Here is a 139,090-nt window from a genome sequence, read left to right as displayed (position 1 = left end):
AACGAGGACCCTGGAAGTCCTTGGAGCCCCATGGCCACCTTTCATCTGACACCCAGACCCTGGGGAAAGGACTTCTTTTTCCCATGCATAATAACCTCTCTTTGCAGCCATTTGCTCTGGCCAACAGGGCAGTGAGCAGTGAGAAATTTGCAAAAATTGCTGGATTCCACCACAACTAAAGCTAACAGCAAGTAGGAGATTGCAAGTCCTTAGAGCCCTAAAGTCCACCTTTCATCTGACACCCAGACGCTGGGGACATGATTTCATTTTCCCCAGGGAAATTGGCGTCAGTTTGAGGCCACTCGCCCTTGTCGTCTGCATCGTTCCCTGTGTGAAATTTGCAAACTTGGCTGATTTTCTCCAAAAGTAAAGCTGCTTGCAATGAGGACCCTGGAAGTCCTTGGAGCCCCATGGCCACCTTTCATCTGATACGCAGACTCTGGGGAAAGGACTTCTTTTTCCCATGGGAAATGGACTCCGTTTGCAGCCACTCACCCTGGCCGAAAGAGGGGAGACAAGGTAGAATTACCAAATTTTTGCTTCATTTTTCCAAAAGTAAAGCTGGCAGCAAGTAGGATCCTGTAAGTACTTAGAAGCTCAAAGGCCACCTTGAACATATTACTGAGACCCTGGGAAAAGGACATTTTTCCCATGGAAAATGGCCTTCATTTGTGGCCCCTTGGCCTAGCAGGCAGGGCAGTGCCAAGCGAGCAATTTGCAAACTCAGCTGGATTCTTCCAAAACAAAAGCTGCCAGCAACTAGGACACTGCAAGTCCTTAGAGCCCCAGATGCCAACTTCCAGCTGATACCCAGACCCTGGGGAAAGGACTTCTTTTCCCCATGCAAAATGGCCTCTCTTTGCAGCCATTTGCCCTGGCCAACAGCGCAGTTCCCAGTGAGAAATTTTTTAACATTGCGGGATTCCTGCTGAACTAACGCTGTTGGCAACAAGGAGCTTGCAAGTCCATTGAGCCCCAAAGGCCACCTTTCATCTGATACCCAGACCCTGGAGACATGACTTCATTTTCCCCATGGAAAATGGCCTCCATTTCTGGCCTCTCGCCTTGACTAATAGGGCGGTGTCCAGCAAGAAACATGCAATCTTTGCTGGATTTCTCCAAATCTAAAGCTGCCAATAAGTAGTACCCTGCAAGTCCTTAGAGCCCCAAAGGCCACCTTTCATCTGACACCCAGAACCTGGGGAAAGGACTTCTTTTTCCCATGCAAAATGGCCTCCATTTGCACCCATTTTCCCTGGCCAACAGGGCAGTGCCCAGTGAGAAATTTTTACAATTTGCTGGATTCCTCCAAAACTAAAGCAATCGGCAACTAGGAGCTTGCAAGTCCTTAGAGCCCCAAAGGCCACCTTTCATCTGACACCCAGACCATGGGGATATGAATTAATTTTCCCCAGGGAAAATGGGGTCAGTTTGAGACCAATCGCCCTGGTAATCTGCATTGTTCCCGGTGTGAAATTTGCAAACTTGGCTGATTTTCTCCAAAATTAAAGCTGCTGGCAACGAGGACCCCGGAAGTCCTTGGAGCCCCAAAGTCCACCTTTCATTGATACCCAGACCCTGGGGGCATGACTTCATTTTCCGGATGGAAAATCGCATCAGTATGAGGCCACTCGCCCTGGCCATCTGCATCGTTCCCGGTGTGAAATTTGCAAACTTGGCTGATTTTCACCAAAAGTAAAGCTGCTGGCAACGAGGACCCTGGAAGTCCTTGGAGCCCCATGGCCACCTTTCATCTGACACCCAGACCCTGGGGAAAGGACTTCTTTTTCCCATGCATAATAACCTCTCTTTGCAGCCATTTGCCCTGGCCAACAGGGCAGTGCCCAGTGAGAAATTTTTAAACATTACTGGATCCCTCCACAGCTAAAGCTGTTGGCAACTAGGAGCTTGCAAGTCCTTAGAGCCCCAAAGGCCACCTTTCATCTGACACCCAGACGCTGGGGACATGACTTCTTTTCCCCATGAAAAATCGGGTCAGTTTGAGGCCACTCGCCCTGGCCATCTGCATCGTTCCCGGTGTGAAATTTGCAAACTTGGCTGATTTTCTCCAAAAGTAAAGCTGCTGGCAAGGAGGACCCTGCAACTCCTTAGGGCCCCAGATGCCACCTTTCATCTGATCCGCAGACCCTGGGCCAATGACTTCATTTTTCCCATGGAAAATGGCCTCCATTTCTGGCCTCTCGCCCTGACCAATAGGGTGGTGCCCAGCAAGAAATTTGCCAACTTTGCTGGATTTCTCCAAATCTAAAGCTGCCAATAAGTAGTACCCTGCAAGTCCTTAGAGCCCTAAAGTCCACCTTTCATCTGACACCCAGACCCTGGGGACATGAATTAATTTTCCCCATGGAAAATGGGGTCAGTTTGAGGCCAATCGCCCTGGCCATCTGCATCGTTCCCGGTGTGAAATTTGCAAACTTGGCTGATTTTCTCCAAAAGTAAAGCTGCTGGCAACGAGGACCCTGGAAGTCCTTGGAGCCCCAAAGACCACCTTTCATCTGACACCCAGACCCTGGGGAAAGGACTTCTTTTTCCCATGCAAAATGGCCTCCATTTGCAGCCATTTGCCCTGGCCAACAGCGCAGTTCCCAGTGAGAAATTTTTTAACATTGCTGGATTCCTGCAGAACTAACGCTGTTGGCAACTAGGAGCTTGCAAGTCCTTAGAGCCCCAAAGGCCATCTTTCATCTGACACCCAGACGCTGGGGACATGACTTCTTTTCCCCATGGAAAATAGAGTCAGTTTGAGGCCACTCGCCCTGGCCATCTGCATCGTTCCCGGTGTGAAATTTGCGAACTTGGCTGATTTTCTCCAAAAGTAAAGCTGCTGGCAACGAGGACCCCGGAAGTCCTTGGAGCCCCAAAGTCCACCTTCCATTGATACCCAGACCCTGGGGGCATGACTTCATTTTCCGGATGGAAAATCGGACCAGTATGAGGCCACTCGCCCTGGCCATCTGCATCGTTCCCGGTGTGAAATTTGCAAACTTGGCTGATTTTCTCCAAAAGTAAAGCTGCTGGCAACGAGGACCCTGGAAGTCCTTGGAGCCCCATGGCCACCTTTCATCTGACACCCAGAACCTGTGGAAAGGACTTCTTTTTCCCTTGCAAAATAACCTCTCTTTGCAGCCATTTGCCCTGGCCAACAGGGCAGTGCCCAGTGAGAAATTTGCAAACTTTGCTGGATTCCTCCACAACTAAAGCTGCCGGCAACTAGGAGCTTGCAAGTCCTTAGAGCCCCAAAGGCCAGCTTTCATCTGACACCCAGACGCTGGGGAAAGGACTTCTTTTTCCCATGGAAAATGGCCTCCATTTGCAGCCATTTGCCCTGGCCAACAGGGCAGTGCCCAGTGAGAAATTTGCAAACTTTGCTGGATTCCTCCACAACGAAAGCTGCCAACAAGTAGGAGCTTTAAGTCCTTAGAGCCCCAAAGGCCACCTTTCATCTGACACCCAGACGCTGGGGGCATGACTTCATTTTCCGGATGGAAAATCGGACCAGTATGAGGCCACTCGCCCTGGCCATCTGCATCGTTCCCGGTGTGAAATTTGCAAACTTGGCTGATTTTCACCAAAAGTAAAGCTGCTGGCAACGAGGACCCTGGAAGTCCTTGGAGCCCCATGGCCACCTTTCATCTGACACCCAGACCCTGGGGAAAGGACTTCTTTTTCCCATGCATAATAACCTCTCTTTGCAGCCATTTGCTCTGGCCAACAGGGCAGTGAGCAGTGAGAAATTTGCAAAAATTGCTGGATTCCACCACAACTAAAGCTAACAGCAAGTAGGAGATTGCAAGTCCTTAGAGCCCTAAAGTCCACCTTTCATCTGACACCCAGACGCTGGGGACATGATTTCATTTTCCCCAGGGAAATTGGCGTCAGTTTGAGGCCACTCGCCCTTGTCGTCTGCATCGTTCCCTGTGTGAAATTTGCAAACTTGGCTGATTTTCTCCAAAAGTAAAGCTGCTTGCAATGAGGACCCTGGAAGTCCTTGGAGCCCCATGGCCACCTTTCATCTGATACGCAGACTCTGGGGAAAGGACTTCTTTTTCCCATGGGAAATGGACTCCGTTTGCAGCCACTCACCCTGGCCGAAAGAGGGGAGACAAGGTAGAATTACCAAATTTTTGCTTCATTTTTCCAAAAGTAAAGCTGGCAGCAAGTAGGATCCTGTAAGTACTTAGAAGCTCAAAGGCCACCTTGAACATATTACTGAGACCCTGGGAAAAGGACATTTTTCCCATGGAAAATGGCCTTCATTTGTGGCCCCTTGGCCTAGCAGGCAGGGCAGTGCCAAGCGAGCAATTTGCAAACTCAGCTGGATTCTTCCAAAACAAAAGCTGCCAGCAACGAGGACACTGCAAGTCCTTAGAGCCCCAGATGCCAACTTCCAGCTGATACCCAGACCCTGGGGAAAGGACTTCTTTTCCCCATGCAAAATGGCCTCTCTTTGCAGCCATTTGCCCTGGCCAACAGCGCAGTTCCCAGTGAGAAATTTTTTAACATTGCGGGATTCCTGCTGAACTAACGCTGTTGGCAACAAGGAGCTTGCAAGTCCATTGAGCCCCAAAGGCCACCTTTCATCTGATACCCAGACCCTGGAGACATGACTTCATTTTCCCCATGGAAAATGGCCTCCATTTCTGGCCTCTCGCCTTGACTAATAGGGCGGTGTCCAGCAAGAAACATGCAATCTTTGCTGGATTTCTCCAAATCTAAAGCTGCCAATAAGTAGTACCCTGCAAGTCCTTAGAGCCCCAAAGGCCACCTTTCATCTGACACCCAGAACCTGGGGAAAGGACTTCTTTTTCCCATGCAAAATGGCCTCCATTTGCACCCATTTTCCCTGGCCAACAGGGCAGTGCCCAGTGAGAAATTTTTACAATTTGCTGGATTCCTCCAAAACTAAAGCAATCGGCAACTAGGAGCTTGCAAGTCCTTAGAGCCCCAAAGGCCACCTTTCATCTGACACCCAGACCATGGGGATATGAATTAATTTTCCCCAGGGAAAATGGGGTCAGTTTGAGACCAATCGCCCTGGTAATCTGCATTGTTCCCGGTGTGAAATTTGCAAACTTGGCTGATTTTCTCCAAAATTAAAGCTGCTGGCAACGAGGACCCCGGAAGTCCTTGGAGCCCCAAAGTCCACCTTTCATTGATACCCAGACCCTGGGGGCATGACTTCATTTTCCGGATGGAAAATCGCATCAGTATGAGGCCACTCGCCCTGGCCATCTGCATCGTTCCCGGTGTGAAATTTGCAAACTTGGCTGATTTTCACCAAAAGTAAAGCTGCTGGCAACGAGGACCCTGGAAGTCCTTGGAGCCCCATGGCCACCTTTCATCTGACACCCAGACCCTGGGGAAAGGACTTCTTTTTCCCATGCATAATAACCTCTCTTTGCAGCCATTTGCCCTGGCCAACAGGGCAGTGCCCAGTGAAAAATTTTTAAACATTACTGGATCCCTCCACAGCTGAAGCTGTTGGCAACTAGGAGCTTGCAAGTCCTTAGAGCCGCAAAGGCCACCTTTCATCTGACACCCAGACGCCGGGGACATGACTTCTTTTCCCCATGAAAAATGGGGTCAGTTTGAGGCCACTCGCCCTGGCCATCTGCATCGTTCCAGGTGTGAAATTTGCAAACTTGGCTGATTTTCTCCAAAAGTAAAGCTGCTGGCAAGGAGGACCCTGCAACTCCTTAGGGCCCCAGATGCCACCTTTCATCTGATCCGCAGACCCTGGGCCAATGACTTCATTTTCCCCATGGAAAATGGCCTCCATTTCTGGCCTCTCGCCCTGACCAATAGGGTGGTGCCCAGCAAGAAATTTGCCAACTTTGCTGGATTTCTCCAAATCTAAAGCTGCCAATAAGTAGTGCCCTGCAAGTCCTTAGAGCCCTAAAGTCCACCTTTCATCTGACACCCAGACCCTGGGGACATGAATTAATTTTCCCCATGGAAAATGGGGTCAGTTTGAGGCCAATCGCCCTGGCCATCTGCATCGTTCCCGGTGTGAAATTTGCAAACTTGGCTGATTTTCTCCAAAAGTAAAGCTGCTGGCAACGAGGACCCTGGAAGTCCTTGGAGCCCCAAAGACCACCTTTCATCTGACACCCAGACCCTGGGGAAAGGACTTCTTTTTCCCATGCAAAATGGCCTCCATTTGCAGCCATTTGCCCTGGCCAACAGCGCAGTTCCCAGTGAGAAATTTTTTAACATTGCTGGATTCCTGCAGATCTAACGCTGTTGGCAACCAGGAGCTTGCAAGTCCTTAGAGCCCCAAAGGCCACCTTTCATCTGACACCCAGACGCTGGGGACATGACTTCTTTTCCCCATGGAAAATAGAGTCAGTTTGAGGCCACTCGCCCTGGCCATCTGCATCGTTCCCGGTGTGAAATTTGCGAACTTGGCTGATTTTCTCCAAAAGTAAAGCTGCTGGCAACGAGGACCCCGGAAGTCCTTGGAGCCCCAAAGTCCACCTTCCATTGATACCCAGACCCTGGGGGCATGACTTCATTTTCCGGATGGAAAATCGGACCAGTATGAGGCCACTCGCCCTGGCCATCTGCATCGTTCCCGGTGTGAAATTTGCAAACTTGGCTGATTTTCTCCAAAAGTAAAGCTGCTGGGAACGAGGACCCTGGAAGTCCTTGGAGCCCCATGGCCACCTTTCATCTGACACCCAGACCCTGTGGAAAGGACTTCTTTTTCCCATGGAAAATGGCCTCCATTTGCAGCCATTTGCCCTGGCCAACAGGGCAGTGCCCAGTGAGAAATTTGCAAACTTTGCTGGATTCCTCCACAACGAAAGCTGCCAACAATTAGGAGCTTTAAGTCCTTAGAGCCCCAAAGGCCACCTTTCATCTGACACCAAGACCCTGGGGGCATGACTTCATTTTCCGGATGGAAAATCGGACCAGTATGAGGCCACTCGCCCTGGCCATCTGCATCGTTCCCGGTGTGAAATTTGCAAACTTGGCTGATTTTCTCCAAAAGTAAAGCTGCTGGCAACGAGGACCCTGGAAGTCCTTGGAGCCCCAAAGACCACCTTTCATCTGACACCCAGACCCTGGGGAAAGGACTTCTTTTTCCCATGCAAAATGGCCTCCATTTGCAGCCATTTGCCCTGGCCAACAGCGCAGTTCCCAGTGAGAAATTTTTTAACATTGCTGGATTCCTGCAGAACTAACGCTGTTGGCAACTAGGAGCTTGCAAGTCCTTAGAGCCCCAAAGGCCACCTTTCATCTGACACCCAGACGCTGGGGACATGACTTCTTTTCCCCATGGAAAATAGAGTCAGTTTGAGGCCACTCGCCCTGGCCATCTGCATCGTTCCCGGTGTGAAATTTGCGAACTTGGCTGATTTTCTCCAAAAGTAAAGCTGCTGGCAACGAGGACCCCGGAAGTCCTTGGAGCCCCAAAGTCCACCTTCCATTGATACCCAGACCCTGGGGGCATGACTTCATTTTCCGGATGGAAAATCGGACCAGTATGAGGCCACTCGCCCTGGCCATCTGCATCGTTCCCGGTGTGAAATTTGCAAACTTGGCTGATTTTCTCCAAAAGTAAAGCTGCTGGCAACGAGGACCCTGGAAGTCCTTGGAGCCCCATGGCCACCTTTCATCTGACACCCAGAACCTGTGGAAAGGACTTCTTTTTCCCTTGCAAAATAACCTCTCTTTGCAGCCATTTGCCCTGGCCAACAGGGCAGTGCCCAGTGAGAAATTTGCAAACTTTGCTGGATTCCTCCACAACTAAAGCTGCCGGCAACTAGGAGCTTGCAAGTCCTTAGAGCCCCAAAGGCCAGCTTTCATCTGACACCCAGACGATGGGGAAAGGACTTCTTTTTCCCATGGAAAATGGCCTCCATTTGCAGCCATTTGCCCTGGCCAACAGGGCAGTGCCCAGTGAGAAATTTGCAAACTTTGCTGGATTCCTCCACAACGAAAGCTGCCAACAAGTAGGAGCTTTAAGTCCTTAGAGCCCCAAAGGCCACCTTTCATCTGACACCAAGACCCTGGGGGCATGACTTCATTTTCCGGATGGAAAATCGGACCAGTATGAGGCCACTCGCCCTGGCCATCTGCATCGTTCCCGGTGTGAAATTTGCAAACTTGGCTGATTTTCACCAAAAGTAAAGCTGCTGGCAACGAGGACCCTGGAAGTCCTTGGAGCCCCATGGCCACCTTTCATCTGACACCCAGACCCTGGGGAAAGGACTTCTTTTTCCCATGCATAATAACCTCTCTTTGCAGCCATTTGCTCTGGCCAACAGGGCAGTGAGCAGTGAGAAATTTGCAAAAATTGCTGGATTCCACCACAACTAAAGCTAACAGCAAGTAGGAGATTGCAAGTCCTTAGAGCCCTAAAGTCCACCTTTCATCTGACACCCAGACGCTGGGGACATGATTTCATTTTCCCCAGGGAAATTGGCGTCAGTTTGAGGCCACTCGCCCTTGTCGTCTGCATCGTTCCCTGTGTGAAATTTGCAAACTTGGCTGATTTTCTCCAAAAGTAAAGCTGCTTGCAATGAGGACCCTGGAAGTCCTTGGAGCCCCATGGCCACCTTTCATCTGATACGCAGACTCTGGGGAAAGGACTTCTTTTTCCCATGGGAAATGGACTCCGTTTGCAGCCACTCACCCTGGCCGAAAGAGGGGAGACAAGGTAGAATTACCAAATTTTTGCTTCATTTTTCCAAAAGTAAAGCTGGCAGCAAGTAGGATCCTGTAAGTACTTAGAAGCTCAAAGGCCACCTTGAACATATTACTGAGACCCTGGGAAAAGGACATTTTTCCCATGGAAAATGGCCTTCATTTGTGGCCCCTTGGCCTAGCAGGCAGGGCAGTGCCAAGCGAGCAATTTGCAAACTCAGCTGGATTCTTCCAAAACAAAAGCTGCCAGCAACTAGGACACTGCAAGTCCTTAGAGCCCCAGATGCCAACTTCCAGCTGATACCCAGACCCTGGGGAAAGGACTTCTTTTCCCCATGCAAAATGGCCTCTCTTTGCAGCCATTTGCCCTGGCCAACAGCGCAGTTCCCAGTGAGAAATTTTTTAACATTGCGGGATTCCTGCTGAACTAACGCTGTTGGCAACAAGGAGCTTGCAAGTCCATTGAGCCCCAAAGGCCACCTTTCATCTGATACCCAGACCCTGGAGACATGACTTCATTTTCCCCATGGAAAATGGCCTCCATTTCTGGCCTCTCGCCTTGACTAATAGGGCGGTGTCCAGCAAGAAACATGCAATCTTTGCTGGATTTCTCCAAATCTAAAGCTGCCAATAAGTAGTACCCTGCAAGTCCTTAGAGCCCCAAAGGCCACCTTTCATCTGACACCCAGAACCTGGGGAAAGGACTTCTTTTTCCCATGCAAAATGGCCTCCATTTGCACCCATTTTCCCTGGCCAACAGGGCAGTGCCCAGTGAGAAATTTTTACAATTTGCTGGATTCCTCCAAAACTAAAGCAATCGGCAACTAGGAGCTTGCAAGTCCTTAGAGCCCCAAAGGCCACCTTTCATCTGACACCCAGACCATGGGGATATGAATTAATTTTCCCCAGGGAAAATGGGGTCAGTTTGAGACCAATCGCCCTGGTAATCTGCATTGTTCCCGGTGTGAAATTTGCAAACTTGGCTGATTTTCTCCAAAATTAAAGCTGCTGGCAACGAGGACCCCGGAAGTCCTTGGAGCCCCAAAGTCCACCTTTCATTGATACCCAGACCCTGGGGGCATGACTTCATTTTCCGGATGGAAAATCGCATCAGTATGAGGCCACTCGCCCTGGCCATCTGCATCGTTCCCGGTGTGAAATTTGCAAACTTGGCTGATTTTCACCAAAAGTAAAGCTGCTGGCAACGAGGACCCTGGAAGTCCTTGGAGCCCCATGGCCACCTTTCATCTGACACCCAGACCCTGGGGAAAGGACTTCTTTTTCCCATGCATAATAACCTCTCTTTGCAGCCATTTGCCCTGGCCAACAGGGCAGTGCCCAGTGAGAAATTTTTAAACATTACTGGATCCCTCCACAGCTAAAGCTGTTGGCAACTAGGAGCTTGCAAGTCCTTAGAGCCCCAAAGGCCACCTTTCATCTGACACCCAGACGCTGGGGACATGACTTCTTTTCCCCATGAAAAATCGGGTCAGTTTGAGGCCACTCGCCCTGGCCATCTGCATCGTTCCCGGTGTGAAATTTGCAAACTTGGCTGATTTTCTCCAAAAGTAAAGCTGCTGGCAAGGAGGACCCTGCAACTCCTTAGGGCCCCAGATGCCACCTTTCATCTGATCCGCAGACCCTGGGCCAATGACTTCATTTTTCCCATGGAAAATGGCCTCCATTTCTGGCCTCTCGCCCTGACCAATAGGGTGGTGCCCAGCAAGAAATTTGCCAACTTTGCTGGATTTCTCCAAATCTAAAGCTGCCAATAAGTAGTACCCTGCAAGTCCTTAGAGCCCTAAAGTCCACCTTTCATCTGACACCCAGACCCTGGGGACATGAATTAATTTTCCCCATGGAAAATGGGGTCAGTTTGAGGCCAATCGCCCTGGCCATCTGCATCGTTCCCGGTGTGAAATTTGCAAACTTGGCTGATTTTCTCCAAAAGTAAAGCTGCTGGCAACGAGGACCCTGGAAGTCCTTGGAGCCCCAAAGACCACCTTTCATCTGACACCCAGACCCTGGGGAAAGGACTTCTTTTTCCCATGCAAAATGGCCTCCATTTGCAGCCATTTGCCCTGGCCAACAGCGCAGTTCCCAGTGAGAAATTTTTTAACATTGCTGGATTCCTGCAGAACTAACGCTGTTGGCAACTAGGAGCTTGCAAGTCCTTAGAGCCCCAAAGGCCATCTTTCATCTGACACCCAGACGCTGGGGACATGACTTCTTTTCCCCATGGAAAATAGAGTCAGTTTGAGGCCACTCGCCCTGGCCATCTGCATCGTTCCCGGTGTGAAATTTGCGAACTTGGCTGATTTTCTCCAAAAGTAAAGCTGCTGGCAACGAGGACCCCGGAAGTCCTTGGAGCCCCAAAGTCCACCTTCCATTGATACCCAGACCCTGGGGGCATGACTTCATTTTCCGGATGGAAAATCGGACCAGTATGAGGCCACTCGCCCTGGCCATCTGCATCGTTCCCGGTGTGAAATTTGCAAACTTGGCTGATTTTCTCCAAAAGTAAAGCTGCTGGCAACGAGGACCCTGGAAGTCCTTGGAGCCCCATGGCCACCTTTCATCTGACACCCAGAACCTGTGGAAAGGACTTCTTTTTCCCTTGCAAAATAACCTCTCTTTGCAGCCATTTGCCCTGGCCAACAGGGCAGTGCCCAGTGAGAAATTTGCAAACTTTGCTGGATTCCTCCACAACTAAAGCTGCCGGCAACTAGGAGCTTGCAAGTCCTTAGAGCCCCAAAGGCCAGCTTTCATCTGACACCCAGACGCTGGGGAAAGGACTTCTTTTTCCCATGGAAAATGGCCTCCATTTGCAGCCATTTGCCCTGGCCAACAGGGCAGTGCCCAGTGAGAAATTTGCAAACTTTGCTGGATTCCTCCACAACGAAAGCTGCCAACAAGTAGGAGCTTTAAGTCCTTAGAGCCCCAAAGGCCACCTTTCATCTGACACCCAGACGCTGGGGGCATGACTTCATTTTCCGGATGGAAAATCGGACCAGTATGAGGCCACTCGCCCTGGCCATCTGCATCGTTCCCGGTGTGAAATTTGCAAACTTGGCTGATTTTCACCAAAAGTAAAGCTGCTGGCAACGAGGACCCTGGAAGTCCTTGGAGCCCCATGGCCACCTTTCATCTGACACCCAGACCCTGGGGAAAGGACTTCTTTTTCCCATGCATAATAACCTCTCTTTGCAGCCATTTGCTCTGGCCAACAGGGCAGTGAGCAGTGAGAAATTTGCAAAAATTGCTGGATTCCACCACAACTAAAGCTAACAGCAAGTAGGAGATTGCAAGTCCTTAGAGCCCTAAAGTCCACCTTTCATCTGACACCCAGACGCTGGGGACATGATTTCATTTTCCCCAGGGAAATTGGCGTCAGTTTGAGGCCACTCGCCCTTGTCGTCTGCATCGTTCCCTGTGTGAAATTTGCAAACTTGGCTGATTTTCTCCAAAAGTAAAGCTGCTTGCAATGAGGACCCTGGAAGTCCTTGGAGCCCCATGGCCACCTTTCATCTGATACGCAGACTCTGGGGAAAGGACTTCTTTTTCCCATGGGAAATGGACTCCGTTTGCAGCCACTCACCCTGGCCGAAAGAGGGGAGACAAGGTAGAATTACCAAATTTTTGCTTCATTTTTCCAAAAGTAAAGCTGGCAGCAAGTAGGATCCTGTAAGTACTTAGAAGCTCAAAGGCCACCTTGAACATATTACTGAGACCCTGGGAAAAGGACATTTTTCCCATGGAAAATGGCCTTCATTTGTGGCCCCTTGGCCTAGCAGGCAGGGCAGTGCCAAGCGAGCAATTTGCAAACTCAGCTGGATTCTTCCAAAACAAAAGCTGCCAGCAACGAGGACACTGCAAGTCCTTAGAGCCCCAGATGCCAACTTCCAGCTGATACCCAGACCCTGGGGAAAGGACTTCTTTTCCCCATGCAAAATGGCCTCTCTTTGCAGCCATTTGCCCTGGCCAACAGCGCAGTTCCCAGTGAGAAATTTTTTAACATTGCGGGATTCCTGCTGAACTAACGCTGTTGGCAACAAGGAGCTTGCAAGTCCATTGAGCCCCAAAGGCCACCTTTCATCTGATACCCAGACCCTGGAGACATGACTTCATTTTCCCCATGGAAAATGGCCTCCATTTCTGGCCTCTCGCCTTGACTAATAGGGCGGTGTCCAGCAAGAAACATGCAATCTTTGCTGGATTTCTCCAAATCTAAAGCTGCCAATAAGTAGTACCCTGCAAGTCCTTAGAGCCCCAAAGGCCACCTTTCATCTGACACCCAGAACCTGGGGAAAGGACTTCTTTTTCCCATGCAAAATGGCCTCCATTTGCACCCATTTTCCCTGGCCAACAGGGCAGTGCCCAGTGAGAAATTTTTACAATTTGCTGGATTCCTCCAAAACTAAAGCAATCGGCAACTAGGAGCTTGCAAGTCCTTAGAGCCCCAAAGGCCACCTTTCATCTGACACCCAGACCATGGGGATATGAATTAATTTTCCCCAGGGAAAATGGGGTCAGTTTGAGACCAATCGCCCTGGTAATCTGCATTGTTCCCGGTGTGAAATTTGCAAACTTGGCTGATTTTCTCCAAAATTAAAGCTGCTGGCAACGAGGACCCCGGAAGTCCTTGGAGCCCCAAAGTCCACCTTTCATTGATACCCAGACCCTGGGGGCATGACTTCATTTTCCGGATGGAAAATCGCATCAGTATGAGGCCACTCGCCCTGGCCATCTGCATCGTTCCCGGTGTGAAATTTGCAAACTTGGCTGATTTTCACCAAAAGTAAAGCTGCTGGCAACGAGGACCCTGGAAGTCCTTGGAGCCCCATGGCCACCTTTCATCTGACACCCAGACCCTGGGGAAAGGACTTCTTTTTCCCATGCATAATAACCTCTCTTTGCAGCCATTTGCCCTGGCCAACAGGGCAGTGCCCAGTGAAAAATTTTTAAACATTACTGGATCCCTCCACAGCTGAAGCTGTTGGCAACTAGGAGCTTGCAAGTCCTTAGAGCCGCAAAGGCCACCTTTCATCTGACACCCAGACGCCGGGGACATGACTTCTTTTCCCCATGAAAAATGGGGTCAGTTTGAGGCCACTCGCCCTGGCCATCTGCATCGTTCCAGGTGTGAAATTTGCAAACTTGGCTGATTTTCTCCAAAAGTAAAGCTGCTGGCAAGGAGGACCCTGCAACTCCTTAGGGCCCCAGATGCCACCTTTCATCTGATCCGCAGACCCTGGGCCAATGACTTCATTTTCCCCATGGAAAATGGCCTCCATTTCTGGCCTCTCGCCCTGACCAATAGGGTGGTGCCCAGCAAGAAATTTGCCAACTTTGCTGGATTTCTCCAAATCTAAAGCTGCCAATAAGTAGTGCCCTGCAAGTCCTTAGAGCCCTAAAGTCCACCTTTCATCTGACACCCAGACCCTGGGGACATGAATTAATTTTCCCCATGGAAAATGGGGTCAGTTTGAGGCCAATCGCCCTGGCCATCTGCATCGTTCCCGGTGTGAAATTTGCAAACTTGGCTGATTTTCTCCAAAAGTAAAGCTGCTGGCAACGAGGACCCTGGAAGTCCTTGGAGCCCCAAAGACCACCTTTCATCTGACACCCAGACCCTGGGGAAAGGACTTCTTTTTCCCATGCAAAATGGCCTCCATTTGCAGCCATTTGCCCTGGCCAACAGCGCAGTTCCCAGTGAGAAATTTTTTAACATTGCTGGATTCCTGCAGATCTAACGCTGTTGGCAACCAGGAGCTTGCAAGTCCTTAGAGCCCCAAAGGCCACCTTTCATCTGACACCCAGACGCTGGGGACATGACTTCTTTTCCCCATGGAAAATAGAGTCAGTTTGAGGCCACTCGCCCTGGCCATCTGCATCGTTCCCGGTGTGAAATTTGCGAACTTGGCTGATTTTCTCCAAAAGTAAAGCTGCTGGCAACGAGGACCCCGGAAGTCCTTGGAGCCCCAAAGTCCACCTTCCATTGATACCCAGACCCTGGGGGCATGACTTCATTTTCCGGATGGAAAATCGGACCAGTATGAGGCCACTCGCCCTGGCCATCTGCATCGTTCCCGGTGTGAAATTTGCAAACTTGGCTGATTTTCTCCAAAAGTAAAGCTGCTGGGAACGAGGACCCTGGAAGTCCTTGGAGCCCCATGGCCACCTTTCATCTGACACCCAGACCCTGTGGAAAGGACTTCTTTTTCCCATGGAAAATGGCCTCCATTTGCAGCCATTTGCCCTGGCCAACAGGGCAGTGCCCAGTGAGAAATTTGCAAACTTTGCTGGATTCCTCCACAACGAAAGCTGCCAACAATTAGGAGCTTTAAGTCCTTAGAGCCCCAAAGGCCACCTTTCATCTGACACCAAGACCCTGGGGGCATGACTTCATTTTCCGGATGGAAAATCGGACCAGTATGAGGCCACTCGCCCTGGCCATCTGCATCGTTCCCGGTGTGAAATTTGCAAACTTGGCTGATTTTCACCAAAAGTAAAGCTGCTGGCAACGAGGACCCTGGAAGTCCTTGGAGCCCCATGGCCACCTTTCATCTGACACCCAGACCCTGGGGAAAGGACTTCTTTTTCCCATGCATAATAACCTCTCTTTGCAGCCATTTGCTCTGGCCAACAGGGCAGTGAGCAGTGAGAAATTTGCAAAAATTGCTGGATTCCACCACAACTAAAGCTAACAGCAAGTAGGAGATTGCAAGTCCTTAGAGCCCTAAAGTCCACCTTTCATCTGACACCCAGACGCTGGGGACATGATTTCATTTTCCCCAGGGAAATTGGCGTCAGTTTGAGGCCACTCGCCCTTGTCGTCTGCATCGTTCCCTGTGTGAAATTTGCAAACTTGGCTGATTTTCTCCAAAAGTAAAGCTGCTTGCAATGAGGACCCTGGAAGTCCTTGGAGCCCCATGGCCACCTTTCATCTGATACGCAGACTCTGGGGAAAGGACTTCTTTTTCCCATGGGAAATGGACTCCGTTTGCAGCCACTCACCCTGGCCGAAAGAGGGGAGACAAGGTAGAATTACCAAATTTTTGCTTCATTTTTCCAAAAGTAAAGCTGGCAGCAAGTAGGATCCTGTAAGTACTTAGAAGCTCAAAGGCCACCTTGAACATATTACTGAGACCCTGGGAAAAGGACATTTTTCCCATGGAAAATGGCCTTCATTTGTGGCCCCTTGGCCTAGCAGGCAGGGCAGTGCCAAGCGAGCAATTTGCAAACTCAGCTGGATTCTTCCAAAACAAAAGCTGCCAGCAACTAGGACACTGCAAGTCCTTAGAGCCCCAGATGCCAACTTCCAGCTGATACCCAGACCCTGGGGAAAGGACTTCTTTTCCCCATGCAAAATGGCCTCTCTTTGCAGCCATTTGCCCTGGCCAACAGCGCAGTTCCCAGTGAGAAATTTTTTAACATTGCGGGATTCCTGCTGAACTAACGCTGTTGGCAACAAGGAGCTTGCAAGTCCATTGAGCCCCAAAGGCCACCTTTCATCTGATACCCAGACCCTGGAGACATGACTTCATTTTCCCCATGGAAAATGGCCTCCATTTGTGGCCTCTCGCCTTGACTAATAGGGCGGTGTCCAGCAAGAAACATGCAATCTTTGCTGGATTTCTCCAAATCTAAAGCTGCCAATAAGTAGTACCCTGCAAGTCCTTAGAGCCCCAAAGGCCACCTTTCATCTGACACCCAGAACCTGGGGAAAGGACTTCTTTTTCCCATGGGAAATGGCCTCCATTTGCACCCATTTTCCCTGGCCAACAGGGCAGTGCCCAGTGAGAAATTTTTACAATTTGCTGGATTCCTCCAAAACTAAAGCAATCGGCAACTAGGAGCTTGCAAGTCCTTAGAGCCCCAAAGGCCACCTTTCATCTGACACCCAGACCATGGGGATATGAATTAATTTTCCCCAGGGAAAATGGGGTCAGTTTGAGACCAATCGCCCTGGTAATCTGCATTGTTCCCGGTGTGAAATTTGCAAACTTGGCTGATTTTCTCCAAAATTAAAGCTGCTGGCAACGAGGACCCCGGAAGTCCTTGGAGCCCCAAAGTCCACCTTTCATTGATACCCAGACCCTGGGGGCATGACTTCATTTTCCGGATGGAAAATCGCATCAGTATGAGGCCACTCGCCCTGGCCATCTGCATCGTTCCCGGTGTGAAATTTGCAAACTTGGCTGATTTTCTCCAAAAGTAAAGCTGCTGGGAACGAGGACCCTGGAAGTCCTTGGAGCCCCATGGCCACCTTTCATCTGACACCCAGACCCTGGGGAAAGGACTTCTTTTTCCCATGCATAATAACCTCTCTTTGCAGCCATTTGCCCTGGCCAACAGGGCAGTGCCCAGTGAGAAATTTTTAAACATTACTGGATCCCTCCACAGCTAAAGCTGTTGGCAACTAGGAGCTTGCAAGTCCTTAGAGCCCCAAAGGCCACCTTTCATCTGACACCCAGACGCTGGGGACATGACTTCTTTTCCCCATGAAAAATGGGGTCAGTTTGAGGCCACTCGCCCTGGCCATCTGCATCGTTCCCGGTGTGAAATTTGCAAACTTGGCTGATTTTCTCCAAAAGTAAAGCTGCTGGCAAGGAGGACCCTGCAACTCCTTAGGGCCCCAGATGCCACCTTTCATCTGATCCGCAGACCCTGGGCCAATGACTTCATTTTCCCCATGGAAAATGGCCTCCATTTCTGGCCTCTCGCCCTGACCAATAGGGTGGTGCCCAGCAAGAAATTTGCCAACTTTGCTGGATTTCTCCAAATCTAAAGCTGCCAATAAGTAGTGCCCTGCAAGTCCTTAGAGCCCTAAAGTCCACCTTTCATCGGACACCCAGACCCTGGGGACATGAATTAATTTTCCCCATGGAAAATGGGGTCAGTTTGAGGCCAATCGCCCTGGCCATCTGCATCGTTCCCGGTGTGAAATTTGCAAACTTGGCTGATTTTCTCCAAAAGTAAAGCTGCTGGCAACGAGGACCCTGGAAGTCCTTGGAGCCCCAAAGACCACCTTTCATCTGACACCCAGACCCTGGGGAAAGGACTTCTTTTTCCCATGCAAAATGGCCTCCATTTGCAGCCATTTGCCCTGGCCAACAGCGCAGTTCCCAGTGAGAAATTTTTTAACATTGCTGGATTCCTGCAGAACTAACGCTGTTGGCAACTAGGAGCTTGCAAGTCCTTAGAGCCCCAAAGGCCACCTTTCATCTGACACCCAGACGCTGGGGACATGACTTCTTTTCCCCATGGAAAATAGAGTCAGTTTGAGGCCACTCGCCCTGGCCATCTGCATCGTTCCCGGTGTGAAATTTGCGAACTTGGCTGATTTTCTCCAAAAGTAAAGCTGCTGGCAACGAGGACCCCGGAAGTCCTTGGAGCCCCAAAGTCCACCTTCCATTGATACCCAGACCCTGGGGGCATGACTTCATTTTCCGGATGGAAAATCGGACCAGTATGAGGCCACTCGCCCTGGCCATCTGCATCGTTCCCGGTGTGAAATTTGCAAACTTGGCTGATTTTCTCCAAAAGTAAAGCTGCTGGGAACGAGGACCCTGGAAGTCCTTGGAGCCCCATGGCCACCTTTCATCTGACACCCAGACCCTGTGGAAAGGACTTCTTTTTCCCATGGAAAATGGCCTCCATTTGCAGCCATTTGCCCTGGCCAACAGGGCAGTGCCCAGTGAGAAATTTGCAAACTTTGCTGGATTCCTCCACAACGAAAGCTGCCAACAAGTAGGAGCTTTAAGTCCTTAGAGCCCCAAAGGCCACCTTTCATCTGACACCAAGACCCTGGGGGCATGACTTCATTTTCCGGATGGAAAATCGGACCAGTATGAGGCCACTCGCCCTGGCCATCTGCATCGTTCCCGGTGTGAAATTTGCAAACTTGGCTGATTTTCACCAAAAGTAAAGCTGCTGGCAACGAGGACCCTGGAAGTCCTTGGAGCCCCATGGCCACCTTTCATCTGACACCCAGACCCTGGGGAAAGGACTTCTTTTTCCCATGCATAATAACCTCTCTTTGCAGCCATTTGCTCTGGCCAACAGGGCAGTGAGCAGTGAGAAATTTGCAAAAATTGCTGGATTCCACCACAACTAAAGCTAACAGCAAGTAGGAGATTGCAAGTCCTTAGAGCCCTAAAGTCCACCTTTCATCTGACACCCAGACGCTGGGGACATGATTTCATTTTCCCCAGGGAAATTGGCGTCAGTTTGAGGCCACTCGCCCTTGTCGTCTGCATCGTTCCCTGTGTGAAATTTGCAAACTTGGCTGATTTTCTCCAAAAGTAAAGCTGCTTGCAATGAGGACCCTGGAAGTCCTTGGAGCCCCATGGCCACCTTTCATCTGATACGCAGACTCTGGGGAAAGGACTTCTTTTTCCCATGGGAAATGGACTCCGTTTGCAGCCACTCACCCTGGCCGAAAGAGGGGAGACAAGGTAGAATTACCAAATTTTTGCTTCATTTTTCCAAAAGTAAAGCTGGCAGCAAGTAGGATCCTGTAAGTACTTAGAAGCTCAAAGGCCACCTTGAACATATTACTGAGACCCTGGGAAAAGGACATTTTTCCCATGGAAAATGGCCTTCATTTGTGGCCCCTTGGCCTAGCAGGCAGGGCAGTGCCAAGCGAGCAATTTGCAAACTCAGCTGGATTCTTCCAAAACAAAAGCTGCCAGCAACTAGGACACTGCAAGTCCTTAGAGCCCCAGATGCCAACTTCCAGCTGATACCCAGACCCTGGGGAAAGGACTTCTTTTCCCCATGCAAAATGGCCTCTCTTTGCAGCCATTTGCCCTGGCCAACAGCGCAGTTCCCAGTGAGAAATTTTTTAACATTGCGGGATTCCTGCTGAACTAACGCTGTTGGCAACAAGGAGCTTGCAAGTCCATTGAGCCCCAAAGGCCACCTTTCATCTGATACCCAGACCCTGGAGACATGACTTCATTTTCCCCATGGAAAATGGCCTCCATTTGTGGCCTCTCGCCTTGACTAATAGGGCGGTGTCCAGCAAGAAACATGCAATCTTTGCTGGATTTCTCCAAATCTAAAGCTGCCAATAAGTAGTACCCTGCAAGTCCTTAGAGCCCCAAAGGCCACCTTTCATCTGACACCCAGACCCTGGGGAAAGGACTTCTTTTTCCCATGGGAAATGGCCTCCATTTGCACCCATTTTCCCTGGCCAACAGGGCAGTGCCCAGTGAGAAATTTTTACAATTTGCTGGATTCCTCCAAAACTAAAGCAATCGGCAACTAGGAGCTTGCAAGTCCTTAGAGCCCCAAAGGCCACCTTTCATCTGACACCCAGACCATGGGGATATGAATTAATTTTCCCCAGGGAAAATGGGGTCAGTTTGAGACCAATCGCCCTGGTAATCTGCATTGTTCCCGGTGTGAAATTTGCAAACTTGGCTGATTTTCTCCAAAATTAAAGCTGCTGGCAACGAGGACCCCGGAAGTCCTTGGAGCCCCAAAGTCCACCTTTCATTGATACCCAGACCCTGGGGGCATGACTTCATTTTCCGGATGGAAAATCGCATCAGTATGAGGCCACTCGCCCTGGCCATCTGCATCGTTCCCGGTGTGAAATTTGCAAACTTGGCTGATTTTCTCCAAAAGTAAAGCTGCTGGCAAGGAGGACCCTGCAACTCCTTAGGGCCCCAGATGCCACCTTTCATCTGATCCGCAGACCCTGGGCCAATGACTTCATTTTTCCCATGGAAAATGGCCTCCATTTCTGGCCTCTCGCCCTGACCAATAGGGTGGTGCCCAGCAAGAAATTTGCCAACTTTGCTGGATTTCTCCAAATCTAAAGCTGCCAATAAGTAGTACCCTGCAAGTCCTTAGAGCCCTAAAGTCCACCTTTCATCTGACACCCAGACCCTGGGGACATGAATTAATTTTCCCCATGGAAAATGGGGTCAGTTTGAGGCCAATCGCCCTGGCCATCTGCATCGTTCCCGGTGTGAAATTTGCAAACTTGGCTGATTTTCTCCAAAAGTAAAGCTGCTGGCAACGAGGACCCTGGAAGTCCTTGGAGCCCCAAAGACCACCTTTCATCTGACACCCAGACCCTGGGGAAAGGACTTCTTTTTCCCATGCAAAATGGCCTCCATTTGCAGCCATTTGCCCTGGCCAACAGCGCAGTTCCCAGTGAGAAATTTTTTAACATTGCTGGATTCCTGCAGAACTAACGCTGTTGGCAACTAGGAGCTTGCAAGTCCTTAGAGCCCCAAAGGCCACCTTTCATCTGACACCCAGACGCTGGGGACATGACTTCTTTTCCCCATGGAAAATAGAGTCAGTTTGAGGCCACTCGCCCTGGCCATCTGCATCGTTCCCGGTGTGAAATTTGCGAACTTGGCTGATTTTCTCCAAAAGTAAAGCTGCTGGCAACGAGGACCCCGGAAGTCCTTGGAGCCCCAAAGTCCACCTTCCATTGATACCCAGACCCTGGGGGCATGACTTCATTTTCCGGATGGAAAATCGGACCAGTATGAGGCCACTCGCCCTGGCCATCTGCATCGTTCCCGGTGTGAAATTTGCAAACTTGGCTGATTTTCTCCAAAAGTAAAGCTGCTGGCAACGAGGACCCTGGAAGTCCTTGGAGCCCCATGGCCACCTTTCATCTGACACCCAGAACCTGTGGAAAGGACTTCTTTTTCCCTTGCAAAATAACCTCTCTTTGCAGCCATTTGCCCTGGCCAACAGGGCAGTGCCCAGTGAGAAATTTGCAAACTTTGCTGGATTCCTCCACAACTAAAGCTGCCGGCAACTAGGAGCTTGCAAGTCCTTAGAGCCCCAAAGGCCAGCTTTCATCTGACACCCAGACGATGGGGAAAGGACTTCTTTTTCCCATGGAAAATGGCCTCCATTTGCAGCCATTTGCCCTGGCCAACAGGGCAGTGCCCAGTGAGAAATTTGCAAACTTTGCTGGATTCCTCCACAACGAAAGCTGCCAACAAGTAGGAGCTTTAAGTCCTTAGAGCCCCAAAGGCCACCTTTCATCTGACACCAAGACCCTGGGGGCATGACTTCATTTTCCGGATGGAAAATCGGACCAGTATGAGGCCACTCGCCCTGGCCATCTGCATCGTTCCCGGTGTGAAATTTGCAAACTTGGCTGATTTTCACCAAAAGTAAAGCTGCTGGCAACGAGGACCCTGGAAGTCCTTGGAGCCCCATGGCCACCTTTCATCTGACACCCAGACCCTGGGGAAAGGACTTCTTTTTCCCATGCATAATAACCTCTCTTTGCAGCCATTTGCTCTGGCCAACAGGGCAGTGAGCAGTGAGAAATTTGCAAAAATTGCTGGATTCCACCACAACTAAAGCTAACAGCAAGTAGGAGATTGCAAGTCCTTAGAGCCCTAAAGTCCACCTTTCATCTGACACCCAGACGCTGGGGACATGATTTCATTTTCCCCAGGGAAATTGGCGTCAGTTTGAGGCCACTCGCCCTTGTCGTCTGCATCGTTCCCTGTGTGAAATTTGCAAACTTGGCTGATTTTCTCCAAAAGTAAAGCTGCTTGCAATGAGGACCCTGGAAGTCCTTGGAGCCCCATGGCCACCTTTCATCTGATACGCAGACTCTGGGGAAAGGACTTCTTTTTCCCATGGGAAATGGACTCCGTTTGCAGCCACTCACCCTGGCCGAAAGAGGGGAGACAAGGTAGAATTACCAAATTTTTGCTTCATTTTTCCAAAAGTAAAGCTGGCAGCAAGTAGGATCCTGTAAGTACTTAGAAGCTCAAAGGCCACCTTGAACATATTACTGAGACCCTGGGAAAAGGACATTTTTCCCATGGAAAATGGCCTTCATTTGTGGCCCCTTGGCCTAGCAGGCAGGGCAGTGCCAAGCGAGCAATTTGCAAACTCAGCTGGATTCTTCCAAAACAAAAGCTGCCAGCAACTAGGACACTGCAAGTCCTTAGAGCCCCAGATGCCAACTTCCAGCTGATACCCAGACCCTGGGGAAAGGACTTCTTTTCCCCATGCAAAATGGCCTCTCTTTGCAGCCATTTGCCCTGGCCAACAGCGCAGTTCCCAGTGAGAAATTTTTTAACATTGCGGGATTCCTGCTGAACTAACGCTGTTGGCAACAAGGAGCTTGCAAGTCCATTGAGCCCCAAAGGCCACCTTTCATCTGATACCCAGACCCTGGAGACATGACTTCATTTTCCCCATGGAAAATGGCCTCCATTTCTGGCCTCTCGCCTTGACTAATAGGGCGGTGTCCAGCAAGAAACATGCAATCTTTGCTGGATTTCTCCAAATCTAAAGCTGCCAATAAGTAGTACCCTGCAAGTCCTTAGAGCCCCAAAGGCCACCTTTCATCTGACACCCAGAACCTGGGGAAAGGACTTCTTTTTCCCATGCAAAATGGCCTCCATTTGCACCCATTTTCCCTGGCCAACAGGGCAGTGCCCAGTGAGAAATTTTTACAATTTGCTGGATTCCTCCAAAACTAAAGCAATCGGCAACTAGGAGCTTGCAAGTCCTTAGAGCCCCAAAGGCCACCTTTCATCTGACACCCAGACCATGGGGATATGAATTAATTTTCCCCAGGGAAAATGGGGTCAGTTTGAGACCAATCGCCCTGGTAATCTGCATTGTTCCCGGTGTGAAATTTGCAAACTTGGCTGATTTTCTCCAAAATTAAAGCTGCTGGCAACGAGGACCCCGGAAGTCCTTGGAGCCCCAAAGTCCACCTTTCATTGATACCCAGACCCTGGGGGCATGACTTCATTTTCCGGATGGAAAATCGCATCAGTATGAGGCCACTCGCCCTGGCCATCTGCATCGTTCCCGGTGTGAAATTTGCAAACTTGGCTGATTTTCACCAAAAGTAAAGCTGCTGGCAACGAGGACCCTGGAAGTCCTTGGAGCCCCATGGCCACCTTTCATCTGACACCCAGACCCTGGGGAAAGGACTTCTTTTTCCCATGCATAATAACCTCTCTTTGCAGCCATTTGCCCTGGCCAACAGGGCAGTGCCCAGTGAGAAATTTTTAAACATTACTGGATCCCTCCACAGCTAAAGCTGTTGGCAACTAGGAGCTTGCAAGTCCTTAGAGCCCCAAAGGCCACCTTTCATCTGACACCCAGACGCTGGGGACATGACTTCTTTTCCCCATGAAAAATCGGGTCAGTTTGAGGCCACTCGCCCTGGCCATCTGCATCGTTCCCGGTGTGAAATTTGCAAACTTGGCTGATTTTCTCCAAAAGTAAAGCTGCTGGCAAGGAGGACCCTGCAACTCCTTAGGGCCCCAGATGCCACCTTTCATCTGATCCGCAGACCCTGGGCCAATGACTTCATTTTTCCCATGGAAAATGGCCTCCATTTCTGGCCTCTCGCCCTGACCAATAGGGTGGTGCCCAGCAAGAAATTTGCCAACTTTGCTGGATTTCTCCAAATCTAAAGCTGCCAATAAGTAGTACCCTGCAAGTCCTTAGAGCCCTAAAGTCCACCTTTCATCTGACACCCAGACCCTGGGGACATGAATTAATTTTCCCCATGGAAAATGGGGTCAGTTTGAGGCCAATCGCCCTGGCCATCTGCATCGTTCCCGGTGTGAAATTTGCAAACTTGGCTGATTTTCTCCAAAAGTAAAGCTGCTGGCAACGAGGACCCTGGAAGTCCTTGGAGCCCCAAAGACCACCTTTCATCTGACACCCAGACCCTGGGGAAAGGACTTCTTTTTCCCATGCAAAATGGCCTCCATTTGCAGCCATTTGCCCTGGCCAACAGCGCAGTTCCCAGTGAGAAATTTTTTAACATTGCTGGATTCCTGCAGAACTAACGCTGTTGGCAACTAGGAGCTTGCAAGTCCTTAGAGCCCCAAAGGCCATCTTTCATCTGACACCCAGACGCTGGGGACATGACTTCTTTTCCCCATGGAAAATAGAGTCAGTTTGAGGCCACTCGCCCTGGCCATCTGCATCGTTCCCGGTGTGAAATTTGCAAACTTGGCTGATTTTCTCCAAAAGTAAAGCTGCTGGCAACGAGGACCCCGGAAGTCCTTGGAGCCCCAAAGTCCACCTTCCATTGATACCCAGACCCTGGGGGCATGACTTCATTTTCCGGATGGAAAATCGGACCAGTATGAGGCCACTCGCCCTGGCCATCTGCATCGTTCCCGGTGTGAAATTTGCAAACTTGGCTGATTTTCTCCAAAAGTAAAGCTGCTGGCAACGAGGACCCTGGAAGTCCTTGGAGCCCCATGGCCACCTTTCATCTGACACCCAGAACCTGTGGAAAGGACTTCTTTTTCCCTTGCAAAATAACCTCTCTTTGCAGCCATTTGCCCTGGCCAACAGGGCAGTGCCCAGTGAGAAATTTGCAAACTTTGCTGGATTCCTCCACAACTAAAGCTGCCGGCAACTAGGAGCTTGCAAGTCCTTAGAGCCCCAAAGGCCAGCTTTCATCTGACACCCAGACGCTGGGGAAAGGACTTCTTTTTCCCATGGAAAATGGCCTCCATTTGCAGCCATTTGCCCTGGCCAACAGGGCAGTGCCCAGTGAGAAATTTGCAAACTTTGCTGGATTCCTCCACAACGAAAGCTGCCAACAAGTAGGAGCTTTAAGTCCTTAGAGCCCCAAAGGCCACCTTTCATCTGACACCCAGACGCTGGGGGCATGACTTCATTTTCCGGATGGAAAATCGGACCAGTATGAGGCCACTCGCCCTGGCCATCTGCATCGTTCCCGGTGTGAAATTTGCAAACTTGGCTGATTTTCACCAAAAGTAAAGCTGCTGGCAACGAGGACCCTGGAAGTCCTTGGAGCCCCATGGCCACCTTTCATCTGACACCCAGACCCTGGGGAAAGGACTTCTTTTTCCCATGCATAATAACCTCTCTTTGCAGCCATTTGCTCTGGCCAACAGGGCAGTGAGCAGTGAGAAATTTGCAAAAATTGCTGGATTCCACCACAACTAAAGCTAACAGCAAGTAGGAGATTGCAAGTCCTTAGAGCCCTAAAGTCCACCTTTCATCTGACACCCAGACGCTGGGGACATGATTTCATTTTCCCCAGGGAAATTGGCGTCAGTTTGAGGCCACTCGCCCTTGTCGTCTGCATCGTTCCCTGTGTGAAATTTGCAAACTTGGCTGATTTTCTCCAAAAGTAAAGCTGCTTGCAATGAGGACCCTGGAAGTCCTTGGAGCCCCATGGCCACCTTTCATCTGATACGCAGACTCTGGGGAAAGGACTTCTTTTTCCCATGGGAAATGGACTCCGTTTGCAGCCACTCACCCTGGCCGAAAGAGGGGAGACAAGGTAGAATTACCAAATTTTTGCTTCATTTTTCCAAAAGTAAAGCTGGCAGCAAGTAGGATCCTGTAAGTACTTAGAAGCTCAAAGGCCACCTTGAACATATTACTGAGACCCTGGGAAAAGGACATTTTTCCCATGGAAAATGGCCTTCATTTGTGGCCCCTTGGCCTAGCAGGCAGGGCAGTGCCAAGCGAGCAATTTGCAAACTCAGCTGGATTCTTCCAAAACAAAAGCTGCCAGCAACGAGGACACTGCAAGTCCTTAGAGCCCCAGATGCCAACTTCCAGCTGATACCCAGACCCTGGGGAAAGGACTTCTTTTCCCCATGCAAAATGGCCTCTCTTTGCAGCCATTTGCCCTGGCCAACAGCGCAGTTCCCAGTGAGAAATTTTTTAACATTGCGGGATTCCTGCTGAACTAACGCTGTTGGCAACAAGGAGCTTGCAAGTCCATTGAGCCCCAAAGGCCACCTTTCATCTGATACCCAGACCCTGGAGACATGACTTCATTTTCCCCATGGAAAATGGCCTCCATTTCTGGCCTCTCGCCTTGACTAATAGGGCGGTGTCCAGCAAGAAACATGCAATCTTTGCTGGATTTCTCCAAATCTAAAGCTGCCAATAAGTAGTACCCTGCAAGTCCTTAGAGCCCCAAAGGCCACCTTTCATCTGACACCCAGAACCTGGGGAAAGGACTTCTTTTTCCCATGCAAAATGGCCTCCATTTGCACCCATTTTCCCTGGCCAACAGGGCAGTGCCCAGTGAGAAATTTTTACAATTTGCTGGATTCCTCCAAAACTAAAGCAATCGGCAACTAGGAGCTTGCAAGTCCTTAGAGCCCCAAAGGCCACCTTTCATCTGACACCCAGACCATGGGGATATGAATTAATTTTCCCCAGGGAAAATGGGGTCAGTTTGAGACCAATCGCCCTGGTAATCTGCATTGTTCCCGGTGTGAAATTTGCAAACTTGGCTGATTTTCTCCAAAATTAAAGCTGCTGGCAACGAGGACCCCGGAAGTCCTTGGAGCCCCAAAGTCCACCTTTCATTGATACCCAGACCCTGGGGGCATGACTTCATTTTCCGGATGGAAAATCGCATCAGTATGAGGCCACTCGCCCTGGCCATCTGCATCGTTCCCGGTGTGAAATTTGCAAACTTGGCTGATTTTCACCAAAAGTAAAGCTGCTGGCAACGAGGACCCTGGAAGTCCTTGGAGCCCCATGGCCACCTTTCATCTGACACCCAGACCCTGGGGAAAGGACTTCTTTTTCCCATGCATAATAACCTCTCTTTGCAGCCATTTGCCCTGGCCAACAGGGCAGTGCCCAGTGAAAAATTTTTAAACATTACTGGATCCCTCCACAGCTGAAGCTGTTGGCAACTAGGAGCTTGCAAGTCCTTAGAGCCGCAAAGGCCACCTTTCATCTGACACCCAGACGCCGGGGACATGACTTCTTTTCCCCATGAAAAATGGGGTCAGTTTGAGGCCACTCGCCCTGGCCATCTGCATCGTTCCAGGTGTGAAATTTGCAAACTTGGCTGATTTTCTCCAAAAGTAAAGCTGCTGGCAAGGAGGACCCTGCAACTCCTTAGGGCCCCAGATGCCACCTTTCATCTGATCCGCAGACCCTGGGCCAATGACTTCATTTTCCCCATGGAAAATGGCCTCCATTTCTGGCCTCTCGCCCTGACCAATAGGGTGGTGCCCAGCAAGAAATTTGCCAACTTTGCTGGATTTCTCCAAATCTAAAGCTGCCAATAAGTAGTGCCCTGCAAGTCCTTAGAGCCCTAAAGTCCACCTTTCATCTGACACCCAGACCCTGGGGACATGAATTAATTTTCCCCATGGAAAATGGGGTCAGTTTGAGGCCAATCGCCCTGGCCATCTGCATCGTTCCCGGTGTGAAATTTGCAAACTTGGCTGATTTTCTCCAAAAGTAAAGCTGCTGGCAACGAGGACCCTGGAAGTCCTTGGAGCCCCAAAGACCACCTTTCATCTGACACCCAGACCCTGGGGAAAGGACTTCTTTTTCCCATGCAAAATGGCCTCCATTTGCAGCCATTTGCCCTGGCCAACAGCGCAGTTCCCAGTGAGAAATTTTTTAACATTGCTGGATTCCTGCAGATCTAACGCTGTTGGCAACCAGGAGCTTGCAAGTCCTTAGAGCCCCAAAGGCCACCTTTCATCTGACACCCAGACGCTGGGGACATGACTTCTTTTCCCCATGGAAAATAGAGTCAGTTTGAGGCCACTCGCCCTGGCCATCTGCATCGTTCCCGGTGTGAAATTTGCGAACTTGGCTGATTTTCTCCAAAAGTAAAGCTGCTGGCAACGAGGACCCCGGAAGTCCTTGGAGCCCCAAAGTCCACCTTCCATTGATACCCAGACCCTGGGGGCATGACTTCATTTTCCGGATGGAAAATCGGACCAGTATGAGGCCACTCGCCCTGGCCATCTGCATCGTTCCCGGTGTGAAATTTGCAAACTTGGCTGATTTTCTCCAAAAGTAAAGCTGCTGGGAACGAGGACCCTGGAAGTCCTTGGAGCCCCATGGCCACCTTTCATCTGACACCCAGACCCTGTGGAAAGGACTTCTTTTTCCCATGGAAAATGGCCTCCATTTGCAGCCATTTGCCCTGGCCAACAGGGCAGTGCCCAGTGAGAAATTTGCAAACTTTGCTGGATTCCTCCACAACGAAAGCTGCCAACAAGTAGGAGCTTTAAGTCCTTAGAGCCCCAAAGGCCACCTTTCATCTGACACCAAGACCCTGGGGGCATGACTTCATTTTCCGGATGGAAAATCGGACCAGTATGAGGCCACTCGCCCTGGCCATCTGCATCGTTCCCGGTGTGAAATTTGCAAACTTGGCTGATTTTCACCAAAAGTAAAGCTGCTGGCAACGAGGACCCTGGAAGTCCTTGGAGCCCCATGGCCACCTTTCATCTGACACCCAGACCCTGGGGAAAGGACTTCTTTTTCCCATGCATAATAACCTCTCTTTGCAGCCATTTGCTCTGGCCAACAGGGCAGTGAGCAGTGAGAAATTTGCAAAAATTGCTGGATTCCACCACAACTAAAGCTAACAGCAAGTAGGAGATTGCAAGTCCTTAGAGCCCTAAAGTCCACCTTTCATCTGACACCCAGACGCTGGGGACATGATTTCATTTTCCCCAGGGAAATTGGCGTCAGTTTGAGGCCACTCGCCCTTGTCGTCTGCATCGTTCCCTGTGTGAAATTTGCAAACTTGGCTGATTTTCTCCAAAAGTAAAGCTGCTTGCAATGAGGACCCTGGAAGTCCTTGGAGCCCCATGGCCACCTTTCATCTGATACGCAGACTCTGGGGAAAGGACTTCTTTTTCCCATGGGAAATGGACTCCGTTTGCAGCCACTCACCCTGGCCGAAAGAGGGGAGACAAGGTAGAATTACCAAATTTTTGCTTCATTTTTCCAAAAGTAAAGCTGGCAGCAAGTAGGATCCTGTAAGTACTTAGAAGCTCAAAGGCCACCTTGAACATATTACTGAGACCCTGGGAAAAGGACATTTTTCCCATGGAAAATGGCCTTCATTTGTGGCCCCTTGGCCTAGCAGGCAGGGCAGTGCCAAGCGAGCAATTTGCAAACTCAGCTGGATTCTTCCAAAACAAAAGCTGCCAGCAACTAGGACACTGCAAGTCCTTAGAGCCCCAGATGCCAACTTCCAGCTGATACCCAGACCCTGGGGAAAGGACTTCTTTTCCCCATGCAAAATGGCCTCTCTTTGCAGCCATTTGCCCTGGCCAACAGCGCAGTTCCCAGTGAGAAATTTTTTAACATTGCGGGATTCCTGCTGAACTAACGCTGTTGGCAACAAGGAGCTTGCAAGTCCATTGAGCCCCAAAGGCCACCTTTCATCTGATACCCAGACCCTGGAGACATGACTTCATTTTCCCCATGGAAAATGGCCTCCATTTGTGGCCTCTCGCCTTGACTAATAGGGCGGTGTCCAGCAAGAAACATGCAATCTTTGCTGGATTTCTCCAAATCTAAAGCTGCCAATAAGTAGTACCCTGCAAGTCCTTAGAGCCCCAAAGGCCACCTTTCATCTGACACCCAGAACCTGGGGAAAGGACTTCTTTTTCCCATGGGAAATGGCCTCCATTTGCACCCATTTTCCCTGGCCAACAGGGCAGTGCCCAGTGAGAAATTTTTACAATTTGCTGGATTCCTCCAAAACTAAAGCAATCGGCAACTAGGAGCTTGCAAGTCCTTAGAGCCCCAAAGGCCACCTTTCATCTGACACCCAGACCATGGGGATATGAATTAATTTTCCCCAGGGAAAATGGGGTCAGTTTGAGACCAATCGCCCTGGTAATCTGCATTGTTCCCGGTGTGAAATTTGCAAACTTGGCTGATTTTCTCCAAAATTAAAGCTGCTGGCAACGAGGACCCCGGAAGTCCTTGGAGCCCCAAAGTCCACCTTTCATTGATACCCAGACCCTGGGGGCATGACTTCATTTTCCGGATGGAAAATCGCATCAGTATGAGGCCACTCGCCCTGGCCATCTGCATCGTTCCCGGTGTGAAATTTGCAAACTTGGCTGATTTTCTCCAAAAGTAAAGCTGCTGGCAACGAGGACCCTGGAAGTCCTTGGAGCCCCATGGCCACCTTTCATCTGACACCCAGACCCTGGGGAAAGGACTTCTTTTTCCCATGCATAATAACCTCTCTTTGCAGCCATTTGCCCTGGCCAACAGGGCAGTGCCCAGTGAGAAATTTTTAAACATTACTGGATCCCTCCACAGCTAAAGCTGTTGGCAACTAGGAGCTTGCAAGTCCTTAGAGCCCCAAAGGCCACCTTTCATCTGACACCCAGACGCTGGGGACATGACTTCTTTTCCCCATGAAAAATGGGGTCAGTTTGAGGCCACTCGCCCTGGCCATCTGCATCGTTCCAGGTGTGAAATTTGCAAACTTGGCTGATTTTCTCCAAAAGTAAAGCTGCTGGCAAGGAGGACCCTGCAACTCCTTAGGGCCCCAGATGCCACCTTTCATCTGATCCGCAGACCCTGGGCCAATGACTTCATTTTCCCCATGGAAAATGGCCTCCATTTCTGGCCTCTCGCCCTGACCAATAGGGTGGTGCCCAGCAAGAAATTTGCCAACTTTGCTGGATTTCTCCAAATCTAAAGCTGCCAATAAGTAGTACCCTGCAAGTCCTTAGAGCCCTAAAGTCCACCTTTCATCTGACACCCAGACCCTGGGGACATGAATTAATTTTCCCCATGGAAAATGGGGTCAGTTTGAGGCCAATCGCCCTGGCCATCTGCATCGTTCCCGGTGTGAAATTTGCAAACTTGGCTGATTTTCTCCAAAAGTAAAGCTGCTGGCAACGAGGACCCTGGAAGTCCTTGGAGCCCCAAAGACCACCTTTCATCTGACACCCAGACCCTGGGGAAAGGACTTCTTTTTCCCATGCAAAATGGACTCCATTTGCAGCCATTTGCCCTGGCCAACAGCGCAGTTCCCAGTGAGAAATTTTTTAACATTGCTGGATTCCTGCAGAACTAACGCTGTTGGCAACTAGGAGCTTGCAAGTCCTTAGAGCCCCAAAGGCCACCTTTCATCTGACACCCAGACGCTGGGGACATGACTTCTTTTCCCCATGGAAAATAGAGTCAGTTTGAGGCCACTCGCCCTGGCCATCTGCATCGTTCCCGGTGTGAAATTTGCGAACTTGGCTGATTTTCTCCAAAAGTAAAGCTGCTGGCAACGAGGACCCCGGAAGTCCTTGGAGCCCCAAAGTCCACCTTCCATTGATACCCAGACCCTGGGGGCATGACTTCATTTTCCGGATGGAAAATCGGACCAGTATGTGGCCACTCGCCCTGGCCATCTGCATCGTTCCCGGTGTGAAATTTGCAAACTTGGCTGATTTTCTCCAAAAGTAAAGCTGCTGGCAACGAGGACCCTGGAAGTCCTTGGAGCCCCATGGCCACCTTTCATCTGACACCCAGAACCTGTGGAAAGGACTTCTTTTTCCCTTGCAAAATAACCTCTCTTTGTAGCCATTTGCCCTGGCCAACAGGGCAGTGCCCAGTGAGAAATTTGCAAACTTTGCTGGATTCCTCCACAACTAAAGCTGCCGGCAACTAGGAGCTTGCAAGTCCTTAGAGCCCCAAAGGCCAGCTTTCATCTGACACCCAGACGCTGGGGAAAGGACTTCTTTTTCCCATGGAAAATGGCCTCCATTTGCAGCCATTTGCCCTGGCCAACAGGGCAGTGCCCAGTGAGAAATTTGCAAACTTTGCTGGATTCCTCCACAACGAAAGCTGCCAACAAGTAGGAGCTTTAAGTCCTTAGAGCCCCAAAGGCCACCTTTCATCTGACACCAAGACCCTGGGGGCATGACTTCATTTTCCGGATGGAAAATCGGACCAGTATGAGGCCACTCGCCCTGGCCATCTGCATCGTTCCCGGTGTGAAATTTGCAAACTTGGCTGATTTTCACCAAAAGTAAAGCTGCTGGCAACGAGGACCCTGGAAGTCCTTGGAGCCCCATGGCCACCTTTCATCTGACACCCAGACCCTGGGGAAAGGACTTCTTTTTCCCATGCATAATAACCTCTCTTTGCAGCCATTTGCTCTGGCCAACAGGGCAGTGAGCAGTGAGAAATTTGCAAAAATTGCTGGATTCCACCACAACTAAAGCTAACAGCAAGTAGGAGATTGCAAGTCCTTAGAGCCCTAAAGTCCACCTTTCATCTGACACCCAGACGCTGGGGACATGATTTCATTTTCCCCAGGGAAATTGGCGTCAGTTTGAGGCCTCTCGCCCTTGTCGTCTGCATCGTTCCCTGTGTGAAATTTGCAAACTTGGCTGATTTTCTCCAAAAGTAAAGCTGCTTGCAATGAGGACCCTGGAAGTCCTTGGAGCCCCATGGCCACCTTTCATCTGATACGCAGACTCTGGGGAAAGGACTTCTTTTTCCCATGGGAAATGGACTCCGTTTGCAGCCACTCACCCTGGCCGAAAGAGGGGAGACAAGGTAGAATTACCAAATTTTTGCTTCATTTTTCCAAAAGTAAAGCTGGCAGCAAGTAGGATCCTGTAAGTACTTAGAAGCTCAAAGGCCACCTTGAACATATTACTGAGACCCTGGGAAAAGGACATTTTTCCCATGGAAAATGGCCTTCATTTGTGGCCCCTTGGCCTAGCAGGCAGGGCAGTGCCAAGCTCGAAATTGGCAAACTTTGCTGGATTTCTCCAAAACAAAAGCTGCCAGCAACAAGGACCTGGCAAGTCCTTATAGCCCCAAAGGTCACCTTTCATCTGATACCCTGACCCTGGGGAAATTACTTCTTTTTCCCACGGAATATGGCCTCCCTTTGAGGCCACTCGCCCTGGCCCACAGGGATCTGCCAAGTGTGAAATTGGCAAACTTTGTTGTATTTCTCCAAAATTAAAGCTGCAAGCAACTAGGACCCTGCAAGGCCACAGAGCTCCAAAGGCCACCTTTCATCTGCTACCCAGACGGTGGGAAATAACTTCTTACTCCCATGGAAAGTGGGCTCTATTTGCAGCCACTCACACTGGGTTACTGGGAGGGACTTACCGAGAAATTTGCAAACTTTTCTGGATTTGTCCAAAACTAAATCCTGCGTCGGGGTGGCCCTGCAAGTCCTTCGGGCCACAAAGGCCACCTTTCACAGACCCTGGGGAAAGGACTTCTTTTTGCCATGGAAAATGGCCTCCATTCGTGTACATTCACACTGGTAGTCCTTGGTGTGGCAATTTTGAATTTTGCAAACGTTGCTGGATTTCTCCAAAACTAAAGTGTCCGGCAACTGGGACTCTGCAAGTCCTACAAGCCCCAAAGGCCCCCTTTCATCTGATCTCCAGACCCTGGGGAAATGACTTCTTTTTCCCATGGAAAATGGCTTCCGTGTGTGGCCACTCGCCTGGGCTGACAGGGCAATGCCAAGCTAGAAATTAGCAATCTATGCTGGATTTCTCCAAAAGTAAAGCTGCCAGCAACTCGGAGCCTGCAACTCCTTAGAACCCCAAAGGCCACCTTTCATCTGACACCCAAATCTTGCGGAGAGGACTTCTTTCTCTCTTGGAAAATGGCCTCCATTTGCGGCCAGTTGCCCTGGCCAAACAGGGCGGTGCCAAGCTGTCTCTTGTAACACAGCACAGCCTCATGGAACACAGGTGCCCCTGGGACATTGCCACTGCTCATGAATGAATGTGTCCATTGTGAAGCAGCCGAGTCTAATGAAACACAGGAGAACATTGTAATAAAATGGACTTTCATGGAAGCAAGTGTCAACTCTTTTACAGCAGGCCCTCATGGAACCTAGGAGACCACTGATGCAAAGGAATCATGGGGAAAAAAGTTTCAATTTTGAACAATGTGGGGTTTCATGGAACACAGATGCCACTTGGATAATGCCAAGGCATGTGGAAGTCAGCGTCCACTGTGACAAAGCACAGCCTCAAGGAACTCAGAAGACCATTGTGACACAATGGAATCTCATGGATCCAAGGCTCTCCTTTGATTGGGCCTCATGGGCCACAGGAGCCACTGGGACATTGTCAGGCTTAGTAGAAACAAGGCTCCGTTATTGCACAGCAAGGCCTTATGGCCCCTGGGAGGCCACTGTGATTCAAAGGAATCTGTTGGAAGCAAGTGTCAATTGTGACATAGCAGGGCCTCATGGCACCCAATAGACAACTGTGACACAATGCAATCTCTGGGAACCGAGTGCCAACTGCAAACAGAGCGGGGCCTCATGGGACACAGCTGCAAGTTGGATACTGTCAGGGCAGGTGGAACTCAGTGTCCATTGTGACACAACACAGGCTCATTAATAATAGCAGAGCACAGTGACACCATGGAATCTTTGGGAACCATGGGTCACTTGTAAACACAGCCGAGCTCCATGGAACCAAGGAGACCACTGTGGTGCAATAAAATCCCAAGGAAACAAGGGTTTTATACGGTTATAAACACATCAGGCTCTCATGAAACTAAAGGGAACATTGTGATGCAGTGGAATCTCATGGATTCAAGGCTCTACTTTGAGCAAGACAGGCCTCATGGAACACAGGTGCTACTGGAACATTGCAAGGCCTAGTAGAAACAAGGTTCCATTATTGCACAAAAAGGCCTCATGGCATCTGGGTGGCTACTGTGTCACAATGGCATCTGATAGAAGTAAGTTTTCATGGAGACACCAAAGGACCTCATGGCACCCAGGAGACCACTGTGACGTCATGTGATCTTGGGGAATGCAGTGTCAACTGCAAACATGGCAGGGCCTCATGGAACACAGGTGCCACTGGGATATCCCCCTTGCTCATGGAAGCAAGTGTCCATTATGACATAGACAGGTCTTATGGAACATAGGAGACCACTGTGACACAAGAAAATTTCAAGATACTAAGACTCCATTGCGACACAGAGGGCCATCATGGAACCAAGATAACCACTGTGAGGCAATAGCCTTATGGAACAAAGAGTAAGTTGTCAACACAGCAGGGCTTCATGGATCCCTAGTGCCAATGAGACATTTCCAAGACTTGTGCAAGCAAGTGTCCATTGTGACACAGCCAGGCCTAATGGAACACAGAAGAACATTGTTAGACCATGAAATCTCATAGAAGCAAGTGCCAACTCTTTCACAGCAGGGCCTCATGGAACCCAGGAGACCGCTGTGATGCAATCGAGTCTTGGGGAAAAAAGTTTCAATTTTGAACAACACAGGGATTCATGGAACACAGGTTCCACTTGTGTACTGCCAGGGAAGGTGGAACTAGGTGTCCATTGGAACACAGTAGAGACTCATGGAAGTCAGAAGACTATTGTGATGCAATGGAATCTCAAGGATCTACTTTGATTAAGTGGGACATCATGGGTAACAGGTGTCCCTGGGACATTGCCAGGCCTAGTAGGAACAAGGCTCCATTTTTCAAAGCATGCCCTCAGGGCATCTAGAAGGCCACTCTGTTGTAAAGGAGTATGATGGAAGCAAGTGTCCATTGCAACATAGGAACACCTCACGGCACCCAGGAGACCATGGAGACACAATGCAATCTCTGGGAACCAAGTGGCAACTGCAAACTCTAACCCCTAACCTTAACCCCTTACCCGAATCCTCTGCCCTTCTCCATCCCCACTGCCCCTCTGTTGTATTGCACTAAATAGTTATTTGGTTGTTTGCACTGGGTGTTTGGTAATTTGCACTGTTCACATGATTTGTATCCTATGACCACATGGTCTCCCCTCCCCCCCCCCTCCCCGCCAAGTGTCAGCATTGGTGGTCTCTTCCTGGGTTACCCCTCCCCTTGCCCCTCCTCACAGATATCCCATTGGCTGTGGTCCTCTTCCTCTGCCCCCACTTCCCCCGGGTATAAAAACCCCTTAGAGGCAGCTGGCTGGCCTCTTTTTTCCATGTGGGGTTTTCCATCTGATGGTTCTTTTGGGAATAAAGAGAGGACATTCATTCCCACATGGAGAAGAGTGCTTCTTGTCTTTTGCCTTTGTCCACGTAAGATTGTGTGGGCTGGGGTCCATAGCTAGTCGGATTGGACCTGTACAGCCTGTCCAGACATGGATTCGTACACCCCACCACCCCTGTCCTCACACGAGGAAGCACTGCAAGCCATACTGCACTGCAAGCTGGAAGCTGAGGTCTAGGTTGTGCTCAAGAATGCTGGAAAACACCTTTCTGAGAAGAGCTGTCTTCCCAAAATGCAATTTTGCATTCTTTCCCAAAGTTCATTTTTAGCCTGCCACCATCTTGGGAAGGATATCTTGACTCACATGCCCGTGCCACCATCTTGAGTGTACCTGTAGTGACTTCTGACCATTACTGCCATCTTGAGTGTGGTGTGATGCAATTTCTGGTAAATCCCCACCATCTTGAGAGTAGCACTACGAGTTTGTTCTGGATCCACCATGTTGACTGCTATGGCACGTGACTTCCTGTCATGCTCGCCATCTTGAGAGTGGACTGATGCCAATTCCTGACTCCTCTACCATCTTGAGCACATTATCATCACAGAATCACAGAATCACTAGGTTGGAAGAGACCTTTAAGATCATCTAGTCCAACCCATGCCCTAACACCAGCTCAACTAAACCACGGCACTGAGTGCCACATCCAATCTTTTTTTAAACACATCCAGGGATGGTGACTCCACCACCTCCCTGGGCAGACGATTTCAGTTCTTTATCATTCTTTCAGTAAAAAACTTTTTCCTAACATCCCACCTAAGTTTCCCTTGGCACAGCTTAAGAATGTGTCCTCTCGTTCTGTCGGTTGTTGCCTGGAAAAATAGACTACCCCCCACCTGACGACAACCGCCTTTCAAGTAGTTGTAGAGAGTGATAAAGTCACCTCTGAGTCTCCTTTCCTCCAGCCTAAACAACCCCAGCTCCCTCAGTGTTTACTCGCAGGGCTTGTGCTCCAAGCCCTTCAAGTCCTGTGACTTCCTGCAGCCAAAGCCTAACAGCACATGGCAAGAGCCCTCCTTCCTCATTTGGCTCACTACAACCCTCCTCAGCCACTGCCGAGGCAGGTGGGTCCCGCACCTGGTGCTCCCAGGCACCACATGTGCGCCAGGGCCAGCAGGAGGCAGCGGCAGGCAGGGAAAGCGCCTCAGTGACACTTCGACGCGTCACTCACTGTCCGTGTGAGGATTTCTTAGTTGCAGCACCGCTTTTTAGCTGCAGGTGGCCGCAGTGAGTCGTTTAAGTCATGGCACATATGCTCATTTCTTAGTTGCAGTACCACTTTTAGTCTGCAGGTGACACTACTGAGTCACTAAATAGCATATATACGCAGTACCTCGTACTTATCACCAGGTGGCAGCAGCGATTTAAGTCCCAACCAAGATATCAGACTGTTTTGGAGTGACACACAAAACGCTTTTTGTTTGAATAGACAGAGCTATTTCTATTGCCTTCATAGAGATCATATTTTCTCCCATTTTCAAGCCCTTTCTTGTTTAAATTATATATACAAAAGGTACATTTTTATTTTCAAACGCTGTATATGTGTATTAAGAATTATACTCTTAAGATCCCGCATATAAAAGGGTCACATTTGGAAATCAATTTTTATAAAAATTATATATATATATATATATTTTATATATATATGTATAAAACATAAGAAAAGTTACTATTTTAACTACCCTAACCATTACCCCTTACAACTGCACCTAACCCAGCAACTCAGTATCTCAGGAGCAGTTCAGAGGTAGCTCCCAGGAGCCAAAGCTAGCCAGAGCCATAACTCCTGGCAGCTTTCATCTTGCAACAATCCTCCAACTTTCACAATTTTAGGAGGCAGAATCCCACTTTTAGCCCCAGGAATGTGACTGTGAATGTTAGCTCTTTTCCATAGGAAAGAAAGCCTCACAACCCACTGTCTCAGGGATAGTGGAGACACAGCCCCCAGGAGTCCAAGGCCAGCCAAAGCCTGGCAGATTTCATCTGGAAGGAATCCTCTGATATTCACAAGTTTAGGAGGCAGAATCCCATTTTTGGATTACAGTGCCTGACCACAAATTGATGACCCTTTTCCATATGAAGGAAAGCCTGGCAACCCAGTGTCTTGTGGGCAGTTGTGTTCCAACCCAAACCACTCCATGACTCTATGACTGGGAGTGCTTCAAGAAGTCCTGCTGAATGAGTTCAGGGATAGGGGTGCCATTGCAGGCCAGTAACTGCACCATCATCCCAGTGCCTGTGGCTGGGCATGGGTCAAATGGCCCTTTCTAGGTGTGGTGAGAACATCCTGAAAAGAAGTTGATCTTTCCTCCTGAATGTTTGCAGCAGAACACGGAAATGAAGTTGATGCTAACATAAATGCAGGTTTTATTTATCTGGGTCTGCAGCTGTCATGAGCTCCATCCATTTCCTGCTGCTCAGTCTTTTAGTCAGTGCCCAGTTCCCCACACTCTCCTCCCTGACAGTGCCCAGCACCATCCAGGATTCAGGGTCACCATCGAACACAGGGCAGCCGGATGACTCAATGTGCATGGCACAGGCATAGCCCTGTGAACAGCCTGCTTGGTCATAAACACACAGGATGTGCATCTGGATCTGCACGCCAGCCCCAGAGCCACAGAAGTGACGGGCACACATTGAGCTGATGGCATCAGCTACTCTTTGTTCTAAAGCTACTTTCTCCACATTACTGTGGGTCCCAGTGACTTTACCGTTGTCATCCACACCAAAAAATAAATATCCACCCTCAGTGTTTGCAAAGGCAGAGATGTATTTAGGAAAGTTTTTTTCTGATGTATTACAAGCTACTCTTTGCACTGCATTCCTTAAATTCAATATGGGTTGCCTGTGTGAAACCCAGGACCTCCCCAACCAGCACTTCATCTTTCTTTATAAACCTGGCCACAGTATCTTGGATGTTGTGCTCTTGGATGTTCAGAGGAGTCTCTTTTGCTCCTTTGCTCCCCCATCAAAACTCAGCTGAGCTCTCTTGGCAGTCAGTCCATTCTCTTTGTGGCACTTGACACAGTTTTTCTTCCTCAGGAATTCAGGAGCTTCTCTGGAAGTCACAGGATAAACCAATATGCCAGACCTATAAAACAAACCAGTGGTTAAGCTGCAGAGGTGCAACTTTGTGGCTGCACCTCCCAGCTCCGGCCCTCCACAGCTCCATGTTTTAACAAAAAGCAGCAGGTTACTCCCCTGCTGCATCCATGCAAAGTATGGATGAGCCTTGCTTCTGCCAGTGCAATTCCTGAGGCTCGTCTCTATGTCTCCACAAATGCCATGCTCCCAGAAGAAGTAATTCTTGTCCTCACTCTCCATTCTCAAAATTCCCCCTCCTGAATTCAGCAATGCACACACTGCTATGGAAAAGACTTTTTCTGTTTTCTAATTGCTAGACTTCTTCTTTCTGGAACTCTTTCCTAAAAGTGTTTTCCCAATAACTACCAACACATCAGGATAGTTTGTGGTCAAATCAATCAGCAGCTGCCTCTCCTGGCTGGCAATCGTGATCCTGAAATGATATATTATTAAAACCACTTCATGATTATCATAGAATTGTTAGGGTTAGGAAACCTTTCTGAGACCATGGAGTCCAATTGGTCCCATAGCACTGCCAAGACTACCACTAACCCATGTCCCTCCCTTCGCGCCACATTTACACATCTGTTAAATCCCCTCCACAGGTGGTGATTCTACCACTGGCCTGGGCAGCCTGTGCCAGAGCTGGAGAACCCTTTCACCGAAGAAACTTTTCCCTGATGTTCAATCTAAATCTCTCCTGAGAAAACTCAAGACTGTTTCCCCTCAAGCCTCTCCTTGTTCTGTGGGAGCAGAACCCAACCTCACCTTGCTTGCACCCTCCTGTCAGGGAGTTGTGCAGAGCAAGAAGGTCCCCCTTGAGCCTCCTTTTCTCCAGACTGAGTCTCCCAGATTCTTCAGCTGCTCCTTATCAAACGTGCTCCAGACCATTCCCCAGCTCCACTACCCTTCACTGGACATGCAGAGAAGGGCATACACGCAATATCGGGACCAAGAAAACTTGGGAAAAAGGAAACATTGGAAAATGAAAGTGAAAATTAAAATAATTTATTACAAGGGCAGGCAGGTCTGAGCGGGCTTGGTGCGGAGGCCGCGGGTTAACGATGGGAATTGCTTGGGCGCTCTGGCACTGCTCTGAAGTCCCGTCGAAAGCACATCCCCGCCGCCCGAAGCCGCGGCCGATTTTTCCCGGCCCCCGCGGTCCTTGAGGGCGAAGAGCCCCGCCCCGCGGGCAGAGTCCCTTGGGTGGGCGGGGGCGGCTGCGGAGCGGGCAAAGCCCCGGGCCGGGGCTGCGGTAGGAGCGGCTGCGCAAGGCTGAGGGGCCGTCCCGGGCTCCTCTTCTCTCCCCCCCGCCCCCAGCCGGCCCTGCCGCGCGCTGCTGCCGCCTCGTCTCCGGCTCAGGCCCGTCCTCCGCCGCTCCAGACAGCGTCGGCGACCGGCAGGGAGGAAAGTGTGGAGAACGGGGACCGGGCGCTGACCCAACTTCCCGAGGAATCGGGCTCCGGGCCGGCTCCGTGGGCGCCGCAGGCGGCGAGTGCCAGCACAGGGCTCCGTTTGGCAGAAACTTCCCTTCCCTTCTCTTCCCACACGGTCCCTCCCCACCCGGCCGACATCGTGCTCTGCATCTGTATTTCAAACAGTTTAATTTTAAAAATATTCTATTCAGTGCTAAAATAACTTTCCACTTCCACGCGCGGCCGCGCCTCCAGCTTCACCAGGCTCGATCACGGACTCGGCGGGACATGCAGTGGCAGCGGGGGGAGAGTGGGGCTAGGGGGGCAGCGGGTATTGGGGGGCGGCAGAGCCCCAGGGCGGGAGCGCTTCCCGGGAGCTCCAGCACCCTGCTGCTTCCTTTCCCACCTCGGAGATAGCGGGTACCTAGGCCGGGGCAAGGCCCTCCAGCATAGGGCAGCGGCTCCTCCTGCTCTGCAGGCTGCCGGGGGACTGCAAATTCCACTCGGCTGGAGCTGTGCCCCGAGGCAGAGCCAAGGCCGGTCAGTACCTGCCCTCTGGGAGGGGAAAGCGCTCCCCTCTCTCCCAGCATGAATGGCTTAAACTAGCAGCTTATTGCACAGCGTCCCAGTGGGTCCCTGCCGGCCGCTCCCTCACTGCCCCCCACACCCATCATCACCTGCTCCCACAACCGAGTGAAGACATCACCCAGAGCAGGTGGAAGGTGCCTCTCCTGTTCCCAGCACCCAGGGGAAGGGCAGGCAGGGGAGCCACAGGCAGGCAAACAGCATCTGCCAGTGTCCTGGGGACCATGGAGAGCAGGGAGCCCCATGGAGAACCCCCCCACACATGCAGCCCACCCAGCAGAGAGCCCCAGCTCTAGGGCAGGGAGCAGGGAGAGAGGGAGCCAATAAATAGAGGCAATTTTGCAGGTACTGGCAGCAGCCCCATCCATCGGGCAGGGCAGGATAGGGCAGGGCAGGGCGCACTTGATGTGAGTGGTGGGAGCCCCGACACTGGGGAAGGGGCAGGCTGAAGGGAAGCGCTGGTCCTGGGGGGCCAGGTGGCTCTGCAAGGGGCTGGCAAAGGTGCCGGGCCAGGCAGGTTAGCTCTCCGAGACTGTGTGGCACACAGAGTTCTGGTCAGCACAAAATCTCTTCAGAGGTGGCGCACCAGAGTCCTCATCCTCTTCAGTTACCTGCAAGAGCCAGAGGTCACAGGCAGTGACACTGAGCTACGCACACCTAGACAAGGCTGTGTCACACTATGGGGACAGCCCAGGCTGTCACCCATGCACAGGCTCCAGGGCACCAGGAATGTGAACCCACTCCAGCCCTGCAGCCTGCCAGAATTGTCATTTTCCCACATTCCCATATCCTTCCCTCACACTCCAACACTTGATCTGAACCAAGGAATAAAGACTAAAGCTCAGGAAACCATGAGGTTCTGGGAGCTCCCGGGGGCACTTCAGGACTGCAGAGCAAGTCCATCCACCAAGATGCTTCTGCTACAAGAAGCAGCAACAATGGTCAAAGGGCCAATCTAGGTCCATGCACATTTAGAGATGGTTTGAATCCCCCTTCCCTTACCTGAGTCTCAAGGGGGACTGGCTCTTCCTTTGTGAGAGTGGGAGGCTCATCTGCCACTTCTGAGGAAGGCAGGGAGGGCTCTGGGGAGAACAGGTGGGTCAACAAAAATGCAGACCCCGCACCCAGGTCAGTGCTGACCGAGGACAGAACACCTAGCTAAAGAAGTCCCCGATGCCCTGTCAGCTTCCAGCAGTGACATGGCCACCCACTGAACCACCATGTTCCCTGATAACACCCATCTGCCTCCTCCCTTCTTGGCCCAGCACCCACCTTCCAGGGTCTCCTGCCCCAGGGTAGGAGGCTGTGAGTCGTCTGTGCGGAAGTCAGACGTGTGGGCAGGACTCATGGACTCACTCTGCTGAGGACTGGGGCTGGAGTTGGGACTGCTGTCCACCTTGAGCTGGTATACATCAGACAGGGAGCTCTGGTTGCTGTTCTCATCTGCAGAAACAGCACCTGGTGAAAAAGAGCACCTTGACGCAGGGGCACAGGCAGCTCAGGGTGGCACTGGAAGCTGGGGTCTTGCTGAGAAGGCAGAGCACGGTCAGAGAGTTAAACAGGGGATTCACTGTTCCACATCAGCCTAAGGGCTGTCAGGCACAGGACTGAGTCTTCCAGAACACAGTGGGAATCATATACACAACTGGCCATGGGAGAGGGAATGTTCCTGCCCTGGGAATGAGAATGAGCACTGCCAAATCCCACTTCTGCAGCTTGGGAGGGCCCTGGGCATCCAAGAGCAGGAATCTCCTGCTGTGTACCATGGTTTTGTTCCTCCTCTGTGAAGCAACACAAGGAATAATGCTCAGCACCAGTGAAGAAGCAGGCCTGGCACACACCTTGCCAAAGTGCAGACCTGCAACATAACCCCACCGCATCTCCTGGGAGCGACAGCAAATTTTCCTTAGCCACACACAGAACAGGTGCTGGGCAGATGTGTACACTACCTCAGCAGTGAAACCTCTCCTGGCTGTACCACAGTGCCTAGACCAAGAGCAAGGCCAGGGACAGCCTTTGCCCCTTCACCCTAAGGTCCATAACTTTTGGAAAAGCAAGCTTGGCCGCAGGTGGCTATTGGCCTCTCCCCAGCAGAGCATGGAAAGGGGGGATCAGGAAACCCCACTTCTCCAGTTGGCTGTGAAGCTTCCCACAGAAGATACCAGAAACAGCCCATTAAGACTCTCTAACAGCAAAAATGAACAGTTTGGACAGGGACAATCCAGGAGTGGATCAGCCCAACTCCACAGCTCAACTTCATTGTTCTCCACTCCATGCCACTGCTCAGAGGCAAGCACTGCTCTTCCCCATACTGGCAGCACACAGAATCAACAATGTCCCAGCTGCTGTACAGCCTTGGAGTCTTTCCCCACGTTGAAGGGAGCTCAGCCCAGACCCACCTTGGAACTCCAGAAGGAGGGAGGAGTTGGCAGAGGTGTCAGCTGGGAAGCCATTGGGTTCTCGGGCCGTGCTGCTACTTGATTTGGATTTCTCTTTCTTGAGGAGAGAAGGAAAAGCACAAACACAATGTCAGAGAAACACATGCTGCTCCAGAGGAGCCATTCCCCTTTCTGTCTCCAGAAGCCCAGAGGGATGTGCTCAAGCTGGCCTCTTCCCTTGGCTTTGGGGGCACATTCCTAAGTGAGAGACAAAACTCCGTCTACGAAGGGCCTGGGAATCAGGAAAGAGAGGAGGAGCTGATGCCCATCTAGGAATGACACCAAGTAAAGCAAATCCTCGGAGAAGTCAAGCAGAAGCAGGAGGGGTCTCAAGAGAGCTCAGGGGGCTCGATAGTTCAGAGGAGGCTCAGGTTTGCTGAAGGGGCTTTTTGGGGCTGGGGGGTGCCCAGGAGCTCATGGGGCTTCAGAAGGGTTGGGTTCAGGGGTCGGCTTGGGGAGGGATCAGGAGCTTGGAGGTACTCGGGGGATCTCGATAGGGCAGGAGGGGCTCGGTGGGGCCTCAAAGGTGCTCAGCAGGGCTGGGAGGGCTCAGGTGCTGGCTTGGGGAGGGCTCAGGGGTCTACCTGGACGGGACACAAGGGGGGTTTGGTGGCATCCGGAAGAACTGGGGAGCTCGGAGGTGGCTCGGGGGGCTTCGGTGGTCGGTAGGGCTGGGGGAGGCTCAGAGCTCAGCTTAAGGGGGGTTGTTAATGAGCTAGGCTGGCTGTGGGCGGTGGCTCCCGGCTCATCCCCACAAGCGGTACCCACCTCCTTACTGTCCGCCACTGGCACCCACTTGAATATCCGCAGAGACGTGTCGCCCACCGTCACCCACTTCTTCTCCCTGCGGGACACAACGCTGACGGACCGGACCGGGCCTGGGGCACCATGGCAACAAAACCCGCCATCCCGCCACGCTCTGGTTGGCCCAGACGAGCGTCAGTTCAGCACCGCGCAGCACTCCCCCCCCGTCCCCCGCACTGTGATTGGCTGGGCTAACCGCCTTTCACAGTCGCTTCCCTCCCCGCCACGCTCCCATTGGCCGCCGCCCCTCCGCCCGCACCCGCTGGTTGGGCGCGCACTATCAAGTCGCACCCCGCGGTGCGGTGATTGGCTGCGCGCGAGTGGCAAAGCCCTCCCCCCCGCGGGCCCGCCCTCACCATCTGCGGACGCGCTCGATGGCTGCCATCACCTTCTTGATGTCATCTTTGGCGCGGCTGCGGGTTTCGGCCCGCACCGAGCGCCCCGACATGGCGCGCGCAGCCCCGCAGCACCGGCCCCGCCGCACCCGCCGGCGCACCCGGCCCCGCGCACGCGCCCTACGTGGCCCGCCCGCGCGCTGCGCTTCCTGCGTCACCACGCCCGACACGCCCCGGCTGCTGCGCCTGCGCAGGCATACACGCCCTACAGTGGGCACGGAAACGACGCGCAGGCGAGGCGACGGTGCACCGCCATCTTCTTTTGGGGCAGGTCCCGCTGCACACTACCGTGAGATGACCCTGAGATCCCGGGCCGGGGGAATGCTGCACCGTTACCGCACTGCCCCGTTCCCTGCAGCAGAGTCCCCACCGTTTAGCATCAACATTGAGCTCTGGCAGCTCTCTTGAAAAAAAAACAAAAAAAACAACCAACCAAAAAACCTACCCCAAATCCACACAACTCCCGTTTCTAAGCTCAGGAGAACTCGGAGGCATTGGCTTAGCAATCGATTTCATGGGATACTGATGATCTAAGCCCGGGGGGAAAACAACACAAGAGTGTGGAGTATGACACTGGGAGACGCCACTGTCCCCAGCCCTATCCCGCCCATCAAACAGCACGCAAGGAAGGACCCGGGCACTCTTTTATTACTGCTGTAAAAAAGAAAAACAAAACATCCCCAAGGCAGAGCACAGTTGCCTCCTGCTGTACAGGTAGCTTAGTGCTTCTTGCCATAGATGGCAGCCAACGCTTTGCGAGCGCTGGAGATCTGCTGCTCCAGCCTCTCTTGCGTGGCTTTGTTCCCAGTTTTTTTCAGCATGGCCTCCATCTCCTCCACCACGGCACGGTACCCGGCAGTGTTGTGGAGGACACGGATAGCGCGGTCCCCACAGGACACGACATAGCGGCCGGTGGTGTCAAACGCAAGGTCTGTGATACAGTGGCTGTGCACGCCAAGAAAACGCTCCTCCTCCTCGCCGCGCCGTGTGTTGTACACCACAATGTCTGTGCCGCTCGCCACAGCGACCGTGCGGCCATCAGGGGACAGAGCAATGCGGCATGGCTCCAGCACTGCACACTGCCCTGTCAGAAGCAGGTGTGGGTCCTGCTGCTTCTTGTACTCCACATCTGTGTCCCAGAACTTCCATGTGCCATCCTTTGACACGGTAGCCATCCTGCAGGCAAGAGAGCACAGTGAGTGCATGGAAAAAGGGTGGCACCTCTTACCCTGCCCTGTCCAAGAACCAGGAATCCTCTGTGGAGAGTGATCTCTTGGGAAGCGTGAGTCTATACACAGATACAGTCTCTGTTCTTTTTCCAAAGCAAAAAAGCCTACCGCTAGACCAGGCTGCTCCAAGCCCCTTCCAACACAGCCTTGAACACTTCCTAGGATGAGGCAGCCACATCTTCTCTGGGCAACCTGTGGCAGGGCCTCACCACCCTCACAACCAAGCCTTTCTTCCTAATATCCCACCTAACCCGCTCTCTATCAGTCTGAAACCATTCCCCCTTATCTTGTCACTCCAGGCCCCTGTAAATAATCTCTCTCCCATCTTTCTTGTCAATTCCCTTCAGGTCCTAGAAAGCCACAATTACATAACCTGAAGCCTTCTATTTTCCAGGCTGAGCAATTCCAATTCTCTCAGCCTTTCCTCACACCAGAGCTGCTCCATCCCTCTGATCATGTTGGTATCTCCACTAGACTCACTCCAGCAGCTCCAAGTCCTTTGTGTGCTGGAGAACTGGAGGCAGCTCTGCAAGTGGGGTCTCACCTGAGTGGAGCAGAGGGGCAGAATTCCACACTCCCTCGTTACCCACGCGCTGTGGGATCAACCCAGAGAAGTTTCTGGGCTGGGTCATGTCAACTTCTCACTCACAAGCACCCCCAGGCTGCTCTCAGTCTGTTCATCCCCAGCTTGGATACTGGGGGTTGCCCTGCTCTGTTTGGGCGGCCAGTCAGGAGTCTGATGGCTCAGCCTGGATGCCACAACCTTCCCAGAGAGAGATGCCGCAAGAGACAATTTTCTAGGAGTTTCAGGCAGTCCTTCAACTGCTGGGTAACCTCAGCAAGGGGCAGGCAATTCAGCTCTGAGCAGTGATTTCAGCTCTGCCTTGCTAGGTGTACCCTGGCCAACACAGGGACAAAGAGACAGGAGCATCGTGTAGTTATTCCGCAGGGCTAGCCTTTATTCCAGCACCCTGCCAAGGAGGCCAGGGACAGCAACTCCCCTCTGAATGGGGCAGAAGCAGGGGTTTTTATGGGGAAAAGCGGGGGTGGTACAAAGGGGAAAAACCAATCGGTTCCAACAAATTTACATGGGCTTCCAAAGCATGCTGGGAACTCACTATGACCAAGGAGGATTTCTCAATCCAGGAAGGTTTGAGAAGATCTTATCATAACCTATTCAAGAGATACCTCTCCAAGGGAGAGGGTTGGCGTGCGTATCTGTCTCCACACTGATCCAGGTACAGCATCAGCACTTGTTCTTGTTAAACCACATGAGATTCCAATGAGGAGGGTGGCACAAGCCAGATTTGGCTCCCCAGAGCAGTGTTTTACCCCTGTAGCTCAGTGGTGCAGCTGGTGAACACTGAAAGAGATGAGCTTACATGTCCTTAGAGTAACTAAGAGCAGGTAACACACACATACCTCCTTGAGTCATTGGAGAAGGAAAAGGATTGTATACCAGCAGTGTGGCCCTTCAACTCAAAAGCCCTGGTCACCTCCCTGAAGTCTCCGTTCTTGCTAAAACACACCTCCCATACCTTCACATCAGGGGTAAAGCCACAGGATGCCACAAACCTGTGTGAAGGAATAAGCAGACACACAGATTGCCTCTTAGAGAGAACCTGAGTGAGGCAGGGCCACAGCTCTGCAAACCTGTCCTGACTCCTGCATTCAAGTCTGGTCAGCTGAATTTCCATTTTTCCCTGAAACCTGGCTGGTAAAGGGAACAGTAAGGAAGGGTGCCAGAACAGCTCAGGAATGAGAAACTCTCCGGTCACAGTAGAAGAACTAAATGCTTTTTATCCCCAACCTCCTCATGCCAGGAGCAAGGCAAATCAAACTACAGCAGCAAGTAATTTTCCCAAAAAACATATCTCCCAGAAATAAAACCTTTATTTTTATAATTAACCTTTAAGAGATCACAGACAAGCTCAAAATGCTGTTTTCTTTGCATAAGGCATTTGCTCTGTCCCACCCCCGCTATCTGAGGCCAAAGCTGTTCTCAGGTTACCAGAACAGCAGCGCTGAGGCAGGATGGCAGAACAAGAGTGCCTGACCCCACATCAGCTCCATCTCCTGGGAGGTCAAAATACCTTTTTAAACTGTGGAACCCTGGGAAAGTTGCATTACAATAGCAACTAACTGCCAATGGTCTGAACTGATGCTATGCCTGTTCGAAGGAGCAGCCTGAAATCTTGCCTGTCACTCACCTCCCACAGGGTGACACTGTGGCATAGGCATTGTTCATCTGGTTGGTGTTAATGCTGGCCAGGACTTCGCCCTTTGGGCTCCAGATCAGGATGGTGGTGTCACTGGAAGCTGTCATGATAAACTTCCCTGGGGAAAAGGCAAAGATCAGGAGAGCCCCCAGACCTAACACTACCACAGACTGAATGAAGCCCCAGGATAACCTCTCCCTGCAGCTGGAGAAAACCAGCAGCAGCACCAAAATCCAGGGACTATCAGTCTCCTAGGACAAGGTAAAGAGTGGTATCACAAGACTCAGCTCCTGGTTATGCCTCAGTACTCCCCTGGCTCCTGAGCAAGCAGGAGGCACTGAGTCCGTGTGTGCCCTGTACTCAGAACCCTGAGCCCCACAAGCAGAGCTGGGACCCCTACATGCAGCCCCACTGGGCTGTGCCACAAACAAGAACAAACACTCCATCTGACCTGCATGCCCAAAATCAGCTTGAGGATAAGCACCTTTCAAGCTGTGGATTGCAGGCAGGCAACTGAATCCCAGTCACAACACCATGATCCATGATTGCTGGTTGTGCCCATGCTGGACTGCTGCTTGTTCCCACTTCCCCTTTGCCACCTCAGCCCAGGCAGGGAGTTGCCTGTTTACCTTCCAGGTACTTGGTTTAAGTTTTTGCTTTCACAGCTCCAGTCTCAGTTAACATTTTCCCTGTTCTCCTATTACAGAGGTGAGCTCACATCCACCTGCTTCCAATTGCCACTGGCACATACCTGACACATTAATCCATCAAGCCCTCACCACTAAAATGTAATTTCCACCCATCCACCCCCACCTCTGTTCTAGATGATCCCAGAAGTTCAAGATAGACCATATTAACTCACTAGAGAGATTTCTGACTGGTTAAAGAGAGACCGGCAGCCCAGAGAACAGCAATCCTCTCAATATTGAGACCAGACCTCTTTGCAACAGCATCCCTGAAAATGTAAATTAAGAAACTATGCATATCGGGGAGCTGGTTACAGGGATATTACTGGTGTGAAAACAACACCTTTTGGTTCAGTTGACAGCAAATTAAGTTAAAAAAAACAAATGAACTACAAAGTTCAGTACTGGTGCTGTCCACAGCCCTGAGAATGCCAAAAACTCTTAACACTTTGAATCCAGCAGCTTCACAAGGAAATCAAAGCTGAACTGGAGAGGTGAGCAGCTCATTTCCATACCTGTCTCTGCAATCCCTATGTTAATGACAGGAGCCTTGTGCTTCTTTGGGAAGTCCCCAGAAGTCGCAGTGAAGGTGAAGCTGCCATCATCCTTTTTGGTCATCTTGTAGACACGAATGGTCTCAGCATTGGCCAGCCAGACAATAAAAGCCCTGTGGAGGGAGAGGCTCTGAGCCCCAGCTCAGCCCAGGTCACTCAGGGGCACCTGGGAAGAGGGATATGCTGCCACGTAAAAATATTTACAAGGGCACCAAGTTCTCTCCCTATGCTGGCTCAACTGCAACACTGAATGAAAAAGAATTAAATTTATTATCCACACCAGGAAACAAGATCCCTTCTTCTCTTTCTAGAAGAGACCAAAAAGCCAAAAGGCATTCTTCCACCAGATTTCCCACCCAGCAAGAGCTCCCCTGACCACTGGAGAGACTCAGCAGCACATTCCAGCTGCACTGTCAGCTGGCAGTGACGTCAACAGGTACCTTCGATGGGGGCAGCAAGCTGTGCACAGGGATATTTGCCCTGAAAACCACATTAACCCACCAGGAGCTGGACTAGATGAACTCCAGAGGTCCCCTCCAACTCAAACTACTGTGATTCTGTGCCAGCTGCTCTCAGAAAAGGCCATAAGTCAATGATATCGTGATGATCCAGCGAGAGATGCTGCCTCCACCCATCCCAGAGCAACACCACTGATCCCACCGCAGCTTGGCCATGAGACTGGCGGCTCTGCAGGACATCCCGGTGCCAGTACAAGGTCCGGCCGTACCGTGAGTCGGGGCTGAGGCGGACGAGCTCGGCGTGGTCCAGCCCCATGTTGGCGCGCAGGCAGCGGTGCTCCCGCCCTGCCAGGTCCCGGGTGCTCCACAGCCGCACCGTGCGGTCCTCAGAGCATGATGCCAGGTACTTGCCGTTGCTGCTGAAATCCAGGCAGGTGACTGGGTTGCTGTGGCCCTGCAGACAGAGAGTGGTCACGAAGGACGCGGGAGGGGATGGGGAGGAGCAGTAGGACACCAGCACCGGGGGGGGAAGAGAGACACCGGCACAGGCAGGACACCAGCATCGAGAGGGACACCTGCACCGCCCCCGGCAGGACAACGGCACCGGGGTGGGGGGGGGGGGGGGTACGGGGCACCGGCGGGACACCAATATCGAGGGGGACACCGATACCGAGGAGCACACTGGCATCAGCACGGGGAAGGCACCGGCCCTGTGCACACGCGGTACCTTAAGGGTAGCCACCAGCAGCCGGTGTGCGAAGCTGTGCTGGTGCGGCTTCTCCCTGCGAGCCCTCGCCGCCGGCTTCGCCTTCCGCGGCTCCTCCGGCCTGGCGTGCCCGTTCGCCCTGGTTTCTGCGGGAACGGAGGGGTCGGTGGGTACGCTCCGCTCCGCGCTGCCCGGTGCCCCACTGTCCGCACGGTACTTACCGTCCTGCGGGGCGGTGGGGGTCTCCCGCGGAGCAGAGCGGTGCAGCGCGACCGCCAGCAGCAGGACAAGCATGAGGACGATGAGGGCGCCTGGCAGCACCGACCCGCCCAGCCCTGCCACCGCCTCCATATTCCCGCCGCCGCGTCAGCGGCCCGTAGCAGGAGGGGGGGAAATTTCCGTGTGCGCATACGCGGCCCCGGTAATATGCGCAGGGCGGCCCCTGGCGGTGGTACTGCACCCCCCGCCCCGGCCGTCCTCCATTCAGCAGCGGACACCCCTCAGCCCCCCTCCTAGTCCCTGTTCTCAGCCCTTGCCTCCCACAAAGCCCCGTAAACCCCCCCAGACCCTCTTCTAACACACTCCCCCAGCACCTGAGCACCCCAGCCCGTGCCTTCCACGAAGCCCGGGCTCCTCTCATTCCAGCTTCTACGTCCCCGCCCCCGGTCCCTGCCCTCATGCTCCCCAACCCCGGCTCCCCTCCAGTCCCTGCTTCCCCCAAGCCCCGGCCCTCACCCCCGCCCGCTCTTGCCCCTGCCCGCACCTCTCTTCACCCCCCCCTCCCCCCAGCCCCGGACCACCCCTCTCCCCCCCCCAGCCTCTTCCTTCACTTGCCCCCAACCTCGGTTTCCCTCATTCCCCCCAGCCCCTGGCCCCACTCCCAGTCCCGGCTTTCACGGCTTCCGGTGTCACCCCCCTCAGTCCCGGCCCTTCCCGGCCGTGCCCAAAGCGGCGCCGGGGCTGAAGAACCACGCGGAGTCCGTGGCACATCAAGTCCTTTATTGCAGGGAGACAGGGCGGGACCGCCCTCGTGCAGTCCCGGCTCCCCACGCCGGTGCCCGTGGGACACCCCGGAGCCCCTGGAGCAGTCAGATGGAGGGCGTCCCAGCGCCGCCGGGGCATCCCAGCGCCGCCACTGCCCGCGCCGCCTGTTCGGGGACACGGGCCGGGTCGCTGAGGATGGAGGTGGAGATGCTCAGCTGCCGCAGGGAGCTCAAGACGGCTGCGGGGATAGGGGACAGGGTGCTAGAAGGCGTGACCCATGCTGGGGAAGACGGCGCTGCCCGGCCCTGTTCCAGCCCCCGGAATGGTGGGACTGGTCGCTTCCACAACCCCAGCAGACGCGGTGGAAGGAAACCCTCCCTGAGGGTGGGTTTGGGGAGGGCTGAGGGGCTTTGGGGAGGGCTGAGCCTGCCCTACCAGGACATGGGGTTGGGACACTTACGGCTCAGCTGGGGCTTGGGTATGACAGGAGCACGGGAAATCATTGAGCAGGAGCCCCAGGACATCCCACAGATCAGCCCTGCCATCCCCCAGGACACCCCTGTCCTTTTCTACTTTGCCTTTCGAGGATGCCTTTCATGGACTGAGCAGTCCATGCCAACCCAACATGCTCAGGGTGCCACTGCCAGGCACAGGGCCACCTACTTGGCCGAAGCGCTGGGAGGGAGCAGTGCTGGTCCAGCCAAGCGAGGGATGTTTGGGTGAGGCTCTCCATGCTGGCTGTGGACACCATGCCATTGAAAGACTCGAAGAGGGGCCGGATGATGATACTGAACTGGTGGGATCAGTGGAGTTAAGGACCAGCTCTGCTATGACAAGGGTCTCACTCCTCCCAGGTGTGGGCATCACCCTCCTATGGCAGTAGGACAGACTTTCTTGTCTGGACATGGAGCAGAACTGATGGGACAGCAGGACAGGCCATGGAACAGACCTGCTGACTGCCTTCCCAGCACAGCAGCACACCTGGCACTAGCCCAAACTGCTAGGGTGATGGCATAAGTGTCACCTGGGTAGGCAGTGGGAGAGATGCAAAACCCCTGTCATGGCTGGGGCTACCAGAAAATGTTGCTGAGACAGAAGACATGTCCTCCAGAGCAGGTCAGGGAACAAGCTAGCAAAGTGCTCAGGGACAAGGCAGGACATCAGTATGTCCCATAAGCTCCCCTATGGCTTCCAGCCTGCAGGGACCAGCCTGCAGATTTTGTGCAGGCAGTAATCCACAGAGGTACCTCTACCACAAGCATATCCTGGAGCCCACGTTGGCTTTACGATACTCCGTGTCCTGAGGAAGGAGCTCCCCAGCCCTGCATCAGAAGTCACCTCTGCCTGGTCCAGATGCCGTGTGCTGGATGGGACCATGGGCAGCAGTGCCTTTCATTACTGTGCCACTTGGGATTTCACACACCTCAAAGGCTCTGCCAGTGAGTCCCAGTGTGCCTAAATTGTGCTCAGAGAGAAACAGATCCAGCTCTTTGCCCACAGGTTCCTTGGCCCTTGATCCTCTCCATCCCTGTGCTTCCAGGGCATGGCATGCAACCACGAAGACCAAGCCATCACGTCCACAGCTTTGTGTCCGGACCTTTCCTAATCCATGGCTGCTGCCTCTCAGAGCCAGTTCCCATGTCATTGAGAGCAATTCCCTCCATAAGCTTAACTCCACTTCCCTTCTCCCTGAGGACCATTTACCAACTGGTTTTGATCCTTTGGAGCAGAATATCCCTCCTAACCACAGAATATCAGCATGTTCCCACCATGCAACTTTGGCTGGGAATCATCTCCCTGTGGTCCCCAAAGCCTCCCATGCTGAGGGACCCCAAAGACCCAGTAGCAGCAGATGAACCAGAGCACCTGGTGCCTCCGAGTGCTCTGGTTTATCTGCTGGAGCAGCAGACACTGGCCCCGAAGGATACGATCCAGAACTTCCAGTTCTGCAGTGTGGAGGAGCGAACATACTCATCAAACATTCTGCGCATGTGGTCAAAGCGCTGCCGTGTGATGGGCACCCCTGTGGCCGGCAGCTGCTCCTGGCACAGGCTGTGGGGCACAACCAGTATTGTGGGGCCATGTTCAGGAGGCTGGGAGCTATGGAAGCTCAGCAGGAGTTGCCAGCCACTGTCCCCCTCCCAGGGCAGGTGTGGGGCCTGGCCCTGCCTCTGTCAGGCCTCTTGAGCATCAGCCCTCCCACAGAGAGGGTTTGAGGAGGGACAGTTAGCTGGGAGGTGCTCCAGGGAGACCTGCCATGTCCTGCTGCTATCCTGCCATATCCTGCTGCTTGCCCTGCCTGGCTACCCCGAAGCAGGCAGTGCTCCCCCATCTCCCCCAGCCACACCCCCCTTACTTGATGGAGCCATTGAGCTCCTCGATCTGCTCCCGCAGACGCTGTGCCTCATCCTGCAGAGCTGCTCGCTCCTGCTGCAGCTTGCAGATATACTCGGCTGTCTTCTGCAGGGTGGTGGCCTTGCTGACCTGGGGGGGCGTGGGGTGAGAGGGGAAGGGGGCCCAGACCACCCTCACACAGCCGCACTGTGTGCCTGCTGTGTGCTCCAGCCTCCTGCACCACAGGCTGGGGTGTAGGAGAGGAGCTCTGTGCTGTGGGTCACAGCAGGGATGCAGTGTCTCTGGGTGATGTGCCGCGTCCCTCCATGCCCAGGGCTGGCCCTGGGTTCTCACCTTGATGCTGGGCTGAGCACTCAGTGTGCTCACCAAGCTGTGCAGTGTGGTGAAGCCAAGCTTGATGTTGAAGCGTCTCTTCTGCTCAGCGGAGATGTGTGTGATGCGGCGGCTCTCCAGCTGCAGGTCAGCGCCGTCAGGCACCTCCCCGCAGCAGGGACAGCCATGGGCCACCAGCCCCACTGGGAACAGGCTGGCCCAAAGCTTGAAGTGAGGGTGGATGGTGTCTTGGGGGGAGGAGGAAAGGGGGGTGCATATGAAGTTGGCAGCTTCTGCCATACCTTGGTGGACTCAGGCCTTCCCGGACGGGACATGGGCTGGTGCAGGGAGATGCTAGTGCCCTGCCTTCCAGTGGGTCCTGGGGAAGCCTGGCTGGACTTGGGCCAGTCACTGCCTGAAAAAGGGAAGGTGCTGCTATGAAGAGAGGGATAGCAACAGCACTCATGACAAGGTGACATCTCAGCACCTGGGGCAGGCAGAGAGGGGCATCCCACAGTGCTGCCCCCACCTCAGGACAAGCCACCCCACTCAGCTGATGGGGATGCTCCACGTCAGCCTCCAAGCACACATTGTCCCAAGTCCCTCTCATTTTACAGCTGTTCAGAAATGGGAACATCTGGGATTTGAGGTTTTAAATTCCCAGTATTTCTTGGGGTGGAAATTGCATGGAAAGAGGTGCGAGGGCAGCAAGGTTGTGGTGAGCAGCACCAAACTGAACTGGGAACAACACCAGAGCCTGGTTTCCAGCAGCCGCACTGGTTACTGTTGGTGAAAGCGGATGCTTCTTGCTCCAAAACCAAGCTCCGGGGTTTCAAAACCACAGTCCGACATTTTGCTCCATTTTTGTCTTTCCCTATTTCTGCTTTTGCTGCTGGAGAAAGAAGCAGATGAAGGGGCACAAAAGGAAATCTCCATGCTCATCAGATTAAATAGAAATAGCCAGGACTGCAGCCAAAATGAAAATTCCCACAGTGCTTGGTCTGAGCTCTCTGCAGGAGCCCCAGTGCCCTGTGGAGTTCCTTGGGGTGCTCCAGACTCACCACAAGCTGAGGTGGGGGACAGCTGCTCTGCCTTGGGGACTTGCAGGGGGGCCAGCTGTGTGCCCACTGTGTGCAGCAACACTTGAGAAGGGCTGGAGCCAGGACCCAGTCCTGGGCTCATCTGGGCCATTCTGGAGAGGAAGGTGGCAGGGACTTTGGAGACAGTGCTCTGCTGCTGGGAGAAAACAGAGGAAGGGGAGTTGAGGGATCAGCACCTCATGCACACCAGGTTGCACTAGGATGTGCAGCCCCTGCCACTATCTGCAGGGGCAGCCACAATGCCCCAGAAAAGGGGCCCTGCAAGTGGGATGTCTCTTACCTCTGCCTTGGTTGTTTTACAGAAGAAGAAACTCAGGCAACTCCTGCCATCCCCAGCCACCCAGCCACATGCCCCCTCCTTCCCTCCATTTCTGTCCAGCCCACACCAAAATGTGACCCCCAGAACCCATCTCCACCCTTTCCCCAGCAGTCAGGAGAAGGCAATTCCCAACCTGGGGGGTTGTTGAGTGCTTACCTCGGGGACAGGAGTCATGGGCATGAGTCCTGCACCTATCGGGCAAGGGATATCCAGTGCCAGGTCCTGCTTGGCTGAGGGGGCACGAAGCAGATGGGCATTGCTGTGTGGGGCTCTTGGGGCTGGGGTGACCTTTCCTGCCCCAGGAGACAGCTAGCCCCTCCCTGCACCAGAACTGCTGCAGCCCCTTCCCTGCTGGATTGCCCCAGAGAACAGGGATGCACCTCTGGAGAAGGAGTCTGTTCTCACAGGAGAGTTCTCAGGAGCTTCGGGTAGGCAGGGGGCTCCAGCCCCTCCTTAAGCAAGCAGAGGGCCATAACTGTGCCCAAGGGACCGTCCCATCACACCCACAGGCAGCAAATCAGGCAGGACAGCAGTGACCCCCCCCACCCCCCAGCCTGTTGTGCCAACAGGGCCATAAAGACCAGACCAGGGACTCTAGGAACTGCTAGGAACTTCCTAGCAGTGCCCGTTGCCAAGTCCTGGGGCTGGGCCACATTTCCCTCTGAGGCCACTGAAGCCAGGGCTGATCCCTCAGGCATGGCTTCACCCCTGGGTTTGGAACTGCCCCACTATGGGGACTGCCTTGTGCCCTACCCAGTATTCCCAGTGTCCCAACCCCAGGGAGAAATGGGGTTCCCACTCTGATCCCCACAACAGCATGCCCCCCCCGCCTCACTCCTGTGTTCCCCCACAGCCCCCCAACCCTGTTACCTGTGGTCAGGAGCTGGCTCGGGCAGGGGTTGGGCTCAGGCAGGTGGGACAGGGGTTGTCCTGGCAGCCTCCTTGCCTTGGTGCCACTGGGCTTCACTTTGGGCCGCCCACCCTCACCCTGGGGTGGCCCCTTGGCGGGAGTAAACCTGGGGTTCCCCAGCAGGGCAGGGGGCAGGAGCTGGGAGACAGCAGGGCTGGAGTACCCCTGGGGCCCCATGCCTGTGGCATAGCCCAGCCCTGGGACGTAGGGGGCAAAGCAAGGGCTCGAGAGAGGGGAGGCAGGGTGGGTGGCAAGCGAGGGGTCAGGTGAACTGCTGTAGGGGAACTTAGAGCGGGGGGCCGAGGTGGGGGAGAAGGGGGGTTCCAGGCTCAGCAGTGGTGCCCGGGAGGATGGGATGGGGGGGACACAGTGGGGTGCTGGTGGCTCCAGGCTGAGGCACTTGCCAGGGAAGTCGTACTGGAGTGTGGGCTTGTGTCGGAGCTGGGGGCTGAGGCTGCTGGGTGCCACGTCGGGGGGTTCGGGGGGCAGGGGGGCCAGGGGCAGCTCAGAGCCCAGGAAGGCGCTGTGGAGGCTGAGCTGGGAGGCACCACTGGGCTGCAGAAGACATGGCAGGGTCAGGGTGGGTGACTGGTACACCACCAGTAAGCCAAAGGCTGCAGGCTGGGATTTCACTCACCTGGAGGAGGGTGCCAGGTACGAGTGGGGCCTCGGGGCTCACAGGCAGACCCCGAGCACCCATCAGGGACCCCCCACTGCTGAACAGGGGCTCAGCCATGGGCGAGAAGCAGGTTGGATCCTGGTAGCCCGGTTGTGTCTGAGATGGGGGTGGCCGGTGGCTGGTGAAGATTTCTGCAGAGCCAAGTAGAGACACAGTGACCGGCATAAATGGACCTGCCCGGAGAGGATGGGGATGCCCTGGGGCATGACGGGTGGAACCATACCCTGCTACTGGCACTCTGCACTTTTTGGGGCCAGGGCAGCTCCATCACATTTTCACCCATGGCCAACAAGTTCTGTGCTGCTCACTCCAGTGCTGCTGTGCGTGCAGCCTGTGGCTAACCACATCCCATGGCCTTCCTGAAGCCAAGCCGCGTGACCCTGCCGCGACTCCCGCTCCCTTCCTCTCTCCTTCCCACAGCCCTGGTCCTTCCGCGGGCCCAGACACCACAGCACAAAGGGTGGGCCCCACACTTTCGGCAGCTGTCTCCCTGGGCACATCAGCCCCATGAATGCCTTGGCTCAGTGCCTGTGTCAGTGCTGGCTCTGGCATCGCCACAGCGAGGGTTTATCATGGAGAGGATGACTGTGGGACACAGATGGCACTGCTGGATGCTTCCCTCTAGGATGGAGTAGGAGGGTTCACTAGGTTTGCTGCCCAGCAGCCCCTGGCACAGGTGCAGTGCCTGAGCAGCCACTGGGGACAGGCACTTGCACCTCCTCTGGGAAGCACCCAGCTATGCTCTCCAGCCCTTGGCTATCACTGGCAGTGCCAGGTCCAGGCCCTGCTGCTAGTTCTGCCCACTTGGTGTACACAACTATGCTCAGAGCTGTGGTCCAGGCTCCAGCAGCTGGGGTGCCCTGGCTGGGACCCACAAAGGCCTAAGACCCTGCTGAATCTACACCAGAGGAACAAACACGCCAGCACTGTGGGATGGCAGGAGACTGGGCATGGTGATGTTTCCAGCACACCATGCGCTACCATCTGAGGGGAACACTGATGTGAGACAGGACAGAGCCACTGCTGAGATGTCCCAGTCAGCTCTCAGAGTGCCCCTTACCCCTGCAATAGCCATGGTGAATCTCTGACAGCATGTCAGGGCCATCCCTGCCTCTCCAAAGGCCAGCACTTTGTGTGTGCTGCAGTGCTGCCAGGCAGGAACTTGGCGTTCCTGGGATGCAGTCCAGCCCCACATTGTCCCCACCTCAGCCATGTTCACACCAGGATGTCCCTGCCACCAGCACTGCAGCTCTGCAGGTATTTATAGGAATTTGTGATGCCCAGCCTGCAGATCCTATTGTGCCTCTCACCATGCCTGTCAGACCCTCTTGTGCCTCTCACTGTGCTACAGGGATGGAAGATGCCTGGCAGTCCCTGGGAGCCTTGTCCTCCCTTTCTCCTGCTCCTTCCTCACCCCATAGCTCCTTCCCATTCTCCTCCTCACTGTTTTATCACCCTGTTACACTTGAAGCCGTGTGGCATGGCCAGGGCACAGCTTGCTCAAGGGAGAAGAGCCTGCATGGTCAGCAAACCACACCTTTGGTATCCTGCTCAAACCTGGGGATGCTCTCCAATGTGATTGGGCCTTTCCAACCCAAAGACCCTTCAGCCCTTGTCCCAGGCTTTGGGGAGAGCCCTGCAGTGCAGCAGGGCATTGCCACCCCATGGGAGGGACAGCCCAGCCCCAGTGCCCAGCACCAATCCTACCTGAAGCACAGTGCCAGCAGGGCGCAGGGCTGGACTGCTCCCTCGCCTCTGCCATCAGGACTTGTCCATCTGCCTCATACCGCACTCCAGCACCCACTGCAGACACAAGATGCTTCCTCATTTGGGGATTGGTTTGCAGGCACTGACTGACAGGCACTGAGCTCTGCCACACCACCCCACACAATGACAGCCCTGTGACCCCATCGTGCCTACCCCACATGCCTGCCCTGTGTAGCTCTGCACGAGGCTGCTGGGTGATCCTTGCTCCAAAGCTGCCTGCCCTGCTGAAAAAGTGACGTTTTGGGACATAATTGGGTTGGCTGGCACCCAGCACCCCAACCTCCTCTCCCCATTCTCCCCACAGTCCCAGGGGTGCATGGCATACACAGTGCTCAGATGTAACACCTTATCACCCAGGGAGCTGCTCCATCCAGGACAAAACTCCCATCAAAAGATCTCCAAGCACCCCAGGGGATGCTGCTCTGTCCCAGGACACGCTAAGCCTGGCAGACGAGGAGCCACAGATAGACTGGGGACCCTCCCCAGCCCCAGCAGTGTCCCTGGGCTGAGGCACTGGACATGGTCAGAGCAGGAAGGGATGTTTCCTTGTAATGTTGTGGTCTGCAGTAAGACCCATCCCATTGCCAAGAAGCACCCTAAAGCAAAAGGCCTTTTCCCTGGAAAAAAGCTAACCTAACTGATACATTGGTTCAGAAAGGACCCACCGTGCTCCTGCCATCTCCTGTTGAGCTTGAGACCATGCTGGGCCCTCAGAGAGGTGCTGGAGCTGCTGTTGTGACACCATACAGGCCCTCTCAGGATAAGGAACACTTACCAAGTGTCAATTTAACCCACTTGGAGATGTCACACCTTCTTGGAACTGATGACCACTTGGGGCACCAGGAGCAGAAGGTGAAGCACCAACCATGGCAACAGACCCTCTTCCCAGCATGCCTGACTCTGATGGGATCTCTGGTTGAAATGAGTTTGAGAGGGTGGTGGCAGGAGTCTTCCCACCTCATCCATCCCAAGAGTATCCATCCCAAGGGCACCCATGCCACCACATGCCCTGGCACATGGAGTGCCTAGCCTGCTCCCTGCCAGCATCTGGTCTTGCAACACCCCAGAGCCATATGGTGCAAGTACCCTTTTTATTTCCTCCTCCAGGAAGTGGAGACGGGCCATGGAGTTCCAGGCTGCTCACACAGGGGTCTGGAGATGCTGGTGCTGCCCAAGGCCACTAGCTCCAGCTGGTGCTGGAGCAGGCTCCCACTAGCAGGCTCCCACCCTGCACAATGTGCATCGGCTACCAGCTCTGACATGTTAGAGGGCAAAGCTGGTCCCCAACAGTGCCTTGCCCTGGCATTTGGGGACACTGCTGCGACCAGGATGTGTCCCAGCTGACTGCATGGATATTCACAGCTCAGAGCCTGCATGGCAGCATGGGGCAGTTTTCCACTGCCCACTTGGTCGTGTTCCCACAGCTGGAAACCAGGGCCAGACTTGTCTTTGGTCAGCCTGGCAGGGACAGTGACTTGTCCCCAGGGGATGTAGCACAGCCCTGTGCAGGGTCCTGGCTCCAAGCCAACCACCCAGGCTGGCTGGGCAGTGGGGTGAGAAGGGGACTCAGCAGAACCTACTCTCTAGAGGTCTCCTCTTCCTCTGGGGGACAATTGTCCTTCCTCTATTTGCAGTCAAAATGAGGGCCTTTAGCACTCCTGGAAATAACCTCTTTTTGTAGAAATCCCCTCCCACACCTCATGGCCAAGCCCCTCCTGATCTTCTGTGCCTCTTTCCAGGGGCAGGCAGGCACAACAAGGCTCTGCCTTCAGCCCCTGCCCATCCATGCTGCTTTTCCCATGCCATTAGATGTCCAGTGCTTTCTGCCTGTCTCAGCAATTCCCACTACTGCCAGGCCAAACCTGTGTCCCTCCATTTTAAGCAGTCAAGGTGCGCAGGACTGGGTGGGATGTAGTACTGCATCCAGGCTGCCTCTTACCTGATATGTCCATGTCATCCAGGCTGGGCTGCAGGGGTGCCAAATCCGGCTGTATCATGTCAGCATTCCCAACATAAGCTGGAAGAGGGCAGAGCTGGAACATCAAAGCCCAGATATGCACCCCCGAGACCCACCTTGAGGGCTGCTCCCACCACTGCCCTGATATCTACCTGGCTTCCACACCTCTGTGTCACCCCAGAATCACCCTGTATCACGGCGCCCTGCCCTGGGCAGGGATATAAGTGCCTACCCTGAGGAGAGCCAGGGCCATCCCATCCCATCTCACCACTGTCCATCAGCCCCTCTAGGGCCTCATCCAGTTCCCAGGAACCCCAGTGAAAGGCTGATTCTTGGCACAGGACCTGGCTGGAGCTGCAGATGCCCGAGAGACATGGCCAGGTAGGGACAGCAAAGAATGGCCATGGAAGCAGGACCTGCCCTGGGGGCTGGGGCAAAGTCCTTCATGGTGCTGGTGGTCCCTGGGGAGCTCAGCCCTCAGCATGCTGGTGCATAGGGAACCACAGGAGAAGGGGATGATCCCACCCTGCCCAAACACTCCTCAAGCATCCTCTCCCCTGGTGGCTCCTGTTTGGGAAGAACAGGAACATCCCTTCCCCCTGCCCCATCAGGGCAGATGCCTGGGAACCCTGCCTGCCCAAAAGGACATGGCTGGCAGCTCTCAGGGGCTAAGCCAAGACACAACATCTGGATTCCTCCTCCACATCCTGCTGAAGCATGGTCTTGAGCACCTACCATCTTCAGGGAGTGCCTGGTGGGTGCTGGGCATCTGTGTCATGGTGAAGAGTGTGTCAGATATGTCCGAGAGGAAGGTGTCCAAATCGAAATGCTGCCTGCTCCCGCACTCTTCCTCCTCATCCCCGAGCAGCATGGGCACTACATTGCAGAAGAGCTGGTTGCACCATTTCTCCGTTGGTCGCCAGACATCCTCGTCCTACATGAGGTAGAGCAAAGGAGCCGAGTGGACACCTTTCATGGGTGGGGTCCATGTCTGGCTCCCTGGCTGCTCCCCCGGCAGCTCCCATCCTCACTGCAGTGTTTGCTCCTGCCAAACCTTAACTCCTGGCTACTTCCAGAGGGTGAATCCAGCATCCCAGATGCTTAGCATCTCATTCCAATGGGTTTATCATGCCCTGCTTTTCTTTGCCCTTCTGCCCAGTGCAGGGGTCCAAACTGTCCTCCCCTTTCTCCCTCTTCCCACCCTTTCTCAGCAGACTCACCTGCTTTGGACTGGAGATCCCTCCCTCCCGTGTGGATTTTCGGAGCTGGAAGGAGAAGAGAGCCTAGGTCATCCCCCAGGCAGGGAGAGCTCAGGGGGTCAGCCAGCATCCCCTTCCCATGCTGGCAAAAGCCTGTCATGTTCTGCTCTGTCAGCCATGGCTCCAGGGAGCCATGTTCCGTCCATCACACTATTTCATCCCACTGCTGGCACTGCCACAGGATGGGGAGCAGCATGGGTAGAGCCACTCACCCGCTTCTTATAGTAGATCCTCCATTTGTGGTACTCCCTCATCACCACCTCAATGCGGCGTTTCCAGTAGTTGCCCTCCAGCACAACAGCCTGGGGGGCAGGACAGGGGGTTAAGGCTGAGCTCTCTGGCCCTGCACCCCATAGCCAGGGCTGCTTTCCTTGTGCCATATCAGAAACACCTTTTCCAGCAAATCTATGAAATGCAACATGTCCCCAGATCCCCGCTGTGCCACCAGACCTTGGTGCTGCCCAAGAGAGCTGCAAGGGATCCTGCCCTACCTCTGGTTTTCGGTGCTCATCAGCCTCCATGCCCTCCAGAGGGGTGATGAAGCCGCACACAGGGTTTTTCCTCCGTTCCACATCTGCACAGGGGAGAATACAGCTGGCTGTATCCATGCCCCATCCCTATCTCTGCACCTGTACACAGTCATTCCAGTGCCAGCCCCATCCCTCTGGCACATCCTGGCATCTGGCAGACATAGTGGGATCTGGCACCCATACTCACATTGGATGTACCATGCTCTCCAGATCACATTGTTGAGTCGAATTTTATCCCAGCAAAGCAGCCGCAGACCCTTGAAATTCTTCCACTTCGGAGATACTAACTTCCCACTGAAACACCAAGCAAAGGGGAGGCTGAGGGGCACCACCTTGAAAGATGTACAGGGGCCACCAACCTGGTGGCAGGTCAGGAGCAGGTACAGCCACATGACTCTGCTGCAGGCACTTGCCAGGCACCTGTGGGAGCACCCACTGGAGCATTCCAAGCTCCTGCACACCCTGGGAGCAGCACCAACCTAAACCCTGAGCTTCACACACCCACAGAAGGCTTCTCAAACCCCTGGATTAAAGCACTGCCCACTGAGGCATTGATTCCTTGATATTTGAACCCCAGCTTTGAGGTGGGATCCTGCTGCCCCTGACCAAGCCAACTGTGTCCTGGCCCTGGGGGACAGGGGACAGGAAGGTAAGTTTCCTGCCCAGGTGAGGTGTGTGGTAACATGAACTGTAGTGCCTCTTGCATCATCACAGTGTTTGGACAGGTAATTCTGACCCTTCCTTTAACACCAGGCGAGGCTTGAAAATGCTGCCTTCAGCTGAGGCAATCAAGGGCAGCCCTTATGGAGGGTCTGGGAAGGCAGGACAACACTGGAAGATGTTCAGGATGTTAAGGGACACTTGCCTGTGCTACAAGAGAGACACATAGTGATACCAGCCAGTCAGAGCTGCCCTGGCCTCTTCTCCATACCAGTTCCTGCAAACCTGCCCCCCCAGCCCGAGCTGAGCTCCCCAATTCCCATTTCCTGGTTCCCAGAGGCAGCTGTGTTTGTTCTGCAGCTCATCGTAGCGGTGGTGGTGGTGGTGATGTCCCTGATGGGACCTGCAGTGCAGGAAGCCTCATTTCACTCCTCGTCTTGTTTCCATCCAGCCAAGGAACACAACCCCTCATGTGCAGCCACCGAAAAGGTCCTGAGGGTCCTGCTGCCCCAGGAACTCTGTGGGGGAGGCCAGGGTCCCTCTGCCTTACTTTGGGATCCATTTCACATCTCCAGCTCTCCCAACAACATGGCGTGGGCCTCGGGGCAATGCCAGGTGCTCCAGGGGTCACTTTGCGAGCTAGCTGCAGGCTGCATGGCCTTCCTGCCTGGGAAGCCATGTCCCTCTTCAGCAGACTGTTTGTACCCTAAATATCTTGGTGCTGCTTTGACTCCCACTTTTCCTTGGTACATGCTTGGAGCAGGAAAGGTGGAAGCTGAGTTGGTGTCAGGGTGCTGTATCCCCTCTTTCCAGCCCCTCCAGGCACCACACGGCCATGTCCCCAGGGAGGTGCTGGGAATGAGAGTGGTGCATGAAGCCTCTGACTTGTTCATCAAAGCTGGTGAAACCTCTAAATGTTCTCAAATAATGATTTTGGTGGGTTCTGTTTTGACCTTCCTTGAAATCTGCCTCTGGGAGAGGGAGAAGACTGGGGACCCCTACAATTCCAGAGCCTGATGCAGGGATGTGTCTAGGAGCAGGTGCAGGAGTGGATGGGGATGGTCTCACAAGGGAGACCCAGCCTGACACATGGCCCCAGGGGCTGGAGAAGGACCTGTGACTCCAGCCTACAGAGAGTTAAGGCTGACACTGACCACTCTGCTATCACCAGGATTTTGAACTTTCCCCAGGCGCGCATGGCAAACAGCAAGATGGTGCCAAGTGGAGGAGCCAATGGAAGGGACAGGATTCCTGGGCACATGGCCAGATCATGCTGGTCAAGGCCATGTTCCTCACTCACAGCCAGCTGAAAAGAGCAGCCTGAGCCTGTGGGACACACCTTGGCCTCGTGTAAGGCCAGTGGGCCATGGCTAGGAGTTGCTGTGGGGCCTGGAGGCAGCAGATTCCTTTGAGCTTTATCACCAAATGCCTTTTTTCCCCTTTCATGATCCTTTCAGTTTTGGGGCTTAACAAGCTGATCTTTGCTCCCTGCTATGCCTTGAAAAGGACTCCACCCTTCCCTGCAATTAATCTCCCCTGGGGAGATGGATGCAAACTTCACATTGAATCTGGGAAGGTTACAGGGTGCCCCAAACAGGTTGGGGGTCCTGCTGCCCTACACTATTAGAAGGAGGGGGACACAGATCCTGCCACTGGCTACAGGGTGTTTGTGGGATAGGGTGAGGTGGCAACAGGGCTCAGCCTGGGTCCAACACTGGCATGGATCCAGCAGTACCTTGTTTGGTCTGTGACTCATTTACCCATCCAGCAGTTTCAGGGAATGGGGAAAGGGGAAACCTTGGGGAATGACAGAAGAAAGAAGTGCAACTCCCTGCCACGAATGACAGCAGAGCCACAATGCAGTGTGGGTGTGTTTAGCCCAAGCACAAGCCTTTCCCACTCATTAGACCTCCTAGAATGGAGGTCTTATGCAAGAAAAAATAGGGTTGAATGATGAAGTCCAGTGAGTGCATTCCTGGAGTCTCTGCCTGGTGTTCACTACCCCTGTGTGAGCATTTAAGGCACTGTGAATTAAAGAATCAACAGCAGCAGTTCCACTTCTCCCAGGGGAGACACAGGCTGACAAGAGGATGAATTAGTAAGGGATTGGCCCCCCCAAAGACCTTGTTTTAAATCACAAGAAAGGCTGAGTGTATACTCCAAGAAACTTCCCAGCCTGATGTTTCTTGCTTGTCAAATCTCTCTGGAGCACAAGACAGATGTTGCCAGGTAAGACCACAAGTGACCGCAGTTCACATCTCCCAATCTGCCCCCAGTTTTCCTTCCTTCAGGAGGATGTTCCCCAGGTCAGTGATTCCCAACAGTAAGGCACAAGAGGGGGTGTGAGCCCAGCCATGACACTGTGCAGGCCACACTGTGGTGATGGAGAGGATAAGCCTTCTCGTGCTAAGGCCAAAATGTCAGAAGTTCCTGAAGGAGCTCAGCTCCACCCTCAGCTTTTTGGGTAACGAGATGCAGCCAGGTGGGCTGTAGGGAGAAACAACATTCTAGGGAAGGATTCAAGGAATGTAGGATGTTGCAGGAGAATGAGTGGGAAAGGATCATTACACAGGAAACTGCTCTAAATGTCCTAGAATACAGGTAAAAAGGAACTGCTTCATCCTAGCCTTAGGAGGAAGACCTCAGAGAGGGGAGTTGCCTCCCTTTGGGGGGTCTGGGGAAACAAATTACTGTGAGAAGCAAACTTGATGTGGAGAGAGCATTTCTTTACCAGTGAGGGGTGATGCACAGTCTTGCCCGTGGAAGGAAGATTAAGTCATATCCCCAGAATGATTGCTTAGGCTGAGACAGGACTGCTATAATGTCTGTGAAATGCAGAGGAGGAATGCTGGAGAGGGGAAGAATTTCAGCTGTAACCATTGAAAAATATTTAGGGAAAGTTTAGTGAGTTACCTTTACCTGGTGTGAGCCCAGACAGCAAAGGATGGGTGGCTGCAGCAGTCACAGCTCATGAGGAGACAGGATAGTTTTCCCTTCTGCTCCACACTGATATGGCAAAGTCTGGACATTGTGTCCAAATGGACAAGAGAAGGAGGTTTACAAACTGGAGTGGTCCTGGAGGAGGATATCAAGGTCGTTGGGGACTAATATATGTGACAGAAGAGGACTGTCAGGGATGGGTTTGTTCAGCCTAAAGAAGGTGAAGAGAGAATTACTGCCATCAGCTGCCCTAAGGAGGAGACAGAGCCAGACAGTTCTCAAACATGCACTGAGAAAGGCCAAGGGGAAACAGACATAAGAATTGGAACAGGTAAACCCCAAACTAGAGCCATGGACAGCAATTCCTTGTGGGAGAGGGGCAATCCTGAGTAGGTTGGACAGGTGGTGGGGTCACATCGTAGGGCTCCATCTGTCAAAGTGATGGCCCTGAGCAACCTGACCTGGCTTTGGATCTAGCCCTGCCCTGCATGAGGGTTGTATGAGGAACTCCACAGGAGCCTTCCAGGTGACAGCTTACAGTGGTTTCTCCTTGATTAGGAAGTTTGTCTGAGCATAACTGTGGGTGCTCTCCTGAGGGCTGGAGGATATTGGGCTGGTGACCCCAACTGAGGCTGTGCTGCCTCTGGGAGCCTGGCTGGGAGGGGAGGTGTGAAATGGCAGATGATGCAGAGAAGTATCAAATCAGACAACACTAAATGTAGAAACACACCAGAAACACTTAACTCAATTTTCTCACCCTGATACCTTTCTCCAGCTGCTGCCTACAAGTGTATCAAAAATGTATTAGCAAAAGAAAGGCAAAGTGAGCTGAGGTTGTCCAGCCTGGAGAAGAGACGGCCCCAGGGAGACCTTAGAGCCCCTCCAGTGCTTTAAGAGGATCCAAGAGAGCTGGAGAGGGATTTTGATCAAGGGCCTAGAGTGACAGGATAAGGGGGAATGATTTCACAGTGTCAGAGGACAGGGCTAGATGGGATATTGGGAAGAAATTCTTCCCTGTGAGGGTGGTGAGGTACCCGTACGGGCTGCCCAGAGAAGCTGTGGCTGTCCCATCCCTGGACAAGGCTTAGGTGAGTGTCCCATTACATAGGAGCCAGTATCTGCACTGCCATGCTCACTGCAGGAAGGAAAGGAGCCACTGAGAGTCCAGGGAGTAAGGAGAATTGGAGCAATGGAACACTGACTGTCGTGGAATGGCCAGCTCCCAGTCACACACAGTACTCCAAGTGTCCAAGCCCTTGTACCCTGTCCATTTCCACTCTGCCTGGGAGCTCCAGAGCCCAGGGACACACTGAAGCTGCCTTGCATCTCATGAGTCTACAGTTTGAGCACCCTGGTGTGACAGTATCTGTTTCTCCAGCCTCAAAGCTGCAGGGCTCAGGTATGCAAAGAATGGGGCTGGGAGAGGAAAAGACAGCAAGGCCACCAGTGTCTCTATGACCCCTGTTTGTGGCACTCAGGGTGGCCTGCCCAACCAGGAAGCATGATCCTTACCTGGGTCACCCCATGCTGAGGCTCCCTGTGCTCCCAGAGAGCACTGCCTTCCCCAGCCCCTTGGAGCAGAGCTGGCTGCTGGCAAACTGGGATGATCCCATCCACCACCTAGGATATGGTGATGGGTCAGAGGTACACAGCTCTGTGGGAACTGGTACCTTTGGAGTGCTATCTCTGTGCCCAGCATCCCCAAGGATGTCCTGGCAGTGACCACATTCCCTATTGCATTGAGCATTCAAGGACTCCAAGACAAATCTGAGAGCTCAGCCATCCTGGATGAGGTAATGGACACCTCTTCAAGGCTGCTTTGCTGAAGTTTTGTTTTCACATGGTAGAACATCATCATCAAGATTTTCACATTTGGACATTTTGGGAGAGCTATACACGCAGTTTGGCACTGACTCCAGCAGAGCAAGTCACGCTGATGCCATGCTGGAGAGAACTCAAAACCTTGGGGCTTGGTAAAGGAAGGGAGCTGCCCCCAAGAATGTGGACCATGGCCATAGAAGGCACATTGCAGTCTGTCCTGTTGTCACCAAAGAGCTGTTACTGGGCCTTGGCAATTTGTCAGGCAGGGAAACAATGCAGGCACCCATCTGATTTTTCAGGAGAGAAGGAGGAAAGCTTTCAGGAGACCTTGGACAAAACCCATGCAGCCATCCAGTCCCAAGTGCTACAGCATGTCATGGAATAACCTCAGGACATGGGGACAGAGTAAAGGACGGAAGGCAGGACTCCTGCTCTGAGCTGGGTTGCCAAAGAACTGAGTGTTAGCTGTCCACAGGGTGACTGCTGCTCTACAGAGTGTGCTAGGTCTGGCCACAGAGGAAATACAGCTGGGCACAGTGACACCAGATCTCATGGGAAAATGGAGGAGAGTCAAGCTACACGTGGAACAGAGAAGCTTCTCACCTGGCTCCACAGCCAACAACCTGGCATCAGCTCTTTCTCCCTGAAACTTCCTAGGATGGCAATTTCTGCGCATATGACACATCACAGCCCATGAAGAAGAGGAGGTCAGATGGAAACAAATTCCTGGCTGGGGAACAGGGCTCATCTAGCCTCCTGCCTTCAGCTAGCTGGGGGTCCGTAAGACACACACAAGGGCTCTGGGACTCACCTGTACTCCAGGCTCATGCACTCAAAGAGCCGGGTGAGGGTCGGGTCAATACTCCGGGGATCAGCCAGCTCAGGCTCAGCACGGTGGTGCCGTCGCCGGGGCAGTGAGTCGCTGTGCGGGCACGACACCATGAAGTGGCCACTGTGGATGACCTGGGAGTAGTTCTGTGTCGCAGCACTGGGTCCTGTGCCACCCACAGCTGCGTCCTCTGAGTCAGAGTCAGAGTCGGAGACAGGGCAAGGCCCAACCGGAGGCTCCAGGAAAGGTCCCGGCAGTCCCACCTGAGTTCCTGCCATTCCTGCTGCCTACTGGGGAACCCTTATGGATCTGACCCAGCACTGTGATCTGTGCTCCAGTTGAGCTGAAGCCCTACAGACACTGCATTGGCATCGAGCACATGCTGGACTCCCCAGTACAGAACACTGGCACCACGCCTCCTCCTAGGCACCTCCTCCAGCCAGCCCACGCCACCGTCTGTTCCTTGCTCCAGGGTTCAGCGGTTGGTTCCCCAGGGCAGATTCACTGCCAGCGCTATTTATAGTGCTGGTGGCTGATCCCGCCCATGGCAGACCATCAGCAGGACACGTCCAATGGCCACCAAGCACCAGAGCTTCAGCTCCATGCCACCATCCTGCTCTAGCAGTGTCCTGACAACCCCAGCTTTTACATCCCCCACACACCTGGGGAGGAGCACTGTGGGTCCCCTGTCCCCCCTTGCTGTGGCCAAGGGTTGGCTGGCAGTCGGCTCTGTTTACCTGGAGTTAATCACTGATCCCGGGTGCTGGTGGAGTGAACTGCAGGCGGTATTTACCCAGTGCCTCTGCTTTAATGGATCTCCCTGCACTTTCAAGGGAACAAATACAGATTAAGGGACACAAACAAGTAAAATTATAGCAACGGGCACTCAGCTCAGCACAATGCCAAGGCACTGAGCCAAGTGCCAAGCTAAGAAACAGTCCAGGAAAGCCTGCTCAAAGCTGCAATCCAGCAGGAGAGGGGATATAAACAACAAATGTGAGAGAGAACAGATATGAGTTTGGGTATGGTGGGATTTACACACCTTGTTGTCATGTAGTCCTTAAAATCAAAGAATCATCAAATCCTAGAATGATTTGTGTTGGAAGGGACCTTAAAACTCATCTCATTCCACTCCCCTTCTACTAGACCAGGGGCACCTTCCACAAGAACAAGTTGCTCAAAGCCCGTCCAACCTGGCCCGGAGTACTTCCAGGGATGAGGCAGCCACAGCTTTTCTGAGCAGCTTGTGCTCGGACCTCACCACCCTCACAGGAAAATTTTTTTTCCTAATATCCACTCTAAATCCACCCTGGATTTAGAAGGGTTGCCTTCACCTCTGAGGTTTCCTGAGAGATGTGGGCAGGCAGGGCTTGATGCACCAACCCCTGCTCCATGACAGTGGATCTTGGATAAATACAGGATGTGGAATGTGCCATCCCAGCCAAACTTGTGTCGCAAGCATCTGCTCACTGACCTGAGCCACAGAAGGACACAGCACATATAATTTCAGACTTAAAACATTTCTTTTCTCTCTAATTTCTGGCAACTTCTTTCCCAGCCCCACAGCCTGGAAGGAGCACACATGCCTGGAAAGCACTCAGGCAGAGATCTTAGGTACCTCTGATGGAGATACAGTATAAACTCAGAATAGACGGCTGCAGGCATTGGAACCCTAATCCAGTTTGTAGATGGAGCTGAATACTTTTAAGCTCCATCTACATATCACCCAGGTGAGACCAAGAAGGGTCAGCAGCTCTCCAGGGTATTTTCCAGATCTGGAAGAAGAATATGCACAAAAAGGTGGTTTGGACAGCTTCTACACTGGTTGGTGCAAACCTCCCTTTCACACCATTTCTTCACTTAAGAACCATGTCTTCATTTTCTATCCAGATTTCTGTGGGTCTGCAGCTTTGTTTCCCCCTCTGTGATCCATTACAACCACCTCAGCCTGTCCCAAGCTGCCTGTCAAGATGTTGAAGAGAGAAGTAATTTTAAAACTACTGTCTGTATATATTTTAAAGTAGTAATGGGCATGTGAGTGACCTGGGAAACTAAGAATTGGGCAAAGCACAAAGAAACAAACATGTCAAAGATACAGAGACTTTCTGGGTACATTCTACTCATGCTGGGCAAAAGAGACTTCCCAGGATTTTGATCAAAACCATTTGCCATCTGTTCACCAGTCCCAGACAGACTTCAGTCCTCTGAGATAACATCTGTTTGAGGGAAACAGAGAAGTGCATCAGTGAGGCTTTTATGAACATCACAACTCCCTCATTCCTGGTCCAGCAGATCTCATGCTGCAGAGAAGGGAAATCCCACAGGCGAAGGGCATCCAGCCTGGGGGAGGAGGTGACAGATCCTTAGTCAATCAGGGAGCAGAGCAGGAGTCCTACACAGGGACAGGTAGGTTGCAGAGCTGAGGAATTTTGTAAAAGACTGTTTGGGTCCTAAAATGTGTGATGCCATTGGAAATGAGAGTCAATGTTGATAAAGGTAAAGTAAAGCACATCCCTCACTGTACACTAGGGGACTGTAGATTAACGCTAGTCAAGAGCTAAAGGTAACTGTAAGCAGTTCCCTAAAAACATCAGTTGAAGGTTCATGAATAATTAAAAAGAAAAAAAGGCTCCAGATATTGCAAGGAAAATATTGCTCGCCCCCGTATACAGCAAGCTCACAAGTGTGTGTGGCTCTGGTGCCTGGCTCAGAGAAGATGGAGAAACACTGGAAAAGGTCACAGAGGTGAAGAAAATGGGTGGTCAGAAGTGGGAATGGCATCCTTGCAAGAAAAGGGATCAGGACTGTTAGGAAAAAGGTGAATGAGGTGACAGGCACTGACAGTGTAGACACGGATGCAGTAGGAACAGGGAATGGTTGGAGGTGGTTATTCAGCACATTTCAGAGCTGGAGGTTGGAGTGGATGATCTCCAGAGGTCCCTTTGAACTCTGACTATTCTGTGATTCTGTTTTTCTAGGGGCACCAGGCAAAGGAAGGACTGGCATGTTCATCTCAGTATGTTGTGAAACCAAAAGTCCAATCAGGAACTGGGTAAACTGATGGAGGACTGGAACCATTAAAATTCTTTGTGTGCCCAAAGCAAAGCTGACTGATGGGAACTCAGAGCTTGTAGAAGCCTGGTCTAGTGGAGGGTGTCCCTGCCCATGGCAGAGAGATGGAACCAGATGAGCTTTAAGATCCCAAACCATTCTGTGAGTCCATGATTCGATATCTATGCAATGAAGTCCTTGGTGATTTTTTCCTTGGATGGCCTCTCTCACATTCCCTGTGTGAACAGCTGGTGCTGACAGGATCTTAACACTCGATGCAGTGGCAGGACAGAGTAAGCAACATAGAAAAGAAAATTGCAGTCTGCAGCTAGACTCCTCGTAGAATATTTCTGGGCTCTCCTTGTCTGCCAGACTTCCTTCCCTCAGGAAGCTGCCTGGCAAACCCTGGGCAAGAGCACCCTCTGGGGACCAGCAGAAATGTAATGGTGATATTACACTTCTCAAATCCCCTCTTTTCACATTGACGTTGCATTTTAATTGGGTTTCATGATGGTGATGCATGTCAGGTTGTTTGCCCAGAATGTGGAGCCTGCTGGAGAGGGCTGGCTCACTACACCCCATCTCTGTTACTGTGGGACAAGCTGAACCTCCCTGGAGAGAGCAAGAGAGGCCTGAGGATGCACAGCAACCTTGGAGTTTCTAGGAAAAGTGAGGTATCACCTCAAAAAATCATGGAATGGTTTGGGTTGGAAGGGACTTAAACATATTTCATTCCAACCTTACTGCCATGTCCAGGAACACCTTCCACTAGACCATGTTGCTGCAAGCCCAGTCCAAACTGGCCTGGAACACTTCCAGGGAGGGGCAATTTCTCTGGGCACCCTGTGCCAGGGCCTCACCATGCTCACAGGAAAGAATTTCTTCTCAATATTCCATCTAACCCTGCCCTCTGGCAGTGGGAAGCCATTCCCCCTTGTCCTGTTACTCCAGGGTCTTTTCAAAAGTTCCTCTCCATCTCTCCTGGAGCCCCTTCAGGCACTGGAAGGGGTTCTAAGTTCTCTTTCCCAGGCTGGACACCCCCGGCTCCCCCAGCCTATCTCCACAGTAGAGGGGCTCCAGCCCTTAGAGCATTTCAGTGGCCACCTCTGGACTGGCTTCAACAGCTTCACATCTTTCCTGTGCTAAGGACCCCAGAGGTGGAGGCAGCTCTGCAGATGGGGTCTCACAAGGGCAGATGGGGACAATCTCTTCCAGACAAATGTCACACCAGTTAAAGATAATGAGGGGACATGGTGCAAAAGAGACTTTTCTGCATCTTGCTAAGGAGACTCACCATGAGGATGGAATATCCAATGGAATTGTCTTTCCTGTCATGGAAGGGAATGTGATGCTGGGAACCCAACACAGGTGGGGAGCACTGCCCCTGAGCTGCCTCTCACCCTACCTGCATGTATAGTGAGTGTCCAGCCTGGGGGGGAAGGCATTAGCAGAAAGTTCCTTTAATCATATATCTCCATGTGTATCTCAAAGCAAGAGAGTTAGCCAAGAAAAAAAACAAAAATATTTCTAAATGCAACAAGAAATTCCCAAGTTTGACAGCCAAGAACATTCTATGTAAGTTATTGTCTCCTGGGTTTAGTCTCCTTTCTGAGCTGGCAGATGCCTACTCCCACCTGTCACACACCTCATGACTCACTGCAGAGGAGCAGGAGGCAGTAGGAGGCAGGGAGAGAAATCCCATGTTTCAAGGCAGACACGCAGTAAAATGACAGTGTAAAAAATCACACACAAGCATGACAAAGTAATAGAAGATTTGTTATTGATGATTTTTATTTTCTAGCTCATGTCTCTATATTGATTAGGAAACAGCTCTCATCTCCCTGAGCCAAAGGCACTCCAGGACTCACATGCCACTGGAGGCAACTTTAGTACATAAATACCATGGAGGCTGGAAGCTGGAAAGGGTGGCATCTGCTGAAGGGCTCTGCCCGCAAAGATGAGGATGTATCATAGAATCATGGGGGTTGGAAAAGCCCTCTACATCAAGTCCAACTGTTCTACCAGCACTGACTCTGGGAAGTCATCATAGCCCTGTCTCAGGGAAAAGCTGAACTGCAGCAGTAGAAACCCTCTAATGCATTAACCTCTTTGAGAACTTCAAAGGTCTCACAATTCAGACAGTTCTTTGAATAAAATTTATTTGACTAATTAACATCTATTAAGCCTTACATGCAGGAGGTTTGGAGTGGGAAGTTGTCTGTGCACTTTAGTATCTTGAGCAAGATCTTCAGTAGAAATTAGGTCGTTTTCCTGAAGCTAAGGATGTAAATTAACTGACAAAGCCACAGAAGTCTACTGGGTTGAGCATTTCACATGTTGTATAAAGTGCACTACCAATCTGGAAACTTCTGAGTTTCCAAGAGACTGTTTCTATTATTAATGTAATTAAAATGGTCTGACTCTGAACTAGATGACACAGGCACAGCTGAGAAGTAGAGAAAATCTACAGGACGAAGAAAAAATTGAAAATGTCTTATTTTATTCAGTAGCTACATATGAACAACCTCTGCAAAGACCCTGTGGCACACCCAGTTTGGTTTTGCTTTTTTCCAATTCTTTGGAGAGCCAGAATTAGCCCCAGGTTGGGCAGAAAGGAAATGAAAATGCAACTAGCAGTAGGTGGTGGGTTTGATGAGGATGGCCGAGGCTCTGCAGTTCCCTGGGCACAGGTTGCTCCATGTCATGGCCCCTTTGAAGTTCAGATGCACAGAGTGACATGCCGAGTACCACCACCCACCCCCAGAGCTGGCGGCACAGTTCCCATTAGACGTGTCCTGATCCCGATCTTTAGCAGAGAACTTCATGTTGTCATGTGGTCATGCCCTTGGAGGCCATGGCATCCTCCACTCCCCAAGTGCACTCCCAGCCTCAGATGGTAGCTCTAGAACTCATCATCCAGGCTGAATAGTTTGTAGTCTGCAACCTTCATGATATTTGAAGCATCCCAGATGACAAACCTGACCTGGTAGACCTTCTGCCTGGTGATCTGGTGGATGTACTCAGTGCCCAGCCACTCGGTGTGCACATTCCCAAAGCCATGCTTGTAGGTGCTCCAGGACTTGTCCCAGGAGATCATTGAGCTGCCAGTTCCTCTGGATGACAGTCTAGCCCCTGTCTGCCCCACTCATCTCACGGTACACCACGATGTTTGCAGTCCTGTGGGTTGGATGATGTAGATGCCACTGGGGCTGCCAGCAGGGACCTTGCTGCAGTCCATGGGCCAGCCTGGGGCAGGACACAGGAGGATTGAACAAGCCCAAGGCACAGACCTGTGGCTGGTTCTGCAAGACCAAGACATTACCAGCCCTACCTGCCCAAAGAGTACAGATGAGGCAAATCCCATTGTCACGTGAGCACATTAATTCCCTTCTGGAATTAATGCCTGCCTCCTTGTCGTGCCCACAGTTGTGCTCTCCCCACCTGCGATGAGCACTCACTGAGGAGCCTCTCCATCCCATTGCAGGTAATGTTGTCCAGACAGATAGTCCATCCCAGACCGTCTCCCAGAATAAATGCTACTCAGGCCTGCGACTGCATTCCCCCAGCCACACTGCCTACACACGACAGAGGCATCTGTTGTGTCTCAGGAGTCATCAGACACCATCCCCTACACATTGCTGTACCAAACCTCTATCCGTCCCAAGCACTGGTTGGAGCCATTCACCAATCCTGCAAGTCCTTGGAGAAAAAGGGCTCAAGGAGCTGTCAGTGTGTGGACAGAGACATCATGAACAGGCTTGAGCAGAGGCAGGTCTGAATATGGCTTTAGAAAGGCAGAGTCAACACCAGATTGAGTGTGACAAGAGTAGTTCAAGGAGGGTTTTAACAGGAGTTAAAAACATTAGCAGAGTTCTCTAACTCTATCCTTTTTTCTCTCTTATATCCATATTTAAGCATTGTGATGAGCTTTGTAACTTATCTTCCTGGTGTTGTCAACATCTGCACATCATTGTTCTCTACCTGCACCTGACCATGTTTGTGATGTCACCCCTTGCCACAGAAAGCACAAGGTCACTGCAGAGACACAGGGATGAAACACAAGGACATTGGAGTTTGCCACTGTTAGCAGTAAAATCAAGTTCTCCAGATGAATCCTTGTTATTCCAAACTCAAGGATGGAAAAAACAAGATGATACAGATGTGCTCCCATCATCCTGGAGACATCTTCCAAATAGGCACTTGTACCTTTTTACTGTCGGGCCAGTGAGTTTTTCATATGCACTCATGGTGAGTGCAGCCCCACAACACAGATGCCAGGACTCATCAGCTCAGCAGAATAGCATTTGCTTTGCAGTGCTGCAACACTCGAAAAGAGCATCCTCTTCCCTGTGCCAATAGCTTGGAAATATTTTGAGGTCAAGGCTACTTGTCTCATGTCCCAGGTGACTTTTCTTCCTACCCTATTCTAATAATTTGTTTGTGGCTACAGGCTTGGCAGGTCACAGACAGCCATAATAGCAGCAATTACTGCCCTTTCCAGCCTCCCACACGACAGGGAAGAGCCTGCAGGTCCTCTCTAAACTTTCCTCAGGAGGAATTCAACAGTGCTGTGGTCCAGCCCTGTGGTCCTGCAGTGACAAGAAGTGATGGGTGGCCTAGGAGAGGCTCTGGTTCCTGGAGAATCTGAAGCAATTCTTCAGCAGCAGCACGGACACCACATCAGGAGGAGCGTAGTGGTTTTGGTTCACCAATTTGAGATTTCGGCAGTTTTGAGATTTCCCAGCCAATGCACCAATGCATGTGGTAGGTTCAGTGCTGGCCAATCACCATACACTCACTTCCTGCTGTGAGGTAGGATTAGGAGAAAGGCAAAGCAGGCACAAAACTTTAAAAGGGTATAAAGAAAAGTTTATTAACAGTAACTAAAAGAAAGAGTAATAAGAATCAGAACAAACCTTCAGGACACTTCTCCTCCCCCCACAACTTTTTCTTTCCCACTGACAATGTAAAGAAACAAAACCTAAAATTTCAGTCAGTTTACCACCTCTAAAATAGTCTTTTTTTTCAGTTCACTTAGGGAGAGAAGTCCCTCTTGTTAATGTTATGGAGGTTTCTCCACAAGAAAACAGTTGTCTCATGGCTTTTAATTTCCATGAATAGCAGTCACTGGGGCAAATCTGCAATCATGAAATCCCTCCCATTTTCCACAAGCTTTTCCCACAGCTGTGTTTATGGGCCATGTCAACTTATGAGTTTTAAAGATGAGCTGTTCAAAGGCAAAGTTTCTCATTATCCATCTCTAAAATCATCTTCATCTTTGGGAACACAGGTCTTCTTCTCTCCCTGGGGGCACAGGGTCTTCACTCTTCTCTCTCTTTCTGTTCAAACTTCTCATAGATTACAACTACTTTATCATCTGCTTACTTTGGCATAGAGGCCTTTGCTCAATATCAATCTGAATTCTTCATATCCCCATGATTTCATGTGCTACAGGGAAATAGAGTCTTTTCTCCATAGCTTTACAAGGGAATTTCAGCCCTAAGATTAAGACATCTCCTCATCCCTCCCATCTGGGACTTAACTTCTTCACTGACCTCGATGTCTTCATATTGCTCCTTTATATTGCCTGCATTTTGTTCTTTTCTCTCACTCAAGGGAGGATTGAAGCACTAAAATTAACATCTTGCCCAGGGCCTGCAGATTGTCACCTGACCCTGGCCGGGCTGGGTGCTACAGATGGAGGGAACTGCGGCTGGGGGGGGATGGAAGGTTGGGATCTAATCAGCCAGGCCAGAACTCAGCAGCAGCACGATGGGGGAGGGGGAGGGGGAGGGGGGTGGCTTCTCCTTCCCCCTGCCCGGTGGCTGCGGGCGAACTTCCACGGTGGTAAAATCTTGGCCGAGCCCGGCCCGGGCTGCTTCTGGGGGCTGGTGGACTCAGCTTGGCCCTGGACTAGCGGCAAGACGTTAGAAATTGGAGCCATGGCCCGGCTCACGGCACTCCCTCCCCTGCCCAGCAGCCGATGGGAGGGGACTGGCAGGTGCCCTGGGGGAAGGGGCCCAGCCCGTGGCAGGGGCCGCCCGGCCTGGCCGAAACAGAGGGCCAGGGCGTGTTACCTCTTTGCCAGCTGGAAGAGAAAGAGGAAGTTCCCAGGTTTCTTTCATCTTTAACATATTGTTCACAGAGGTGTGTACAAGTTTCGAGTGGCTAAAAGTTTTGCATCGCTTCCGTAAATGTCTCCCATGCAAAACCAGGACATTGAGGCACCATGTACCTCAGCAGGGGTCACCAAACTTCCACAAAAAGAGAAAACTGATGGAATAGCATCTTGACATTGCCTCCCCTTGGCCAGTACTGAGTGCTGCAGGGAGAGCTGTGGGATTGGGCCCTTAGATGGGTGTCTCTGGTTTCTCTCAAATTCCCCAGTCACAGAAACACAGCACATGAGAAGGAGCTTCCCTGACCATTCCCCAGCCTGAAAAAAAATGCTGGTTTTAGGCCAGAGCAATTTCTTACCATGTGGAGGACAGCAAAGAGAGGGGAGAGGACCCTTTCCCAAAGGGATCCTTGGGTACCAAAGGGAAGGTGGTCTGGTCAGATGCAAAGGCCACCTCTAGGCTCAGAAGCCTACAGCACCCTACTTTTTGCCCATATGGGTACAAAGGAGCTCCCAGCACATGCAAGAAGCCCCATGGCTGTGACTGACCCAAGGCAGGATTTTCCCCTTGAAGACATGCAACTGTGAGCAGGTGTTTCCTACCAGGAATTTGGAAGGATTGGAGCTGAGCTGTTGAGTAGCGTTTGGCTGTTGCACACTTTTGGTGCAACTGCCTGTGCTGCAGTGCCAGTCCAGAGCCCTCAGGAGCTACCAAAATGTGCTAACATTACTGGCTTGTCCTAGGATGACTTTATGATACTTGTGTCCCCAGTCATCTGTTCTGTTTATGCTGGATATTAAGTTCTGCACCTTTAAGATTGGTTCCGAGAGCAAAGTCGGGGGAAAAGAAGCACAGTTTGTTTTCAGAAACTGCACTCACTTCCCTGCATTCCTTCTCATGGACTGCATTGTCTGCAGCATGGACAGACAGTGGGAGAGAGGTCTCCTTTTACTTTTTTTTTTTAGCTAGCTAAGGCAGAGAAGTTCCCCAGACTGTGGCTTTTCTTTTTCTTGGAACTCATCAGCACTTCTCTAGACTAAAACCCCAGAAAAACACCAGGAGCTCACACCTGTGGCCCGGCCCACTATGGCCGGGGTGTGGCATCTTCCAGTGCAGGAGGGACTGATAAGAGACTGAGTGAACGCAGCTACGCCCGAGAAGGACTTTCTGAATTTGCCATGTCTTCAGAACAGTGAGGAGTTTTAATGTTTAATCTTTTTTTATGCTTGTGAATACTTTGCTTGTTAAAGAAACAAAGAAAGTTTTTTTCCGCTTTTCTCCAAGGAAATCTTTTACCAAACCAGTAGGGGGAGGGGCCACTTGAATATGCTTTCTAGAGGGACTTCTTTGGAAGTTTCCTCCCAAATTTGCCCTAACCAGGACAGGCTCTGATAGTGAAAGATTTTGTGATCAAAAATATATAAGGATGTGTATTTTCACCTAGGATGGTCATGTACTGCATGAGCAACACCACCAGCTTGAAAACATGCTTCAGGCTCACAGGTATGGAGTAAAGCCAGAGCCTTTTGGTCCAATTCAAATGTTCACTGATGTTAGAAAGGAACAAGATTACATCCAGCATCTGGATTAACTCCAGGCTGGAGCAGGAGAGCTGACTCAGACACACCTGGGATGTCATCACCAGCAGCAAAGAGAAAGAACATCTGCAGGTGTCCCATGGAATCTGCATCTGTTGTGTGTGCTATGAGCCAGGAGCTGGGCAGTGTTCACTGCCTCACTGGGAGAATGTCAGTGATGCTGGGGATGTTTGGCAACATTCCCTAGAAGCCTGTTGTTTTCCCACCCCTGGGAGCCCTCAGGTGCTGCTGTGCCCACTCCACCAGGAACCTGCCTGCCTGTCAGGGACACAATGTCACCTCAGCATCAGGCAGGCAGCCAGTTCCATTGGAAGTAATTTACTGGAATCAGTCGAGGAAAATAGTGTCAGAAATTTTATCACAGTCTCCTGGGAATGTATCAAAGCAGCACCAGGCTCTTAATAGAATAAGTACTGTAAGCTGTCCCGCACATAGAAGCAGTAATGGGGTATGGCTTCATGCAGGAGATAGTTTGATGTATCTGGACCATTTCTAACGAAATCCTCCCTGAAATCCCCCCTTTGTGGCTCTTCCAGCTCCTCCAGGATTAAACAGCTCTCTCCTTTTTCTCTGAAAGACACAAGGCTACTTGCAGCTCCAAATGCAAAGCCCTGTGGGAGCTCCCCTCTGGGGAGCATCAGTGGTGACAGCAGGGTGGCATCCTTGGCCACCCACTCAGAGCTGTGTCCTGCTCCCAAATCCTGTGTTATTTATGGAGGCCCTTGCCAGCACAATGTCCAGACAGCTGGCACTGAGTAGTCCAGGACTGTGTAGTCCAGCAGGCACTGGGGTGAGGGCAATCCCTGATTTTGGATCCTGGCAGCTACCTGGGGTGAGGGGAGAGGCATGTTATGATCCACGTGGCCAAAATCACATTTAGGATCAAACTGACCTTGGAGCACTTGGGGCAGAGTTGGCTTCTGCTGGTTCACCAGCCCAGAGGAGCAGTAACTGGGAAGTCTGGATTGCCATGGGAAGGATGGGGAAATTGAGAAATTGCTTGAAGGTGTAGGAACGTAAGAGGAGACAGTTTTCAAGCAGAGATCACAAGAGCAGCTGACAGATCAGCAGGACGCTGTGCCCAGAGATTAGGCACATTGACTCCTTCCTGTGTCCGTACAGAGCAAGTCCATGACCCAGAGAAGGGCTTTGCAAACCACCAGGTCAAACACCAAGTGTGCTTGGAAGCTGCTAGGAACAGCATCAATGCAGTACCTCCTCAGGTGCCCTCAGGCCAGGCAAGAGTCAGACCAGCAGCATGGCCAGTCTGGACAGACCCCTGTGTCACCTCTCCCACCACTCACCAGCTCCTTGCTCCTCTGGGTCACAAACTGTCTTGCTCTCTAAACACGCATGTACCAGACTTGCAAATCTGCTTTTGTTTCTGAAGAGGGAAAATCTGAGAACCTCCCCAGGGTCACAACTTCACCTCCTACCTACATTCAACTCATTCAGATAAATCCACTTAGTTCCACCAGCGTTTAACAGGAGTGGAAGGTTATTTCAAGTGAGTCCAAATGCTTTTATTTCCTCCATGGCCAGTGCTCATGAAGGCGAGGGAAGATGGGGACTGAGGGGAGGGGCAAGAGCAGTTAAAGGCTGTGAGGAGCAGGGGGTCCAATGGTGATTTCCATCATGTGCTCCCAGCTGGAATGCTAAAGGTACCAGCCATGGCTGAGAAGAGGCAGCCAGTGGTAAGGCTTCATGACAGCAGGCTCCATCCTCATAAGGATGCTTTCATTTGACAGTGACACCAACCCATTGCTGGAGTTTCTGCCATCAAAACACACCCAGGAATGCCTGCCTGCTCAGCAGAGACTGTTCTTACAGCTCACCACTCCAGCTTTGGTATCTCCCAGAACAGGACATATCACCAGACCATGCAAATGTGGCCACTTCCCTCCCTAGCAGAACCAAACCAGTAGGGATGATGATGGAATTTTCCTCTTCAGACAACCTCTGGTGTGTCTGGAGAACAGCTGCACACACTGTCCAAATGCAGGAGTGCCACCTCCTGGGCGCTGGCAGACAGTATACAACAGCCGTGGAAAACCATCCTAGAGTAACTCAGAGCTCTTGAGGCTAAGAAGCTGCTGCTACAGGCAGGTACCACCCATGAAGAGAAACCCAACCTTTGTGTGCCTCAGCAAGCAGCTGCAGGGTCAATGAACAGCTCTCAGGTCAGTGCATGTTTAACCTGTGCCAGGAACTACATACAATTTCCCAGCTTGAAAAATGACTGGGGGACACCAGACCTTGACCAGTCCTGTATCAGCACTGGAAGGTTGCCATGCCTCAGATCCCAGTGGTTTGCTATGGAGGAACAGGCACATGGCTCCACGGTGGATGTGCAGGGACAGGCACTTCACCCTCCCATCCCTCCCTGTGGTTCTGCCTCCCTCAGCTCCTTGCCCTGCCTCCAGCTCCTCTGAGGCTGCTCCCTGTCCAAGAACTAGCCCTGTGCCTGCTGCCCCCCTCCCTACATGCTGCCATTCCCCAGGGTCAGACCTCTGATGTGTCCCCACAGTGTCAGAGCTACAGAGTGGCCATATTCACTCAACACCGCCTTTCAGCTAAGCATGTTCTTCCCACATTGTACTGCTCCACAGGTCTGTATCTGCTCCCCATTCTCCCTCAGTTCATTACACTTGTCTTCCTTCTCCTCCCCACTTTGCCCTGCAGCCCAGAGAGGCAGACATATACCACGTAGAATTTCAGCTCTCTTGGGGTCTCTAGCTGGTCAGAAAGTCTCTTTTCCCAGCCCAGGGTTGAAGAAGGAGTCAGAACTCTTAATTTCTTGGTCTCAAGGTTGTTTATTGTATCTTATCTATAAAATTCTTTCTCCTGACCTGCTGAGATCTGCTCAGCAAGACAGTCAGAGGCACTCTGTCTGCCCCCGGGCGGTGTTATCTTTTTATACTAAAAACTATGTATACAATATTTACAATTACTTTCCAATACCTATCACCTATGTTAGACAGTGAACTTCTACTCTAAACCAATCTAAAAGTGCCAACATCACAGCAGAAGATGGAAGACAAGAAGAAAGAGAAAGGCTGGATGTGCCCAGATTCCTCCATCTTGCTCCCTGAACCCCTATTCTAAAAACTCAAAAAAATCTATTTTTTCACCCTGTGATAAATTCACTATCATTCTACTTAAACTGTCGTGGCTTGTAATTCTTCATATAAGGTTGGGAATTGTTTTTTCCAAGGGCTAAATCAAAGGCACAGGGGTCTTGGGCTCTGTGCCAAGGTCTCTAAGCCCCAGACAGGGGCTTGAGTCCTCCAGGGCAGCCAGAGGAATTTCCTGGGTTCCGACAAGCTCTAATTTCTGACAAAATAACGTGGAAGGAAGCCAAGCTCCATGTGAAGTCCCACAAGAACCTGTTTCACTGGCTGTGAGCTGACTGTGCTTTCAAGCAACTCTTAGAGCCCCTTACAGTGGTAATGGGAATTCTCAACAACCATTCTTACACTCACTGATGGATTTATGGCAATACATATCTGTTCTGGTACTAAATAGAATCATAGAATCATGTGAGGGGATAGGCTAGAAGGGACGTTGAAGACCATCTTGTTCCATCCAAATAATGGACAGGGACACCTTTCACTAGACCAGGTTGCTCCAAGCCCTGTGCAGCCCAGCCTTGGACACTTCTAGGGATGGGGCATAACTTCACTGGGAACCTGTTCCATTGCAGAATACTACTATTAGTAGCAACAACAATAAAGAAAGAGTGAACGCTTATGTTACAGCATTACCCTTCTTTCCTGCCTGTTTACAATGCTGTGGAAAATACACTGGACTTCTGATTCCAGCAGACACTGTACTCTGTGTTCCATTATGCAACTGCTGTGTTCCAGGGATACTTACAGCCCAAACTTCTCCCCAGAATTACACAACACATCAAATGAGTGTGCACCCAGGGAAGTTAAATGATTTAAATACCTCACCAGCAGAAATTACGGGATCCTCATTCCTATAAAGCAATCTAGTAAACTAATAATAATCTGATTATTACATCTACAATCTGGAGAATACTGCGTGAGATCCACTTACTCTCCTGTCTTCTAGGGAAATGAACGATACCATTAATTCTTTTGCTCCAGAGCAGAACTGGTCCCAGTTCATACATTCCCTTGGGCCAAATCACCCAGCATAAACAGCCCTTTACAGGCAGGGGGTAATCTGAGTGTCCATCTGCCTGACATAGTGCATGGTTAGATTGGGTATTGGGAAAAAATTCTTCCCTGTGAGAATGGTGAGGCCCTGGCACAAGTTGCCCAGAGAAGCTGTGGCTGCTCTATCTTTGGGAGTGTCCAAGGCAAGGTTGAACAGGACTTGGAGCAGCTCGGTCTAGTGGAAGGGATCCCTGCCCATGGCAGGAGTTGGAACAAGATGATCTTTAAGGTCCCTTCCAACACAAGCCATTGTGGGATTCTATGATTCTAAGCAGTTTTCCAGGGCTGCTGCTTCTCATCCTGAAGCAGCCACGATAGGGCTGTAAAAAGCAGACCTAGTCTTCAGTGCCATGAACAGCACAAACCCAGGACCCCTATAATGTATTTGCACAGTAAACACAAATCTTCTTTCCAATCCCTTGGAAAGAGCTATAAGATCACAGCTTCTGCTTTGACTGCTTTAGGCAGGCAATGCTCAAGCTACTGCCCCTCCAATCCCCAGTAAATGTTCATGCCACAAAATCTCTCCACACATTTCCTATCAAGAAAAATAAAACCATAAACCCACAAAACCCAACCCACAACTCTCGAATTTTTGTCTTTCCTCCGTTCCCAGGAGCAGCATCCAAGGGGTGGCCCAGCCTCCCTCCCCACTGTCCCAACAGGCCGCAGCTCCTGCCTCTTCTTCAACCTCATCCGCTCCGGAGGCCACTGCTCCACCTCCCCGCGGAGCGGAGGGACCCGGCGCTAAGGGGCCGCTGAGAGTCCGCACCGGCGGGCCCAGCCCGGGGCTTCCTACGAGAGCGGCTGCGCCCGCCACACAAGCCCCCACAATGCCCCGCGCCAGACGCGGAGGACAAAGCCCAGCGCGCGTCCTCGCAGGAGTACCCGGATGGGCGCGAGGCGGGGCGGTGGCCGGAACGCGCTCTGATTGGTGGTCACGGGGCTAGAGGGGGCGGAGTGCCTTGTGATTGGTCGTCGCGCGGCAGGGGGGGAGGGAGGATAACGGGGGGCTACAAAATGGAGCCGTGCGCTGCGCTGCCACTTACATAACGCGACCTCTCACCCCGCCCCGCCGGCGGGGCGGGGCGAGGCAGCACGATCGACAGGCCGTGAGACCAATCCGCAGCTGGCGGAGCGGGCGCCTAGCCAATAGACTGTCGGCACCGCGGCGCGGGGGGTGGGCGCTGCGGGGCGGGGCGGCAGGGTCGGGGCGCGCGCGCGGGGCCGGTCCCGCCGCCCGCCGTGAGGGGGAGCGGAATCTCCCGCCATTTTTCAACCGTCCCGCCCGGGCCCCGTCGGGTCTCACCATGGCGCCGCTACTCGGCCGCAAGCCGTTCCCGCTGGCTAAGCCATTGCCGCCGGGAGAGCCGGGCGAACTGTTCGTCATCCCCCACACGCAGGAGGCCTTCCGCACCCGCGAGTATCCGCCACACCGGGGCGCGGGGGGGCCGGGGCGGGTCCCGGGGCCGTGGAACCGAACAAAGCGGTGATGGGGTCGGGCGGGTAGCGGGACCGTGAGGAGAGCTTGGCGGGCGCTGCCCTGGGCTCGGCGGGGTCGTTGTTCCCTGAGGAGTTCCGGAGCCTGTTCCAGGCGGGCGGGGGAAGTGGGACAGCAGCTCCGCGGGGCTGGAGCGGAGCTAACGGGGACCCGGGACCGTCAGAGCGGGCTATCAGAGCAATTCACGCACTCCCGCGGGCCAGGAGCACACTGGCACCGGAGGCTTCCGCACTCCTTAATTTCTAGGGAATTAAACAGCGGCAGGAGCTCTCGCTGTGTACATCCCAGGCTTTCGTTCCGAGCGTATCTCTTCCGGGGCTGCTTTTGCATAAAAACCAATTTTTTAATTATTTTTTTTCTCTGCGTGTGACAGCCTGTGATCGCAGGAAGTGGCCGTAGGCCAGACTGGTGACTGACAGAGCTGCGCGGCAGCAGAGTTACTGACTAAGTCCGCAGCAGGGCTGAAGGGGCAGGACCTCGGCGCTCTAACGTGCAGACTTGCAGCTTCAGAAGGCTGGGTTGGTGTTTGTGTAATAAAAATCAGGATCTGAGTTGAGAACTAAGGAAGGGCTCTAAGTGAGAGGGAATGCATGGATATGGGAAGGAGGTGTTGGCAGTGTGGAAGACAAAGGGGCTCCAGAACTTCCATATCCCCTGTATTGAAGAGTGTCTTGTTTCTGCAGTGAGCAGAACAGGCAGAGGAAGCCCCTAGGAAGGATTAGGTGGCCTTTGAAGAGGAAATGCATCTCTTGAGTGCAGGTAGGCATTGTTATAGTGTACTCAGTAAAATATTATAAAAAATTATAACGTAGCCCAGTAAAACAAGTTAGGTGGAGTGTTGGAGACATGCTTTTTAACTGTGTTTCAAATTAAAACATGCAGTCTGTGATGCCAACCTGCTCTTTTGGTGTGTGCAAAGTGAAAGTAGCTCAGTCATCCACCTGACCAGGCAGTTCTATCTTTTTACCTGTGAGGAGTGATCAGTGATCAAAAAGATGACTTTAGGTCTAAATACTACTTTTATAAAAGAAGACGTGGCTTTAAGGGCCATCTGCCTTGTCGAAACAGCACAGGGGAGCTCTGGGGCTCCTTTTGAAAGCACCATTTTGTTGGGTGGCTCTTGTGGATCGAGCGAGTAGGTGGAGGACACGTTTCTGCAAACACTTGGGTGGTATTAAAATTAAGGGGAGAAAAAAGATAGTTTCTCATCCTGAGAGGGGAGGATGTTAGCTGTAGGATTAGAAGGAAAGAAGAAACCAAGGCAAGCACTGAGGTTCTGGAGAGGTGCTCTTTTCCTGGAGGAAGTATTTCATGGGGTGCTGTGGGAGGCAGCCTAGCATGTTCTAGAAAGTTCATCTTGGCAGACAGACGTCATGAGGCTAAAAAGAGAAACCAAGCAATGTTGGGTTTCTGCTTTGCCTTGTTGACGGTGTATAATATATGCTAGGCCAAAAGTGGAACAGAAAATTGCAAATGAGACAGTGAGCTGGAGGGAGATGTTACCCAAGGAAGACTTGGAGGGCTTTTTTGGTCACTTTCATTTATCCTAGATAGTGTTGAGGAGGAGTGGCTCTGGTAGATGGGAGAGCCTACTAAGAGTGTGCCAGGAGGTACCTGAGTTTTCACCCAGTGTCATTTATGCCAAGACCTGACAGAATATATTCTCCTGAATTGTTTTCTATCTTGGAAAATTATTGATCAGCTCTTCCCCTAAAGACTGTGCAAGGTCTTGTACTGCACAGCTACAAGTGAGGCGTTTGAAGGACACCAAAATTTCTTAAAGCTTTTTTTTTGTTGTTGTTAAGATTTGCAGCTGCAGCAGATTGGGTCACACAAAAAATGGAGGCTGTGGTGGCGTGCATGAGGAGAGACATCTTCCCCTTGGGTGTGTGTTATGGAAGTGTTTGGTAGCAGTGGGAGTGGAATTAGCTGGTCAGCGGAGTTGAGGTGTTTGTTTGGCCTTATTTGTAGCTTTATGTGGTTTCCTTTGACTGCCAAATGCTGCAAAAACCTTATAAGAGCAGTCCTGCTGTGTAGAGCCCTTTGCATCCTGGCAAAGCCTTGGGTCCTGCTAATTGTCTGGGTGTGGGGATGGCAGATCGTGGGGCAGCCAGGGATAAACTCATCCCTGCAGGAGCTCAGTGGGGTCTGCTCTGAGCTACCTGAAGTGTCAGGACAATGCTTTGGATGTGTACAGCGCTGTTGCCAGTGCAGTGGGTGCTGAGTATTTGCAGACTCCCAAATACCCAGTGTGTACCCTGGTGAACAGTCAGCTCAGCTGTGGGCATGTGGGTCTGCTGCAACATGGTTTGGAAAACTGCTGCCGGATCAGGAGATAAGCTGGGTTCAGAGAGCTCAGCCGGCCTGACCTGTTCCAGCCAAAGCTTTGCCCCAGCTTCCAGTGCATGGTTTTGGGATGCTGTGTTGTCTCCTCTCTGGATAAAAGCCTGCTGTCTTTCTTTAGTTCATACTTTCATATGGTATCAGCGCAGGGAAGAAGAAGGGTTTGGCAGGTTAAAGGCTGCTGCTCTCATCCTCACATGTGATACTGGCCTGACAAACTCTACCTGGAAGGTGGCAGCACAAAGACACTGTTGTGTCACGCTCTTCAATTGCAAGAAGAACTTTGCCACACATCCAGGGAGTAGCACCTTATAAATGTACCCACATTTCTAGGGAGTTTACCTTCTTGGCTAATATAAGTGCAAACAATTCAGATGGAGTAAAACTTTTTTGAAGTTGATATTCATGCTGTCCCAGAAATTAGTAACTGAGGGAAAAGTAAACGTTTTATTCCTTCAGCAGTTGTTTTGTGCAGTGGTTAGCTTGGTTACTTTTAAACATCTTTCTTTAAAAAGGTCCCTTTTTTCTACTGTAATTTTGTTTGTACTTTAATTTTGACATCTTTCAGCATTGGGTGATCTGCAGTGGGATGCAAACAGATGTGATGTATTAACAGCTGCACAGTGGATAGTCAGCTGTTTAATTTAATATAGATGTTATTCATAGCTTTTTGGGCAGTGTTCACAAGTAGCTTGTGTCCAGGATTTTATTTATTCCTGTGTTGGAAATTTTTGGCAGTGGAGGCTCCAGTTGTGTAGAGAGGTGGGTTGATTATGGCATACCAGGGGCAATGGTGACTTGCAGTCCTAGATCAGACCTGCTGAACAATCTGAAATTTCTTGGGTTTGTTTCCAGTCTGAGTGGAAAAGACAAACAGCATATATGTGGTGGAAAGTTTGAGCTATAGTAAACTTTGCAGAAACATCCTCCTGCATTTTGGCTTTGTGCTGGCGCCAGGAATTCAAAGCAGGACCTGACCTGGAGCTCTTGGCAGAGCACAAAGGCAGGGTCGGTACTGTGGGACAAGTCGGGAGCCCCGGATAAGGAGTGTGTCCAGCGTCAGTGTTAGATGAGCTGACCAGCTGGAGGTGGAATTAAGTTTCATGGAAGAGGCAGATCTGAGCTGAACAGGGAATGACCCTATCTGTCACTTTTAAATTCCAGGCTTGTCTGGCATATGTGAGTCCTGATATGGTGAGGTTAAGCCTTTTCTCATAGGTGTGTATAAGGAGTGGAACATTCATATGGAAAAGTCTCTTGGATCTCCCTACTGATATGGGAAATGATGTTAGGGGAAAAAATGTGTCATTCAGTTATTCCACAGATACACAGAAGGAAACCAAGGGAAGAATGCAGAGGCATTGCAGCAGGATGAAGCTGAAGATGGCTGCTGCTCCTGCATTTGAGCTCCTGTCTGCTGTGATGATTGGATTTGGTTTTAAGGCTGTTCTTAGTGGGAAAGGCACAGGAATAAATAGTATTATGGTTGCAACTTAGTCATTATTAAAGTGATTATTGAATCATAGAATCTCAGAATGGTTTGGGTTGGAAGGGATCTTAAAGCTCATCTTGTTCCACTCCCTGCCGTGGGCAGGGACACCTTTCACTAGACCAGGGTGCTCCAAGACCTATCCAACCTGGCCCCAGGGATGGGGCAGCCATAGCTACTCTGGGCAGCCTGTTCCAGTCTCAAGTTGCTGTAAATTCAAAGAGAATTCCTGGTTTCTTGTTTGATTTAATTTTTTATATTTTTTCTCTCCTAGCTCAGTATCACTACAACAGGCATCACAGTGGCACTCCTGGGCTGGTCAGTGGAGCTTTGCAGATGAGCTGTGATTTTTGCTTGCTCCACCACAGTGATCACACTTCCTGCCCCTGAAGCACAGAATCTCTTGTTTCTGTGAAAAATTTAGCATCTTTTAAACCCCAAGGAGGGTAAGAATGGACCAGAGGGCTCGAACCATAGTAGGGTGATGAATTGTCAGGTCCTTTCTTCTGCTGAGGAGCAGGAGACTCCACAAGTAGGACAAGCTGAGAGACCGCAGGGTTTCTGCCAGAGTTTGCAGTGTGCTTCAGGAAAAGGGAGTACTGGGGCAGACTTCTGGAGTTGACTCTCTTCCTGGTTAATATCCTTGCATAGTGCCTGGTTAATATCCTTGCATTGATCGCGGGGCAAGATTGCTATGTCTGCAAGTTACCTGTACATCGACACCCATAATGCAGCTGCTGTATCTTATTATACTTTACCTTGGGGCTGTGAGGAAACATTTAAGGAAATTTGCTTTGATGGAGTTGTAATTCCTAATAGGAATCTTAAAAAAGAGAAAGAAATAGGTTGGTCACACTACAATGTTCTTGAATGGCAAAAGGTGTGAGACACACTGAGTGCTTTTCTGTGGCTGGTGGCTCTGCGTGTGCAAGAGTGTAGAGCAATCTGCTGTTCCCACAAGACTCTGCAAATCAGTGCTGGTGCGGCAGTGGGCTGAGCTGTGGCTGTACCCAGTGTGCCTTATGCTTCATGCTGGCTTTGCCACCGGAGGGCATATGCAGGAGAAGCAGAAGGTGCTTTTCTTACCTCTCTTAGAACTTCTCCTCGTAACTTCCCATTAGAAGGCATGTGGCATTGATCATGGGGCAATTGGTGTGGATTTACACCACACTGATAATTGTGCCTGTGCATCCTCTGTCCATAGTGAGCGTGAAGTAGCTGCTCTCTGTTTACCCTGACTATTAATTACCACTCAGGCGGAGCAGGGAGAGCAGCCAAAGATGCTCACAGCAGAGTAGCTATTGCTCTCTGCACCCCGATGGCTTGCCCGGGCACCCTTCAATCATCTCATTCCACCTGGAATAACATAACTTTGAGGGAGGTTGTGACACAGGAGTGTCAGCACCTGAAACGAGCAAACAAGAAAGACAGAGAGGGACTTTTTACAAGAGCATAAAGTGACAGGACAAGTGGGAATGGTTTCAAATTAAAAGACAGTAGGTTTGGATTAGATATTAGGAAGAAGTTCTTTGCTGTGTGGATGGTGAGCTCCATAGATTGTCTAGAGAAGCTTTGGAAGTGTTCACGGCGAGATTGGACAGGGCTTGAAGCAACCTAGTCTAGTCCCTGCCCATGACAGGGGGATGGAGCAAGATCGACTTTAATGTCCCTTCTGACCCAAACCATTCTGGGATTCTGTGATTCCATGAAGGAAGTGATGTAGTTGGTGAGAGAGCTCCTCATTTTGGAATGCAGAAGGCCGATATTTTTGGAAACCAAAGGAAAAAAATGGCCTTTCTAGGGGTTTCAGTTTCAAATAGTTTAGGTTGTTTTTTTCTTTTGTCGAAAGATTGGGGGTGATGGGTAGCCTGGTACTTTGCATCTGGATTTTGTAACACAACCATAAGGCATTAGTAGTAGCAGTGCCACAACAGTTATTGCCGGGAATTTAGCAGCAATCCATGCTGTACCTCCTGCACGTGCCTGTGACATTGGTTGTGCTGTTTTCTAGTGTATCAGCCCAGAAGAGCTGAAAAGTAAGTTAGCAATGCTGTGAAACCTTCAGCCATCTGTGTTCCCCTTGTGCAGTGCAGCTGAGCTATTGGTGGTGTGGAACCTTTTGTGCCAGGATGAGCAGGACAGGCATTTTGGCCTCAGAAAGCACCAGCACATTTGATTTAGCGCAGCATCCTCATGGTAGTCACAGGGTCAGACTGTGTTGAGGCTCTCCTTAGCCTTTGTACACTCCAGTCATAAGAATTAATTAGATTTTAGTGGTTTGTGCTATGGTGATTGTGGTTTCCACTGCATAAATCCTGTTTTCCTGAGCTGCCCCTCATACAGAGAGTACGAAGCACGTTTAGAGCGATACAGCGAGCGGATCTGGACGTGCAAGAGCACAGGAAGCAGCCAGCTGACACACAAAGAGGCTTGGGAAGAGGAGCAGGAGGTTGCTGAGCTGTAAGTACTGGTGGAGATGTGGGTTTGTGCCTATCTTTAGGTGTTGGGGTGTAAGAGTGAGCTTGGGAATGTGTGGCTAGTCTGTGAGGTGAGGTAAGGAGCTGTAAGGAGATCTGGGGATTCTGGAGTTAAAAGCAAATGAAGTCCAAATTTTAAACCATCACTAATACAATTTGGTAATTTACTTATTTGGTGTTGTATCTTGGTATTACTTGAACCGAAATAGTTCAGCATGGGGCACTTGGCATATTTGAAAGTCCCTGGAGTGTTGGGAATATTTTAGAGGGAAAAATAACAGATCTTGAACAATGTACAGTCAAAATAGAATAAAAGGAGTCAGTTGAAGTGTATCAGCCAGGGTCTGCACCTGTAATTGCTTTCTCCAGATCTGCATTAGAGTTGCTGCACTAATTTAAAAAAAAGTTGTAGTGAGATTTTGGGGAATCTACTCTACTTGAAACAACGAGAGTCCTTGTTCTGTGCAAATTGTGTTCCTCTGGGCTGCTGTGGCCCTGACCTTCTCTAGCCCACAGGAATCCTTGGATGAGATCCAGCATGGCCCTTGTCATAGAAATCAATTTTCTGTAAAGGTGCAAGTCCTTGTCTCAACCAACACATATAATTTATTGTATGATTACCAAATCATAGGAATTATGCTAAACAAGTGATGTATTTCTCCATTCTGTCAACTTATGACTTGGACTTCTGTGACTTTTTTTTCCCCAGGATAAAAACTGTGGACAATGTCAGTGGTACCACCTAAGAGGTGGAATTTTCTGTTGCTTCTCTTCATGTTTCTGATCCATTGGCAGAGTTCACAGCCTTCTCCTAAGGAAAAATTCACCATCATTTGTGGGTTAATCACAATCTTAAAGCCAACAAATAAGAAGCCCATTTGCTAATAGTCCTAATTTCTTTGAGGGGTGATACACTACTGCCTTCAGGCTTTACTCCCTGGTGTTCTTGTTTGAGAGGGCAGGGAAGGTGTGAAGGCAGCTCCATAAACTTAAAATCCTGAGTCAAAACTCAATGGTCTGCTGCTACTTTCCTTTGGTTGTCCATGTTGGATTGATTGACCACTTCTGGAAACATTAAGAAACGTCAGTGAAATAGAAACAGGAGATTTCTCAAATTTCTCAATAAAATTTAGCTGTAGTCTCTCTAATATGGAGGGGGGGGGGGGGGTGGGGTGTGAGAAGATTCTGTAAAATGAGATTTTGGTCTTGTCTCTTTGAAAGTGGAAGAAAAGCTTCCCAGGTAGTTTATCTGCTTTAATACCTGACACTAAGCTGGATAAAAAAGTTCATTTAGACAGGTTGCTAAAGGGATACATTTGCTTATGGCAGTTGTAACACAGCACATACAGCTGAAGGTTCTCAGCTACGGATCCTGGAGTTTGGGAAAATGAAAGTGCTTTGGAAAAATGGAGTATTTTTTTCCTCCTTATGGTAACTTGAAACGGACTTTACTTTTTAGCCAGAAGGCTTTGTGCAACATATGCCTTAGTCCCCCTGTCAACTTCCTGAGGTCAACTTTTAGAAGGGAAAGAAGGGAAGTTAGTGTCACAGTCCTTTCATTTCTTTGAATGAAAAAGTTTAAAGGTCATGACCTGTGAAACATGCAAGATAATATGATTGTGTAAACCTGCCCCTGTCTTTACTGCACTTGCAGCCTGTTGGGGGAGAAGGAAATACTAAATCTTTATCAGAATCATGGTGTTACTGGAAACAAGCATTTTAAAGTAACAAGCCTCAGGATAATTGCGTCATCTGGATCTGTATTTAATATCTAATAGAGGAACAGTAATAACCATCATGAAAGGGTTCACACTCAGCGCTGTTCTTCCTGAGTGTTTACAGTATTCTTTCTGGGAAGAACCAGGACATTTGGGATTTTCATGCCAGATGCCAGCTAATACCTGGGGAAAGGAGGGGACCAAAAAACCCTTGAATGTTTGCATGCTAATGGAGCATCTGCCTCATTGTGGCTGTTAACATGAATTCCTGGAATTGAGAAATGGGAGGGTACTTTGCATTTGGGCTTTTATTCCCCTGAATAAGGAAAACTTCTATGCTTGCTCAGCTTAAAGGAGGAGTTTCCTATCTGGTATGAGAAACTGGTCCTGGAAATAGTCCACCACAACACTGTGTCATTGGAAAAGTTGGTGGATGCAGCTTGGTTGGAGATCATGACCAAATTCGCAGTGGGTGAAGAGTGTGACTTTGAGGTAAGGATATGTTTTCTGTTTTACCTTGTGCTTCTGCATAGGGCTAATTCCAGATAGCTAAAGGTAGGAGACAGGAAGAATATGTTAGCCACTCAAGTTATTAGAAGGATGTAAGAATTTATTCTCTATAGAATCCCAGTGACAGCACCTGCTTTTGGATGGAAAATGGTTCTGTAAGCCATACTTCTGGTGGAAGGTGTCCCTGTCCATGTCAGGGACTTGGAACTGGATGGTTTTTAGGGGCCCTCCAACTCAAACCATTCCAGGATCCTGGAATAATAGCAAGCAAAAAATGACTGATTATGTGTGTGTGCATGGGAAACTGATAAAATTGTTATACTGCTTAAATATGTGATGCTCTGTTTATATATAAATACATGATTTAATTAGAAGAAATTAAAGATTATCATCTGTCATAATCTTTTCACTTGACACATTGCCAGAAGGAGCAGTAGTCTGAAACAAATGGAGCCTGAAGTCAAAGCTTAAAAATCTCTAAAAAGACCCTAAAGATTTGAAAATTCCTCCAAAACTGGGAATGTTGATGAAAACTCCAACTTATTGAAAATGGGGAGGAGTTAATGTTGTGTGTGGGCAATGTTTAAGACATAGTCTCTAAACTGGGGCTACCCTGTACACATGCTGTGTCCTTAGGCTGAGGAAGCAGCATTGGAAAATGCTGTGAGTTGGGAGTTTTGCTTTTAGGTCTCTTAGCTGGTATTTTTCCCTTCCTCATAGTGTTAAAGCCCATTAGCTCACCTGTCTTGTTCAAGTTCAGTCTTCACCAATATTTCTGTGCAGGTTGGTAAGGAGAAAATGTTGCCTGTAAAAGTTGTGAAAGTGCATCCCCTGGAGAAAGTTGACGAAGAGGCCTCAGAAAAAAAATCTGACGGAGCTTGTGATTCTCCATCCAGTGACAAGGAGAACTCCAGCCAGACCACCCAGGACAACCAGAAGGAAGTGATGCTGAAGGAGGATGACAGCAGGAGGGATAGTATGAGTAAGTAGAGAGACAGCATGGCAGGGCAGTAGGTAGCACCTGGCAGTGAGTGTTGGAGTGTTCTCAGTGATTAAATTTACATCTCGGTGCTGGGCTGTGAATGTCCAAACAGTGTTATAGGGTGAAAATCCAGAAGTTGTACTTGTTAGTTGTGAATTTTTGGGGCATCAGTGCTGCTGGCTTTCAGCTGCTCTTGCCTGATTTAAAGCAGAAAATGTGCTGTCATTCTAAGGTGTAATATCAAAAGCAATGCATGAAATGTATAAACGTCTAAAGTATAACAAGTGTTATTTAAAAAATAAAGAGGTGAACAGCAAAGGTTAGAATTATGAAGTTCTTCTGCAGTGTTCATCCTCAGAGGAAACCTCCCTGGTAAAGTGTGTTATTTTGGAGTCAGAGACAAGTGCTAGTTCTCTTTGTCCCTGGTTAATATAAAAAATAAGTGAGTTATATTCATTTTTAGTTTATTCTCTTTCCAATTTTCATATCTTGAGACAAAATCTTTTTTTTTCCTAACAGTTGGAAATGAAGCATCCTTTAAAACATTGTTCCTCTTTCATATGCTCTTCCTTGGTGCAGAGATAGCTAGTGCTGTCCAAGGCTTTCGTTGACTCTGAGGAAATATTGTTTGGGGAAAAAAAACCCATAACACCCCCCCCCTCCCCCCCCCAAAAAAAAAAAACCAACCAAACCCCAAACAAACAAACAAACAAAAACAAACAAAAAACACAAAAAATCCCTCCCACCCAAACAAAAACACGTTGAGTTTGTCCTTTGTCCTGTGCAACTTCTTAAAATGGAATTATAAGATTCTTTAAAAGAGATTACAAAAAGTGTTTTCAAACAAACCAACCCCAATCCCACAACACAGTTCTAACCTGGAGAGCTTTATTTTCAAGTCACATAAATGAATAAACTATTGGCATTTGTAAATAGTGACTCCAGCATTCAGGAAGTTGTGTAATGTGGGGAAGAGAAAACTTTGAAAATAGCCCAGTGAGAAAATAGCAAAGTCAAGAGTGGAAAAGAAGTTGTATCAAGGTCTAGTCCTGAGTTTAAAAATTGTCAGCTCTTTTTGATGGGTATTGTTATGAGCTGTTTTGATTTCATTGCAATGTTCTGTATAATCAGGAAGCAAAAAAAGGCGCTTCAGAAACAGTCTGGCCTTATACACATCATTGGAAACAAGGGTTGTACTTGGAGAGGGGCTAATTACGCTTTATTTATTTATATATGTATTTTTTTATTGAGTCATAATTCTCTCGAGATGCCACATAAGAGGCATGGGAAGTACCTTTTACTTCAAAAATGCTCAGTGATCAAATTTACAGCAGCAATTTTGGATCTGGATGTTTAAAAAAGACTTACCATGATCCTTTGGGCAGCAGCTGTGGGCATTGCCAGTGCAGCACTCCAAAGTCAGATACTGCAGGAATGGGGGTTCCTGCTCTCGTTTCAGTCCCTGACTCAGTTGGTTCTGGCCTGTACGTAGTCACCTCTGGAAGCTGGGACTGTCCTCCCCTTTCTGGAAAAGATGAACCTCAGCATTTTCCAGCTCAAGATGCTGGCAGAGTCATAACCGAAACAGTAAACATGTATTCTTTTCTTTCTTTTCCTTGTATATATGCTGTTACTAAAAGGCTATTTTGTTGCTTTTGTAATCTGGGCTATAACAGAACATAGGCTCATAGTAACGTCATTGAAACAAATTCATCCAGAGTGTGTTAATATCATTATGTAGCAATTCTTACAGTTACACAGCAGACTACAGAAGTACAAAATGTTGAGTTGCATCCCCAGAGGCTGGGGGGGGGGTTCCCAAGTGACACTGACCTGGACTTTTCCTCTCTAATAATGTTCACATGTGGCCACTTGATGTGGGTTGAAGTCACTACACTAGAGTGAGTAACTGGAAGCAGAAACAAGCTCTGTATAACTGTCATGTAGGAGCTGTGTGTGCCTGTGTGCACAAGAGGGGTCAGAGCAAACCTTGACAGTTCTATTAATACTTGTGTCAGACTTGCTGGTTTTGTAGGAGGAGAAATGGGGCAGAGAAAGATAGTTTCAGCCTCTCTGCTTAGGAGTCTACTGTCCTTCAGAAGCTAAAAATAAGGCATTATACCATGATATTTTACTTTATATTTTTAGTTGGTTAGGGAATGAACTGTGGAAAATCTGCAGGAGCAAGGAAAGGCTAGATTGTCCTGAAAATTGATGGGGAACTGCTGGAGGCTGGTTCTGTAGCTTGAGTTGGACTTGGAACCTGTACTACTCTGGACAATCTGAAATAAAGTGAATCCAGGAGACAACACAGTATAGATGCTTTAGAAACACAGAATCAGCTGTGTTGGAAGGGACCTTAAAGAAGCTCTCATTCCAACCCCCCCCTGCTATGGACAGGAACATCTTCCATAGACCATTTTCCTAAAAGCATCATCTATGTGGCTTTGAACTCTTTGAGGGATAAATGTATGTTTTATTACAATAGAATGCAACAACAAATGAAGCTGGCTTTTTAAAATTAACTTCAGGATGGAATGGATAGTAATTTCTTCTTCCTCACCCAAATATCCAGGTGCTGTTTGATGGAATTCCATATAGCCATCCCTGTTTGTGGAATCTAGACAGTAAATCACAAAAGAGGTGGTCACTTGGGTTTATACTGTGTTAGGTATAATGGTGCTGGAGCTTCAGTGCTCTATTATGTGATTCTGAGGTCTATATTCTTAAGGTTTTTTTAGGTTTAACATCTACTTTTATTCTCTGTATATTTAGTAGATTATTACTCTCATCCTTCATGCTTGCTTTATTGTTTTCTTTGAATCCTAGGAAGAAATTCTTCCCTTTGAGAGTGGTGAGCCCTTGGCACATGTTGCCCAGAGTAGCTGTGGCTTCCTGATTCCTAGAAGTGTCCAAGATCAGGTTGGACGGGGCTTGTAGCATGGAGGTCTAGTGGAAGGTGTCTCTGGTCTAGTGAAGGGGGTGTGGAATGAGATGAGCTTTAAGGTCCCGTCCATCTCAGACTATTCCATGATTCTGTGGTAGCCACAGACATAAAAACATTTGGAGATTGCTTTCTTTTCTTAAGACAAAACCAAGTCAGTGATTCCTACCATGGAACTATTTCAAAGAAGGCATGGCATAGGTAGTCAGGGCTGTTGGAGGAGTTCCCTTAGCAGGTTTACTGGTGGGGTTATATCTCCCTTTCATAAATCTTGCATTTTCCCCTTTTGGGTAGGTGGTTGCAGCTTACTGCAGAGAGATGGGTTTAAGTGAAGATGGTCCTTTGTACTCCATGAAGATAGGTTTTACCTCCTTAGTTCAGAGCTGGTCTGGGCCTCCATTCCTGGCCTGTATCTTCTGGCTATTTCTAAAATCCAGTTTGGGTTATATTCCTAATGTTCTAGTTTAACCAAACACTGTACAGATAGCAAGAAGTCACATGTCCTGTCCAGTAGTGGTCTGGATTTTTTAACCTTTTTCTTTCCTTCTTTTTTTTTTTTTTCTTCTTTTTTTTTTTTAAATCTTTTTAACTGTAATAATAAGACCGTGTCTCACCTTCTTTTATCAGATGATCGAGCACGTAGGTCTCCTCGAAAGCTTCCCACTTCGTTAAAGAAGGAAGAAAGGAAGTGGGTCCCACCTAAGTTCCTGCCGCACAAATATGATGTCAAACTGAAAAATGAAGATAAGGTGAGTTGTCTGCTTGAGTCCTTGATATTATAACATGAATATGCAAGTTTAATTAATCACTGTTGATGATTATACAGCACAATATAGTACTTTCTGCCAGAGTCAAGGCATTGGAAGCAGGATAGTTGTCTGTGAGGCTGACCAGCCTGTCTGTTTCTTTCTGTAATTAGGTTTTGTGAATGGAATCACTTGGTACCACACACACTGAGTCACAGAGCTTTATTGTGGTTGCTGTTAAGTGCCTCATCTCTGGTCTTGCAGTTCATGAGACCAGTGAAATCATGAGTGGTGGTTGTTGCTGTTGTCCTGACCAAGGTGCTCTGAGTTGGAGGTGGCAGTGCTTCGGGAAGCTCTGGATAGCTGCAGCACTGCTCTGTGCTTTTTGTCTGTTTTTTGGTAATTTGACAAATGAGGAAGTGCTGACCTCAAAGAGTACCATGTACAGAGGTGCTCCTTTGGTCTCAGGAAAAAAAATCAAACATGTATATGTAAAAGCTTAAAAGTCAGTAGCAAGCACAAGCTGCAGGAAGGCCAGAGATTAAACAGTGGGCTTTGGCAAAAAATCTGCATCATAAACTCATGGTCTCTACTATTTCTAGCTATCTGATTCTCCTACCAATCTCTGTATGTCTCAGTTCTGCAAATTCTGTTTGGTTTGAGTCTTTCCAAGACAGCTTTGAATGAGCGAGGAGTTTTCGGACATGAAGCAGTACAATGATCATTGTTCCTTATAGGCATATGATCTGTATTTATAATGTGGTTAGAAGTTAATCATTAACAGTGTGTCTCTTATCTCCAAGATCATCAGCAACGTTCCAGCAGATAGCTTAGTCCGTACAGAGCGTCCTCCCAACAAGGAGATCCTGAGGTACTTCATCCGTCACAATGCGCTACGTGCTGGCACGTGTGAGAACGCTCCCTGGGTTGTGGAGGATGAGTTAGTGAAGAAGTACTCTCTCCCCAGTAAATTCAGTGACTTCTTGCTTGACCCACATAAGGTAAGAATTCCTAAAAGTACCTGCTTTGCTTTGCCACCCATTCCTTGAGTCTTGGCAGAGACCTCAGTGTGCTGGTTGGGTTTTAGAATCACAAAATCATTAGGGTTGAAAGCCCCTTAAGATCATCAAACCTCACTGTTACTCAGCATCACCGAGGCCACCACTAAACCATATCCCCAAGTGCCAATTCCACATATCTGTTAAATCCAGAGAGAAGCAGAGCAGGAAAACCTACTCTTTTGAAGGTTGACCTTTTGAGAGGTGACATGGCTTGAACATCTGGAACAGTGGTCTGCTTTAAAAATTTGAGATGCAACTGCCTTTTAATTTTTCCAATGGTTTGCATTACTTGTCTACAAGTAAAGTAAATTTCCTGGTGTAAGAGAAATGGGAGAGCTGCAGTCTTTATGTGGTAGTGTCAGGTATTGGGCCCAAGACCTGGATGCATGTGACTTCATGAGGCCTGGTTCATGTACAGGGTTGCCTTGAGCGATGGCAGATAATACAATTTACTGAATACGTACATAGCATGAATGGGTTCTTCCAGCCCATAGTGCTAACCAGCCAAATATAATATTAACCAACTAAATGCCATACCATGAAATGTGCTGTTTTAAAATCCATCTTCTGGTGTAGAAAGCACTATTTTGTTCATTCAGTAAACTCACTTTTTCATAGACTGTCAAGTGTTGTTGTAAAACTAGAAGATAAATATTTGTTCGGGGCAAGGGGAAATGACTTCAAACTCACATGGAGTAGGTTTAAATTGAATATTGGGGAAAAAATTCTTCCCTGTGGGGGTGGTGAGGTCCTGGCACAGGTTGCCCAGAGAAGCTGTGGCTGCCTCATCCCTGGAAGTGTCCAAGTCCAGGTTGAACAGGACTTGAAGCAACCTGGTCTAGTAGTAGGTGTCCGTGCCTGTGGCAGGAGTTGGAACAAGATGATCTTAATGGTCCCTCTGAACCTAAGCCATTCTCTGACTGATTATGATTGCAGAAGCCTGTTACCCTTAGAGCAATGAGCAATTTCATTAGGAAAAAAAAAATAATAAAAATGGGCAAAAATAATTGACAGGAAGAGATCTAGATAACTTTATTTACCTTTCAATATTAATACAAAATAATTCTTCCTTTAATTTTAGTATATGGCTCTCAATCCCTCAGCCAAGAGGAAGAGCTCTCGGTCACCTGAAAGAAAGCTTCCTAAGAAATCCAAAGCAGATGGATCTTCACTGGGACAGCCGCTGAGTCCAACCCTGTGGTGTCACGTGCATTTGGAAAAATCTATAATTGGCTCTCCGCTGAAGGTGAAAAACTCTAAGAACTCAAATTGTCCTAAAGAGGAGCTGGAAGAGGTGATGAAAATTGTGTCACCTGCTAAACTTGGTTCTAACTTTCACATTCCAAAGAGGAGCCGACTAGGAAAGGGGAACAACAAATCCTTGGACAAAAAGCAAAGAGGCAAAAGGGTTCTGAATGGGCAGAAGTCGTCGGGGAAGGCAAAGTCTCCCAGGAAAGGTTTGAAGACCCCCAAGATGAAAATGAAGCAAATGACACTGCTGGACATGGCTAAAGGTACCACCAAAGTGTCCAGGGCTTCCAGGAACTCTGGAGGCACCCCTGGATCTTCCAGGAAACCCCAGAAACATCTGCCTCCTGCAGCACTCCATCTCATTGCCTATTACAAAGAAAACAAAGACCGGGAAGACAAAAAAAGTGCTCTGTCCTGCATCATCTCCAAAACAGCTCGGCTGCTTTCCAATGAGGACCGTGCCCGTCTCCCCGAGGATTTACGAGGGTTGGTACAGAAACGCTATGAGCTCCTGGAACACAGGAAGAGATGGGCCACCATGACTGAGGAACAGCGGAAGGAGTACATGAAGAAGAAAAGGGAAAAGCTGAAAGAGAAACTGAAGGAAAGAGCAAAGGAGCGGAAGGAGAAGGAGATGAAGGAAAAACTGGAAAAACAGAGGAGATTTGAGGACCAAGATCTGAAAGGGAAGACATTGCCTACTTTTAAGCTGGTTGATACTCCAGAGGGACTTCCTAACACACTTTTTGGGGATGTGGCCATGGTGGTGGAGTTCCTGAGCTGTTACTCAGGGTTATTGATGCCAGATGCTCAGTATCCCATCACAGCAGTGTCCCTGATGGAAGCCCTTTGTGCAGAAAAGGGAGGCTTCCTGTACTTGAACAGAGTACTGGTCATTCTCTTGCAGACCCTGCTGCAGGATGAAATTGCTGAGGATTATGCTGAACTGGGAATGAAACTTTCTGAAATCCCACTTACTCTGCATTCCGCTTCCGAGTTGGTTCGCCTGTGCCTGCGTAAGTCAGATGTGCAAGAGGAAAGCGAGGTCTCAGATAATGTAGATGAAAGTAAGGATTCAGCAGCTTTCGAGGATAATGAGGTACAGGATGAGTTTTTGGAGAAACTGGAGACATCAGAGTTCTTTGAGCTGACTCCTGAAGAGAAATTGCGGATCCTTGGAGCGCTGTGTCACCGGATCCTAATGACATACTCAGTGCAGGACCATGTGGAGGCCAAGCAGCAGGCCTCAGCTGAGCTGTGGAAAGAGCGCCTGGCTGTCCTGAAGGAGGAAAATGACAAGAAGAGGGCAGAGAAACAGAAGCGAAAAGAAATGGTGGCTAAAACCAAGGAGAATGGGAAAGAAGAGCATGTGATGGGAAGAAATGAAAAGAAAAAACACGAAATTATGAAAATAGAGCACCGGGTGGAAATCGAAGCTGATGATATGATCAGTGCTGTGAAGAGCAGGCGCCTTCTTGCCATCCAAGCCAAGAAAGAGAGGGAGCAACAAGAAATACAAATGAGAGGTAAGAAAAATTACCTAGCGAGTAGAGTGTTTGTGTGTTGTGGAATAACTTCATGGCAAAAATGATAGCCTGTTTCTGGAAGCATTTTCTGAATGAAACCTAAATAAAACGTAGGAATATAGATCTCAGAATCACATAATAGAGCACTGAAGCTCCAGCACCATTATACCTAACACGGTATAAACCCAGGTGACCTCTTCTTTTGTGATTTACTGTCTAAATTCCACAAATAGAGATGGCTATATGGAATTTATGGGATTTGCTCACTGGAGATTTATAATTCATCTCCTGTGGTTCCTGTGGCAGCTTAAACGTTGTAAATTTAAGAAAAACCAATATCTGCTTCTAGTTTTTTATTTGTGTCTGTCTTTTGTTCAGTACCTTTCTAATTATGGCAGGCCCAGAGAAGTTGGACAGGACAGTATCTGTTTTGGGAACAGAAAATAACCAAAAATTTGTCTTATGTCCAAATATCATCTGGTTCTTGGGTACAGAGGAGAAACTTCCTGCCTAAAATCAGTTCCTACTGCTGGCCCTGCTGCTGTTCCCATGGTCAGGTTGTTGCCAGCAGCCCTTCTCTCATATCAGGATTTGGGCAATAAATCTCAGTTTAGTGTTTCTCGCTTTAATGATTTAGTTATGGAGCTGTGTAAATATAAACTGTCCACTCAAACCTCTCTAAATCATGAGTTGCAACACCAGACCTTGTCTCTGTGTAAGTAGTGCTGCTTGAGGAGTATAGGTGTAAAGAGAGAACGCTTCGGAATTACAGTTTAGGGGTTTTATTGGTTGTAAATGTGGATGCTGGGTGGATGGAAGTGGACAGTGTAGCTCATCTAGGTTGTCATTTTCCTTCTGAAACAAGTGAGGGATAAGCATCCCTCATGGAGCCTGGCTTTTGTTCCTTAGCTGGAATGTGGGAGTATCTGTTCTGGGAGACCAAGAATCACAGAATGGTTTGGATTGGAAGGGACCTAAAAGTTGATCATGGTTCCCCCCCGCTTCATGGGCAAAGACACCTTCTACTAGACCAGGCTGCCCCAAGTCCCATCCATCCTAGCCTGGCACAGGTTGCCCAGAGAATCTGTGGCTGCCCTCTCCTTGGAAGTGTCCAAGGCCAGGCTGGACAGGGTTTAGAGCAACCTGGTCTAGTGGAAGGTGTCCCTGACCATGGCAGGGTTGGAACAAGATGATCTTCAAGGTGTCTTACAACCCAAACCATTCCATGATTCTGTGATATTGACTACTTCTATATATATCTATATGGGATTTTTTTTTTTTTTTTTGTAGAATGGTGGGCAGAAAGTAAACAGAAGAGTGTATGGTTGTCAAGAATGTTTATTAAAATCCCCAATAAAACTGCTTGTTTTTACTCCCATGGTATAGTAAAATAAAAGACAATAAATATTGATGTCTGGATACAATAAAGGAAAACTAATGCTGCTCTTTGCTGATTCTAACAGTGAGGATGGAGAAAGAAGCAGAGGAAGAAAGAATCCGGAGGCATAAAGCTGCTGCTGAGAAAACTTTCCAGGATGGAATTGCCAAAGCCAAGCTGGTGATGCGCAGGACCCCAATTGGCACTGACAGGAATCACAACAGGTGGGAAAGGAGATGACCATGAACTTCCATCTCTGCCCTGAGAAGAAGGGCTGTGTCAGATATCATCCCCCAGGAAGGGATAGACAGGGAGGGTGTATGGAATTGCAGAGGAGAGAGAAGGGGAAAATATTTGTGTATATGAAGTGGCTGGTTACGTCCTCAACTTTTTGAAGCCTTCCCATGGAGGTCAGGACTAGTGGAGGTTCAAATGCTGGCATTGGCTGCTCAGGAACCTTGTTACCATCTTTTCTTTTTTTTTCATGGTTGTTGCGCAGGCATGCTCTTGGAATGGATTCTAAGCTAAGCTTTCTGTGTTTCTCAGCAGGGCTAACATAAAGATATGCCTGCATTCAGCTTTTAGTGAGTTGAGCACACAGATGCTTCTTGACTCAATGCAAATAAAAGTGTGTGTGTGTGTGTGTGTTTAACTAGCCAGAAAAGGAGACTGGTACCTAATAATAACACATACTTCTTACAGGTACTGGCTGTTTTCAGATGAAGTTCCTGGCTTGTTTATTGAGAAAGGCTGGGTACATGACAGTATAAACTACAGATTTACCCTTCCCCATCAGAAAAAGGAAGATTCAAAGAAGGACTACAGCCCTGGAGGTATGGTCTCTTGAGGGTATTTCCTCTGCTCTGACTATTCAAATGGAGTCATGAGTGTGAAAGAACTGCCGAGTCCGAGTGTTTTCATGGGGATACTCTGATTTAAGCCTCCTTTAAACTCTGGAAGCCTGCACAGAGGAGGTGCTGGTGATATTTCCATTCTGCTGCTGCAGGTCTGGAGACTTGCCTGCAGTGTTCCACCTAAGGACAGTCTCCTCTCCTTCAAGTAGCAAGGTTGATGTCAGTTGGTATCATCCCTCTGGTTCACTCTGACTCTGCTGAGTTGCAGCATGCCAGACCCCTTGCACAATTAGCTAGTTGTGCTGCAGAGTGAGGATGTCTGTCACAGTGCTGATATTCTGCTGGCGCCAAGACTCCTAGATCAGCCTGTGGAATAGTAACAAGCAGGGCAGTCTGTTAGATATACACAGCTTTGCTGATTGAGATTTGAGATTGTTTTGATGAACATCCCTCATGCAGTTCCTCTCAACCTTCTCTTCACCTTTGCTGAATGTGCAGGTGAGATGGAAGGGACTTGCTGAACTTCTAGTGCTTCCTCTGTGTGGTGATTTTGCCTGGCTGACTTGGAGCCTGGGTTCTGGAGCCTTGCAAGCTTGAACAGGCACAGAAATCTATCTGTACAGAAGGAAACTTAACATTTCTGTGTGGAAGTAGTTCTTGAGACAGAAGATACTGCAATAATCTGACTCAACTGAGTTTCAGTCGTGATCATTTCTTGCTTTTGGAACATCACGCTCTGGCACTGAGTCCATCTAAGCAATCCTGCATGGGAGAGCTTATGGAGTTAGATCCAAGCCCTCACCTGGTAGGATTGTCTTAGACAAGGGGCAAACTAGACACCTGTAGAGGAATAGAACAGGGCAAACATACAGTGAGATCCTTCATCCAGGTGTAATTTTACAGACACCTGTGTCTTTGAGACTGACTGAGCTGGAGGTGTATCATTCCAAGCTCCTCCATGTTACAAGAGCTGTTTCAAATACTGACCAGCTGTGTTCCTGATCAACTCTTTGCTTCCAGCTGTTTTCATCTCTCAGCCGCTGCTGCAGCCAGTGGGCAGGATTTCAGCACATTCCTTTGGAAACTTAACAACCGAAGGCCTGAATGAGCAAAGATTTAAATTCATGTCGGAGTGTTACCTGAGATGCTCAGAAATAAAAATTCATACTGCTTATACCTCCTTTGGTTTTCAAAGTGCTTCGTCACTATACAGCTAAAAAGTGAAACTAGTTTTATGTATTTGGAATAGTAGGAATGCTGCTCAGGAATCTACCTGAGCCTGTGCTTTTCTTTTGCAGAGAAGCGGAAGAGCACAGGCAGTGACAGCCGAGGGAACAAGCTGCACCGTTCCATGCCCACCACAGACCTGCCTGCTGAGACCACCACTCCCAAGCAGGGCCAGAACTTATGGTAACACACACTTCCATAGCCGCAAAGTACTCAAAATGTAAAGGTCAAGGAATCTAGACAGATTTCTTTTACTAAACCTGCTACAAACCTGTTCCTCTTTCAGTGCTGAGCAGTTGGGTTGGTTCAGCAGCTCTGCAGGCCTCTGTTGCTGATACTATTACTGCCCTGCTAACAGGGTAGCCAGTCCAAGAGCCAGTGGAGCCATCATTCAACCTAATCAATCATACAAAGGCAGTATAAATTAAGCTTTTAAAATGCTTCTTTGATGTATTGCTTTTTAAATATTTTATTCTTCCATGTTGACAGCCTCTTATCCCTTTAATGCTTCCCAATGCCAAGCAGTGTCTTCTAAGTGAATCAAATCTACCTTTGAGCATGGTTGATTGTAACCTGCAGCAGTAATTGGCCTTATCAGTGTCGTTAAAGAAATTCTCCTCGGTTGAATGTTGCTCTGTGTGGTAAGGAGTGCTCATCAGTTGTCCCCGTGCCAGAAAACCCTGGCTAAGCTTCACCTGTTAACTGCTGTGGAGCACTGTGTATTTTTTTAGATAACCCTGAGCATAACTGTCACAAAGTATGTGCTCCTGCAGCTCCCCTCTTAGCAGTGTCTGTCCCACACAGTTCCACTGCTGACACACAGAGTGGGGTTGCTTTGGTCTTTGATAAATAGAGCTGAACTCATCTCCAAAGAATAGTTGCCAGTCAGAGCTACTTTTTTACTAAACGTGTACCTGCTTCCCCACCAGGAACTGTAAAAGAGACTGAAATTGTGGGTGTTTTGATTTATCTGAACCACCAGCATTGGGTGCTGACTCTTGGTATTGCCCTGCTGCTTATCTGTCATGGCATCAGGTCATAGGATATCATAGAGTTCCTGTGCTTTCCTTCACTGGCCCATCCTCCCATGACAAATCCCCACCCTGTTACCCCTGGGCCTTTGCACATCTTGCCAAAATTCAGGCAGCTGGGCTTTCCAGGGAATGGGTCCTGCACAGGCAGTGTGATCCACAGGGAAGTCCTCTGCTCTTCCTGACTGCCTCCTCTAACACTTGATCTTTATTGAGCAGAGATGGCAAGGTGTGTTCCAGGAGAAGGACCAATTCCATAAGGAAAACAGTAGATTAAACTTACAGAGCACATTGCTAACACTGAGGGCACCATAGAGCCAAACTGGGTGAGTTAATTAACACAGAATTCCTTCAGCTTTTGTGACTCCAGGCTGAACTTGAAAAAGCACAGTATTTGATCTGCTCATTCAGGTTGGCAACTCCCAACAACATTCTGAGGGAAATCAGTGTGGTGACAGAGGCAGGAGTGCTGTGTGGAGTAACCAGTCACAGCCTGGGAGGAGTAGCTCTTGGAACCAGATCCTGGACACACTCAGTGCTAAATTATATTCTGTCACTAGGAGCTGCTTTGTATGGAGTGACCATAATAGATGGTATTCTCCTTTTAGAAAAGAAAACAACAAAAAGAATTAAGAAGCTTCTTTAAAAAAAAAAGCTTAAAGTGACAGCCAGAAGCCCAAAACACTTTCAGAAATATTTGCCTTAGAGTTTCCTACTAAATGGTTTGAGCAAGTGCTGTCTCTTACCTTTGGAAAAAAGAAAGGGTTGAGGAAGTTGGAAACAAAACTGTAGCAGCAATAACAAAACATTTTGAGTTCACATCAGGATAAGGAAGCTGTTAAAAGTAAGAAAGCCTACTTAAAACCTGTGGTGAATCTCAGTGAAAGAAATAAAAAGAATGATAAAGTGTAGTACAGACTAAGGGCAAAACAATTATTTTCCCCCTTGGGGAACAATCCTGCTTCACAAAATCTATCGTTACAGGGTCTGCCTTCGGAGAAGAGGGAAGCTCTTTGCATGAGAGAATAATTGGCTAAGAAATACTAAATAAATAACAGAAACACTCTAAACTTGTATCTTCAGCAGGGAGATGGAGAGTAATGCTAGAGGAAACTGGGGAAGTCTCCTAAAGAGGTTTTCTTTGATAGAGAAAAGAGGGATCAGGAAATAAAAGTAGCAAATGGCTGTTTTGAAATGGAGAGGAAAGTGCTGCAGCTGAGGTACACAACTGGCTGCTACCAGCTGCTGTGGATCTGTGAATTGCACCTGTTCAAAGCACCAGTGGACAAACTGCTGAGAGAGGAGTTCATTGAGGAGTAGGAAGCGCAAAGGTAATTGTCCTGGCACACAGAGGAGTCCTCAAACCAGCAGATGCTGCAGTCTGGAGGAGTAGGTTGAAGAACTGTCACTGCATACCTGCTCTGCCTTTTGGCCACTCAGACATCAGACACTGATCTGGAGGTTGGCCTGGCTGTTATGCCACAGTGTCCTTAATTTCTGTTCTTTCTTGTCCCTGCTAGGAAGGACTTTTAAGTGCTGACAGTCACAGCACTTGCTGGTTTTTTACAAGGGTCTCGTGCCTCTATGCACTGTTCTGCCAGGCAGGGGCAACAGTGCAGCTGGAAATCTGAGCCAGGCATGGGCCTTGAGCAGGGGCACAGAGGCAGCTTCTCAAAGGACACATAACCCCTTCTAATTGAGTGCTGTGGTGACTGCCTCTCCCTGAGAGATAGGGCATCCAAAGCCATGCCTGCAGCTAAGCCATAAAGTCTCTGAGCTGAAAGGCTTTTCCTTAAAGATCTGGAGCTCCTTATGGTTTGTTTGTTAAGTACCTGTCTGACACCTGCCACCACTTACATGTAAGCATCCACAGAAAGCCAAGAGACAGGCTGGGAGCTGTTACTTCAGGGGATAGCCAGGAACTAGAACTTACCTCTGAGGATATCCTAGGAAATATAGGAAAATCCTAGGAAAAATAGGAAATATTCCTATTCCTGTATTTTCCTTTGGGGCCATTGCCATTGATCTCAAGGACTGCTTTGAGCATAAATGGTTATGGAAGAGTCTTTTACTTGGCTGCTTTTTGCACATTATCGTTGGACGCCATGAGGAGCCCTGAGCCCACACTGAAGTCCATGGATATCTCTGTTGTTTGGATACAAGGACTTGTCCATCTATAACGTGTAATTTTCACATGTGCATAGGAAGTTTCATTTCTTTGTGTTCTGCTTTAGGTCATGCTGTTTGTCTCTTTTCCTAGTGGGATGTGGGATTGAGTAGCCTCAGAGTGCATATAAAGGATCTTTAGCTTTACCCTTTTATCCTTTAGAGTGATGGGACTGTGAAATTAAACACTAAATTAACTCTGATTAGTTGTATTTTCACAGTCCTGCCCCTTTTCCCTTTGAGGATGGGAGCTGGTAGGGCACTAATAAAGGGAGAAATAGATTTATACTTTTATCAAGAGTTACATAAATAATATCTCATGGAAGTAGTTCTGCTGTCAGTACTTTGTCGCAGAAAAGAAAAGGGTCCAGTGTTCAAGTATTAGTTCAGTGCTGCTAAAAGTGCAGCATCATAAACACTTGGTTACTTCTGTCTTCTTCAGACAGATGGACCACTCTCTCTGTTCAACTTGTGCTCCACTTTCACAGATGTTGATCCTTATTAAAAAATCTCCTTGTTCTGGGCACATAGGCTCTGAAGAAGTCTCTGTCCATACTGTAGTGCTTGTGAGCTGTGTACTTTCCTGCAAGAACCATGGGGGAATCACAGCCTTGGCAGGATATTAGCATGCAGGAGACTTCTTGCTCATCCTGGTCAGAAAGGGGTTGAATTTGGAAACATTGGCATCGCTGCAGAGTAACTGCCGTTGTTCTTCATCTGTTAGGAATTCAGCATGGTATGGTGGGTTCCCTCAGAAGACAATTTGAGTTAACTGTGAATGGGTGCTGACAGACTCCCTTTTCTTGCCTATATTCTACAAATGGAATTCCCCTGTTTCCAGCAACCCTCCAAAGCAGGTAGTGGTCCTGGGCTCCTCTAGTTGTTGTTCTCTCAATTTTGTTGTTCCTTAGGCCAGGTTTTAGATCTTTCTGTGGTCCCTTGCATCCTGTAGCCTGAAAACAGGTAGGAATATTCAGCCTGAGTGAATACTGAAAGCTCCTTTTGACCTGATGCTTGTGCTATTTGTGCCTTCTGTTCTGGTTGCTGACCAGTCTGTTGGCTTGTGCTGCCAGAAATGTCAGGAGAGAATCTAGGCTGTTCTTTGTGAATGCAGGAAGCCCTGATACCAGTCAGGATTTCCCCCTTGTATATAAATTTGAAGACCCCAACCTGGTCTTGACTTTCCCAAAGGGATCTTTCCCATCCCTCTGGAGTGTGTGATTAATCTGTGTCAGGCAACATGAAGGGAACCAACTGTTTTACCATCCCTTTCTGCAAGACTCACTTTTCTTCCCCATTTAAAATGCCAGCCCTGTCTTACCATGTCAGTGCTCCCAGCCTGGAAGTGGTTGAGCTCCAGCTGGATGTGCAGGTAGTTCCTACAGGTAGGGCATGCCTGGAGCTAGTTTGGGAAGCAGGAGCTGTGGCTGCACAGAGCAGAAAGGGGTCACTAATCAAACTAACATGCTGTCTCCAATATGTTTGTATTTTGCAGATCAGGCTTAGGTTCAGGCTTAATTAGATCAGTTCCCTGTCCCAGAAAGCCCAGTTCTTACTCTCAGGGTGAACTGGGAAGATTTAAGTACCTGTTGCAGATGTTCTTCCTTCCCTGTCCTATGTCCTTTTCATTAGGAACAAAGTTGTACCAGGGCTTAACTCTGGCTTTCTTAGAAGGGTGGGAGCTGTTTTCTGCACCTGCCCAGCAGCCTGTGTTATCTTCCCCCAAAATACTGGAGAATAGAAACCCTACATGATGACTGTTTCCAGAGCCCTTTCCTTTTTAGTGTGACAGAACAGTGCAGTAAATGCCCCCCTTTAATTTGTCTCCATGGGAGAAAACAGGGAAAGCTCAGGCATTGTCATCTTGAATATTTGTCTAGCTGGATTCCATGGTGTATCACCAGCAATGTCTGATGTTGTTTTATCATGACCTGGGCGACCCATCTCAAGGTGTCTGGGAAATACTTCTGTGCTGAGTATCTGTAGAGCAGATGGTTTGGCGTATGGATTATGCCATTCCCCAGTGGTGACAGATTCTAGTAGGTGAAGGATATCTGAAGCTGCTCTGTCCTATTCTTCAGGGAGAGGTGCAGAGAGTATGGTGCCCAAAGGTTTTAATCTCAGGGTACAGAGTGAGGATGCTCCACGGGGTCAGATGTACTGAAGATAACTGGCTTGAAGACATCCTGCTTCCATTGTTGAGCAATCAATCCTATGTTCTATTAGAGTAATGAATTTCCTAGCTGAATGCAAATTGTGAGGCTATTACCCTAGTAGGACCATAGATAGAATTATGAAATACTTTCTGATATGGTATTTAGTAAGTATTTCTGCCAGAAAAATAAGCATTTTGGAGACTGGTATTCCAAGAAGAGCCACAGTGATATCTTTCTCTAGTTGTTGCTTGACTCATCTGAGCTCATGCCCAAGAAGAAAGATTAGATCTGGAATCTTCTGGTGAGGATCACAGAGTGGTCCTTTGCAGTTGTTTCCAAATGAGGTTGATTATCCTATTTCCTGTCTTCCCTCTTCTGATGAGCCATCCTCTAATAGAAGATAGGGAATTAGTCATATTTTCTGTAAATGACCTGTGAAGCTTGAGTTGAGTCCACATCCCATCACATGAAGAGTCTCCACGGTTTCCTAGAATAGAATTAGAAAGAAAAGAAGGAAAGTGTGGAATCTCATTTAAATGTACAACCCAGCATGCAAACATGATTGTACTTTGGAATTGAAGAATATCTTGATTTAGAGAACTCTGTAAAAGTAGTTCTCCTTTTAGATTGGACTAACTGCTGATGGCCATTGCTGTCTTCAAGGATTCCTGAGCAAGAAGGTTTCAAGCTGATCAATATGGTTTTCAGATTCTGCACTTGGGCTTTCAAGTTTTGGCAAGCTTAGCAGAGGAGGACTTATGCACTTGCAGAGACAGAGCCTGCACAGGCACACATCTCCAGCAGCAGAAGTTGTGGGATCAGCCAGGACATCTCCTTTTTAATCTGGGGATTTCTGTTTAATGAAAGAAAATAATATTAAATTGCCATGCTGTCAGTGCATAGTATGTTAGTCTTTTCTAGTACATCTAACACAACATTCAGATCACTTAACTGCAGAGTAGGAATGGAATCCCTGGGATAGACAACTAAATTCAAATGTCAATGTTTTAATAAACTTAATGGGGAAAATACATCTATAAACCAGTTTAGTGTTTATTTTGATTCTGTTTTTCTTACTCTGGCATTGGCTGCATTTGGGGACCTTGAAACGAAGCCAACCTGAGTCAGAATTCTTCTACGAGCATTCCTGGAATGTTTCACCTTGCTCTATGGTGTCAGGATATAGGTTACCTCTTATCCCTACCTGCTGATCCTTGGGAACTATTTAGAAGAGGAAATTGTATCGTCACAGAGATACCCTAGGTGTTCTAGGGTAGTGGTCTAGGTGCATTTTTTTATCTTTCAGGTTTCTCTGTGACAGTCAGAAGGATTTGGATGAACTGCTGGATTGCCTGCACCCCCAAGGAGTAAGGGAGAGCCAGCTCAAGGAGCGCTTGGAGAAAAAGTGAGCCTACTCTTTGTTTTTCTTATGTGTGCCTTCTCCAAGTCAGAGCAAGTCCTTGGCACAGCAATCCTTGCCATTCCTGGGGCAGCATCCCAGGCTGGGCTTTGATTATTCCTGTGCTGAAGAGGGGAGGACATTCAGGTTGAGCAATTGCTGGTTTTCTTGGGCAGATTCTTGATAAATAACACTCTGAGCAGTGAGGAAGTTCTGCCAGTCTTTAAATTCCTCCTTGAAACCAGGAACAAAGGCAGGGCCGGTTGCTCTGAGCCAGATTTGCCACGTGCTTTCATGTGTCTTTCAAAGAATGTTCTGCACTGGTGGAGCTCATAGCTCTCACTGAAGACCATTGTCCCAGAGCCTGCTCTGCTCCCAGGGCAGTGCTCTGCCTGTACTCAAAGGTTGTGTTTGATTTTCCAGGTATCAGGACATCACACATTCCATCCATTTGGCTCGGAAACAGAACTTGGGCCTCAAATCTTGTGATGGCAACCAGGAACTGCTGAACTACCTCCGGAGTGATCTGATTGAGGTTGCAACGCGGCTGCAGAAGGGAGGCTTGGGATATGTTGATGTGACACCAGAATATGAAGCAAAAGTGAGTGAACAGGCAAAGTACTGAACAAGACAAGTGTGAGATGATACTTTCTGTGGAAGGTCTTTGGTCTTTTGTTCTCCTCAGACAAGAGGAGCAGGAAATCAGTTTTCTCATTTGTCCTTTAAACAATTATTTCAAGATTACACAGCTGATGGCTTGAGGCATAGGCAGGTCATAATGTTGGAGCTGAGTGTCCTGTTCAATTGTCCTGTTTCCATATTCTCATGACAGGTTTCTTTATGGAGCAGAACTCCATAGCTGATTTTTATCTTCTATATCAAAGCCAGCATGTCTTGTTGAGACAGCAGCAATATGCTGGTTCCATAACCAGGTGTGGCAGGTAACCACACTGCATTAGGTACCACGGGTGTCCATTTGCAGATGCACTTCAAGCAGCAGAGAGAGTAATATCCAGCTGTTATGGGGTCCTGTGCTCTTCCAACAGGTGTACTCGCTGGAGAGCCTAAAGGATTTTGGAGAGTGTGTGATTGCGCTCCAGGCTGGTGTTGTTAAGAAGTTTCTGCAAGGTTTCATGGCCCCTAAGCAGAAGAGAAGGAAACACCAAGGAGACGATTACATTGCCAGGGCGGACGAGATAGATGAAGACAAGAAAATGGCAGAAGAAGCCAAGGTATTGTTCACCTCAGGGCTCTGTTTCAGTCTTGCAGTAGAACTCTTTGAGTAGTAGCAGTCCATTTCATGAGGTACTAAATCTTGAGCAACTTCCTCCCATTTCAGATTTGAAGTTGAGTGTATTTGGTGTTTATGGGGCCAGGTGTTGCCTGTTTATTATGGGGAAAGTAAAAATAATAGTGAGGAGATGCCTATTTTTCTCTCTGTGAATAGGAAATGGGTCAAGTTCCTTCCATACAATTCTGCTTAAATAAAAGTATATTATAGAATATTTTCACAGAACTTAATAGGAGTTGTATCTGCAAGAGAGGACTGATGGTGCTTTGGTCCACAAAGAGAAGGAGAGACATGTTTGGGTTCTGGTGACTTCAGGGGGAAGAGATTCAGGTAAATACCACATTAGGCAAAGGGAGATACAAGTTGTTGGATGTGTGGGAGCACGTGGGGAGATGTCTGGGCAAGCAAGCCTCCAGGAGAAAAGTAGTATTGTGGGTCTAAAGATGTATCTCTCCTAATAAAAGGGATAGAGAGGAGCTACAGAGGGTTGGGAAGGGTACTGCAGGCACTTATGCTGCACCAGTGTTTCACACTGGTGCAGCAGAGGTACTATAGGTACTAGAGTTCAGGGGTGGTTTCTGTATATTTAGTTGAACAGGACATTAATGCCCCGTGACAAGACTTTCCCCACTGTCCTCAGCTCTGCCCTGACTGATCACTGACTTCAGCAGAGGCAACAATATCAGGATTGGATCAGCAGAAGTACTTGAAAGTCCCAACTTAAAACCAAATTATATTTCTTCACCTGTGTTTATCTGCAGGGAGCAGGCAAGAAAGGTGGAGAGAGACTAATTTACAAGAGCATGTAGTGACAGGACAAGGGGAAATGACTTCACACTGATAGAGAGTGGGGTGAGAGTGTATATTGGGAAGAAGTTATTTCCTGTAAGAGTGGTGAGGCCCTGGTACAGGTTGCCCAGAGAAGCTGTGGCGGCCCCATCCCTGGTAGTGTTCCAGGCCAGGTTGGATGGGGCTTGAAGCAACCTAATCTAGTGGTAGGTACCTTTGCCTATGGCAAGGGAGGTTGAAACGAGACGAGCTTTAAAGTCCCTTCCAACACAAACCTTTTTGGGAATCTGTGACTGAGGCTAGAGGTAGGTTTTTTGCTGTGGATCTGTGGGGCTTTTTTTAAAGCTCCTGTCACTGTATGCTGAATGCTTGTTTGAACATCAGATCTTTGCTAAGCTGTGCTATTGCTGTGTTAGCAGGATAATTTGGATAGGTGCTAGAAATTTTCACATTCCTCAGTTGTCCTGAAGTATTTAAACTTTGCTAATTTTAAATCTTCCATCCTAAGTGCAAGGGTAATGGGAGGATGCTGTCTCCTGAAAGCTCACAGCAAAATGGAGTGCTGTAAAATCAGTGAGGTCTGAGGCAGAAAGGACTTGGATCAGCACATTTCCCGTTTCTACAGCAGCACCATATTGTGCTTTACTCAAATTTGCCTTAGGGCTGTAACCCTGAGGGCTATACCTGTAGGGTGTACTCAGGGTAGCATCAGATTTACTACAACACAGTCCCAATATGTGATTGTGCAGGTCTCCCCCCTCGCAAGCACTGGCTTTAGTGTCATGCCAATCTCTCTGGAGCATTTATTTATGTAGTGCAGTGCTTACTATCTCGTTCAGGCTTTTCTAGACCTTTGTGGTGGTACAAGCAATGTTCAACTTTTTTTGGGGTGTTTGTTGCTTTGTTTGGTTTGGCAATTCTTTTTAACCTCAATTTATCTGGAATAAGCTTTCTTTTCGCCAAAGCAGAAAACCTTTACAGATGACCTTGAAAGAGCAGCCTACTTCTTAGATACAGTTATCTGAGGAAAGTCCCTGACTGCCAGGCCGACTGTTCTGAAGAAAAATCTCCTGCATAGGCTCGGAATTATGAAGCCTTTTGTGCACTGAGAGCACACAGGAGGTAAAATACAGCATAGCCACACTGGAAAACACACTCAATATACTTCCAGACTTAGAGGAAGAATTGCAACCCTGTGGTATGGGTATGTCTCATTTTCCCTGTGAGAAACAAGTTATGGCTTAACAGGCACCTGTTTGCTGACATAATTGTCTGTATTAAGGGTTCCTGCTGGCTCAGCTGCATTGCTGGAGCTCACACTACTGAGTGGCAAAGGATTGCAGTGAGACCTGGCTTTTGTGGCTGCTCCTAAAAATCAGGCTGGTGTCACTGTTGATGAAAATATTCCCATTTCTAGTGGCAGTAGCATGCTGGACTGTCCCAGAACAGGACTTCTTTGCAGCATGACATTGCATCACTACAGCATGAGCAGAGTGAAGAACATGGATGGGTTACCCCTCCTGTGACCCACGTTCAGTAGTCTGTGCAAGGGGAGAGTCAGTCTGCACCTGCAGACAATCCCTCAAAGAGCAGCTTCACAACCAAGCAATTCCAGTTTCAGCTGTTCCAAGGGGTTTCAGCTCAGGTTGCCATGTGAGAGCCTTCGTATCTGGAGGCTTGTCTACCTTTACCAAAGAAGGTGTTTTCTGTCACTCTGAGGTTGACATGTGACTGAGGACTCGTTCTTTTATTCTGGGAGTTGCTTTTTGTTTTTTTCCCCCTGCTCAGTTGCTCCTATCCAGTAAGGAGGGGATTTAAGTAACTTCCTCCAGTCTCCCATTTTGCCTTGTTGGCAGCTGGAACTCCCTTGGTACTGGTGCTGCTCAAATGCCACAGTCTCCTGATGCTTGGGAGGCAAGGCTAGAAATTTGTTAAATTCCACAGACCTGGGGAGAAACATCTCAGCAAAGCTTGCCAACGGCTTTTGCAGATTTCTCTTGGCCCAGCATGTGAACAGCAAAACCCATGGAACAGTTCCGTGGAAAATCAATTATACCGTATGCAAAGCACCTCAACAATGTTCTGCAAAGAAGGAGCGTGGAGCTGTGTAACCTCCACAGTGGGCTGGGCAGCTTTACATTTGTCTCCGGTGATTCTTCAGGATCCGCACCAGCAACGGCAGTAGGGATGTTGGCATTTCAGAACAGTTTGTGTGTTTTTCCAAGCATCTAATATGTGCTGTGCTTCCTCAAATTCAGTCAGAGGAGAATGTGCAACTCTGCAAAACTCCAAGGTTTTGTTTGGCTCCCAAATTGCTGTCAGCTGCAGAGTTTAGATTTTCCTATCTGACACTTCACTGTTTGTTTTTTCGTTCTCCTGGGGTAGAAGAACATAAACTAAAGGCCTGTTATGTCCCTGTCATGTCTGGGCCATCACGTCACTGTTGTAGAGCACAAGATTACCATTGGAGAGGGACATGGCTCTGGATAACTTCTGTCCTGCTGCATTTTGGATTTATCAAAATGGTATTTCCAAACCTCCTGAGCAGGGTGTATGGTTCCCATTGGCCTTGCTCTGTGCTGACCCTGGCAGCTGCCGTGGTGTGAGGCTCGGTTTTGATGCTGCATCCTCATCACCAGTTTCTGGGATTTCAGATGAACTGAGGCCATAGTGTCTCAGGGAAGCAGCTGGTTTCATATTTGGCTGTCCAAATGCCTGTGCAGTGTGATTGTAGCTGGTGGCACTGGGTTCCCTCTGCCACCTGAGCAGCTCAGGGACCGCACGGGTGTTGCTGCGGTCCAGGTGCCTGTGTGGTACCCACTGGAGGGCAGCACAGGTCACTTCAGCCCTCCTTCCACTGTGATTACCAGCTGTTCCACAATTTTCCTCCCACATTTTACAGTGCTAGATTTCTGCCTTTTATTTTCTTAGCCTGCTGATTATTTGGGTTAGACCTTCAGAGCAAGAATTTAGTGGAGTTCTCATAGATTGATTCAACCTGACTGTGAAATGCAAAGCAGTTGACTGTTAGGAACAAACTGTCTGATCCTGGGAGACTGGATATGGATAAACCACAACCAGAACTGCTGAGGTAACACAGAAGGAAAGAAATATCAGAGTTGAGCTTTGTTTATGAAGGTTCCCAGCTAAGGGATATAAAAACATCTTTAGACTGAAGGGATCTATGTCTGTGCATTGTTGTAAGATGTTAGGTCTGTCTGCAGGTTGCTTCAGCCATGGAGAAATGGAAGACAGCAATCCGTGAGGCCCAGACCTTCTCCCGTATGCATGTACTGCTGGGGATGCTGGATGCCTGTATCAAGTGGGATATGTCAGCAGAGAATGCCAGATGCAAAGTGTGTCGCAAGAAAGGTACGCATTCCTGCCCACAGAATTCCTGCCCGTGCAGCAATTGGATGCTGTCACCTCTGCTGTGCTTAGGTGATGTGTCCTTGTAGTCTGTCACTCTGACTATGGCTGTATTTTAAGTTCTGAATGTCAGGATTTACAGTCAGCAGCATTGATCTCTCAAAAACCTTTGACCCTGACTCCAGTAAACCATTCTTATGTAGCCAGTATTGCAGAGCTGCTATCCCCTGGATATTTAGGGTACTTGGACAAAAGTAATCTACAAATCCTTCTGGGAATATTTGCGCAACTGTCCATTCCCTAGTTTCATTTTTGGAATGGTCTTTGGATCTCTGAGCCTTGTCAGTTAATCCTGTTTTTTAGAGAAGGAGCAAGCAAGGACGGGTTGGGAAGGTTATTATGGGGAAAGCGAGGTGGGATATTGCTGCTCTGATGCCAGAGTGGGAGCAGAACTACTCAATGAGCTGGGGAGGTCACCAAACAGGTGATGAGGGGATACTTTCTCTGTGTGCACTGTAGAATGAAGGACATTAGAATCTTCCAGGTGGAGGGCGAAATAGAAGGGGTGTCAGCAGAGATTGGTTGCTGGTATTTGTTCTGCCATAACCTCTCCTGTTGGACGGGAGCCTGGAGGAGAGAGCTTGGTGGTACATTCTGCCTCTTCACTTTTATATTTGCTGAAACTGTAGTGGAAAATGAGGGCAGGCAGAGCTCGGGGGACTGCTGGGCAACTTTTGTTTACCAAAAGGCTAGCCATCCGTCCCTTTAGAGAAGTAAGGGCTGAACTGGTGCAAAATCTGCCTTCACTGCAGAACCTCAAGAGTTTGCCAAACCAGTGCCAAAGCTACCCTACCTGCTGTTAGAGGAGTTTCTAGGCAAAAGTAAGGGGGGGCTCACTTGAGACTAACACAGTAGTTTCACAGAAGCTAGGAACTGAGATGTTAGAGAAAGACAAGCTGGCAAGCCCTCTGCACTTTCTTTTTCCACTTCAGTAAAGGAAAGCTGGCTCAGGATTATTTCCCTGTTTCCCCTCATCAGTGGGAGGCACAAGGAGACTAGTCCTGCTGCATACTGATTTTCAGTGTAGCCTTGTCACCCCAAGTGGAAGAAGATACCATGTTGGTTAACCAGACTGAACATAGAAGAAGAATAGCTCCATTTTTAGCTTACAGCTCTGGGGCCCTGTTTGCCGCACACTTTCCCCATGTTTGCCTGAGTGGAACCTCTTCGGCAGATTTCTATCTTTGCCTTGAGTGAAATCTTTGCAGGGCGAGGGACTTTGCATTGATTTTGTTTGTTTTTAAATGGTGCTGTTCATAAATACAGTGGTGGGACAGAAAGAAGGATCCCCAAGGAAGGTCATCAGAGAAAGGGTCCCTGCCCTCAGAGGGGACTCTGCATCTTTCTCTTGCTTAATCCTGCCCTCCAGCACTGCAGCAGCTTCTACCTCTCAGGTTGACTGAGGCTGTGGCCTTGTTACAAGTGAGCTGCACTTTCCTAGGTGAGGATGACAAGCTGATCCTGTGTGATGAGTGTAACAAGGCCTTCCACCTGTTCTGCCTGCGGCCGGCACTCTATGAGATCCCAGACGGGGAGTGGCAGTGCCCAGCGTGCCAGCCTTCGACAGCCCGGCGCAGCTCACGAAGCAGGTGAGTGACCCTTCCTGCCCATAGCCTTGTCACAGCACAGTCTTGAGCTTCTTTTCACAAGACCCAAACCAGCCTGGAGCAAAGCCCCTTTAGAAAGTTTGAAATCACCCAGTTAAAGCAGCACGGAAACAGAAAGAAAAGCAGTTTCAGGATGCAAGTTTAGCACACGTGTGTTGTACTGATGCATTACAAGTTCATGAGTTTTAATAAATAACTTGGGTTTGGAAATGAAAACATAGGCAAAACACCCGCCAAAATTAGTTACACTAAGAGTTGTTGTTTCCTTTGAGCATGTGGTTGGGTTATTTCTTCATGTAGCTGGTGGCTGCAATTCTGTGGGTCCCTGGGCTGGGTTACTGCAGTGTTCTTTTAAGCTAGAGCAGACATTACTCCAGGCTGCATCTCAATCCCCACTCTGCTACGACAAGTCAAAGTGCTGTGCTAATGGTTTTCTCTACCTGATGACCTTAGCAAAACAGGACCATCTTATAATGTGACAAAGGGAATGTGATTTGAGGAGGCGTGGCAAATACGAGTTGCTGCCTCCTGAAGGCATGGGGTTAGATTGGTTTTTTGAGTTGCAAGCTGGAACTTAAACATTTTACAGTGAGTGTCATTTGCTGGTGGTAACTGTGCTACATCTCCCCGTATATCAGTGAGGTGAGGCTGTCAAGTGGCACCTGATGCAGAAGCAGAGAGCAGATCCTCCCTGACAGAGGAGCAGCACAATAGAGGTGTGCCAGCCAGTACCGTGCAGGTGGTGGTATATGGCCTTAAAAGTATTACTTACTCTCTGGACAGCATTTTAAGAGTTCATCAGGCTTGTACACAAATGACAGGGCTTAAAAGCAACTCTTGTAGCCTGAGTTCATAGTTACTTGGATGTGGCAGAGTCACCTGCAAGCTGCTCAGCTCCTGGCCCAGAGCCATCAGGTGGAGAACACCTGTTTTCTGCTTTCTGCTCTTGTTGTCTTGGCTGAGATAGGAAAAGAATGTCAGCCTGGCATATTCTTCACCCTCTGTGCTTTGGAAGTTTTATTCCTTTTATTGCTCGAGATCCTCTTTCTCCAGGGGATTTAGACTCCCATAGCAGCTTTGCCTGTGTCCCCTTTTGCTTGGGTATGTTGTTTTTTAATGGTCCAAATGAGACCCCAGCAGCAGTGCTCCCTCTAGTTCTGGGATCCCCAGCTCAGGAAGGACTTCAACCTGTTGGAGCAAGTCCAGAGGAGGCCACCTAGTTGATATGAGGGATAGAGCATCTCTGCAATTAGGGAAGGCTGAGAAAGTTTGGATTGTTCAGCCTGGAAAAGCAAAGGCTTTGGGGTGACCTAATTGCAGTCTTTTAATTCCTGAAGGGAGCCTGCAAAAATGATGGAGAGAGACCGTTTACAGGGGGGAATGGCTTCCTTGACATTGTCCCTTGACAGAAGGCAGGGTTAAATTGGATATTGATTGGGAAGATATTCTTCCCTTTGAGGGTGATGAAGCCCTGGCACAGATTGCCCAAAGAAGCTGTGACTGCCCCATCTCTGGAAGTGATGGAGCTTTGAGTAACCTGCTCCAAGTGTCTGAAGTGCTGAAGTGTCCCCTGCAGGGGGACTGAAGCAAGCTGAGCTTTAAGGGCCCTTCTAACCCAAACCTTTCTATGATTCTATGAATGATTGAACAGACATAGATGAGAAGCCAGAATGTGCTGGGCAGGGAGTCTGCATGGCTTCTGACTTTTTAGCACTTGAGGAGCCTGACATTCTGTTCACCGATTTGTTTCCCATAGTGTAAAGAAACCAATCTATTTCCTTAAGTATATGGAAAATATTCCAGCAGGAAAAAGAGCCCCTCTTGAAACTCTTTAGGCCTGGTCTGCAGACCTGGGCAAATAGCAAATCTTCCTCTCAGGGAGGAGTAATTACACAGCAATCAGTCTTATAATTCCCTGCCCCATGGTCATGGTGCCTAGAATACCAAAAAATACCATGATTCAGCTCTTGGGAATTTTCAGTCCTGATTTTTAGTTGAGGAAGTGAGTCCTTTGAGCTGTAGCTATAACTTGATATTCTAGAATACAGCAAGCTGCTTTTGGCTGAGCCTGGTGTTTGTAGTACAGTCCAAACAGTACCAGGCCCCTGGGGCCACTGATGCTCTGTTGCTCAGGCTCTTGTACCACAAACACATACACCTGCCTTGTTCCAGGAACTATGCAGAGGATTCTGCTGAAGATGAAGGTGAAGAAGGTGAGGAAGCTTCTGATGAACCAGATGCTGAGGAGGAAGAAGAGGAGGAAGAAGACTATGAAGTTGCTGGACTAAAATGTAAGGCTTTGACCAAATAGGGAAGTAACAGAAAATAGTAATCCTCCCTCCTGCCTTCAGTATCTGAAATACTGATCCTCTTTGGGACTTTTCCTCATGCAGGCCAGGTATAGGCCTGGGAGATGTCACAGGGAAAGGCTGTGGCTGTGCTGTGGTTACTTGGGGAGCTGGAGTAAACCCTTGGCCATTTGTGATGGGGTCAGCACTAGCAAAGATTGAAACTGCTCACTGCCCAGTCACTCCCTGGGGACACCGCTGTTCTGAGGGCTGAGAGGGGTCAGTAGAGACTGCAGTGGGCTGGGGGGTCATCAGGGCCTGCAGAGCGGTGGGATTGTCAGTCTCTGCGCCTACCGGATTTGTTGTACACTGGAAGCTGTTTAATTGCTTATGGGAACTCTCACCAGAGCCCCCTCTCCTTTCTTTTCTTTTTCCCACCAGTTCATAACCCCTTGAGTGCAGGACTTCTAGTGATTTGGCAAGGTGGCATTTTGAAATAGGAGGACTAGCACTTCCTCTCCTTATTCCAGTTAGAAGGCACAGTGCTCCAGGTGTAGTGTGGCCTGGACCACCAGCACCCTTTGATTGCCTACAGAGACCAGTTGGGATGCTCCTGGGGCAGCTGGGAGGAATAAAAGACTGTTTTCTAGATACCTCAATGTCTGCTTCTTCACCTAAACATATTTAGTATGTGTATCCACTTTGGTTTTAGGGGAGTTTGATTCAGTCTCACTTGCTGCACTGGAAAGTTCAGTCTGGGAATGACACACTGCCTTCATTTGCTTTCTGTCAAACTGTCCTTGACTGACATAACATTAAATACAGGTTGTCTTAAACAAGGCAGATGGAATCCAGAGGCTGGGACTCAGAGGATTAGCCCATGTTCTTTTGAGGGTTTCCATCCAGGCCTGAGTCTTGATTCCCTTACTTTATTCTGGTTTCAGGGAGGCTCACTGATAACCAGGGCTGTGTGCACTGCTTGTTGTCCTGCGGTGTATCCATGTCCACACTTGGAGTGTGTTTAGCCTGTGTTGCATGGCCAAGGCAGGAGCTGAGCCAAGCTTTCCAAACAATGGCAAAAGAGAGTTACAGTCACTAAAAATAAAGTGCTAAATGCAACCCCTGGCTTTAGAGAGCATTAACATGGAAAGGTCACCATGGAAAACTTTTGTTTGAATAGAAAAATCACATTGATCCTTATGGCGTTTATCCTGAGGGATCTAACCTAGAATGTTGGATTGTCAGACATTTAGCACGTGCTGCACGCTTGATACACAAGCAGAGTGACAGCAGGTGGACGTCCTGCAGCCTCGCCACATGCCCAGCATGATGATTTATAGGACAGGGCTGGATCAGAGGCTGCAGCTGAGGTATCCAGTGTGCTGGATACAGCTCAAGGTCTTGGGATCAGGTGGAAGGGCTTGGACTTGGGAAGGCAAACACATTCTCCTCATACAGAGGGTCATGGGAGAAATATAAGACAAGGGAGTGCGTCAACATGCTTACATTGCCACCAGTGGGGAGCTCTGAGAGGCAGACTCACACAGGCAACTGCATTTCTCTAGGAGGTAATGTGGCAACCCCAAGTCTTGGGGAATAAAATCCCATTGTTTCCCACTTGCAGCACATGGAGCAGCTCCCAGCTGCAGTAATTTGACACTTCCTCTGCACACAGTTCCCTTCTCAGGGGGCTTATCCCACTATGTGGGCCACTTGGAAAAGCACCCATCCCCAAAACTGTGAGGAGCAAAGGGGCAGTAGGAAACTGAGGAAACTCCCGATTTCTGCTCCCAGTGCTTTCAGAGAGTATGTTGCTGTTTTGAGACAGCTGTCTGTCCTTGCATTGCTTTCCTGTCTTTCCCTCAAACCTTGATGTGTTGGGGTCTCTTGGTGCTGCAGGCAGAGAGGTTTGCTTGACCTGCAGTGGATGATCCAGGAGCTCCCAGGTTTCCCTCGGAGCTTGAGGATCTGCTGTGTGTGAGTACCCTTTTAGCAGCAGGCTGTTGCCAGCCATGGCCCCTTCAGGCAGGTGGTGATGACCCACAGATGCCCTCTGTAGAAGGTGTGAGAGTGTAGCTGAGATGAGGCCAGGTGGTCCCTGGGGTCACCAGCCTGAGTGAGGCTCAGCCTAGTGTGGGAAGCAAAGGGTGGTGTCTGCTCCCAGATGCACCCAGGCCTCTAAGCCCATGGCTTATCTGTTTCAGTGAGGCCCAGAAAGGCAGCCCGGGGCAAGCAGGGCTCCATGTACTCCTCGAGGCAGGGAAGGCACCAGAGGAAGAAGCAGACACTGCACTCTGTGCGGGGACCCCGGCAGCGCACGGCGCCTGTCAACGGTGCAGACATCGATGAGCTGGTAAGTGCCAAATTTCTCCCTGGAGACCACTCACATTGTGAGTTATAAACCAAACGGGTGGCATGCTTCCTCCTATCCCTTCACAGAGAAGTACCCTGAAGCCCGGGTTGGGCTGGGTTAACAAAGGAGACATATCCTTAAGGGCCTGCTGCAGACAGAGCACAGATATGTCAGGCATCCCTCCCCAGTCGCTTTCACACATTGTTCCCTGGAGCAGCAGGCAGCCTGCAGCTTGTTAAAGGTTTTTAAATAGTATCCATATGTCTCTGCAGAGAGGTGGGGGAACTGAGGGGGTCCCGGATGGCCAGAGAATGCCAGCAATGCTGGACCCTTGCTCCCTAGCCTTGGCCATTTTATGACAGTTGTTGTCTGTATGGTCACTCCCCAACTTCCAGGACATAATTTGGCCGGTTTAGGTTTCACTTGATATTTAAAGAATAAAACCATAGGCTCCTGCACAGAGCAGTCTGTGCGTGCTGGGTGCGGGGGAGCTGCAGCGACTGTCTCTGGGGAGCTACATGCCATAGGGGATACGTGAGGATACTCCAGCCCCACAGCCACGTCACAATGCCCTGCAGATCTGCCATCTGTCCCGTGACCAGCACTAGTGGTGCTGGTGAGTCCTGTCATTCTCCTCGCTCATGGACTGTGGGCTCACTGCTGCCTATGCTAGGTCTGGGGGACTGTGCTTGTCTGTGTTATACACTGGAGGGCAAGCAAGCCCAGCATAGACAGCCACAGCCAGCACAGAGGGATATTCCAGTGGGGAAAATCTTACTGGAACAGCAGAGTGGCTCAGAGAAGAGGACTTTGTCATGATTTATCACTTGTCCTGGGAAGAGACCAGAGCTGGGTCAGAATAGTGAGTACCCTCTGCTGTGAAGCCTTCCTGTCATTCAGTGTTTTCTTCAGCAGTGACATACCACGAGCTGAGCTCTGGAAGCTATGGGGATGTCCCCATGCTGGGTGTGACCTGTTCTGGGTCCCTGGGCACATGAGTGACCTTGTGCTGAGCCTGCACAGGGATGATAGTGCTCAGGGCACCAGCTGCTCCTGGGATTTGAAATGGCACAGTCAACTCTGCCAGGGCAGAACAGCAGCACAAGTGCTTCTCCATCTGCCTCGGGTTCTTCCTGCTGCAAGCTCAAGAGAAGGCAGGGAGAGGGAATTCACATTCTTCATTTGCTGGCATTTATTTTTTGGCTGCTTGTTGTGGCCATATTGTCTTTGAACTTATTTTGAAAAAGCCACCTGCTACCAGAAGAGAGCTGGGCAGTTTGTGAGCTGTTCCCACCAAGCTCCTGAATGAAGCTGCTGTCCTGAACCCAAGCGGCTGACACATGTCATAATCACAGAATGGCCTGGCTTGGAAGGGGTCCTAAATGCATCGCATTCTAACCCCTCTGCCATGCACTGGGACACTTTCCACTAGACCAGGTTGCCCCAAGCCCTGTCCAACCTGTCATTGAACACTTGCAGGGATGGGGCAGCCACAGCTCCTCTGGGGAGCCAGTGCCAGCCCCTCGCCATGTTCAGAGGGAAGAAGTGTCCTGGCTGTGCTAAGAACTAGCTCCTTTGGCCTCAGGGCTGTTAGCTGAACTCCGAAGCCTGTAGCAGTTCCCTCTTTTTACCAACACACTTTGTGTGGGCAGGTCCTTCAGACAAAGAGGACAGCGCGTCGCCAGAACCTTGAGCTGCAGAAGTGTGAGGAAATCCTCAGCAAGCTGATCAAGTACCGCTTCAGCTGGCCCTTCAGGTGAGGGCAAATGGCGTCTTCCTCCTCTGTGGGCAGGACTGGCCACAGGCTGTGTGGGGATGTGGGCTGGCTGTGGTGCAGTCCTGCCAGATCCACTTGAGAAACTTAGGACTGGCTCCAAAAGCAAGACATATCTGGGAAGAAGTTGCTCCAGAAGAAACCACCATGTTCTCAGTCTTCTGCTGGACTGAAGACATGGTGCCCTTCTGAGGTGGTAGGCAAGAGGCTAATGCAGGAGGTAGGTGTTCTCTACTGCCCCCAGGATTTTTGGAGCACTGAGGTGCTGTGACTGAGGGAAGCTTCCCTCATGGACCTTTCCCCATGCCTGAACCAGCTCCCTGGGCTCCTGTGCTTCCCATTCCCGTGCCATAGGGCTGATGTATCTGTAACATTGTAGTGGTATTGCTTGCGCTTGTTGCACCACTGTGGGGCTGCAGGTCACAGGTGCCACAGGGGCAAAGAGGTGGCAGGACCCCACTTCTCTGCAGTGGTGCCAGGGTTGGCATTCCCTTCCTATCGCTGTGGCCCTTCTTTTGGCAGGGAGCCAGTGACCACGGAGGAAGCTGAAGACTACTTTGAGGTCATCAGCAACCCCATGGACTTCCAGACTATGCAGAGCAAGTGCTCTTGTGGCAATTACCGCTCTGTGCAGGAGTTCCTCTCCGACATGAAGCAGGTGTTCTCCAATGCTGAGCGCTACAACCAGAATGGGAGTCACGTACTGTCCTGCCTGGAGAAGACAGAGCAGTGTTTGATTGACATGGTGCACAAACACCTGCCAGGCCACACGTATGCACGCAGGAAACGCAAGAAGCTCTCTGCCAGGTGCCAGGGACTGGAGGAGCAGGAAGGGGACAGTGAGTCAGAGCCCCTTGAACATTCCCGGGGGCGGAAAAGGAAGAAATGAGGGATGGGGAGGCTAGGGGGAGAGCCAGAACTGGAGCAGGCCTTCTGGTGCTGCCAGGCAGTCGGATGGGTTGTCTGGAGGGAGTTGAGAAGCAGCGGGCACTTCTCTATTAATCCAGCCTTCCCTTGGGCCCATCCTAGTTTTAATTTTTCTGCAATTTCCTCAAGTCATCCATTGAGTGGTAATGACTTAAAATGCTTCCTCAAAATCTACAAAGCTCTTCGTGAGTCTGTCCTGCCAGGAGGGGAAGGTGGGAGGGCAAGGGGGGGGGCCTGGCCAAGCTTGGCTGGGCAGAAGAACACCAGCATGCTCCAGTTCAGGCACTGTCAGTTTCCTGGAACGATTTGCTTCCTTGCCTTTGCAAGCAGCTAGAGCGCGGTGGGGCAGTCTGCTGCCAGTCATGTGAGCACACCAGCCTCCAACTGGTGCAGGGGAGGATCGTGTTGCTCCACAGAAGGACTGGGGGCCATCAGGCCAATGGGCTACTCAGGCTTGCATGTATATATTTATATGGTGTTAATTCTGAGCCTCAGTTCCGGGCTGTGTGGGGCGAGCAAGCACTTAGGTGTACCGCGGTCTGGCTTTCACCAGCATCCCAACACCACTGCTCCAAGGTGCTCCTGCTTTCCCCACTCCTTGGGGAGCAATCCTTGGAGGTCTCAGTCCAAGGAGGGCTCTAAGCTCAGCTCCCCACCTGTACATGCCAAGAGGAGGCTCCCTGCTCCCCTGGACATGCATGTCATCATGCAGCCCTATGGAGTGCCAGCAGTAAACTGGAGAGTGTGGGTGTCTATGCAGCCCAAGGAGAGCTCCAAGGCCAGGGGAGAAGCAGAAATGTGCTGTGTAACTTTTTAAATTAATTTTTTAGTTGAAAGTGGCTTTGTTTCTAGCTGTGATCTTGTACAAAGAACACCTGTAAGATACCCTTGTCTTGCTTTGGCACATGTACAGTTTATATAAAATCGTGTTTGCTTTATATTTCCCCCTTCTTTAAAACTCATCTTCCTACCAGTAGCAGGAGTTAGATCAGGGGACTTTGGGGGGGAGAGGGAGATCCTAGTCTCTCTCAGCCGCACTCTCATGACATTTCATAGTAACACCCTTGTTCCTGTGCTATGGCCCAGCACCAGCTCCTGCTGCCCCAGATGCTGACTTTTCCTTAAGAAAAGGGTTTGTTTTCTCATTCTCTCTTCCTCTCCATCATGACAGGTTTGGATCATACAATCAGGGCTTGAACTTCTTATGCCAGAATGGTTTGATGTGGAATAAATGGGCCATGGGGCTGTTCGGTGCTGGTTTTGCAACAGAAAAGCAGAAGCAGCTGTTGTAGCTCCTGGGATTTGAGAAGAAAAGAATAATCAATTACAAATTTCAGCCTAGTTTTGCGAATGTTTTAGGTTTGGGGTTTTTTTTAACAGGTACTTGTTTTAAGTTCTGGACTGTCAATGACTGCACATGAGGCAAGTTTCCAGCCCCTTCCCTCTCCTCAGCCTCACTTCCCTGCCCCACAGAATAGCACTGACATTTGTATCTCGCACATCCCTTCAGAGGCTGTTTTGTCTTGTTTCCTAGAGATCATTTCCTGCAGGTCCTACATGGTAGAACCTTTGGAACTGCACGTTTTCTTAAAAATCAGTGTCATTTGGGGGGAGGGGGTTTCTGCAAAGGGCTGTACTTGTAATAAATTGGAAACTTAAGAATAAACATTATGTACTTGTGTTTGTAAACATGGCTTCTGTGAGTTCTTTGTTGGTCCCTGTGTTGATGTGGGATTGTCTGATATGGCTCTCCTCTGCCTTCCTAGAGCTACCACCGGACATCTCTGGAGCACAAATGGAGCTATGGCATAAAGGAATGGTGAGTCAGGATCAGATCAGCTTCCAGTGTGGTGCTGGTGTGTTGTCACCCTCCCCAAGGACAAGGAACAGAGCTATGCTCTCCCTGCCCCTGGAGTGGGGAGCAGTCCTTGTTCCTTGTCCCCTGCAGGGTGCCAGTGTGACACTTGTCCTCCTGTTCCATTCGGGGTGGCACTGGGCACCCCTGAAGGGACTTCCTCCAGGTGATGGGGAGCTGGGATGTCTCTGCTCTTTTGCACTAGCATGGCCTGGCTACCAAAGCCTCTTCCCTTGTGCTGGAGTGTGTTATGCAACCTGAGCCATGCTTGCAGTAAGAATTATTGCTGCTGTGTCCCAGGCCCCCATCCTGATCTCCAGCAGGGACACTTGGAGCTCCAAGGGCAGCTGGAGCAGTGACATGCCAATGCTCATGACTACAGCTGTGACACAAAGGGTTTGGCCGAAGCTTTGCTTGTTTCTGCAGGGACAACGAGGGTTCCTGGGTGTCTTCATCCTGCTCCTCACTCCAGATCTGTGCTGGGAGTGTTCCAGCCAGGCCCCATATTGCTGGGCAGGGAAATCCTGATGGGTTTGAGGGCTTGAAGGCTCTCGGCAGTGGGCTGATGCTGTTTTCCCTGGAGAACCCTCCTCTCTCCACAGTGGATGGTTTGGCTTGCTGGCCATGCAACAGGACCTGGGTGAATCTGAGTGACTCCAGCTGGGATATTTCCAGGCCTCGGTGTGGAGATCTTGCAGCAGTATCTGCTCCAAGACCTTTCTGGAGACTTGTTTTTTATAGCAGCCCCTCCATGGCATCACTGTCCTGTGCAGGGCTATAAATAGCTGTCCTCACACCTGGCAGGGCAATGTGGGGGCTTGGCAGGCAGCCGGAGCCCTGCTATCACCATCATCAGCCCTGCTGCACCTGCTGCCTGCAACAAACCCCCGGGGGCTCCTATGATTGCTAGAGTTCCAACGTGGCCTTGGGAAAATGAGACCCAACTTTGGCCCCCATGGGTTTTCTCATGGCTTAATTCTCAATCATTAATTAATATTCTGGGTAATGGGGGTTTTAGCAAAAAAAAAGCCAGAGAACAGTGGCTTTTCTTTTGCTACTCAAACTTGGAGGGAGTCTCCATCCATGTGAGGGTGGATAAACTCCATAGCTCAGCAAATGCCAGGAGTGACAAGACTCCACTTCTCCATGCTGAGCTGGACCAAGACCTCGGGGACGTCAGGATGTCCTGGCCCCGTTCTCACCCAGCTGGCATCCCCAACTCGCCCTCCGCAGCCATCCTAGGCCAGGCACTGCCCTGTGGGGCCTTAGGCACTGCTGACCCCTACTTGTTGCTTGCTGGGGGTTTATTGGAGCAGATGTTTGGTGTCCTTGGGGCTGCTCTGAGGAGGATGGAGATGGGATGCAGGGACGAGTTTGGGTGGGGGTGTACAGAGAGAGCCTGAGCCCCACAGCACAGGGTTGAAAGAAGCTGTGACTAGGAGCCAGCAGTGTCCCTGGGCCAGTCCTTCCATGTGACAGCTCCGCTTTGCAACAGGCTCTGTGGAGCTGTGTCCTGGCCATACTCAGCTCTTGGGACTGGCAACCTCCAGTGGAGCCAGCTGGGCTGCTGGGGCTCATAGTGTGTAGTGGTGGGTGCCGACAGCCCCTCTGGGGCCCGATAGCAAGGACCCATTGGGACGGCTTATCTGGATGAGCACTCCAGAGGCAGCCGCTCCTTGGCAAGCACCGGGTGCTCAAGGGCAGCCTGTCCCCAGGGGTGCCGCCAGCCAGGCACCAGCACTGGGCTGCATGCCTGGCGCACAAGGTGAACCCAACTGGCTCTGGGCATAGCACCCAGGGCAGAACACAGGGAGAACACATGGCTCTGTGTCCCCTTCCCAGGCAGCCCCTGCCTAGAGCCATGCCCAGCTCCCCAGCTGGACTTTGGAGCCTGTCCCGCAGCCAATATTGACTCTCCTGCCCCAGGTCATGGCCCTTTGCCCAAAACAAACTTTCCTGTGGCAACCAAGGGAGCTCCAGAGGCTGCAGCCCACCAGTGCTCCTTGGCAAGCACCGGGTGCTCAAGGGCAGCCTGTCCCCAGGGGTGCCGCCAGCCGGGCACCAGCACTGGGCTGCATGCCTGGCACACAAGGTGAACCTAACTGGCTCCTTGCCCTAACACCATCATCACCACCAGCCTGGATGCCCACCAGCACAGCCAGGGGTACCCAAATCTGTTGAGAGCCTCAGTGTCTCCCCAGCGACACCACATGGGTACTGGGGGCTCCTTCACACCTTGTCTACCACACCAGCTCCTGGGGGAGGAAAAAGCTTTTCTCAGCTCAGTGACCCAACTTCTCCTGCCTTCCTGGCATCCCAGGGGTGGCAGGGAACAGATTAAAGGTGCTTCACCGATCCCAGCATCACAGCAGCACAAAGCCCTGGCACAACTCGATGGTGAGTGAGGGATCCCGACCCCAGCCCTTGCCCCCACACCAGCCATAGTGGGGAGTCTTGCCCCTGTCCTCCAGCCACAGTTTGACAATCTGAACCGGGAAGGCTTCATCAAATGGGGACCAAGGGCTGCTGGGGTGAGCAGTGGATGCCAGGTTGAGTGCTGGAGAGAGGGTCCATTGCGGGATTGTTGCTCCCTGGACAAGGGTTGACCCTCCCTGGAGTCCAGATCTGCCCAGCCTGCAGGCTGGCTAATTAGATGATGGACAAGTCTAAGCATCACTAGAGCTGTGTTGCCCCTACAGATCCTGCTTGCCCCAGGTGCTGTGCTGCCTATGCCCCTGCCACAGCCCCCCACCCACTTCTCTTCCCTAGCACTGGGAACCCCTGGCACATCCCTGGGGACAGCCAGGCAAAACAGCTCCACCAAACCCCTAGAGAGATGAGCTGGCCCCTGCCAGCCCCTCAGGATGTCTCAGGGGGGTAGGCACTTCCCCCGCTCTGAGCCCCTGCAGAGCCACACTCCTGCCCACCCTGTGCCCAACAGCCCTGGCTCCTCCTGCCAGCTTCACCAGCACCAGCTGAAGCTTGAATTTCCCTGCGGACAATGGGGAAGGCGAGCTGGGATTGTAACCAGAGCGGGAGATAAATAAAGCTGCCCAGAAGTTTCCATTACCCGCACCTCAGGCTTCTGTGGGGGGACATCAAAGCTGAGCCCTCTCTGCCCCAAGGTCCTGTGTCCCCAGCCCATCTCCCTGGCTCCCGGCCTGCTCCCTCAAAGCTCCTCAGCCTAGCACCGAGGCTCCAGCAGCCGATGGCACCGACACTAATCACCTTCAGAGCATGGAGTGGAAAAGATGATTCGTGTCATAGCATAGGAAAACCCTCCTCCTCTTCCTTCTCCTCCTTGCCAGGGGGCAGAACCGGCCCCAGGGAAGCCACGGAGGGGAACTGGATGGTGGTACCTGCTGGTACCACACTCTTGCCAGCGACAGAGGCACTCCTGTGGTGGCATGGCCTGGCATGGCCTGGCCTGACATGAAAGCCCCCAAACTGGGGTGGGGTCCCATGGGGGAGCTCTTGATCCCCTGGAATCCCTGCAAACAGCACCAAGCTTGGATCAAATAACACATCCAGGGTTTATTGTTTTTTCCATTCCTTGCAGCTAACGATCAAAAAAAATTTAAAATAAATTACAGAATTAAATAAACACGAATGGATTATTCCTCTCCCTGTCCCTTCCCCACCATCCCCCAAAGAAAGCGTTAGAAGGAGTCACTGGATTTGGCAACAGCAAAAACAAAACATCCTCTAGGAAAAAGCGGCTACTTGTCAGTGAGTGGTGCTGGGGGATCCTACAACCTTGCCCCCCTAAACCTGGGAGTGTCCCTCCTGCTGCACACAGCCCTTGCCCTTGCCCCTTACCCGTGAGGCCACTTCTTCCAGTGTGGGGGGCAGCCCCCGTCTCTAGACGTGAGTCGGGTTGTCCAGGTACGGGTCCGTCTTGGTCATGTGCAGCATGACTGTGGGGGCTTTGTAGTGGCAGTGTCCCCCGCCACAGCTGACCCCACTGCAGGGCTTGCTCCGCGTCCTCATGCCCAGCCGCCTGTTGCACAGGCTCTGCCAGGTCTGCAGTGTTTTAGAGCTCCACACCCACACCCCGCTGGTGATGCCCACCACCAGTGACATGAAAATCTTTAGCATGAAGACAGCCACAGTGGGCACCGAGGCCTCAAGGGAGCAGTCGGTGGCACGGCGGCCAGGCAGGTGTAGGCAGCCATGCTCCAGTGCCCGCAGCATCCAGTAATCCACATTCAGCCGCTCGTAGAAGTAGCAGACAATGACACAGGTGGCCGGGACGGTGTAGAGGATGGAGAAGACCCCAATCTTCACCATCAGCTTCTCCAGCTTCTCTGTGTTGGTGCCACCCGTCTTCATGATCTTCCGGATGTGGAAGAGGGCAACGAAGCCAGTGAGGATGAAGGAGGTGCCAATGACCAGGTAGCAGGAGAGGGGGATGAGGATAAAGCCAGTCAGGGCACTGACGTCCATGCTCCCCACATAGCACAGCCCCGTGAGCTCATCCCCTGCCACCTTCCGCATGGTGAGGATGACAATGGTCTTCATGGCTGGGATGCCCCAGGCAGCCATGTGGAAGTAGCTGCTGTGGGCCTCGATGGCCTCATGTCCCCACTTCTTCCCAGCAGCCAGGAACCAGGTGAGGGTGAGGACAACCCACCAGAGAGAGCTAGCCATGCCAAAATAGTAGAGGATGAGGAAGACAATGGTGCAGCCTGTGCTCTCCAGCCCCTCCTGTATGATGTAGAGCTCACCGTTCTCCCGGTCACAGGCAATGTTCTCAGCCCCGGCCACAGAGCGGATGATGAAGGCCACAGAGTAGACGTTGTAGCACATGGAGAGGAAAATGATGGGCCTCTCAGGATACTGGAAGCGGTGGGGGTCAAGCAGAAAAGTAAGGACGGTGAAGGCAGTGGAGACGAAGCAGAGGGTAGACCAGACAGCCATCCAAATGAAGGCAAAGTCCTTGTCCTCCCGGGACCAGTACACGTCCACCCCAGGGGAGCACCTGGGTGCACACGAGAGGCTCTTCTCCACGTACTGGAACTTCTCAGGATTGTTGCAAGCTCCCAGCCCATTGGGTCCCCGTCCCTCAGTAGCGGTACCAGGTGGCCAAGGCCGGGGGGCCACAGGCAGCATCCCCTGTCCCTTGTGCGGCTCAGCAGCTGAGGCATTTTCAGGGGCCTCCATGCAGAGGGCATTGGGGTCATTCTTGGTGGGCAACCTGCCACAGTCAAGTGACTCAGGCCAGCCGAAATTGAACTGTTCCATGATGGGTACACACTTGTGGCGGGCCTGCTCACACATGGGGCGGCAGGCAGGGATGCTGGCGCTCACCTGATCGGTGCACATGGGTGCGTAGAGGGAGCAGAGGAAGAAGCGCAGGTGAACGTGGCAGCCGTACTCCACCAGCGGGGCGAACTCGTGCAGCTTCAGGGCGGCCTCACGCTGGCTTTCGTGCCCCAGCAGGTTGGGCATGCGGGTCAGGTTGTACCCGATCCCCCGGCACATCGGGATGTCCACAGGCTGGCACCGCGCCGCGCGCCCCCGCGGGCCCTCCAGTCCCGCCAGCTCCAACCCGCGACCGCCCACTCCAAAATGCCACAGCACCCACAGGGCCACCCGCAGCCGTGCCGCCGCCATCGCCCGCCGCCCGCACCGGCCCCGCGGCTGCTACAGCTCCGCCATCGCCCGGCCACGCTGCCCCCGCCGCCACGGGGCCGATCGCTGCGGTGCTGGAGGCGCCGCGCCGGGGCAGCTCCCGGCCCCGGCCCCGGCCCGCGCCATGCGGCGGCGGCCCCGCCGAGCGCCCCGCGCCGCCCCGCGCCCGCCGACACCGGCAGCACCCGCCAAGCGCTCCCGCCCCTCCCCGCCCCGCCGGGCGTGTCTGGGAGGGGGCCGGACGGGACGGGGAGGGGCGGGGGGCGGGACCCACGCCGGGAACTGGCAGCGAGGTCCGCGCACAGTCCTGGAGCTCCCCGGCGCTGGGGACACGCGGGAGGGGGAAGCGCAGTCACACAGCGCACTTACAGACACGCAAACGTGCACAAACAGAACATTTACACAGGTATAGATACACAGATACACACGTGCGCGCTCTCGCACACACTAATGAGCACGTGTCCCTGTGCACATACACAGGTAACATGCACACTGACAGACACGCACACCCTTTCACACATCTTCCACACGCATGTGCACACCCTAACGTGCACAGGCCCACACACACTACCACACATTATCACACGCTAAAACACACACACATGCACATGTTAACATGCACTAACACACACAGACATAGCTGCACACTAATGTGCACACGCACACACGCATTAACAAACGTGCCCATACCGTGTGCATGTCCATGTGTACACACATACACTCACATGCACATGCCCACGCACATGTAGACAAGCACAAACAGGCTAACACATGCACACACACACGCACACACACATGCACACCTAAAAGCATACACATACACTAACATACACGTGCACATATACTCACAGACAGACACACATGCACATCCACACACTGCCAGCCAGGCCCCGCACAGGGGTGTGCACTGGCACATGTATGCACACATACACCTGGGCACAGGATCACACATGACCTCACGGCTGCCCAGACCCGCCGAGTGCTGCCAGGCCCCCCGTGTGCCAGCAGGGTGTGCGTGCGCGGCTGAGCACACCCGGGCACACCCCACGGCTTGTTGGCCTTGGGGGAGGGATCCTCTCCCCGCAGGGTGACATCCCTCAGTTTGGGAACACAGACTGCTGCTTTGGTGCTGCGGGTGAGAACAGGGGAACTCACAGTGCGTGGCACATGGTGCCTATGCCCCTGGGGCTGAGCACAGGGTAAGACAGTGGAGACTCCGGGAAATGGCTCAGCTCCAGTGCCCACAGCACAGGCCAGGGAAGCCGTGTCCCTGGCTGAACAACAATTCAGGACAGGCACAGGGCAGAGGACAGCAATATCACTGTAAGGCCAGGGCAGCTCCTGGGAGGTGACGTAAGTCAGGGTGGTCAAGCCGGGGCTGCCAGACCCCAAAGTCCAATGTCACACTCATAGGGTGACCAATTACATCCAAGGCACAGGGAGGTGCTACACTCTGGGGGTGGCAGCACCCCTGTGGACAGGCTGTGCTGCCCAGGCCACCATCACAAGGTGCAATCAGCAGCCCCCACTCCTACGAGCTGCTGATCCCAGGTCAGCCTGGGTTGCTCTGTGCCATCTCCAGCACCCCTTTTGGAGCAGCTTGTCCACCCTGGGGTGATTCCAGCAGGGTCCCTGCAGTGTCCTGCAGGACATCTGGCATCCAGTGCCTGGCTGGCGCCAGGGGGTCCGGGCATCCAGCCATTCCTAGGCATTCCCACAGCCCTGCGATTTCTTTAGTAACAGCATAACAACCTGTCAGCGCGGCTCCTAATCACTGACACCCACTGTGCAGGATCCAAACATCCTGGATCCGGCACTATAGGGAAATTCCATGGGAGCTGCTTATCAACCATGTAACGGAGCACGAGATAAGGCGTCACCCCGGAATTTCCCTCTAACATGGGGTGTCTCCACAATTGGCTCCGGGGCCCTGTGAAAAGGATTATTGGGGGATATTTGGGATTATTTGGGATTTTGGGATGTTTTTCACCTTGGCCACCAGCTCTGGGGTGTTTCAGAAATCACTGTCCTGTGTGCCTAGCGACACAAAGCTTCAGGGGGGCTTCATACTCTAACAAATGGCTGTTTGGGGGTAGTTTGTGCTGTGGTGCAGCTCTGGGGACAAATTGTCACACATGGCTGAGCAGCAAAGTGATGGGGATGGAGGTGGTACCTGCAGTGTGCTGGGACCTTTTCCTTGGTCCTTCATCTCTCCAACCCCCAGACCCAGGGCATGTGTCCTGTGTGAGGTGAGGGACGCAAGGCAATCACTGCCATCACTCCAGGACACCCCAAATATAACTGTGGCCACTAAGGCTTTCCTTCAAGAAATTGATTGCGAAGGAAAGCTGGGAAGCATCACCTGGAAAACCTGAAATGTCTCTGACCCAGCCCTGGCTGCCCAGTGAGGGTTCTGGATGGGTGGTGGGCACAGGCAGGGGCTGGATGAGACCCGGGATCCTAGCCCCAACTTCCTGGCTACCCCCCATGGGTGCCCTCCACCTGGACTATGAAAGGTTGGGGGGGAAGAGGGCACAAATAAATATATTTTAATTTCATTTTCCTTTAATATGTAAAACTGTTGCTCTTGGCTCCTGTTACTGCAGCCTGGCCAAGAGCAACACATGGATTTTTGGAATCAAGGGGCTCGTTGTAGAGGTGTGGCTGCCCCTAACCTCTGCCCTGCACCTTGAGGTGCTCCTCCCTCTTCGGTGCACCAACCCCCAGGTACTCCTCGGGGTGCCCAAGCCCTGCCTGAGCCCCAAGGACCTTCCTGGAGCTTCATCTCACCCCACAGGTAAGCAGGGGATATCAGGAGGTACCACCAGCACCCCAAGCCTTGCCCTTGCACTGCCCCACTGCCTGTGCCTGATGTAGAAGTGACTTGTCCCTGCCTGCTCGCACGCCTGGGTAGCGCACGGACGGCGGGGAGGGGACAGTGCAGGAGTGGGGACATCCCGGCCGCGAACAGAAGCCGAGATCTCCAGCAGGTCTGGGAGCCCCACAGTGAAAACAAGTACCCCAGGTAGAGCAACACAGAGATTTACGGTCTTGGAAGTGACCCTGCGCTGTGGATCCAAGATCAATAGCAGAAAGAAAGGGCTCTCAGAACTGCTCAGGAATTCTGCCCGGGAAGCGGCCAGGCAGGCCAGCGGGACGGATCGCCGGAGCCCGGGAGCCTGTGGTTCCTGGCAGAGCTTTGCCCCATTTCCTTTCTTCCCGTCAACAGCGCCTGAAACCTGTGCGAGAGCCTCGGAAGGGGAGGGGATGAACGGAAAAAATCCACTGGCTGCCCCCACCCCCCACCCCCCCCCCCCCCCGGGTACAGGAGGCTGCAGCAGTGCCCCTCTGTCCAGCCATGGCAGCGGGGAGGGCGTCTTTCTTGGAGGAAGGGCTTGGGGGAAGCTCTTAGCACCAGAGATGGGGACAGCCCTGGTCGGAGTCAGGGAGGGGGCAGTGGAGGTGGGGTGGTAGTGCAAGGGAAGGGATGGTGGAGCTGCGGAAAGGGTGATGGAGCAAGAGAGGAGGCAATGGATGTGAGGAGAGGGAGGGGAGAGAAGTTGGGGAAATGGAACTGGGTGAGTGATGGAGTAGGGAAGAGAGTTATGGAGGTGGGGAAGGAGCGGTAGAGTAGAGGAGGGGGTGATGAAGCTGGAGAGGGAGGCAACAGAGCCTGAGAGAGGGTGATGGATCAGAGAAGGGAGTGGGCAAGGGAGGAGGTGATTGATCCAAAGAGGAGGTAATCAACTTGGGGAAGGGGTCAGCGGGGCAGGGGAGGGGGCAATAGGGCAGGGAGGATGTATAACGGCAGGGCATCGGAAGATGGAGTTGGGCAATGGATTTGGGAAGGGGGTGGTGTAACTGTGGCAGGACTGTGGGTGCTGCTCTGCCTAGCCTTGGCGAGGGCAGCAGGACTTGTTGCAAGGAGGTGGGGGGCTCCATGCCATCACCGCCCTTGCCTCT

General features: G+C 50.6%; 6 protein-coding genes and 1 pseudogene across 22 annotated transcripts; 1 reads left to right on the top strand and 6 right to left on the bottom strand.

Annotated features, from left to right (window-relative positions):
• Positions 1–38,841: 38,841 nt before the first annotated feature.
• On the bottom strand, positions 38,842–41,132 carry LOC129129424 (protein SLFN14-like). Its single transcript, XM_077188908.1, is given in 4 exon segments — positions 38,842–39,252; positions 39,254–39,371; positions 39,566–40,035; positions 40,998–41,132. Coding segments are annotated over 4 exon segments (1,134 nt in total).
• A 13-nt stretch (positions 41,133–41,145) lies between these two features.
• On the bottom strand, positions 41,146–45,351 carry BCL7B (BAF chromatin remodeling complex subunit BCL7B). 2 transcript variants are annotated; one of them, XM_054646745.2, is made up of 6 exons: positions 45,157–45,351; positions 44,765–44,840; positions 43,958–44,054; positions 42,831–43,016; positions 42,561–42,640; positions 41,146–42,169 (listed from the first exon to the last, which is right to left on the bottom strand). In XM_054646745.2, exons 1-6 carry the CDS (start codon positions 45,246–45,248, stop codon positions 42,077–42,079), a joined length of 624 nt encoding a protein of 207 aa, XP_054502720.1. In that variant the 5' UTR covers positions 45,249–45,351; the 3' UTR covers positions 41,146–42,076. The 2 variants fall into 2 exon arrangements, with proteins under 2 accessions (XP_054502720.1, XP_054502721.1); XM_054646746.2 differs by having other exon boundaries at positions 42,831–43,001; positions 45,157–45,350.
• A 474-nt stretch (positions 45,352–45,825) lies between these two features.
• Positions 45,826–51,501, bottom strand: TBL2 (transducin beta like 2). Of its 2 annotated transcripts, XM_054646742.2 has the most exons (7): positions 51,269–51,495; positions 51,069–51,193; positions 50,611–50,795; positions 49,845–49,996; positions 48,635–48,761; positions 47,847–47,999; positions 45,826–46,371 (listed from the first exon to the last, which is right to left on the bottom strand). In XM_054646742.2, exons 1-7 carry the CDS (start codon positions 51,396–51,398, stop codon positions 45,915–45,917), a joined length of 1,329 nt encoding a protein of 442 aa, XP_054502717.1. In that variant the 5' UTR covers positions 51,399–51,495; the 3' UTR covers positions 45,826–45,914. The 2 variants fall into 2 exon arrangements, with proteins under 2 accessions (XP_054502717.1, XP_077044707.1); XM_077188592.1 differs by lacking the exon at positions 51,069–51,193 and having other exon boundaries at positions 51,269–51,501.
• Positions 51,502–52,031: 530 nt separating this feature from the next.
• On the bottom strand, positions 52,032–69,842 carry MLXIPL (MLX interacting protein like). Its single transcript, XM_077188623.1, has 17 exons — positions 69,452–69,842; positions 63,407–63,513; positions 63,181–63,263; positions 62,902–62,991; positions 62,651–62,695; positions 62,166–62,364; positions 61,413–61,490; positions 57,665–57,837; positions 56,988–57,582; positions 56,274–56,347; positions 55,760–55,934; positions 55,001–55,113; positions 54,720–54,923; positions 54,388–54,515; positions 53,960–54,083; positions 52,695–52,824; positions 52,032–52,269 (listed from the first exon to the last, which is right to left on the bottom strand). Exons 1-17 carry the CDS (start codon positions 69,745–69,747, stop codon positions 52,136–52,138), a joined length of 2,748 nt encoding a protein of 915 aa, XP_077044738.1. The 5' UTR covers positions 69,748–69,842; the 3' UTR covers positions 52,032–52,135.
• Positions 69,843–75,000: 5,158 nt separating this feature from the next.
• Positions 75,001–79,334, bottom strand: LOC129129257 (fibrinogen-like protein 1-like protein; annotated as a pseudogene). Its single transcript, XR_013184845.1, has 2 exons — positions 75,852–79,334; positions 75,001–75,766 (listed from the first exon to the last, which is right to left on the bottom strand). The product of XR_013184845.1 is annotated as a fibrinogen-like protein 1-like protein (transcript).
• Positions 79,335–85,606: 6,272 nt separating this feature from the next.
• On the top strand, positions 85,607–133,319 carry BAZ1B (bromodomain adjacent to zinc finger domain 1B). Of its 6 annotated transcripts, none has more exons than XM_054646815.2 (21): positions 85,607–85,844; positions 92,098–92,214; positions 94,297–94,441; positions 95,243–95,441; positions 99,013–99,134; positions 99,935–100,132; positions 101,274–102,969; positions 104,433–104,571; positions 105,050–105,180; positions 106,500–106,611; positions 113,088–113,186; positions 113,604–113,781; positions 114,227–114,412; positions 118,485–118,632; positions 120,131–120,278; positions 122,469–122,587; positions 124,789–124,937; positions 126,590–126,693; positions 127,234–127,550; positions 129,405–129,457; positions 132,802–133,319. In XM_054646815.2, the coding sequence occupies exons 1-21, from the start codon at positions 85,732–85,734 to the stop codon at positions 132,922–132,924; spliced, it is 4,596 nt and encodes a 1,531-aa protein (XP_054502790.1). In that variant the 5' UTR covers positions 85,607–85,731; the 3' UTR covers positions 132,925–133,319. The 6 variants fall into 6 exon arrangements, with proteins under 6 accessions (XP_054502790.1, XP_054502792.1, XP_054502793.1 ...); XM_054646817.2 differs by having other exon boundaries at positions 129,920–132,899; XM_054646818.2 differs by having other exon boundaries at positions 130,096–132,898.
• On the bottom strand, positions 94,561–135,316 carry LOC129129107 (frizzled-9). Of its 9 annotated transcripts, none has more exons than XR_013184855.1 (6): positions 106,700–109,382; positions 106,189–106,301; positions 99,000–105,567; positions 96,810–96,966; positions 95,201–96,054; positions 94,561–94,711 (listed from the first exon to the last, which is right to left on the bottom strand). XR_013184855.1 is itself a non-coding variant. In XM_077188661.1 (2 exons), exon 1 carries the CDS (start codon positions 135,107–135,109, stop codon positions 133,355–133,357), a length of 1,755 nt encoding a protein of 584 aa, XP_077044776.1. In that variant the 5' UTR covers positions 135,110–135,316; the 3' UTR covers positions 104,292–105,567; positions 133,313–133,354. The 9 variants fall into 9 exon arrangements, 1 of the variants encoding a protein (XP_077044776.1); XR_013184850.1 differs by lacking the exons at positions 94,561–94,711; positions 95,201–96,054; positions 96,810–96,966 and adding exons at positions 109,393–112,268; positions 133,313–135,316 and having other exon boundaries at positions 104,292–105,567; positions 106,700–106,824; positions 108,206–108,294; XR_013184849.1 differs by lacking the exons at positions 94,561–94,711; positions 95,201–96,054; positions 96,810–96,966 and adding exons at positions 109,393–112,268; positions 133,313–135,316 and having other exon boundaries at positions 104,292–105,567; positions 106,700–108,294.
• Between the last annotated feature and the right edge of the window lie 3,774 nt (positions 135,317–139,090).

Source organism: Agelaius phoeniceus, chromosome 20 (genome assembly GCF_051311805.1).
Source record: "Agelaius phoeniceus isolate bAgePho1 chromosome 20, bAgePho1.hap1, whole genome shotgun sequence".
Classification (NCBI taxonomy): Eukaryota; Metazoa; Chordata; class Aves; order Passeriformes; family Icteridae; genus Agelaius; species Agelaius phoeniceus.
The sequence above is the reverse complement of the archived record's forward strand: the minus strand, read 5'-3'. Positions and strand labels throughout refer to the sequence as shown.

Excerpts from the sequence above, each read along its gene's own strand:
- BCL7B (XM_054646745.2), bottom strand. The coding sequence starts at position 45,248 with ATGTCGGGGCGCTCGGTGCGGGCCGAAACCCGCAGCCGCGCCAAAGAT. Across the intron at positions 44,841-45,156 it reads ATCGAGCGCGTCCGCAGATG|GGAGAAGAAGTGGGTGACGG; the intron begins GTGAGGGCGGGC and ends TGTGTCCCGCAG. Across the intron at positions 42,170-42,560 it reads CAGTCCCCCTTGAGACTCAG|GTAACTGAAGAGGATGAGGA; the intron begins GTAAGGGAAGGG and ends TGGCTCTTGCAG.
- TBL2 (XM_054646742.2), bottom strand. The coding sequence starts at position 51,398 with ATGGAGGCGGTGGCAGGGCTGGGCGGGTCGGTGCTGCCAGGCGCCCTC. Across the intron at positions 49,997-50,610 it reads CGCCTCAGCCCCGACTCACG|GGCTTTTATTGTCTGGCTGG; the intron begins GTACGGCCGGAC and ends CTCCCTCCACAG. Across the intron at positions 48,762-49,844 it reads CATAGGGATTGCAGAGACAG|GGAAGTTTATCATGACAGCT; the intron begins GTATGGAAATGA and ends CCTTTTCCCCAG.
- MLXIPL (XM_077188623.1), bottom strand. The coding sequence starts at position 69,747 with ATGGCAGGAACTCAGGTGGGACTGCCGGGACCTTTCCTGGAGCCTCCG. Across the intron at positions 62,365-62,650 it reads GGATCTCCAGTCCAAAGCAG|GACGAGGATGTCTGGCGACC; the intron begins GTGAGTCTGCTG and ends TACCTCATGTAG. Across the intron at positions 55,114-55,759 it reads GTCCCCCACCTCAGCTTGTG|GCAGTGACTGGCCCAAGTCC; the intron begins GTGAGTCTGGAG and ends TCCCTTTTTCAG.
- BAZ1B (XM_054646814.2), top strand. The coding sequence starts at position 85,732 with ATGGCGCCGCTACTCGGCCGCAAGCCGTTCCCGCTGGCTAAGCCATTG. Across the intron at positions 113,782-114,226 it reads CACCAGAATATGAAGCAAAA|GTGTACTCGCTGGAGAGCCT; the intron begins GTGAGTGAACAG and ends CTCTTCCAACAG. Across the intron at positions 120,279-122,468 it reads CGGCGCAGCTCACGAAGCAG|GAACTATGCAGAGGATTCTG; the intron begins GTGAGTGACCCT and ends GCCTTGTTCCAG.
- LOC129129107 (XM_077188661.1), bottom strand. The coding sequence starts at position 135,109 with ATGGCGGCGGCACGGCTGCGGGTGGCCCTGTGGGTGCTGTGGCATTTT.